This window comes from Heptranchias perlo, chromosome 40, assembly GCF_035084215.1.
Source record: "Heptranchias perlo isolate sHepPer1 chromosome 40, sHepPer1.hap1, whole genome shotgun sequence".
NCBI lineage: Eukaryota > Metazoa > Chordata > Chondrichthyes > Hexanchiformes > Hexanchidae > Heptranchias > Heptranchias perlo.
The window spans coordinates 7,586,790-7,730,968 of record NC_090364.1 but is presented as its reverse complement, the minus strand read 5'-3'; the positions used below and the strand labels follow the sequence as shown (position 1 = coordinate 7,730,968).

Below are 144,179 nucleotides of genomic sequence, written 5' to 3'. Positions count from 1 at the left end.
CATCACTCAATCACGCCTCTCTGTGTTTTGCCTTGATAGGAGAAGAGATGCCAGAATGTCCGGGAGAGGGCAAGGACGGGAGGGGGCCCCGCCACACCAGGTAGTCCTCACCGACACAGAGCAGCAGGCACTGGAATTAAGCCATACGCTGGAGTGCCTGTCCGTGGCGGACGCCAAGACTGGGAGCGCACAAGCAGCTGGTGACAGAAATCTAACATTCAGCACTCATGATAACGAATGATCTTAACATCACTTGGCATCTGCAGCACCTCAACATCTGTCCACATGTTTAATATTGCTTTCTGTTCTCTTGCAGGGCCATCTGCGACCGCCATGACTGCGGAGGGCGATTCCTCAGAGGACCTGCTGGCCTCTGAGGGGGCAGCATCACATCTGAGCCAGCCATCCACCAGCGCAGATACACACACCTCGGTGGCTCCCTGTCCTCAGTTAGTTGGGGTTGCACATGGTGAGTCACCACGCACATGTGAGCATGAGCAGACCCTGGTGGCAGGGGCAGCCATGGAGAGTCCGGGTCAGTGGGAACACTCTTCTCCAGGCTCTGCTCAGCTGGACCCAGATGCTGAACCCTGGGGCCCAGCCATGAAAAGGAGAGTCATCGAGGGGCAGCAGCACATTGCCGAGGTACTGGAACAGTTGCCACGGTCACTCTCCACAATCGCGCAGAGGATGGAGGAGCCCAACTCCTGCATAAGTGGAATACTGTCACAGGGACGTGAAGGCATCTCTGAGATAGTGTCGCGGGTAAGTGCGGGAATGTCTGCGATGGAGGGAAGGCTAGCTTCCATCGAGCTTCAAGCATGGCTCAACAATGAGTCCATTCAGGCCCTGACAACGGCCGTTCGGATTCAGGGTGAGCAACATTCTGCCGCCTTAAACAGGCTGACAGATATGTTACAACTGGCCTTCTAAGGCTTCACACAAGTCCTCCAAACTGTCGTCCAGCAGGGTGGAAGGAGTGATGTGGGCCTGGCCCAGGAGAGGGATGATGGAGAAAGGGGACATGGAAGTGGGGACGCCACTCAAAGCGCTCCCACGTCTCACGTGCTGCCCCCCTCTCAACCCGCAATGCTGCCTCCTCTCCAGGTGGTCGAGTCTGCCCCTGCACAGGTGCAGGTGGAGCAGTCTTTGGAGGGGCCCTCATGGGCACCGAAATCCAGAGGGCGTCCGCGCAAAGCATCTCATCAGTCAAAGCATGGACAAGAGCAACCTGCCACTACCTCTGCTGAAGCCACAGGGGTAGCACCACGTAGGGGTTCCCGTAAACGTACGGCTAAGGTTTTGTGAGCACAAAGGGGATGCACAAGGGTGTACGATGGAATGTCATGTTTTTCATTTAGATTTATTTCTTTTGCCACTCCCATTAACTGTTGTTATCACCACTACTGCCACGTCTTTGCAAATCTTGTCTGGCTTGTGCAATAATTCCCTTTCCTGAGGATCACAATGAAGACCCACATCACCCATTGGGTCATTGCAGAGTGGGTGTAGGTGTATTTGCAGGGCTCTTTTGTGCAGACCACTGAGACACACCGGCGATGTCCCCGGTGGCAACCTGGAAGGATCCGGAGAAGTTGTTGAGGGCAGTGGTGACTTTGACAGCGACAGGTAAGAAGATGGTGCTCAGGAGCAGCTCGGCATCAAGGAGGCCACAGATGTCCACGACTACATGCCAAGTGACTCTAAGCCTCCGTGTGCACTGCTCCTCAGAGAGGTCCAGGAAGCTGAGCCTCGGTCTGTAGACCCTGTGGCGAGGGTAGTACCTTCTGCGACACATCTCTCTCTGCGGTTGCCCTCCCTCCTGCTGTGCAGGTGGATGTGTCACAGCACTGTGTTGTGAAGCTCCGCGTGTCTGAGGTGGACGGCGTAGCCGGCGAGGGTGGTGATGCTGTTCGTCCTCCGATGAGGTCATGACTGCAGCTATGGCGGCCCCCATCCGGAAGATGTATGTTTGAGGGGGTCCGCAAGGAAGGTAAATGTGTCTGCACACCGGGGCTGAGGTTCCAAGTTGGTGAATTTTAGTGTTAGGAGGAGGGTGGTGCAGGCCAAACTTTGTCCAAAGTGACAAGAGTGACCTCCTGCAATGAGTGAGGGTCTCCCCCCAACCTGTCAAATGGACCTTTGCAGCTCCCACTGGCTGGTGGCTGCAACACGTCTGTTTCAACTGGGAGTGTTTCCCCCAGCACAAGAAACAAGCTCTGTTGAGATGAAAATCCTAACCCTCCTAAAATATCATGTCAATCAGTTCTGCAAACGACCTGAACTATCTAAATAATTGCTTTAAGTGGGATCCCGCCGGCTTTAATTGCCGGTGGGAGTCCCGCGCGCGGGGGCTGCGCGCGCATCTAAGCACGTCATTGGGGAACCCGGAAGTGGGTGGGTTGGAGCCGGGCTCCGGACCCGCTCCGGGATTCCCCGATTTTAGCAACCCCCCCCCAGCCACGAACGCACCCGCTCGGCCATCCTAAAATTGACCCCTAAGACTTAGTGCAAGATACCATAAAAGCTGAAAAGAATAAAAGAGAAGTTGTGGTAAATCAGAAAGCATTGTGAGGCTCAAATTTTAAAAGCCATAAGATTATAGAAGCAAGCCAAAGGTGGAGGTAAGGCATTACGTTTTGCAGTCTGGGAAACAACAAGCTAGGGTAATAGACAATGCAATACGCCTTGATTTCAACAAAGTGAAATATGCAAGTGATTGTACCAATTTATCTGAGTGAAAAGTAATGTGTCTCACCATCAAAACCACCATTTTTATTTTAAGACTGCAGTTGTCAACATCATCATTGAGGGCAATGGCTCGGAGCACTCACTGAACCCAACAGTGTGAGGGGAGCATCATAGCTGTCAGTGAGGCAGCATTACTGCTAGTGTTAACTCGGCTCTACAGAAACTCAACAATGTCATCGAAGTTAGGCTCAATGATGCAATTTGTGTTTACAACTTAAACAAAAAGTCAAAAATTAACAAGCTTTGTTTTCTAAAAGGATTCCTGTTGGGAACGCTCTCAAAATCAATTTAAATATTTTCCACTCCAATGCCAACTCCCTTTGCTTAGTTCAACGCCCCATTAAGCCACAGCGCCGAGAACAGACAAGCCTCTACCAAACTATAGGAAATATGTTTGAATGACAGGCATCCCAAATATTCAAACTCACAACCCCAAAAATCAAGCAATTCATGATTTGCCAAACACCCAGCCTACTTACTACACATGCTCATAACTAGCCCTGTGAAGGAGGCTCAACTGGAATGCTCCCCTCACCCACCAACAGAACTGAGCTCAGCACACTCTCCAATAGGCATGATAGCCTCGTGGTCATAGTACTAGACTACAACACAAAGCTCATGAGTTCAAATCCCACTACAGCAAATTATGGAACTGAATTCAATATGTAGGCAGGAAAGCTTCCATTTTGGTCTTAGACTTGGTGCAGTGGTGGCACTCTCGCTTCCAAGTCAAAATGTTGTGGTTTCAAGTCCCACTCCAGGGACTTGAGCACATAATCTAATCTGACATCTCAGTGCAGTACTGAGGGATTGCTGCATTGTCAAAGGTGCTGTCTTTTGAATGAGATGTTAAACCGAAGCCCCGTCTGCCCTCTCAGGTAGGTGTAAAAGATTCCATGGCACTATTTGAAGAGTAGGGAAGTCCAATATTAATCCCTCAACCAACATCACTACAGCAGATGATCTGGACATTTATTTCAATGCTATTTGTGGGACCTTGCTGTGTGCAAATTGGTTGCCGCATTTCCTACATTACAACAGTGAACACATTTTGTTTTTTAAGTACTTAATTGGCTGTAAAGTGTTTTGAGTCGTCCTGACGTTACGTGCTCAAGTCTCTGGAATGGGACTTGAGCCCACAACGATCTGTCTTTAAGCTGCAGCAAGAATGCTCATATCAACATTGTGTAAAAAGTATTTGATTAAGTGCCACATAATAGACTTGCTAGCAAAATTGAAGCCCATGGGATTAAAGGGGCAGTGGTAGCATGGATACAAAAATGGCTAAGAGACAGAAAGCAGAAAGTAGAGGTGAACGATTGTTTTTCAGGCTGGAGGGAAGTATAAAGTAGTGGCCCCCAGGGGGTCGGTATTAGGACCACTGCTCTTTTTGATATGGACCTGGATGATCGAAAGTCTGCAGATGACACAAAACTCGGAAATGTAGTAAACAGTGAGGAAGATAGTAACAGACTTCAGGAGGACATAGACAGACTGATGAAATGGGCATACACAAGGCAGATGAAATTTAATGCAGAGAATTGTGAAGTGATGCATTTTGGAAGGAAGAATGAGGAGATGCAATATAAATTAAATGGTACAATTTTAAAGGGGGTGCAGGAGAGATCTGGGGATTCACATACACAAATCTTTGAAGGTGGCAGGACAAGTTGATAAACCTGTTAAAAAAGCATATGGGACTCTGGGCTTTATAAATAGAGGCATAAAGTACAAAAGCAAGGAACCTTTATCAATCATAGGTTAGGCCTCAGCTGGAGTACTGTGTCCAATTACGGGCACCACACTTTAGGAAGGATGTCAAGGCCTTGGAGAGGGTGCAGGGGAGTTTTACTCGAATTATACCAGGGATGAGGGACTTCAGTTATTTGGAGAGACTAGAAAAGCTGGGATTGTTCTCCTTAGAGCAGAGAAGGTTAATAGGAGATTTAATAGAGGTGTTCAAAATTATGAGGGGTTTTGTTTGAGTAAGGAGAAACTGTTTCCACTAACAGTAGGGTAAGTAACCAGAGGACACAGATTTAAGGTAATTGGCAAAAGAACCAGGGGGAAGATGGGGGAAAATTTTTTTTACCCAGTGTGTTATCTGGAATGCACTGTCTGAAAGGGGGGTGGAAGCAAATTCAATAGTAACTTTCAAAAGGGAAATGGATGTATACTTGAAAAGGAAATATTTGGAGGGCTTTGGGGAAAGAACAGGGGAGTGGGACTTAATGGAAAGCTCTTTCAAAGAGCTGGCACAGGCATGATGGGCCAATTGGCTTCCTTCTGTGCTGTAAGATTCTCTGATTCTATCAGAAACTACACTTTTGGTCCCTGGCTATCTGCAAGCATACTGTATATTTTTAGTACAAAATGATAAATTCAGGTATTTCAATTAACTTCTAGTTACACAAGTCTCAGTGCACATCCACTTCACTGTCACCTTTCTCTGATTCTTTCCTCCTCCAAGTGATATTCTAAAGTTGACCATAAGCTTATTTTGCAAATCAATTCACCACAGAGGTACTCTACCAAAATGCACCAGGAAAGTATCAATTCAATTGACTAAACCATCAGTGTAACTACTATATGAGAAGGTTGCTTGTCTACCCAAGTCCTGATGCTCTGAAAGGCTTCTCCAGTCTCTCCACTTAACAGCACCTTCATTTAAACAGATGGGTGCTTTAAATATCTTGAAGGAGGTTATTAGCTGGTACTGTAACCAGCTCATCATACAGACTTGCCAAAGGCAGATAATAGGTTTAAATGCCTTCTGACGCTCTCCAAAGTATTTCAGAATTTTTGTCCTCCTATTGGGATATTCCCCTTTAATTATTTTAAATTTTACCAATGAAATTTTCCATCTAAATCTACACCTATAGTTGTGTTCATGAGCTGAGTCTGTCTAAAACACACCAATAGGCATTCTGGCAGTTACTGCCAAAAGGAAAAACTAGGCTATAACTGCCAGTTATAACGTGAAGATGAAATTGTTTTCTGAAGACACAATCCAAGTTTAGAAGAGAAAAATCTACTGCTAGGTGTTTTTCATAGTTCAAGCAGACACAGTATGAAAATTTCACAACTACCATTACTATAAGCCTAGAGATAACATTGTGTTCCTCAATTTGTCATCTCTCATAAGTGATAGAAAAAATTAATTTACTTTATCTGCAAATATATACAACTCGTGAACCCTTCTGTTTAAATGAAGGTGCTGTTAAGTTTTTTTCTCTCTTCCTCACGAGGCATCTATCCACCTGTTCTTTCTTATTCCAAATCCCTTACCACTATAAGCTCTTCCTCACTCATTCATGGTACATCCTCCTGCCCCTCAGTTTGTGACACATCTCCCCCGGTCACCCCTCTCTCAGTCTGTGACTCACGTCCTCTGTCACTCCTCTCTGTGACCCATCTCTGCAACACTCCTCAGTCAGTGACCTGCCTCCCCCATCACTTCTCTCAGTCAATGACCCAACTCTCCTGTCACTGATCTATCTGTGACCTGTCTCCTGTCACTTGTCTATCAACCCCTGTAAAGCCCTCAATGACCATCTCTCTATTACCCCTCTCAGTCTGTGGTTGTTTTCTCAGGATCCCCTGAGCTTATGTCTTTCCATCATTCTTCAAAGTCTATGACACCTCTCTCAGTCTGTCACCCAACTCCTCACAATCCCTCTTTGATTCTATGAATTCATTCCACATGACCCCTTCTTTGTCTGTGACTAATATCCTGTCTATGATCCCTCAGTCTGTTATACATCTTCACTACCTTCCCTATCTGTGATCTATCTCCTTATGACCCTTCTCTGTCAGAGACCCATCTCCCCATAACGACTCACTGATTCAGCAACCTCTCCCCCCACCCCAATCAGTCTCTCCAGGACCCCTCCCTCAGTCTGTGAGTAGCCTTCCTCTGGCCCCTCCCTCAGACTGTTAACTGTCTCCTCTTGGCCCCTCCTTCACACTGTGACTCCTCCTTCAGTTATTGGCCTATCTTCCCTTGACCCCTTCCTCAGTCTGTGCCCCTTCTCCCTGTGACCCCCCATCCTCAGTTATTTACCTATCTTCCTGTGACATCTCCCTCAGTCTGTGACCCATTACCATGTGACCCCCTCATTCACTCTATAACCTCCTTCCATCACTCTATGACCCTCCCTCATTCTGTGACCCTCCCTCATTATGACTCCTCCCTCACTCTATGACCCCCCTCCCTCACTCCACCTCAATCCATAACTCACTCACCGCCGGTTGCAAATGACCGTTTGTCTCAATGCCCGGGCTCCCCACCACCATAGGCCCCGCCCCATGACCTCCCTCTCCCTCTCCCTCTCCCCCGCCACTCACCCTCCTTCGGGACGGACGGACGCTCCCTCTCCCTCTCCCTCTCCCGCTCCCGCCGCACGAGCGCCGCCGCACTGTCTACAAACGCGGGTGACGCAGGAGCGCGCGCCAAACCGCCGCGTCACCTGACCCGCGCACCGCGCGTCATGGGACGCGGCTGAAGCCGGCGCGACGTGCGACCCCCGGGTCACGTGGGTGCGACCAGGGCAATGGTGCTCAGTGAATGGAGGAGATGGCAGTGTCCTGGAGGGGTGCATAGCAGTGAAATGTTTGGACAGTAGCAACATTGCTGGGAATGACATAAGATGCATAAGACTCCCACCCACTCATTTTTATCTTATTTATGAATAGTGAATGTGTGAGACATTCAGTTCTGACAATCCCTGAACAATTCCATTTGTGGTATCAGCACTGCAGGGATCTAAACCAGAGTTACTAGTGAGATGTATCCATGATCCAAAAAAAAAAGCTCGATGCAAACAGGAGGAACAGCACCTCATCTTTCTACAGCCTTAACATTGAGTTTAACAGCTTTAGGTCCCCATTTTCTCTCGGGCATTCTGTTAACCATTTACACTTCCTCTGGGCCCATCTCTTGTTTCCATACTTGTCCCATTATTCATCTTTTGCCTTGCACCATCATTCCCCCCCCCCAACCCTTTTGTCATTTAATCACCCCTGCCCTCCACCCCATCACGTTTTGTTTTTTCCCTGCCTCCCCCACCCTTTTCCCTGGCTCTGCACTTGCTTGAAATCTGTTCATCCCAAACATCTAACAGTTCCGATGAAAAGTCATTGATCCGAAAGGTTAACTCTGTTTCTCTCTACAGATGCTGCCTGACCTGCTGAGTTTTTCCAGCATTTTCTGTTTGTATTTCAGATTTCCGGCATCTGCAATATTTTTGCATTTATTTTATCCAAAAAAGGGGAAGACTGATTGCAAACCCATTTATACACATGGGTGGAGACATTTCCTTCCTGTACTGTCTATATATATCTTATATATATAGATATATATGTTAAAAGTCTTGCATATGCACTTACTCTTTTAGTTGCTTACTCTGACTCTCATGTCTATCTGCATCGTGCATAGAGTTACATCGAACTTACAGCACAGAAACAGACCATTCGGCCCAACTGGTCTGTGCTGGTGTTTATGCTCCACATAAGCTTCCTCTCACCCCTTTTCATCTAACCCTAGCAGCATAACCTTGTATTCCTTTCTCCCTCATGTATTTCCAGCTTCCCTTAAATGCATCTATGCTATTCGCCACAACTACTCTTTGTGGTAATGAGTTCCACATTCTCACCACTCTGGTTAAAGAAGTTTCTCCTGAATTCTCGATTGGATTTATTAGTGACTATCTTATATTGATGACCCCTAGTCTTGTTCTCCCCTACGAGTGGGAACATCTTCTCTGAGTCTACCCTATCGAACCCCTTCATAATCTTAAAGACCTCTATCAGGTCACCCCTCAGTGTTCTCCCTTCTAGAGAAAAGAGCTTCAGCCTGTTCAGTCTTTCCTAATAAGTATAACCTCTCAGTTCTTCTGTTGCGTTTTTTTGGTCAGGCTTTTCTGTCACACCAGAACTCACCTATTCATTTTGCTTCGGTCCCCCAGGTTCTGTCACCAAGGTAAGCAAGGCTGTGGTGCTGCATGTGAGACCTCTGTACTTGTGTGTCCAAGCTGGTGATGCCGTGGTGGGTTTCTCCTGGGCTTTCTGCACCCACACTGTGCAGACATGGCAAAGTGGTCGCACCCTTGCATCTGAGTCATAAGGGTTCAAGCACACCCTCTACTGCACTGAAGTATCAAGCTAGATTACATGCTCAAATCCTGCAATGGGAGTTTCAACCCACAGCCTTCTGATTCAGAAACCAGAGTCAAGCTGACACTATGAGACCGCTGGCCATTAGCTCAGTGTGTGCGCACATCAGATAACCCGGTAAAGTTAGTCACAATGGAGAGAGCCCAAGATCTCTCATACAATTACACTTTCCATTGCCGCAATACAAACTCTGAGCAGGTACAGTTCTCCAATATAACCACTAGAGGCTGATATTGCAAATGAAATGCAACTCTTATCAGCTCAAATATCTATCTTTCCTGGTTCTGTTTTAAAATGAGTTTCTGGTCTTTATGTGGAGCCTAGACAGTGAGTGTCAGCAACTTATTGCATTGTGGGGAACAACACAACAGAGCCTGATTCAAGATCACATACAGACACTCACACATTTACGTATATACACACACACACACACACACGCACGCAGAGATAGACACACATATACAGACACACGTGCAAAGTGTGAGAAACAGGGAACAAAACAGTGTGAGAGTGAGAGAGTGTAAAAGAAAGAGACTGAGAAACAGAGACAATTTAAGAGAAAGAGTGAGTGACAGTGCGAGTCAAAATGAAAGAGCGTAAATCAGAGAAAAAGGGTGTAAGAAAAATAGATGGTGAGAAAGACAGAAATGGAGGTAAAATATAGAAACAAACAGAAAGGCAACAGAGACAGAGGAGGAAAAAAAGAAGCAACATGGAAAGTGTCTAAAAATGAAGAAACGAAAGAGAAGCAAAAACAAAATATAGAAAAAGAAAGGGAATATTAAATGAAAAACAAAAGAAATGATGGATTAGACTGAAGAATGCATTTTCATTTTATTCACCGTTTTCACAATCTATAACAACACAATAGTATACAATATATACACAATATCCTAGTCTATATGCAGCACTAAATTCAGTTATCAAAATAGGTTTATACCATTTATACTGCACATCCTGAATTCTAACCAGCTTTATGTGAGTTTACATAAACACATTTTGCCACATTGGTCGTGAACTATTTGCAAAACCAATATTGTTTTTATTTTGGTTCATTCTTAAAGGGGCAACACCTTCATGGACTAAAAGTTTCCCACGTTTATTTTCCGTTTGTCTACAAACAGGTGACCGGAAGACATACGTTGACCTTTAATGCATTTATGGACAGAAACTGTTGTGCCAAACTTCTCCAACCAAACCAAAAAAAAACTGATTTGCAGTCATTTGTGACTGGAACCCCTCTAAAACACAGGTCAATGCGCATGACTGGAGCCCCTCTAAAACACAGGTCAATGCGCATGACTGGAGCCCCTCTAAAACACAGGTCAATGCGTGTGACTGGAGCCCCTCTAAAACACAGGTCAACGCGCATGACTGGAGCCCCTCTAAAACACAGGTCAATGCGCGTGACTGGAGCCCCTCTAAAACACAGGTCAATGCGTGTGACTGGAGCCCCTCTAAAACACAGGTCAACGCGCATGACTGGAGCCCCTCTAAAACACAGGTCAATGCGCGTGACTGGAGCCCCTCTAAAACACAGGTCAATGCGCGTGACTGGAGCCCCTCTAAAACACAGGTCAATGTATGTAACTGGGAGCCCCTTTAAAACACAGGTCAATGCGCATGACTGGGAGCCCCTCTAAAACACAAGTCAATGCATGTGACTGGAGCCCCTCTAAAACATAAATTCCATTACATGGGTTTCCGGGATTTCACGGGGTGTTTTAGCACTGTTTTGGGGGGATCCTATTCTTTGATCCTGACCATCTTACCAGGAAAACTGCAACCCAGGTCCTTAGACATAACCTAAGGCCCTGTCAGTAATCAGTGGCAGACATACAAGGGGTTAATTTTGACTTTGGACGATATTGTAAAACAGCCGATTGAAGTCAGTGGAAATGAAAATGGGGAGAGACGTATAACAGCCGGCTGATCTGATATCACCCATTTTAGGCCACAGCCAAGGTCAATATTATCCCCACCCACCCATCACAAATACCTGAGGGGGAAGATTCTGAAACACGTTTTTGCAACCATTTCCAGTGAAAACATTCGCTCATCGCTGTTGTTATGATGTGGAATGCACTGTCTGAAAGGGGGGCTGAACTAACTTGAAAAGGAAAAATTTGCTGGGCTATGGGGTGGGGGTAGGACTAATTGGATGGCTCTTTCAAAGAGCCGGCACCGGCATGATGGGCCGAATGGCCTCCTTCTGTGCTGTATGATTTTATGAAACAACGTTCGATGGCTGGAGCGTTTCATTGAAAACTCTTCCTTAAATATTCTTGGCCCCTATCACGTCTGCTATCTCCTCTTGTCAGTTTGACGGCTTAAAAGGTCAAACTGAATCAGGAATGAAGCCCATCAAAAAAATGTTTTAAAATCCCATTAACTGCCTTTGCGTCACTTTGAACTGATCTCTGAGCTCCATTTCACTTCACCCGCCAACTTTATATTTTTCTCGTTCCAATAAAATCGTACACAGAGATAAAAAGCAATTAGCGGTTAAAAGTCAGGACGCAACAAACTGAACTCATAGTCCCCTGAGAACACACACACTAGGGAACTCACTCACAGCCAGCAGGGAGATGTGAAAGATCTCGATAAACGTTAAAGAATTGCAATGGCCCTGTCTGCTGCTGCACCGCAGACTGGCTAGGATGCAGATTTTCCTCCCCAACCCCTCCCCCCACCACCCTCCCCCCTCCCCCCGCCCCTACCCCCTGTTAGTGTATGCCTGACCATAGCTGCATCTTTGGGATGATACGTTAAACCGAGGCCCCGTCTGCCCTCTCCTTTGGATGTGCAAGATCCTGCGGCCACTATTTCGAAGGAGATTTCTCCCTGGCCAATGTTTATCCCTCAAACCAACATCACTCATTATCTTATTGCTGTTTGTGGGATCTTGCTGTGCGCGAATTGGCTTTCGCGTTTCCTACATTACAACAGTGACAACACTTCAAAAGTACTTCCTGTGCAGCACTCTGGGACATCCTGAGGTCTTGAAAGGCCCTATATAAATGCAAGTCTTTTTTTCTTTCTTTGATGTGGGGAGACCTTCAGCAGAAGACAAGCACAGACCCTTCCCTCCCCGCACCCCCTCTCCAGTCCTACCCTACGCTCCATAGGGAGGGTAAATTGGAGGGTAAATCATCACTGACGGTCCTCACCCACTGCCTAGCAACCAGGCCCAGAAGGTGCATTGTGCAGCAACCAGTCCCCGTCTCTGTTCACCGGGGAGGAGTGGAGGGGGGGGGGAAACGGGGAGACTGATGGACAGCTAATTATGGCTGGCTGAAATCGGCCCACAATCCATCGTGGGTGTCACGGTGGATTATGGGACAATTTCAGTCAATGGTAACCAACTGATCTCAAGGCACTGGCAAAAAGTAGCCAACTACAGTCTCTTGACCACAAGTGGGGGGAGAGGGGGTTGGAAATATCGTTGAAAATAAATACGAATAGAAAAATTCAAAAATCAATAATTTGAAAAAGAGAATAAAACAATCGTGAATGAATTGTGTAAGAAATTACAGATATTTTGGCAGGGAAGGAGGCTATTGTGGCTGTCCAGTGTTCGTTCCACAGTTCCACTCTGATCCCAACCCTTTAATCAACTCCATAAATTAAACAGCCATGACTGAGGTGTATTTTGTTCATAATCTCTCCTCCTCCACAAAATCTTTTTCTTTCAACGGCTTAAACGTCACATTATATAAACAACAGCAATCAAGTTCCTGACAAAGACACCAAAGATTTTTTTTTATTAAATATCAATATTTAAAAAGTGGTATAAAAAATTTACAATACACTATCCACAAGAATCTTACATTATGCACATTCATTGCACTCAAAGTGCAATTGTATTAAGTTATTTGTTAATTTAATTTTCTTTTTTCCGTTTCAAGTATTATTTAAGTGAAAGAGTTTAGTGCATTGTTTGGAAATGCCATCGATAACAAAAAAAAAGTTCTCATTTTCCTCCAGAACATTCTAGGGAGTCTCCCAGTTTCAAGGGTCTACGACTCCCCTCCCGCTCCCAGATCTACGGATTGTGCTCAAATCCAAGAACTTTGCACTCTCCCGCAAAGCCAGTGGAAACTTGTAGAGCAGAGTTCCCCTATGGGCTGTTACCCCGGAACTCAGTTGGAAATGAAAGGCCAAAACCTGCATTGTCGCAGAGTCAGCAACTGCCCTGATCTCGGAGTGGGGGCAGCACTCGAAACACGCCCTCCCCTTCAGCTATCTGCAGTGAACCCCAATGTTAAAACAGTTACACAGTACACACACACACATATATATATATATGTATATATAAAATACGAGCATTTGTTTCTCTCCCATTTTTTATTCCCAGACGTTTTGGATTTGTCCCCTCCGCACACCTCTTTGAGAAGGAGGGCCTGCCAGTGTGGGCCACACTACTGCTGCCTATGGCAGCACAACACCTGGTGGGGAATTTATCATGTGCTGCCATCCCCACCATCACTACCTGGGGACAGAGTTACTCCACTAACCTGAGTACAAACTGAATTCCTTATTAAGGAGGGCTATCCGACAGATTTAAGCCACAAGCAATCCCGAGACTCGGACCCCATAACCCGATGGCCAAAAATAAAATCTGACGTCTTTGATGCAAAAAGCTTTTTGTGGCCAGCCAGACAGCAAAACATTCGTATTCACCCTGATGCAGCCATCACACATCCTAAGGTCCGCAGGGTATGCTGGAAGGTACAACACATACACTGAATTATACAGACAGCTCGAAGGGAAGCAACTGCCAATCGATCAGGAGCACAGTCCCTAGCACAGCATCAGCAACAGTCATTTTGTTATCTATCGCCGGGAGTAATAGAACCTGGAGCAGTTATAAATCAGAGAAATTTAAGACAACATCAGTGTCCATTCAAATTAAAAGGGGCTCGACTCGGTTCGCGAGAGGGGAGGGGCCCACATGTTTAATGGCTCCAGGTGACAGTGCGAGCGGGCGAGGCAGCAACACCTGCGGACACGCAAAAAAGGAGTGGACCTGCAGCTTTCCTAATGATAAATGTTTTTTCTTTGGCGGGAGGGCCCCTTTAAGACAGATAACCCCACGACTGTATCCGTTCTGGTGCAGATGCTGCTCTAGACCCCGGAGGGAGTGACCCGTTCTATAAATCACACAACTTCCGATCAGTAAATTAATACATAACAAATAAATAGCTTTTTTTAAAAAAAAATGTACGAGTGGAGCAGATACAATTACAGAGAGCGGGTAGCTTGCTTGTTTATTTATTTATTTGTTTCAAAGTTTTTCGTTTTAAAATCCTGCGATGTTCCTTTTTCTTTTGGGAGGGGAGGGGGGCCGATATGTTTCTCACTGATTCCCCCCCCCCCCACTCCTCTTTCGCTACACAAGGGGGAGAGGGTGGATGGTGGGGGGTGTAGGTGGAAGGAGGTCTGGGGTTTCGTCTAGCCAAACGAAAGCCATCCATCGCCTAATTGGCCTGGGTGTTTTAACTGGGTTTTCGCCTGTCCCAGGAGATCGCGTGGTTTTCGGGTGGGGTGCGGAGTGTGTATATTATGACACACGAGGTATCACAGTTGGGTGGGACGGGCTGGACGGGCCCAAGGGTCTTTCCCTGTCCGTCCTTGTTGATGCGTTTGTACGTCCGTGTGTAACCTGATGGAATTGCCGGGGAGGTAGATGGACCTCCGTCTCCTCCTCCTCTTGCCGTAGCTGTGGGGGTCGCCAGTATTCTTGGGGGCCGTGTCGTCCTTCCCCTTGTTCACCGCCAGTAGGTACAGCCAGTTGGCCAGGTTGTGGGTCTGGCAGGTGGCCAGCGGGCAGCCCCAGGAGCTATGGCGGCTGGGGTGATACCCCGAGCCCAGCTTGTGACGCTTCACCCTGCCGTGTGGCACCGTGCTGGAATTAAAACCCAAAAAACAATCAGTCAGTGACAAGGTTGTGTAATCGTAGAATCTTACAGTGCAGAATGAGGCCATTCGGCCCGTTGTGCCTGTGCCAGCTCTTTGAAAGAGCTATCCAATTTGCTGCCTAGGCCCTAAGCTCTGGAATTCCCTCCCTAAACCTCTCCGCCTCTTTCTCCTCCTTTAAGACGCTCCTTAAAACCTACCTCTTTGATCAAGCTTTTGGTCACCTGTCCTAATATCTCCTTATGTGGCTCGGTGTCAAATTTTGTCAGATAACGCTCCTGTGAAGGGCCTTGGGACATTTTACTATGTTAAAGGCGCTATATAAATGCAAGTTGTTGGTCCCACTCCCCCTGCTCTTTCTCCACAGGGCTGCAAACTTTTCCTATTCAAGTATTTATCCAATTTCCTTTTGAAAGTTACTATTGAATCTGCTTCCACCGCCCTTTCAGGCAGTGCGTTCCAGGTCATAACAACTCGCTGAGTAAAAAGTTTTTTCCCCTTCTCCCCTCTGGTTCTTTTACCTTAAATCTGTGCCCTCTGGTTACCGACCCTCCTGCCAATGGAAACAGTTTCTCCTTATTTACTCAATCAAAACCCCTCCTAATTTTGAACACCTCTATTAAATCTCCCCTGAACCTTCTCCGTTCTAAGGAGAACAATCCCAGTTTCTCAAGTGTCTCCCATGTGCTTGATTTTGATTAAAATAATTGAGGGACAGTCCCTTAATAAATCAACGGTCCAATTAAGCAACCAGATCCAGACTGGAGGGGTCAGTCTGCAAGGTGGAGGGTGTAAGCAAAGCGCTGCTGATTGCTGCTTTTTATAAAATAGTGTTCAGTCAGCAACTTGTGAGCGTCAGTGGGCTATTCGACTGCCAGGGCATCACAACCAGCAATCTTCTGACTCAGTGTCCACTTTCCAGCCGGGATCAGCGAATAGCGATCCGGAGCAGGAATGTTGGCTGAGATCGGCCAACGCAGCGTAGGCCAGGGGATTGAGTGTGGGATCTTCCTATCCTGCGCGGCTCATTGAGCCAAAAGAGGCAGAGTTTTACCCGGCAGCTTTCTGCGCATATTATTAACACCGAATACCTGTCACTGATGCTTTCCTTGGTGTCCTCTGATTTAACATAGAGGAATTCGCTGGCTGAGCCAGTGTACGATTCCAGGACGCTCTGCACGTGTCGGTCAAACACCTTTGTCTTGGAGTTTTTCAGCTTCTGCAGGTACAAGAGGAGAGCAGGAGAGGGATGCGGAGTCCTGCTGGGGACGGAGAAACAAGAGAGGGAAAGATTAAAAACTCCCGTCAGACTCGACCGTCACATCACTCTCAATATGGCTGTCCAATCCAACCGGGGGGAATCTGATAGGTGTTGGTAATACACTGTGCTGGAGTTATCTTACACTGGCCCAGTAATACACTGTGCTGGAGTTATCTTACACTGGCCCAGTAATCCACTGTGCTGGAGTTATCTTACACTGGCCCAGTAATACACTGTGCTGGAGTTATCTTACACTGGCCCAGTAATCCACTGTGCTGGAGTTATCTTACACTGGCCCAGTAATCCACTGTGCTGGAGTTATCTTACACTGGCCCAGTAATCCACTGTGCTGGAGTTATCTTACACTGGCCCAGTAATCCACTGTGCTGGAGTTATCTTACACTGGCCCAGTAATACACTGTGCTGGAGTTATCTTACACTGGCCCAGTAATCCACTGTGCTGGAGTTATCTTACACTGGCCCAGTAATCCACTGTGCTGGAGTTATCTTACACTGGCCCAGTAATCCACTGTGCTGGAGTTATCTTACACTGGCCCAGTAATCCACTGTGCTGGAGTTATCTTACACTGGCCCAGTAATCCACTGTGCTGGAGTTATCTTACACTGGCCCAGTAATCCACTGTGCTGGAGAAATCTCACACTGGCCCAGTAATCCACTGTGCTGGAATTATCTTACACCCGTGAAACTCACATTGTGAGGTTATCATCTCGGCTGTGACAACGAAGGGACCAGATGTGAGGATGACAATTTTAGGGCGCTCTAATGATGGCAGCAGTTATAGCTGGGGTCAATAACAGGCATGAGCAGTATGAGGAGATGTAGTGGGTTAGACAGTGTCCTTTTAAATCTGGTATCAAGATTCAAATTGAGTCCAAACAGGTTGAAAAGCTGTCTCTCTCTCTCTCTCTCACTCTTCCTCTCCCTCTCCTCTCTCTCTTCTTCCTCTCACCTCCTTTAAGACGCTCCTTAAAATCTACTTCTGACCAAGCTTTTGGTCACCTGTCCTAATATCTCCTTATGTGGCTCGGTGTCAAATTTTGTCTGATTTACGTTCCTGTGAAGCGCCTTGAAGCGTTTTACTATGTTAAAGGCGCTATATTAATGCAAGTTGTTGTTTGCAAACAGACCCGAATAAAATAAAAGTGTACCGATTTCTCACCTGTTGGTGCTGGCCAGCTCCTGCGATTCACAGACAGCTCCGGTGTGTAAGTAGAACACTGCGAGGAGGATGAGTGACACCATCATGGTCTCTTCCCGCCTGAAAATCCACACATTGTACATTTAATCACAGTGTGACTTGTGCACGTTGTATAGAAAAACACACATACACGGGTGCAGTGATGTGACGGACAGCAACAATTCTACACCGACTCAGATTTCTCACAGCTGTTACGGGAGTTTGCAAGGCTCACAGTTACGTTCCCGCTGCTTGTGACTGCTGCAGCAGGTCGTTCTGAACACAAGGCACCATGGTTACCCAAGGAACATTTTGCATCTTTGTATGAAAGTATTTCAAGAACCCCCCTCGCCCCCTCAGTTACAGCACAAAGCTCGTATAATGCGATACTGCACTGTGTTGATGCAGACGCCACACTGTGTGAGAGATTAGAACACGTCATGGCAAATTATAAAACTGCAGAGATCGGACTTTTAACACGTTTGATGCCGTTTTTAATCGGAGTTAAGCCGATTCAGTAAGAATTCCTCTGTTCCTCTCCCTCGCCCACTCCATTCTCTCCTCTCCTTGAGCCCAGAATCTAGGCTGACACTCCCAGTGCCAGTACTGAGGGAGTGCTGCATTGTCGGAGGTGCCGTCTTTCAGATGAGACGTTAAACCAAGGCCCTGTCTGCTCTCTCAGGTGGATGCAAAATATCCCACGGCACTATTTCGGAGAAGATGAGGGAGAGTCCTGGCCAATATTTATCCCTCAACCAACATCACTAAAACTGATTATCCGGTCATTATAACATTGCCGTTTGTGGGATCTTGCTGTGCTCAAATTGGCTGCTGCGTTTCCTACATTACAACAGTAACTACACTTCAAAAAGTACTTCATTGGCTGTGAAGCGGTTTGGGTCATCCTGAGATTGTGAAAGGCACTGTAGAAATGCAAGTCTTTCTTTTTTTTTCTCCTGTCCTGAAGGTACTGACTTTTAGTGGAATATCTGCCAGCAACGAGAGCCCTCCTCTCCCCCGCCCCAATTCACATCTTCAGTGCGTGAGCCGAGACGGTAAGCATCAGTAGCAACTTCAACCGGCAGGTGATTCAGCCCAATGCTGTCCTCAACTGATTGTAAACAATTTTACAACACCAAGTTATAGTCCAACGATTTTATTTTTAATCCCACAAGCTTTCGGGGGCTTTCCCCTTCCTCAGGCAGTGTGGACTGCCACACTGCCTGAGGAAGGGGAAAGCCCCCGAAAGCTTGTGGGATTAAAAATAAAATTGCTGGACTATAACTTGGTGTTGTAAAATTGTTTACAATTGTTAACCCCAGTCCATCACCGGCATCTCCACATCATGGCGTCCTCAACTGAGACACACTCATGCACTTTCCAGCAGTGGGGACTAGATGGCAGTCAGGAGCAAGGAGCCCAACCAATTATATTGCCTCCCATCCCTAGCCTAACCCAGAGGCGCTGGAACAAAATGCTGAATTAAAACAGCGCCAATGTAAAAGCAGCTTCCAGGAGTCCCCGAGTCCCGTGCACCACCTGTGTTAGCAGAACGATTTCAGCAAAAAGTTTGCATTTTCTACACTATGTCCATTTAAACTGTGAAAGAGAATGGATACCAAGCCTGAGAAGGAGAGATTAGGACGGGCGACCAAAAACTTGGTGAAAGAAGCCCGGTTTTAAGGAGGGTCATGAAGGAGGAGAACGAGTTGGAGAGCGGAGAGGTCTCCAGAGCGTGGGCATAGTTGGCTGAAGGCACGGCCGCCAGTGGTGGAGCGAAGGCAGGGAAGTGGGGAGTGCATGAGGCTGCAGTCAAAAGAGCAGAGAGATCTCAGAGAGCTGTAGGGCTGGAGGAAGACAGGGAGGAGGGGGGGCCATGGAGGGATTTGAACATAGGGATCAATTAAAAAATACCCATTTTATGTGTGAAACAAATTTGCACACATGATGAAGTGTGACGTCTGAGAGATATGTAAATAGATAGGATAATAGATAGGTAGGTAGGTAGATTGTACCCACTCTGATTGTGTATTAATGCCAATTAATCTTATTAAAGGTGAGTTATCCTCCTTACCACAGTACTACTCTGTAACTAGCCATTAGAGGGTTCAGTTGAGCAGCCCAGAATGACTGTCCCTTCAGCTTGGGCCCCTGCTCCCCCCCTTGAACTCTTGTTCACTTCCATCCATTGACAGCCCGCCCAAGATGGCGAGCTCACTCTGCGTGAGGAAACTGCATCCAGCGCTCTGTGATCACGCAGCACAGCCGATCTCACCCTGCGGCTATAATACTGAACTCGATAGATTCTCAACACAACTTCACCGTCATCATTTTGTGATTTATGGTCAAAGATTGCTAAACGTGAACAATATTCAATGTCCACTGTCAGTAATAATTCCCTGGCAGCTGTGAGTCAGTCTGCAGCATGTAACTGGTTACTAAATTGGCGACCGGTGTGAAAAAGAGAAATGTTAAATTGCCATTGTAAGGGGCACTCTTCTGAGACTGGAGTTAACCCACATTAATGGGGAAGTTTAGAGGGAGCTTTACTCTGTACCTAGTCTGTACTGTACCTGCCCTGAGAGTGTTTGATGGGACAGTGTAGAGGCAGCTTTACTCTCTATCTAACCCGTGCTATACCTGCCCTGGGAGTGTTTGATGGGACAGTGTAGAGGCAGCTTTACTCTCTATCTAACCCGTGCTGTACCTGCCCTGAGAGTGTTTGACGGGACAGTGTAGAGGAAACTTCACTCTGTATCTAACCCGTGCTGTACCTCATTTGGTAATAACGCCTGATGGAGGAGTTTAGAAGGAACTTTTCTTTGTCTCTAGCCCATGGCCTGACCAGAGACAACCTCATATCAACAATAAGGACAAAAAGAGAGTAATATGTTCATTCTAATTACCAAAATTACCTAGAATCATAGAATCATACAGCACAGAAGGAGGCCATTCGGCCATCGAGCCTGTGCCAGCCCTTTGAAAGAGCTATCCAATTAATCCCACTCCCCTACTCTCCCTTGTGGTTCTTTTGCCCATTATCTTAAATCTGTGTCCTCTGGATTTTATTTTGATGGACTCAAAAATCTGCATCAATCTGTGTCTCTATAACTATCTATACCTCCATGCATATCTATAATCTATATCTTTCGAGTCTGTCATACTTCAAAGAGTCAAAAGTATACAAAAAGAGAGACAGAAAAGGTAGCCATTTAATTCTGGTTTCTTCCGGCCTGAAGCCAGGAATTTATAGACACCTTCCAATCTGCAAACTTCCCTTAATAACAGCATTTAACCTCTAGTTGACCTCGGGATGCAGGAATTAGAGTTTTGGTCTTGGAGGGACCGGCCAGCATTAGACACAGTTGGACCGCAGCAGCAGAATAATACATTGCCCGGTATAACGACTCCTGTCCGTACAATCCACGAACCTGGCAACTCACAATGAGCAATGCCATGGGAGATCTGCCAGTTGCTCAAAAACATGAAGCGAGGAAAATTGTGCGAAAAAGTTATTTCTTTCCCTTTTTATAAAACGTATTAAGCGAGTTCATTTATGATTTATAACAGCACGCTGGGAGACGACTTTTTTTTTGCAGATACGATCTCACGTTCACAGAAGGATCTCCTCAGTTTGTATTTCAGCATCCTGTTCACACACCGCTGTTTGAAGTAACGCTTTGATCAGGCCAAGAGGCAGCAGAGACTGAGAATTCGTCACCTAGACTTTAACTGCTTTTACATTTGGCTTGGATGATGGGAGAATAATGAACTTGCATTGAGGACGTGCCAAAGTGCTTCACAGCCAACGAGTAACTTTTGAAGTGCGATCGCTGTTGTGTTTGTAAGCAAATGCGGCAGCCAATTTGCGCACGGCAAGATCCCACGAACAGACAATGAGGTGACTGATCAGTTAATCTGTTTTGGGCGACGTTATCATTGAATCTTACCGCACCGAAGGAGGCCATTCGGCCCATCGTGCCTGTGCCGGCTCTTTGAAAGAGCGATCCAAATAGTCCCGCTCCCCCCTACTCTTTCCCCGTGGCCCTGCAAATTTTTTCCTTTTTAACTATTTATCCACTTCCCTTTTGAAAATGACTATTGAATCTGCTTCCACCTCCCTTTCAGGCAGTGCATTCCAGGGATGTCCATGGGTCGGTTTCCCCTCCGTGCTTAGATTGCGGAAAATAGCTCCCTAATTCCGACAGCATAGTTGTACATTTCTGTGGGGCTGGATGAGAACGCCTTTTTCAGTGCTGTAAACATGGGAGATAATACACTGGCATCGAACTCCACTGACTGGAAGCCCTAAACATGAAAGCATCTTCTGACACATTGGAATTCGGATAGTAGACATGTATTCGGAAAACAACGCAGGGAATTACATATTAAAAAAAGGATAAACTAAACTAATCATAAATAATCAGAATTCATTTTGTTGTTTGCCTCTGTGCATTGCACTGCAGGCTCTGTCACCCAGATAAGCTGATTGAATAGAAGTGTTTATTTACATCTAATAACCTCCAAGGGGTCAGAGTTTAGCCCTAAAGTCCTAGGAACTATTTTAACTTTGTTTTTCCATATCTGGTGAATGTTGCGGTCGTTGAAGTGTCGGACGTCATTCCCAGGGGCTGGAACATTTTCTGCTTTTTCTTGTTTTTGTACACAGGGTCAGTCTCAAACACTCCCAGGTCAGGTAGAGCATGGGTTAGATACATAATAAAGCTCCCTCTACACTGTCCCATCAAACACTCCCAGGGCAAATACAGCACGGGTTAGATACAGAATAAAACTCCCATTACACTTATCCCATCAAACACTCCCAGGGCAGGTACAGCACGGGTTGGATACAGAGTAAAACTCCCTCTACGCTGTCCCATCAAAACTCCCAGGGCAGGTACAGCACGGGTTAGATAAAGAGTAAAACTCCCATTACACATATCCCATCAAACACTCCCAGGGCAGGTACAGCACGGGTTGGATACAGAATAAAACTCCCATTACACTTATCCCATCAAAACTCCCAGGGCAGGTACAGCACAGGTTAGATAAAGAGTAAAACTCCCATTACACTTATCCCATCAAACACTCCCAGGGCAGGTACAGCATGGGTTAGATACACAGTAAACCTCTCATTACACTTGTCCCATCAAACACTGCCAGGGCAGATACAGTACGGGTTAAATACAGAGTAAACCTCCCTCTATGCTTCCCCAAGAAATAGCCTTAATGGAAAGGTGTGAAGGTGCCTCCTATTGTACCAGTATGATATTTCTATCATCTACACTAGGTACTCTCTCATTCCCTATGACCTCTTTGTTAGAATGGAATCACCAATTTAACGTTGGATTTTTGCGCTGGAACGGGTGAAATTGGTCGCGCAGTGGCGCAAAACGGGCGAAAGCTAACCGGCAGCCCATTGAATTTTAAAGAAAATCCTGGCGAGTGTAAAACGGGCTGCTGATTCGCTATCGCCTACTTAGCGCTCCCACACAAGTCCTGTAGTCTCTTGCCCACTGGATTATGACTGCACCGAACTCACTTTACATTGGACCGTTAGAAAGAGACACTCATCCAAGTCGTCTGGGCTGGGTTCAAACCCAGTCCCACAGGTTAGGTGGACACTGTTGCTACAGAGTCTGTCGCCCAGGCTCCCTGGAAGCAGCTTTGAAAACTCAGACAGATTAATATTTATCCAGACCTGTGGTATTCCTAACCCAGTGGTTTATGTAAAGAGGGACCGGATTCAAATGGGTCAATGTTTAACTGTTCAACAAATAACTACATTTGTACTTTGCCGTCACTCAGAACTGTCGATAATTGGATTTGTTGTTTTTTCTCCTCTCCCGAACGTGTCAATTCCTTGGTAATGGGGGCTGGGCATACCTGGCCAAAGGTCCATTCTTTATATGCAAGCCCATACAATGCAAGTGGTAGCAGGCATGGAAGGAGGCAACATTAAAACCAGTTCCAATCCATTCCTACCTGATAGACACTTTCCTAGTCTGGACCAACTGTATCAGCCTCGACTGTTGGCCTGGTTGATATCAGCCAACTTATCACAGACCAGGAATGGAGCCAAGAGGCTGCGCATAAACCCCTGCTGGAAAGCTCGGATGTGTGCGGATGTTAGTTTAGGACAGAATCGGCTCAGCTGTTATACCGACCGCACGCCCCCCTCCTCCCCCGGTTAAATAACCCTCCTCCATGGCTTTGTTACCTCTAGAATCGACTATTCCAATGCTCTCCTGGCCGGCCTCCCATCCGTAAACGTGAGCTCTTCCAAAACTCTGCTGCCTGTATCCTAACTTACACCAAGCCCTATTCCCCCATAACCCTGTGCTCGCTGACCTACATTGGCTCCCGGTTTGGCAACGCATCGATTTTAAAATTCTCATCCTTGCTTTCAAATCCCTCCATAACCTCGCCCCTCCCTCCTCCAGCCCTACAACCCTCCGAGATCTCTGCGCTCCTCCAATTCTGGCCTCCCCGATTTTTATTGCTCTTACCATTGGCGGCCGTGCCTTCAGCTGCCGAGGCCCTAAGCTCTGGAATTCCCTCCCTAAACCTCTCCACCTCTCTCCCCACCTTTAAGACGCTCCTTAAAACCTACCTCTTTGACCAAGCTTTTGGTCGCCTATCTTAATATCTCCTTATGTGGCTCGGTGTCAAATTTTGTTTGATAACGCTCCTGTGAAGCGTCTTGGGATGTTTTACTACATTAAAGGCGCTGTTGTTGCAGACACGGTCAACAAGAAATGGCTGACATGCCAGAGCTCCCAGTACAACCGTGTCTCAAAGGGTGTCAGCGCCTCCAGGAATTTAGGAAGAAAATTGTGAGGGGGAAAGATGAATAGAAGGAAACGCAAGTTTTCCAGTGATTGAAGGGTTCTGTGAACCAATAAAGAGCTAAACACATTCCTCCACTTGAGTAATATCCTCGTCAGCAGTTCATAGCGTGGGCTAGAGCTTTGTATTATGTGCTGGCTGATGAATGATTTATTTGTATATCCCTCTTATTTCACGGCGCCTCATGAGATATGTCAACAAATAGATGACAGTGCAGCTTTAAGCACAAATGCTGTGTCATAAGGCAATTGTTGGTCCCTGTCTTCAGCTTAAGACAGACACACGTGCATTGGCTCTCGCGCACAAAGACCAGAATGGTCTCAGGTTCAGTCAGCTTGCCCGTGCCGAGTTAGCTCGTCTTGGCCGAGGCAATGGTAAGGGAACCTCAGTGCCCCTGGGCTAGGGAATGGTTACAATCTCAGCTTAGGGTTACCACTCCTCTTTGCTAACCTGTGACTCAAGTTCGTGTGCACGTCAGGGCAGGATCAGGCTCGGCTGCGAGGTGCCTCGTGGTTGAATTGTCTAACAGAATCAGGCTCGGCTGCGAGGTGCCTCATGGTTGAATCGCCTATCAGGATCGGGCTCGGCTGCGAGGTGCCCAATGGTTGAATAGCCTATCAGGATCGGGCTCGGCTGCAAGGTGCCCAATGGTTGAATAGCCTATCAGGATCGGGCTCGGCTGCGAGGTGCCTCATGGTTGAATCGCCTATCAGGATCGGGCTCGGCTGCAAGGTGCCCAATGGTTGAATAGCCTATCAGGATCGGGCTCGGCTGCAAGGTGCCCAATGGTTGAATAGCCTATCAGGATCGGGCTCGGCTGCGAGGTGCCCCATGGTTGAATAGCCTATCAGGATCGGGCTCGGCTGCGAGGTGCCCCATGGTTGAATAATCTATTAGGATTGGACTTGGCTACGAGGTTGCCCGTGGTTGAATAGCCTATCAGGGTCGGGATTAGCTGCGAGGTGTCTCAAGGTTGAATAGCCTGGCAGCACTCACTGGCTAAACTCCCCCATCAGAAATTACACGGAGGCGTTATCCGGCAAGGGGGTTCTGGTTCCACTCCCCAAAGTCTCGCTCTCCTTGTGTGAGATCGGTGAGTGTCAGTGAGGGAGGAGCTCAGTTCAGCCCCTAGCCCACTATACCAGCATCCATACACAGTCACCTTTCAGATCAGGTCACTGAAGAGAGATGTGGAGCTAGAATCCTGGCTGATTTTGTTTCCCCCTCCCCGTCACAGTGGTACTGAGGCCAAAAATACTCCGGCCCCGATCTCAGCTGAAATTAGCTAACTCAGCACAGAATGGGAATTAAAGCTGGGTCATTCAGTACTGCACTAGGCAGTGCCTTCACCATCCGAACCCAAAGTTACGTCAATAGCTGCATGTATTGCTTGCTGATAGTTACATAGAGAAACATCCTTAAAGGGGCAGCACAGTGCATGAAATAGTGTCTGGCAAACCTTCATTCATTTGTTGTCAAACACACCTGCATTGTTGTGTACCATCGTTCCATTTGCAGGTAATGTTAGTGTGATGGGAATTCTTCCCTCTCCCGACAGACAAAATTGTAGACAGTTCCCCTTTAACACTGCACATCTGGCTCCCAAAAGGCTCAACTGGTTAAACAGTGAGTAGCTGGTCCCACTTTTCATCTGTGCTGAGTTAACTGATCTCAGAAGGGAATGGCAGTGCCACTGGGACAGGGAAATGAAGATAATTCAGCCAAGAATCCCACTCCTGAGTGCTATCAAGTGACACCCCCCCCCCCTGCCTTAAAGCACATGGTCATCAGGAGAAGATAAGATTGGGATGCCCCCCACAGTTGAATAACACTCATTGTGTAGGCTCACACAGGGAGGATAGCCAATTATATGAGGTACTGATGAATGACCCGGACTCCAATGGAACCGTATCCCAGTAACAATCGTCACCTTCAGGAGAGGATAAGAAAAAACTAGCGGGAATTAAAAGCTGCCAACTCACCTTTGTTTCTCTAACATCCATCATTGATGTAATTACTTGTCAGGGCAGGTTAGAGTTCATTCAAACATATCAGAAACATAGATATTAAATATGATGAACTAGTTCTAATCTATTTTTTAAAAAAGTAAACACAAAACACATACCCCGATTTGATCAGGTGAAGTTGGGACTTCAGGCTCTCCAAGTTATCTTTCTGTGTAATAATCCCTCACTGATATTCGCTTCCCAATATCCAATCCCAGCACTTGCCAAGCTCCTGAGGGTTCCTCAGTCTCTAACACTGCTGCCTCGTGCAGTGGCCTGGAAGCTTTATGCCTTTGAAAGAGGGCGGGAACTCCAAGTCTCACACACACACACACACACACACACAGAGGCTTACGTAACTGTGGCTTAGCTCTTCCCCTTCCAGTAATTTAAATGCATCCTGTCGTATTTGATAAGGGGGAGAAAAAGAAAAGTTATTTAAAGGAGCATTGGTCGTTGCACCAACAATGTCGGAAAAACCACCATTCACGCTGTGCCGATTTCACTGCTTAAACCAAGTAGCTCTGACTGAGCAGTGACAAGCTCCCCAGTGGCTTGTCACGTAAAGTAAGACTTGCATTTATATAGCACCTTTCATGATGACCTCAGGAATTCCAAAGCACTTTGCAGCCAGTACAGCACTTTTGAAGTGTAGCCACTGTTGTAAAGTAGGAAACACAGCAGCCAATTTGCACCCAGCAAGGTCCCACAAACAGTGATGTGATAATGACCAGATAATCTGTTTTAGCAATGTTAGTTGAGGGATAAATATTGGCCCAGGAGAAACTCCCTTGCTCTTCTTCAAATAGTGCCATGGAATTTTTAACATCCACCTTAGGGGGCAGACTGGGCCTCGGTATAATATCTGGCGCCTTCTACCAGTATAGCACTCCCTCTGGAGTGTCAGCCTTGAATTTTGTGCTCAAGTCTCTGGAGCAGGACTTGAACCCACAACCTTCTGACACAAAAGCAAGAGTGCTACCCATTGAGCCACGGCTGAGTCAATGGGACGTGTGGTACCAAGCTATGCGGGAGTGGAAGCCACGAGTTTGTTTCCCACTCTGTGTTCAGATAGCTGTCCTTAGCCCAGGCAGTGGTTAGAGGTATTACAATTAGCCTCAATGTCCTTGGATTTGGAAGGGGGGGTGCGGGGTGATATAAAAAAATATCAGCCAAGGTTTCTGCTCCTAATCAGTGATTGCTGCTGGAAAATGCATGTGTGTGACTGTCAGGCGAGGACTGGATTGGGCTTGCCTGCGACGCCCTCCATGGTCGAATAGCTCGCTGACAGGCCTAGGTTCGCGCACGTCCACTTGGGTGCCACCCTGGCGTTCAGCTGGCGGAACCCTAACCCAGCCAGAGCCACCCGAGAACAAACACGCCCCTTTGAAAGTCATTACTTGTTGCTTGTACAAATAGTGATCAAAAGAGGACAGCATTGGGAGAGGGGAGCTGATCAATATAAGGTGCTTCCTCCTGTGTGGCAGTAATGCGATGTGTAAGTATTTTGCGCCTGGCAGTGGGGGAGGCTGCTGGACCCTCCTCCCACCCCCGCACCCCGGCTAAAGTCAGGAGAGTTTGCTCAATTTTGGAAAGTGCCTGAAGTGACTCCATTATTTTTTTAAATCAAGAGGGTTACTAACAACAACATATATAGTGCCTTTAATCTGGTAAAACATCCCAAGGAGCTTCACGGGAGCGTAAATCAGACAAAAATTGACACCGAGAAGGAGGCATTGACCTCAAAGAAGGAGGCATTAGGACAGGTGACCAAAAACTTGGTCAAAGAGGTCGGTTTTAAGGAGGGTCTTGAAGGAGGAGAGAGAGGGGGTGGTGGAAATGTTTAGGACGGGAATTCCAGAGCTTAGGGCCTAGATGGCTGAAGGTCCCCCCCCCCCGCCAATGTTGGGGCAAAGGAAGTCGGGGAGGCCAGAATTGGAGGAGCACAGAGATCTCGGAGGGTTGTAGGACTGGAGGAGGTTACAGGGATAGGGAGGGGCGAGGCCATGGAGGGATTTAAACACAAGAATAAGAATTTTAAATTTGAGGCGATGGTGGACTGGGAGCCAATGTAAGGTCAGCAACCCTGGGGTGATGGCTGAATGGAACTTGGTGCGAGTTAGGATAGGGGCAGCAGAGTATTGGATAAGCTCAAATTTAACAAACTACAGACCAATTAAGGTTAACATCGGTGGCAGGGAACATGCAAATTGAGTTTGTGGGAACACATGGAAAGTCAGCACTTGTTAAAGAATAGATGGGATGGATTCAGGAAAAGCATTTGATGTTTAATTAACCTCCTGGGGTTTTCCCAAAGATGTTACTGGAATGATAGCTGGCGTAACGCTGATGGTAGTAAATAATTGGGATTTCAGAACGTTTTTGACACTCATACTTAATGACTAAAAACAGGAAACAGAGATTACTCAAATGGGAAATTTTAAAGCAGGATGTTAAAAGTGGCATAATCCAGGCGTTCGTCCTTGCTATTTTTAATCTAAAGATTTGGATAAGGGTCTTGCGAGAAAAATCTCCAGATGTCAGCCATCAAGGCCCAAAGCTCTGGAGTTCCCTCCCTAAACTTCTCTGCCTCACTCTCTCCCTTTACGACCCTCCTTAAAACCTATCTCTTTGACCAAGCGTTTGATCACCTGTCCTAACGTCTCTTTCTTTGGCTCGGTGTCAATTTTGTCTCGTGCCTTGTGGACGTTTTACTACATTAAAAGCGCTATATAAATGCAGGTTGTTGCTCTTGATAAATGCAAAATAACTAGTATTGGAATAATGGATAAAAAGAGAGAATTTGTGCTAATTTTTCAAATTCCAGGGGAGACACATTAAAAATGAGGAAGTTGGAAGGGAAGACAAGATAAAAAAAAGATCAAAAGACAGAATCTGTGCTAAATGGAACAATGTGGGAAGTATGCTGATCATGAAGTAAATCCAAAGATTTAATGCAACTATAAACACAGCACTTAGCCACAATGAAAAAGTCAAATAACATACTAGGTTACATAAGCGGATGGATAGTATACACGGCCAGTATTATTGCTAATAGGGCTTTGGACAGATTCCGTAAGAAGTATCTTGTGTATTTTCGGTACCAGAATCATACAAAGGATATTATTACCCTTTTTGTGACAGCATTACCATTCAGGCCACTATCGCAATACTTGTATTCAATACAAAAGTCAGCTTCGCTAGGCAAGCTCATAAAACATTTTCAGCCAGAGGCAATCGAGCTGTGGACTAAATTACTGGGGAAGGTCGTGGAAGCGAACAATATAAGTGAGTTTAAGAGACAATGGGGTCGAGTTTTGAATGGTAATCTTGCAGAGCAGACCACCTGCCATTTTAGATCCTGTCCTATTTTCATTCCATTGATTTCTAAAATGGCGGGCGGTCCGCCATTGGTTCTAAAGTGGTGGCGGATCCGCCCAGACAGCGAAGACGAAAGTCTATCCCAGTCAGACAGGAGTCTGGAGAGAGATGGCACTGAGGGACATGGTGAGGGGGTGGGTTGCGGATTCTATCTGTGGAAAATGGAAGAGGGTTGTTGGGTATGACAGCTTGTTCCTCTCATTATTAAAGCCTCTTATGTTTCTCTTTTTTTAAAGTTTGGATGAAAGTCAAATTTAACTCAAAGTGAAATGTTTGTGTTGATGAAGAATTCCACAGTGGAGGGACCTCAAACCTGCAGCGTACATGACGACAGGACAAGGGTTGGCTCCTTGTGATCTTTGGTTTTCAATGGAGATTCTAAGACTGTCGATACCTACACAAGCAGAAAATAAACTGGGAGGCAAAATTAGCTTGACAGCATTTCCAAAGATGTACTTAGGACATGTATTTCTGCACCCACCTCCATGCGAGCACCATTGAACATGTTACATCAAAGTCACAAACCTTGGTTTAGTTTTTCTTGCTGACAAAAAAATGTCATCTTACCTTTGATGCAAACCAAGGGAAACTTTTAAAATTTTTCAGTAACTGATCTCCCATGGCATTGCTCGCAGTTACTGTTGGGCGGGGAAGGGGGAGGAGTCTGAAACATGGCTGTGATGTTTAGCTGCTGAAATGGAGCTGTTGTTTAACCTGGCCTGTCCCTTTAACACCACTGCTCAGGTACTCCCTGCAAATAGACACATCCTGAGGTCAGTTAGAGACTAATTGAATTGCTCTTACAAAGAGCCGGCACGGGCTCGATGGGCTGAATGGCCTCCTTCTGTGCTGTAACCACTCTATGATTCTATGATAATTGCTTGGGAATGTTTGTAAAAATTGGCAGCTGCTTGTAAATCCCTGCCTCTTGCTCCTAGGGAGGAGGCCAGGTCATCAAGGTCAGAAAAAACAGCCAGAAATGACTGTCTTTCTTTCTCTTTTGATGTACTTTTCTTAATATTGCTCAGTTAAAGAGTGATAGGAGTATATAAGATGCAGGATTTTTACAGACTGATGGATAGATAGTTATTTTCTATCTTCATTAGGTTTTCTTCCCACTGGGAGTTATGTGGGGAACAGTCCCATTTGAATTGTCCACTGGATTTTCCCTCCTTCCCTATGAAGGCACACCTGCCTCTCTCCTTTGGTCTTGCTGATATCATGCGGGAGTGTCCCATCTCTCTGTATCAACCTTATATAGAACTACATAGAAATGACATGGAAACAGGCTGCTTGGCCCAACGAGTTCATCTTTATCCTTCACATGAGCAGTAGTCTTAATTCCACATACCCTCCCTTTCCCATATTCCTTTCTCCCTCCTATCTAATCTATGTTGACATGGTCTCTGCTTCAACCACTAACTCTAGGAGTGCAACCCACAGCTTCACAACTCTCTGTGCAAAAATATTTCTCCTGCTCTCCACCCTAAATCTCTTACTTTTGATCTAATATCTACGTCCTGTCAACCACAGGAAAACTTCCTTGCATCTGCCTATTTTGTTATTACGGCTATGGTCTCTAATCTTCTGAACTTTGCTTTTTTGTTCCTTTCAAAGCTTCAAATACACCAACGGTTCTCCGCGCTCTTCCTCCCCCACCTCCTGTTACCTCACTGTGTTGAGATCAAAACTCGTCGCACAGTCTCCGACTAGAGCTCATGCTTTCCCCGGACCTCGATACTCCAGACCTCCTCACCTTCCTCAGTCTTCCTCCCTCCTACAGTCCCCAGGTTTCGAAAACCCAAGTTAGATGTCACCATGGCTCGATTTCTCCTGTCTCCTCTGTAAGCTTGGTGGTGTCCCACTCTACGGGATCTGTATCTTCACCTCCACTCCTCAACAATAAAACGGTAGAATACAGAGAGTTGGAATGGAAAAATATGTTGCCCATGCAGACCTACATATATATACTAGGACTGACTGTCCCAGGACTGATGGAAGCAAATTAGGACTTGACAACAATTTATATATGATATGCCTGTGTCAGGACTACATAGATGCACCTGGTTGGCATTTTAAAAATGCTGGGATAAATGAATTGCAATGACAAAGAGATGTTTAGTTGGCCTGGTGGCTAAAGGCATTTGTCCAGTGTTGCACTAAGACATAATAGAGAGCAGGAGGTCCCCGTTTCAATCCTCCGTCTCTGGTGATTTAATTGCTGCCCTGGTTTAGGGAGGTTTCTTGCTCCTGAGGGAGACTTCCATCCAGGTGTGGCCATCAGGTGAGAACAGTAAAAAGTGAATTACTGTCAGATGCTGGAAATCTGAAACAAAAACAGAAAATATTGGAAACACTCAGCTGGTCAGGCAGCATCTGTGGAGAGAGCCTGCTTGATCAATAGTCCATCCACCACCCTAAACATTCACTCCCTCCACCACTGGTACACTGTGGCTGCAGTGTGTACCATCTACAGGATGCACTGCAGCAACTCGCCAAGGCTTCTTCGACAGCACCTCCCAAACCCGCGACCTCTACCTCCTAGAAGGACAAGGGCAGCAGGCGCATGGGAACACACCACCTGCACGTTCCCCTTCAAGTCACACACCATCACTGGGTTAAAATCCTGGAACTCCCTACCTAACAGCACTGTGGGAGAACCTTCACCACACGGACTGCAGCAGTTCAAGAAGGCGGCTCACCACCACCTTCTCAAGGGCAATTAGGGATGGGCAATAAATGCTGGCCTTGCAGGAAACAGGCCATTCGGCCCAACCAGTCCGTGTTGGTGTTTACTGTCCACACAACCAATTACTCCTAATCATATTTACCCACCCTGTTCCCATATTCCTATAATCCCCTCTTCTTTTAACCATCTATCGAATCTAATCTTGAATGTTGACATAGTTTCTGCCTCAACCACTAACCCTGGAAGTGAATTCCACAGCTTCACAACTCTCTGGAAAGATGTTTCACCTGCCCTCTGTTCTAAATCTCTTACATTTAACTTTGTATCCATGGTCCCTCGTTCCAGATCCCTCAATTACCGCAAACAGTCTGCTTCTATCTACCCTGTCCTGTCCTCTCATAGTTTTAAACACTTCTATTATATCCTCAAGGGTGAGGCACTTCAAACGAGAGCTGGACCTTTTTCTGGCTGGGACGGAGATCACCTTCCACAAAAGCTAGATACTGTGTAATATTAATCAGGGCCAGAGTGGTCTCCTGGACTAGTTTCGATTGCCAAAGTTGGGGGGGGGGGGTCAGAGAGGAATTTCCAGATTTTTCTCCCCCAAATTGGCCTGGGTTTTTAATCTGTTTTTTTTTCGCCTCTCCCAGGAGATCACATGTCTTTTGGGTGGGGTGGGGAGCATATATATTGTGATGCACAAGGCATTGCAGGTGTATGGGGCAGCCTGGATGGACCAGAGCATCTTTTCCAGTCCGTCACTGTTGGTATATTGGTATGTTCATACTGGAGGGCAGTCAGCAAAATATGGTGCATGGCTTGGGGTACAAAACAGGGAAGGGGGAAATGATAAACGAACAGACCTTCAAAAGTAAAAGTTGCAGTTCTAGGTTTTGGTTAAAACGCCGCAGCTATTTTCTGGCAGCAGCTCTCTACACAGACAGCAGGGTCGAGCCTTTTCCTCTTTTTAACATCAAGCAAACTGCATCGTTCACAGGCAGCCACTAGTAGTGGTGTAACCCAGAGGGCCACGTGCCTCAGGCCCATTGCCGTCTCCTTCATTTCCCTTGTGTGTGGAGGGGGCGAGGGGGGAGTTTGTGTCGGGGGGGCGGGGGAGAACCTCCAATCTACCTGGCAGCCCTGTTTACCGAGCCCCAAACCTTACAGGGGCAGGATCGGGGCAGAGGCTCGGAGAGGGGTTGAACAATGGCTGGAGTTATAATATTTGTTTTGTTGATGATTAAAAATTAATTGAAAACCTTAATAGCTAAAGTCACGAGACACAAAATAAGTTCAGAAGGCAAACTTAAATATATATGTTTTAAAAATCAGACTTTGGAGATTAATGTATTTGTGTTAAATCCTTGTCTATAACTAAGTTGTTAACCTGTTAATGGTTACCAACTGCATTAAACTAGTGCAGACATGAATTTAAACCCCTTGGTGCCCAGTTTAGAAATTTCCAGACACAAGTCACAAAAAAAACAGTCTGTTCATTTCTAAACCAGACAGATGGTAATCCTTTTTCTGATTGTAAATAAATAAACCTATTTTTTCCAGGGCAAGTGTGCTGTATATTGGTTAACATCGCCAGGGATTGGTCAGATAATGGGGTTTTGGCACCTGCAGTCCCCCATCTAACGAGCTCCCTATCCCAGGCCACTCTCCTATGACGGGAAGGTCGAGCTTGTCTCTCCCTCAGCCTTAAAGATCGTGGAATTGAAGAGTTAACTCTTGGGTCACATCAGGCTTGAGGACGTCTGAAGCTGAGTCATTGAAAGTGAAATATCTGAAAGGATAATTGTAGCAGAGAGTGTTGAAGCTAAGGGGTGTGTGATGGGCATCACGTAGGGCAAATTCCAAAGCTCCCACACACAGGGACATGCGTCCAAGCTGAAATTTTCTTCATTTCTGAGCTGAGGAGGTGCCACTCACGTGGGCAGAAACTCATATCGCAGAAACAGGATATTGCAGTGAGATGGCACAGTGACGTGTCAGTCTGAAGGGAATGGAGTTGATCAGGAGATAGGGCTCTTATACAACACGTTCAAACAAAAAGGAGCCCCTGATGGCGTCATTAGCGACAGTAAAAAAAAACAATTTCCACTGGCAGGAGGGTCAGTAACCAGAGGACACAGATTTAAGATAATCGACAAAAGAAGCAGAGGGGGAGATGAGGAGAGTTTTTTTACGCAGCGAGTTGTTCTGATCTGGAATGCGCCTCCTGAAAGGGCGGTGGAAGCAGATTCAATAGTAACTTTCAAAAGGGAATTGGATAAATACTTGAAGAGGAGAAATTTGCAGGGCTACGGGGAAAGTGCAAGGGGAGTGGGGCTAAATTGGAAAGCTCTTTCAAAGAAGTGGCACAGGCACGATGGGCTGAATGGCCTCCTTCTGCGCTGTTTGATTCTATGCTTCTGATAACGCGCCACACAAAGGATTGGTCGAAAAGGTGGGAAGGCACAGAACAGGAGGGAAGTTTCTGAGGCGGACTGAAAATTGGCTCAGCCAGAGAAAGCAAAAGGATGGTCATGAATGGAGCTGTGCGGATATGACAAGGAGTCATTAATGGGATGCCGCAGGGACTCAGTGCTGGGGCCATTGCTGTTTACATTGTATATAAGTGAGTTGGAACTTCAGACAGGGGTAAAGCTGCCTAACATGCAGATCAAAATGGGAGTGATTCCAATAAATGGAGAAGATGCAAATCAAATAAAAGGGGATCGGGATAAGCTGAGCAGGTGAACTAATGAGTGGCAAATGGCATTTAAAGTGAGGTAATGGGTCTGCAGAAGGGAAGCAAACAGTGGGAATAAAGTCTGCATATAGTGACACCATACGTCCCGGCCAGAATGGAGATGATCGGGTAATTACCCCATCACTCACACCTGGAGCCCGCACTGCTGTAAGTGACTGGGATTGATTCTACGCACAGAATTTGTATTATGTGACTATCCTCCACTCACTGCATTTTGCTGGAGAAATAATCCTGCTGTAATCAGGAGACTCGGTTTGCTGTAGTTTCGGTCATGAGTTCAGAGACTCTGTAAATTAAAACCACAAGTCCCGCCCCCGCCTCCAACTCATTGGCTGACACAGTTATGCCAATATTCACTCTGGGGAATATAAACTAAATGGCTCCAAGTTGCAGGGCACAAGACAGGGGGAGGGATCTGGGGCCACTTGTGAACAGTCATAAGGTGTCAGCCATGGCTCTGTGGTAGCACTCTTGCCTCTGAGTCATAAGGTCGTGGGTTCATAGTCTCACTCCAGCAACTTGAGCACAAAATCCAGGCTGAAACTTCAGTGCAGTACTGAGGGAGTGCTGCACTGTCAGAGGTACTCACATGAGTTGTTAAACCAAGGCTCTGTCTGCCCTGTCAGGTGGATGTGAGAGATCCCATGGCACTATTTCACGGAGGAGCAGTTCTCCCTGATGTCCCTCAACCAGTCTTCCTTTTTAGTTCCCTGAGTCCAACAGTGCAGGGTGCAGCCACAGTGAGGGAAGCTAATGGGACCTGGGGATGTATAGCCAGAAGGATAGCGCACAAATCCCTGGGAGTGGTAATGAGTCTGTACGAGGCCCTGGTACGGCCACACCTGGAGTACTTGGTACAGTCTTCATTGCTGCACTGCAGAAAAGGGCAACCAAATTAAAACACCAAAGCTACGAGGAGAGGTTGGAGAGCCTGGGATTGTTTACTCTGGAGGAGCAAAGGCTCAGGGGAGAGATTATTCAAGGATTGCGAAGGGAATAGAGAAATTGAACCCTGACAATATATTTGAGATTGACACAAGTCCTAGAACCAGGGGACATGGTCTGGAGTTTAGAGGGAAAGGGCACAGACAGTTTAGATCAAACTACTTTATGCAGAGAGTGGTGAAGATGTGGAACAGACTGTCCAGGGAGACAGTGGGGAAGATAGTGTGGGAAACTTAAGGGAGAATGGGATAGTTATTTGAGGGAGTGGATGATTGAGGAATAATCTGGGAGTGGCCAGACGGACTGTGAGGTCTTGATCTTTCCCATGTTCCAGTGCGTGTGAGAAAAGCTTCATGCATTTAAATAGTGCCTCTCTGAGAATCATTTCATCCGTCTGTTTCTCATCCGCCTGCCCAGGACAGCCTGCGCTGCATCTCCCTTCATAAAGCAGAAAGGACCTTTTCTTTAACCCTCATTCCAAACAGAACCTCATCGTTCACTTAATCGCTAACCTTGTGGTGAAAAATGTGGCAACAAAAGAACATGGTAATGTGGTCAGTTAAAGCACCAGCTTCTGGGAGCTGGGATCAAATCTAGCTCCATCTAAAAGCTTAGTCAGGCCCTCTAGGCCTTGGAGAGGGTGCGGAGGAGATTTACTAGAATGGTACCAGGGATGAGGGACTTCAGTTTTGTGGAGAGACTGGAGAAACTGGGATTGTTCTCCTTAGAGCAGAGAAGGTTAAGGGGAGATTTAATAGAGGTGTTCAAAATTATGAGGGGTTTTTGATACAGTGGATAGGGAGAAACTGTTTCCACTGGCAGGAGGGTCGGTAACCAGTGAACACAGATTTAAGATAATTGGCAAAAGAACCAAGGGGGAGATGAGGAGAAATTTTTTTACACAGCCAGTTGTTATGATCTGGAATGTGTTGCCTGAAAGGGCGGTGGAAGCAGATTCAATAGTAACTTTCAAAAGGGAATTGGATAAATACTTGAAGGGGAAAAATTTTCAGGGTTAGGAGGAAAGAGCAGGCAAGTGTGACTAATTGGATAGGTCTTTCAAAGAGCCGGCACAGGCATGATGGGCCAAATGGCCTCCTTCTGTGCTGTATGATTCCATGATACTAGAAGAGTCTACTCTGTCTAATGGCTGCAACAGTCAGACTCAGTTTCAATCCAGCTCCTCATGGATCCGGAGCACAAAATGACTCTTAATCGGGCATCCGTTGCCAGTCTTCTTCAGAAAGGTCCCAGGACGGCTCGTGTGGAAAAGGCAATGTCACACTGTTACGAAAGGGGTGATCTTCTAAGGTTGGGGGTTGAGGTGTGCTGTTGAGGCAGAGCAGAAGAAATTGTTTGCTGAATCTGGCCATGCTATAGCTCAGTGTTGTCCAGTATGTCAGCTACTAGCCACATGTGGCTAATTGGGAATCCAGATGTGGCTAATTTGCATTTTCGATTAGTAAATAAAAAACGAATTATAGACACTGTCATTGGACATGTGATCTCAATACTCGTATCCACTCGTATGCATGTGAACTTTAACCTTTTTGTCCGTTTGTTGGTAAAATGATGAGACGTAAAGCAGAGTGTGGGAGTGTTTTTTGATCATTGTGTGTGCTTTTACTTCCTTAGTTACTGCATGTCGGTTATCTGCTAAAATAGTGTGTATCATAGGTGAAAATTCCAGACTTCAGCACCATGGAAACACCAGAAACATTAAATGGAGCGAGGAGCTGTCATTGTGGTCAGCTCGAAATCAGAATAACCGCTCCAGGCCAGCAGAAGAAAACAGGCCCAGCCAATAATCACCAGCGAGGTGATCGGCGCCATTTTGAAAGGGGCCTAGGACCAGGTGTCCAAAGTTTGAGTCCCTTATTTGGAAATATTTTGGTGAGACAGGTACTGACGATCGCTGATCAGTGCCAATGCCAAGTAGTCACAGGGCCCGAGGAGATGTGTACCTCTCTCCTGGGGGCTTCCAGCATCAGAACGGACACAGGGAGGAAGGGGTCAGGGGGGAGAAAGGGGTCGCTTGATATGGAAATCGGGGGACACTATGATGTAAATAGGTCAGAACTGGTCGGAGCCTCTTCCCACCAGCCCAAAAATCGAAATCAACCCCACTCTCACTGCACACCGAAAAGTGCACGTACACTGTGGCAGTGATTAATTGCTGGAAAACCTGTAACCGTTAGTCACAACCACAGCTTCACTGCCAAAATACCAACCGCATTAAGCAGAGGAGGTCTGAGCAGCTCTCTGATTAGTCTATGCTGAGGCAATAAGATCTTGGCTGCACGAGGCTATGTTCACAGCCAAGAAGACGAGGGGGAAAGGTTTCTCCACACAAGTTGAGGCGTGAACCACTTGTGCACGTTGCTACAAGACGCATCATGTCGTGCGTTTTTATTCTCTTAAGAAACAAAACCGCAATAGCAATGCAGGTTAAAAATATGCCGTACAGGTTCAGTGACTTAGTTTCAGTTCCTTATTTGGAAATATTTTGGTGAGACAGGTACTGACGATCGCTGATCGGCGCCAATGCCAAGTAGTCACGGGGCAAGAGGAGATGTGTGCCTCTCTCCTGGGGGCGTCCAGCATCAGAACGGACACAGGGAGGAAAGGGGTCGGGGGGGAGGAAGGGGTCGAGAGTGAGGACAGGGTCAGGGGTGAGGACGGGGTCGGGGGCGAGGACGGGGTCGGGGCGAGGACGAAGGTCGGGGGTGAGGAAGGAGTCGGGGTGAGGATGGGGTCTGGGGTGATGATGGGGTCAGGGGGAGGGCAGGGTCGGGGTGAGAATGGGGTCAGGGGTGACGACAGGGATGCAAGGTTAAGACGGAGTCGGGGTGAGGACGGGGTCGGGGGTGAGGACGGAATCGAGGGTGAGGATGGGGTCGGGGGGTGAAGAAGGGGTTGGGGGTGAGGAGGGGGTCGGGGGTGAGGACGGGGTCAGGGACTGCATTACAGACATGTACAGGCCAGGTGTGCACATCTCGGCACCTCAAGAACAGCTGCTTCAGGGGTTTTGGATCTCCTTAAACTGCTCTGAAGTTCTAAAATGCTGCGTTGCCTCTGCTCTGCGGTTTCTCAGTATCCTGGTAACCAAGGCTGTGCTGAGCTGGTGTAACAAGGTCCATGCAAGTGGGGATGCTCACATCCTGCTGTTTCCTTTCAAAAACTGAAACAAACAGGTGTCTTGGTTAGAACCGCCAGTCTGCAATCTGCTTAAAACCGTATTGAAGATTCTATTTTTTGATTAGCCAGACGAAAGGAGATTGATTTTGTAAACATTATTCTTTTCCCCCAGATTTTTTTGGAGAGACCCAGGTGATTGGACAAGGCGCCCATCAATGGAGCAGCCAATCGGCGTTTCAGGCCCACTGTCCCCTCGCCTGTGTGTGAAGGTGGAGATCGGTGAGGTTACCTCATGAGTCACTGCCGCTCGTTAGTAATGAAGGGGCTCCATCACTCCCACACCCAGAGGGACAGGTCGGAGTGACGCCGGGATTGAGCTTCCTCTGGGGGTGAAGCAGAGGCTCTTGCTTAAAAGTTACATTTGTTGTTTTGGCTGGCGAGAATTAGCTGGCAAGTCCCGTTCACCCATCACCCCTGTGCTCACTGACCTACATTGGCTCCCAGTCCGACAATGCTTCAAATTTAAAATTCTCGTCCTGTTCAAATCTCTCCATGGCCTCACCACTCCCTGTCTCTGTGACATCCTCCATTCCTACAACCCGCCAAGAACTCTGCGTTCCTTCAACTCTGACCTCTTGCGCATCCCGACTTCCTTCGCCCCACCATTGGCGGCCGTGCCTCCAGCTGCCTAGGCCCTAAACTCTGGAATTCCCTCCCTAAACTTTTGCGTCTCTCTATCTCTTTCTCCTCCTTTGAGACGCTCCTTAAAACCTACTTCTTTGACCATGCTTTTGGTCACCTGTTCTAATATCTCCTCGTGTGGCTCGGTGTCAAATTTTGTCTGATTACGCTCCTGTGAAGCACCTTGGGAAGTTTTACTACGTTAAAGGCGCTATATAAATGCAAGTTGTTGATGGTGATGGTGATGGTGATGAAGATGACGATGACGATGATGATGATGATGGTTATGATGATGATGATGGTTATGATGATGATGATGATGATGACGATGATTACGATGATGATGATGATGCTGATTATGATGATGATGATGACAATGATGATGGTTATGATGATGATGATGATGGTTATGATGATGACGATGACAATGATGATGATGATGATGATGATGATGATGGTGATGATTATCACTGGGCCCCCTTACTGGGCATGGCCATTTTGGGGTAAGTCTATCTGGTGATTTCCTACAAAACAACCTAAAGTGCTTCGTTTGCTGTGTAGCACTTTAGGACGTCCTGAGGTCATGAAAGGTGCTATATACATACAAGTCTCTCTTTTTCTCTTTCTTTTTTTCTTTCCTTCCTTCCCCCTTCCTTCCTTTCTTTCTTTCTCAGTTGGTTTTGTGCCCTGGGCTCACACCAAAGAACATTTTGACAGGCTCGACCTCCCTCCACTTACAGCTGACAGCAGAGGCGACTCCCAGTCTGGGCCAGAATCGAACCGAGGTGCCAGAGGTGAGAGGTCAGTGTACGTATGAATCCGTTTGGCAATTTCCCCATAGGTTGTGTATCACCTAAATTCTAGCTTAATAAAAATTGAATAATTTATTTTTTGGGCAATGTTCCATGAAATGAAAAGACTTTGAGAACCGAAACAGTCTTCCACCTCCTCCCCCTCCCGTATTATCAAGCACATGGCTCCAGAGGCATCTCTGGAAATAGTTCTTTGCTGAGGCACCGTTTTGGAAATGCTTCAGTAGGAGCAAGGCTTAGCCCTCATCCTATAACTGGTAGCTCGGTAGGGATACTCTCCCTGCCTCTTCTTCTCCCCCCACCACTCCCTTGTAGCTTTTTACTTCAGCAGGGGACACTGCACGGAGGTTACCCCCCCCCCTGCTTAACTGATGACTCAGTAAGTACAGGGAGATACCTCCTGCCTAGGGTTGCCAACTCTGGTTGGACATATTCCTGGAGGTTTCATCACATGACCCTCCAACCGCCCCGCCCAATCAAACAGCCTATTCCCTCCATCTCCAATGTTTTTATAACTAATGACTGAAAGTGTTCAAAGACAATGAAAGAAAAAAACCCACACTTTTTTTCTCCTGCTTTGCTCACAGCTGTGTCCAGGATATCAATCTTTAATTACTGGAGACTCCAGGAAAATCCAGGAGGGTTGGCAACCCTACTTCTGCCCAGACTCGATGTTTGAATAGGTTGTGGGGGCGGGGGGGGGCGAGGAGGGACACTGCCCTGGAAATGACCTCGCATTTCTCTAGGAAATACTCTGCAGGGCTCCACCGCCTGGATTGTCAGTAGATTCCGCAGCGAGACAGTTTTTTGATAAATTGCCTAGGAACACGGAGGACCCTCACGACAGCAACACATGTGTGCTTGTTACATGGGATTGTGGAGCAGCTCCAGTTCCCTTCCTGTGTGCCCAGCTGTTGTTTTGTTAGAAGCAGAATCACAAACATTGGAAGGTACCAAAACACAACTACAAGAATATCAGATGAGGAAATGTTTAATGATCTGGGAGTTACGTCAATTCCTGGCCTTGGATTATTTGGGTGAGTCAATGGCTGCCAGCAATGTACCAGGAACTTTAGGGCAGAAATATCAGTCTGAAGGACAAGACAGTACATGGAATAGCACAGAATCTACAGCACAGAACAGGCCATTTGGACCAATTGGCCTATGCCGGTGTTTATGCTCCACACCAGCCTCCTCCCTCCCTACTTCATCTAACCCTATCAGCATATCATTCTATTCTTTTTGCCCTCATGTGCTTATCTAGCTTCCCCTTAAATGCAACAAAAGTAATTTGACTAATGGCCTTTACTCCAAAAAGGTTTCATGACACAACACGATCGTGCAAACGGACTGAATGCCATCATCTTCTCACTCACAAGACATCATTGACAAATAATGACCTCCATCTTGACCGGCACCTCAATCTGTCCCTCCCCAAACAAGGACATTTTTTTAATAGATAGTGTCCCCTTTAAAAATTGCGTTGAGAACAAATGAAATTTTAGGAAAAAGCCCAACTCTTTTTGGTTGATTTCAACCTACAATTTCTCACTGAATGTGTAGCGGTTCTGGGCCTGGGCCAGAGGTCATGGGTTCAAATCCCACCATGCCAAGTTGTGAAAATTGAATGGTAATTTGTGGGCTGGCAGAAAAATGACCAGGAAAGCTGCTGGATTGTGGTAAAAACCAAACTGGTTGACGAAGGTCCTTCAGGGAAGGGAGCCTATCATCCCTACCAGGGCTGGCCTATGCGTGACTCCAGTCCCACATGAGGTGGTTGACACTTAGCCCACTCTGAAATGGCATAGCAAGTCATTTGGTCATCAGGGCAACTAGGGATGGGCAATAAATGCACCCAGAAATAAATTTTTAAAAAATTCCTCAGTCCTCCATCCAGGTGGTATCAGGGACCAGTCAGCCATGACTACCCTCTGACTCACCCTCCCTTTTATTGAGAGAGGTTGCAGTCCCCAGTTGGCACCTTCGTTCTCAAATGCAGCTCACATTGGGAGCTGGGTGGAAATTGGAACCTGAGTCTGGGCTGCCCCTCCCCTCCCCTCCTCTCCCCCTGCTCCCTCCCCTTGTATTATGCTGCGGTATTTGCTTCAGGAGGTTTCCATGGCAACTTACTGCATGTTAAAGGAGAGAATAAAACCTCAGAGCAGGAGGAGGAAAAGAAAAATCAAGCGACGAGTCAACTAGGGTGCACAGAGTTTCCTGAGACTTGTTGTAACGCATTGGCACAGCGATGGTGGGGGAAGGGTGCTCATTACAGTTCAGGAATAATAAGATTTCAAGGGTAATGATTCACTTACTGACGGTACTACGATGATTCAAGTACTGTCTCTGTGCTGTTCCGCCTTAAGGACATTACTGATTGTGGAACGAGGGAAGGTCATTGGGCCCATTAAGCCCACTCTTTGGGGGACACCACGAGTCACATCCTGCCAATTGGAGTTACCCATTATCCCCACTCTCTGTCTCCTACCTCCTAACCAATTCTCCACCCATGTCAATAAGTTGCCTCCAATTCCATGCCACTTTCATTCCTGCTAACAGTCTCTTGTGTGGAACCTTATCGAATGCCTTCTGGAGGTCCATATAAATAACATCCACAGACACTCCCTTATCTACCACATTAGTAACCTCCTCAATAAATTAAACTAGGTTCGTTAGACTTAACTTACCCTTTATAAATCCATGTTGACTCTCTCTGATCAGCTCATATTTGTCCAAGTGCTAAGTCACCTGCTCTAAAGTCTCCTTCTTTGGCTCAGCATCAATTTTTGTCTGGATACACTCCTGTGAAGCGCCTTGGGATGTTTTGCTACGTTAAAGGCGCTATATAAATGCGAGTTGTTGATGTTGCATCCCTGGACTAGTTTACGTACATTAAAACAAATGAATCTTGGGAACGTGCACCCGAGCACCTGGCATGTCCTGGGACCATGTCTAATTGCCCCCATGTTGTAAATGCAGCCTTATTGGCATTAAACTGTGAGGGGCTCAAATACCAGGGACACAGGTAAGTAGGGAGGTCCAGCCAGAACTATATCACACAAAGGTAACAGAGTCATGGAATAAGTTACCAGGGAAGCAGATGGTATGAATGAGCAACATAGAAATTGCTGGACGATAAAAGAACAAGGTCCATCTAGTTCGCCATCCTGGTGGTCACTTGATACAACGATAATGGAGTTGTTGATTAATCATAGCAATCAATCTCTATCAATTAATCTACAACAGACCCAGACATGAGGTGAGGAAAATCCCCCAGTGGTGGAGAGCTTTGGAAACCATGGGTCCAAAGTCACCTGTTCCTCCCAAACACGCTACACATACAACACATCATGTCTCAAATTACTCATATACTGTATCCCAAAATGTTATTTTCAGAGTTCAAGAGACAATTGGATGTACTTCTGGAGAAATGGAATTGATGGATATAGAAAGAAAAGAAAGACTCACATTTATACAGTGCCTTTCACGACCTCAGGTCTTCCCAAAGCACTTCGCAGCCAATGAAGTATTTTTGAAATGTAGGAAACGCAGCAGCCAGTTTGCACACAGCAAGATCCCACAAACAGCAATGAGGTAATGACCAGATAATCTGTTTTTTAGTAATTTTGGTTGAGGAATAAATGTTGGTCAGGGCACTGGGAGAACTCCCCTGCTCTTCTTTGAAATAATGCCAAGGGATCTTTTATGTCCACCTGAGAGAGCAGACGGGGCCTCGGTTTAACATCTCATCCAAAAGATGCCACCTCCAACAGTGCTGCTCTCCCTCAGTACAGCACTGAAATGTCCCTGGATTATGCACTCAAATCTCTGGAGTGGGACTTGAACCCACAATCTACTTACTCAAAAGCAAGAGTGGTACCACTGAGCCATGGCTGACACCAATGGTGAGACAGTAGGTAGGTGGGATTGACTTCTTGAGAAGGGATCTCTTTAGTAAGCCTAACAGTCTTTCTCTGTTGTTCAAAATTCTTACACACTTGTATCGACCTGTGAGGATTATGGGATTTAAAGTCAATTAATTAATTCCCCACCTCTGCAATTTGCTCTCCACATCCCTCCTGCACAGGAGAACATTATTCAAGCAGCTAATATATCGGCTGAGAATACATATGTTTGATGCAGCGATCGAGCTCGACGGAGAATTTAACAGCAGAGGAAAGAAACGTGGCCACAGAGAAGCAGTGAGAAAAGAGAAAGAGAATGGAATTCCTGGCAGACTAAGGTGGCCCATGAACACAGCGCACTGAGCCTGGTGCAGAAAGAACCCGTTCTTAGGAGAGTTAAGAGAGGGAATTATTTGTCGGACTCCAGCCCAGTGCTGAGGAATGTTCCCTCAGGCAAACTGCTGAACTGCTCCAGTTTAATGATGTTTACATAACCATGGGTCAATGGGTCTCAAACAAGGCGACTTCACTTAAAAGCCAGCAATAAAATCAGGCAACAATGGGCAACAAGATCTGCATCTATCAGAGGGGTCACTGTGCGGGTGATCTTTTTAATATCAGTGAAGCCAAGTGTTCACGCAATTACTGACGTGGTGAAATCCCTGGTGTACACATAGCCCTGAGTTTGTTGGAACTTTTGGAGCAGAAAGCCTCTTCCCAATGTTATGTTTACCTTTTCTTATCTTTTTTTTAATTCATTCATGGGAAGTGCGCGTCGCTGGCAAGGCCAGCATTTATTGCCCACCCCTAAGTGCCCTTGAGAAGGTGGTGGTGAGCCGCCGCCTTGAACCGCTGCAGTCCGTGTGGTGAAGGTTCTCCCACAGTTAGGTATGGAGTTCCAGGATTTTGACCCAGCGATGATAAGGGAACGGTGATATATTTCCAAGTCAAAATGTTGTGTGACTTGGAGGGGAACGTGCAGGTGGTGGTGTTCCCATGCGCCTGCTGCCCTTGTCCTTCTAAGGGGTAGAGGTGGTGGGTTTGGGAGATGCTGTTGAAGAAGCCTTGGCGAGTCGCTGCAGAGCATCTTGTAGATGGTACATACTGCACCGGTGGTGGAGGGCGTGAATGTTTAAGGTGACGGATGGGGTGCCAATCAAGCGGGCTGCTTTGTCCTGGATGGTGTCGAGCATCTTGAGTGTTGTTGGAGCTACACGCATCCAGGCAAGTGGAGAGTATTCCATCACACTCCTGACTTGTGCCTTGTAGATGGTGGAAAAGCTTTGGAGATTCTAGAGTTGAGTCACTCGCCGCAGAATACCCAGCCTTTGACCTGCTCTTGTAGTCACAGTATTTATGTGGCTGGTCCAGTTAACTTTCTGGTCAATGGTGACCCCCAGGATGTTGATGGTGGGGGATTCAGCGATGGTAATGCCGTTGAATGTCAAGGGGAGGTGGTTAGACTCTCTCTTGTTGGAGATGGTCATTGCCTGGCACTTGTCTGGCACGAATGTTATTTGCCACTTATCAGCCCAAGCCTGAATGTTGTCCAGGTCTTGCTGCATGTGGGCACGGACTGCATCATTATCTGAACACTGTACAATCATCAGCGAACATCCCCATTTCTGACCTTATGATGGAGGGAAGGTCATTGATGAAGCAGCTGAAGATGTTTGGGCCTAGGACACTGCCCTGTGGAACTCCTGCAGCAATGTCCTGGGGCTGAGATGATTGGCCTCCAACAACAACTACCATCTTCCTTTGTGCTAGGTATGACTCCAGCCAATGGAGAGTTTTCCACCTGATTCCCACTGACTTCAATTCTACTAGGGCTCCTTAATGCCACACTCGGCCAAATGCTGCCTTGATGTCAAGGGCAATCACTCTCACCTCACCTCTGGAATTCAGTTCTTTTGTCTGTGTTTGAACCAAGGTAATGAGGTCTGGAGCCAGTGGTCCTGGCGGAACCCAAACTGAGCATCGGTGAGCAGGTTATTGGTGAGTAAATGCTCCTTGATAGCACTGTCGACAACACCTTCCATCACTTTGCTGATGATCGAGAGTAGATTGATAGGGCGGTAATTGGCTGGATTGGATTTGTCCTGCTTTTAGTGGACAGGACATACCTGGGCAATTTTCCACTTTGTCGGTTAGATGCCAGTGTTGTAGCTGTACTGGAACAGCTTGGCTAGAGGCGCGGCTAGTTCTGGAGAACAAGTCCTCAGCACTACAGCTGGGATGTTGTCGGGGCCCATAGCCTTTGCTGTATCCAATGCACTCAGCCGTTTCTTAATATCACGTGGAATGAATCGAATTGGCTGAAGACTGGCTTCTGTGATGGTGGAGATATCGGGAGGAGGCCGAGATGGATCATCCACTCGGCAGTTCTGGCTGAAGATGGTTGCAAACGCTTCAGACTTGTCTTTTGCACTCACGTGCTGGGCTCTGCCATCATTGAGGATGGGGGTGTTCACGGAGCCTCCTCCTCCCGTTAGTTGTTTAATTGTCCACCACCATTCACGACTGGATGTGGCAGGACTGCAGAGTTTTGATCTGATCCATTGGTTGTTGTATAGCTTAGCACTGTCTATAGCATGCTGGTTCTGCTCTTTAGAATGCATGCAGTCCTGTGTTGTAGCTTCACCAAGTTGGCATCTCATTTTTCACACCTGGTGCTGCTCCTGGCATGCTCTTCTACACTCCTCATTGAACCAGGGTTGGTAGAGTGAGGAATATGCCGTGCCATGAGGTTACAGATTGTGATAATTCTTTCACCCCCCTCTCCCCTCTTTCCCCCCATCTCTTCTGCAGATTCTGACCCCTTGGTTTTATGTGCCTACCAAACCCCGTCCCCTGACTCCGCACCCCACTACAGCCTTTGGCTTTCAGGGGCATTGGGTGCTCTTGCAATGTGTGGGCACCGGCAACCCTTTGAGACCTTGCCCAGGGCTCTCTCTCTCTCTCTCTCTCTCTTTCTTTCTTTCTTTCCTTCTGCCAAGTCTTACTCTGTCCTCACTCAACGCCCATTCACAGTTCACTGGATAGCGATCAGGACAGAGGCCCTCGGCCAAATTTTCTTCTCCTTAACCTAGAGGCACCGAGGACCCAACTGAAGGGCCTCAAATACTGTCCCCGATGAAACCAGCTCACTTGGCGCAGGTGGAGTAATGGATCTAGTGACTTTCAGGCCTGTGTGCCTCTACGATATTCAATTTAGGTTTCAGATGAATAACGATGCATTGATGCAGTAGTGGGAATGCCAGAGAAAACCCAAACACAGAGTGAACTCTCTGAAAGCAGCCGTACGGTGGTAATTCATCTCAACATTATTATTGTTGTGTTGTGAAAGTTAATCCTCTGTGCAGTTCCTGGGGCGCGCTGGTTTTAAAAGAGAGAGCTGCCTTCTGCAGTTAATCCTTGCCTCGGGCTGAACAGCAGGAGCTATGAAAAAGACTGACCTCATGGGAGATCTTCGAAATGAGTGCCATGGGATCTTTTACGTCCACCTTGAGAGGGCAGATTGGGCCCTGTTTTAACATCTCATCTGAAAGACGGCACCTCCAACAGTGCAGCACTCCCACAGGGAGCGTCAGCCTGGATTACATGCTGAAGTATCTAGAGTGGGGTGTGAACCCACAATGTCCTGACTCGGAAGTGAGAGTGCTAACCACTGTGCTAAGGCTGAATGGGGACTTTTTGACCTGTGGCCTACGTGTCAGCCGGGGCACTGAGGCCAAATGTGACACCCCAACAACCGCTGTGGATGACATCACGGAACTGTACACAATTTGGGGACGAGCCCTAGGATATTCTGCCGCGTGCTACTTATAATAAATGGGTCATTAAGCTTGGGTGAAGTTCCTCAGATGATTATATTAACCCAATCCAAGCATGTCAACCAATTGGTTCCAAGCGCCCAAGAAGGAACTCCCCACCCCTGGTGTGTTTCTCAGTGCTCCACTTGCTGATCCCATTACTCATTAGGTGTTGCAGGAGTCAGATACATAGCCTTAAATGACACTGAAATAGCCAAAAAAAAACACAAACGCATAGACATCCTTGGGACAGGTGCTGGAAACTTATCCGATATCACTGGAATGTTCCCTGATATACTCCAGACCAGTCACTGTAACACTCGAAGATACCTCACATCTTTTACTGTAACAGTTCCTTATATAACCCACACCCCTTCAATGCAACACTCTGATATACCCCACACCCCTCACTGTAACACTCTGATATACCCCACACCCCCTCACTGTAACACTCTGATATACCCCACACCCCTCACTGTAACACTCTGATATACCCCCACCCCTCACTGTAACACTCTGATATACCCCCATCCCTCACTGTAACACTCTGATATACCCCACACCCCTCACTGTAACACTCTGATATACCCCACTTCTCACTGTAACACTCTGATATACCCCACCTCTCACTGTAACACTTTGATATCCCTACACCCCTCACTGTAATACTCTGATATACCCCACACCCCTCACTGTAACACTCTGATATACCCCACACCCCTCACTGTAACACTCTGATATACCCCACACCCCTCACTGTAACACTTTGATATACCCCACACCCCTCACTGTAACACACTGATATACCCCACACCCCTCACTGTAATACTCTGAGATACCCCACACCCCCTCACTGTAAGGGTTGAGCCTGGACTGTACGCACTGTTAGAGGGAAAAGCATTGCAGAAGCGGGCAACCAAGCTGATCCCCAGCTTGAGATATGGAAGCTATGAGGAGAGGTTGAAGAGCCTGGGATTGTTTACTCTGGAGAAGGGAAGGCTCAGGGGAGAGATTATTCAAGGATTCAGGATTCGGAAGGGAATAGAGAAATTGTGCTGTGGTAATATGCTCGAGATTGGCACAAGCCCTAGAACCAGGAGCTTGAGCTTAAAAGAAGGAAGATGAACAGACAGTTTAGATTGAACGAATTTACGTAGAGAATGGTGACTGTTTGGTTTGGAGTGCCCAGACAGTGTGGGAAAAACTAAGAGCGAATTGGATTGATATATGGGGGGATATGCGATTGAGGAGTGTTACTATATGAGACCAGCCAGATGGATTGTGGAGCCTTTGTACTTTCCCATGTTTCTATGTAACTCTTTCCCATAATATATCCACACCCCTCACTGTAACACTCTCCCATAATACACCCACACCCCTCACTGTAACACTTTCCCATAATATACCCCACACCCCTCACAGTAACACTTTCCCATAATATACCCCACACCCCTCACTGTAACACTCTCCCATAATATACCCCACACCCCTCACTGTAACATTCTCTGATATACCCCACACCCCTCACTGTAACACTCTCCCATAATATACCCCACACCCCTCATGGTAACACTCTCCTATAATATACCCCACACCCCTCACTGTAACACTCTCCCATAATATACCCACACCCCTCACTGTAACACTCTCCCATAATATACCCACACCCCTCACTGTAACATTCTCTGATATACCCACACCCCTCACTGTAATACTCTCCTACAATATACCCCACACCCCTCACTGTAACACTCTCCCATAATATACCCCACACCCCTCACTGTAACACTCTCCCATAATGTACCTCACACCCCTCACTGTCACACTTTCCCATAATATACCCCACACCCCTCACTGTAACACTCTCCCATAATATACCCCACACCCCTCACTGTCTTCGGCCCCCGCCACAAACTCAAAATCCTTGCCACTGATTCCATCCCCATCCCAGGCTATTATACTGGCTGAACCAAACAGTTCGTAAGCTCACCATCCTATTGGACCCTGAGCTGAGCTTCCGACACCATCTCCTCTCCATCACCAAGACAATCTACGTCCACCTTTCTAACATCACCCCCCTCTGCACCTACTTCAACTCACCAGTTACTCAAACCCTTGGCCGTGCCTTTGACACCTCCAGACTCAACTATTTCAATGCTCTCCTGGCCGGCCTCCCATTCCCCACTCTTCGTAAACTTCAGCTCATCCAAAACTCTTGAGTTGCACCAAGTCCCTCTCACCCATCAACCCTGTCCTCATTGATCTACATTGGCTCCCCATCTCCCAACACCTGCATTTAATATTCTTACCCTCATGTTTCATGGCCTGGCCCCTCCTTATCTCTGTAACCTCCTCCAATTGTATAAACCCTCCACTCCCAAACTCTCCAGTCCTCTGAATCTGGCCTCTTGTGCATCCCCCTCACCCTTCGACCCACCATTGATGGCCATGCCTACACCATCACCTAGGCTCCATGCTCTGGAATTCCTTCCCTAAACTCCTCTGCCTCTCCACCTCCCTCTCCTCTTTTAAGGTCCTCCTTAAATCACATCTGTTTGACGAGGCTTTTGGTCTCCTAATATCTCCTTCTTTGGCTTGGTGTCCATTTTTCTGATTAAATTCGTGAAGTGCCTTAGGACCTTTTTCTACATAAAAACAATTATATAAATGCAATTTGCTGTTATGCTTACAATTGTCTCTTGATGAATAATTATGGAGTTAGCTTTATTCTGTATCTAACCTGTGCTGTTCTTGACCTGGGAGTAATGGGACAATGTAGAGGGAACTTTACTCTGTATAGGGAACTTTAGCCTATGTTTAGTGCTGTGTTTGATCTTGGAGTGCTTGATGGGGCTATTTAGAGTGTGCTTTACAGTGCTTTAGCCTCTGCTGTACCAGAACTAGGAGTGCCTGATGGGGCAGTATAGAGGGAGCTTTGTTCCTGCTCTAACTCATGCTGTACATCGCCTGGGAGCACGTTTTCTTATTAAATTAATTTTTGGGATGTGGGTGTCACTGACAAGGTCGGCATTTATTGCCCATCCCTAGTTGCCCTGAGAAGATGGTAGTGGGCCTTCCTCTTCAACTGCTGTAGTAGTTTGATAAAACTGAGCAGTTTGCTAGGCCACATCAAAGGGAGTTAAGAGTCAACCACGTTGGTGTGGGACCGGAGTCATTTGTAGGCCAGACCGGGTAAGGACGGCAGGGTTTCCTTCCCTAAAGGATTTTAGTTGAAGCAGTTGGGTCTTTTACGACAATCCGACAGCTTCTCGGTCACTTTTATTGCTCCCAGCCATCTTTTTCTGGATTTTTTTCAACTGAATTCGACGTGATGCTGAAACGGGAAAATGTTCTGCTCCTCAGTGCCAGCGTTCCTCGCCTCGATGAGTACAAATCTCACACAGAAAAATATTGTTCCTCCATAAACAACAAACCGATTATGTAAAAGTGTTAGCTGTGGCTCCGTGGGTAACACTCTTGCCTCTTAGTCAGAAAGGTCATGGGTTCAAGTCCCTACTCCAAAGACTTGAGCACAAAATCTAAGCTGACACTCCCAGTGTAGTACAGAGGGTGTGCTGCACTGTTGGAGGCACTGTCTTTCAGATGTGGCATCTGCCCTCTCAGATCCCAGTAAAAGATCCCATGGCACTAGTTTGAGGAGCAGGAGAGTTCTCCCCAGTGTCCTGGCCAATATTTATCCCTCAACCAGCATTACTAAAACAGATGATCTGGTTATTATCTTGTAGACCGGAGGTCACCGGTTACGGTTATTGGCTTAGTACAAAGAGGAGAAGCGTCAATTCTCTCTTAATTCTCAATTCGCTTTATTAACGTTGTTAGATCATGTACATATGTCTGGTTAGATATAGGCATGCAGTTTACAGCAGGTTATACAGTTTTATACCCAAACTAGGATTTAAACGCACACCCACTAGGTTTCTCTGACACTCCCCGAGTGGTTACAGAATAGAAAGGATATTATATTACCCGGAAAGGAGAGTTGACGCTGGCCAGGCGTTCCGTTCTCTCTCTCTCGACGTCGTCTCTACATCCCTGACGTAGGGTCTTCCACTTTCGCGATGGTTAGTCTCCGGAGTTTCGCACTGGCACCAAGCCTGCAATTCTTCAGTTTTATTCCCAAGTCTTATCTCTTCGAATGATGCTGTCTTTCTCCCGTTGGCTTAAATTTGCTCGAGTGGTCGGTGTCATCCCCTGGTTGGCTCTGTCCCAAGGGGTTAGGTGGCATCACCTCATTACTCCTTTTCTAAATAAGGACTGGTGCCTCATCACATCCCCTTTGTCTCTTAGAAGCGGAACTAATTCAATCTGGTTCCGGCCAGCTCAGACCAGTGACTGAACTCCAGGTCACTTCAGTTCAAAAGTTACTTTTGCCTGAGTGTTAGCAATTCGGAATAAACTCAGTAGTTTTTTGCAGCCCCTGGCCAACAATCTCATTGCTGTTTGTGGGATCTTGCTGTGCACAAATTGGCTGCTGCATTTCCTACATTACAACAGTGACTACACTTCAAAAAGTACTTCATTGGCTGTGAAGCACTTTGGGACAACTTGACCTCATGAAAGGCACTTTATAAACCCAAGTTCTTTATCTCTGGTGGCCCTGAAGCCTAAATTTTCCAATCAGCCCTATTTTAACCCATGGCTCAAAGGTACAACCACTCCATGAGGACAAGAGCCTACAGTGGCCTAACAATGTGCTACTGACTGATCTATGAGTCAGCTGCCCACGAGTGGAGCTACTAAACCCACCGGAATTATTTTTCCACAGTACCTTTCAACGCCGTGATTGCTGGGGGATTAGGATAATTATTTCCTGTGACAAATCCGATCTGCACAGGGAATTATTCACCCCCCACCCCCCCACAACTTCTACATGTTACTGTATGAAAAGATTATAAGGAACAGTGTCTGTTTACCGAGGACAAGTAGGCCAAGACAAAGCCAGACTCTCCCACCATAACGGCTGTGGTTGTACAAGGGATTCCATGGTTGCTAAACAAAACAAGTTCCCTTGAGGTTGGGACTCAAATGGGAAAAGAAACGTCAATTAGAGAGACATTACTTTGCTCTGGTTTGTGCTAGAGGAAGTAGTTATGGTCATTTTTTTTTAAAATTAGCCTTTGGAGCTGCTTCTATCCACGTGATAGTTGCCTCCTTGAGACCTCCCACACTCAGCAACTGTGAGGCGTGTTGCTCACATTTTTCCCCACCTCGCTGGTTTAAGGTTTCATTTGTTTGGAAAGATGGAGAGAAGAGCCAAGTTTTGAAAAGCCTTTTGTCTCTGAGTTTTCTTTCCTTTGATCCCCCTCTCCTCTCACGAATGCACTGACTCTGCTTTGAGTACAGATCTAAAGGGCCATCCGAGTGCTCATGCTTTATAAGTGAGCCTAGACCGCAAGGGTCAACAGAATCTTGGGGGGCGGGGGGCATCCACAGTCCTGCCCAGTGCTGTTCCTGTTCACCCATCACCCTGCTGTGCTCACTGACCGACATTGGCTCCCGGTCGGTTTTAAAATTCTCATCCTCATGTTCAAATCCCTCCATGGCCTCACTCCTCCCAATCTCTGTAATCACCTCCAGCCTTGGGATGTAGTAAAGCGTCCCAAGGTGCTTCACCAGTGGGTAATCAGACAAAGAAGCAGATAGTAGGACAAGTGACCAAAAGCTTGGTCAGAGGTAGGTTGTAAGAAAGGTCTTAAAGGAGGGGGGAAAAGTGGTGGAGAGGTTTAGGAAGGGAATTTCAGAGCTTAGGGCCTAGACGACCGCCAATGGTCGGGCAAAGGAAATGTGGGATGGACAAGAGGCCGGAATTGAGGAGCGCAGAGGGTTGTAGGGCTGGAGGAGGTTACAGGGATTGGGAGGGGCAAGGCCATGGAGGGATTTTTAAAATCAAGGTGTTGGTGGACTGGGCATTCATTTGCTGATTTTGGGGACCTGTGTGCAAACTGGGCTGTTGTGTTTGCCTACATACCAACAGTGACTGCACTTCACTGGTTATTCATTGGTTATGGAGCACTTGAATGCATCCTTAGAAAGTGATGAGGTGCTGTTTAAATGTGAGCTCTTTCCTCCAGGCAAACCACCTCTCATCCCAGTTCCAGGGTTCCTGTTGATAGATGGCCAGATGTGCTCCAAAGGTATTATAAAACAGGTGGGGCTGACTGATCTAGCTCCTTACTCTTAACGCCCCACCCCCACTACACAGCTCGAGGGGGGTTGAGTGAGGCAAGGATTCAGACGAAGGTGTGTGATGTTCTCTTTGCAGTTTTGCTCAGCTAACAGGAGAGACAGGCCGTGTGCCTCACCTCTCCCCTCGGCCCCAGTCGGAGCCTATGTTGTAAACATGGGTACTGGACGGGGGGTTGCCAGCCCTCCAGGATTGTCCTGGCGTCTCCAGGAATTAAAGATTAATCTTCGGGACACGGCTATGAGCAACACCCAAGAGCAAAAAATCATCGGGGCACTAAAAAGAATCTTTGAAGATGCTAAAGATGTGAATGGCACTCTATAAATGGAAGTTCTTTCTTGCCCCAACCAGTAGATCGTCCCACTCACCTCCCACTCACAAAGTTCATTTCACACCAGCAAAATTAGTGGTGCAGATAAATGTACACAGAGTACAAGATAACAGATCGTCAGCTGGGAGTTCAAAACTTTCAATTTAAGGGTTTGGATTATGTTGACCGATGGCTGTAGTTTTCTATTTTTTTGGGGGGGCATTTTCTGAATCCCTCGTTTGTGTCACGGGCCATTTCTCATCGTTAATGAGCCTGTTGTCACTTCACTCTCACCTCGGAACTAAAAAAAACGCGAGGGTCGGCAGTTTTCCAAGTCAGGGCAAGGACTGACAGCCGGCCGCACTGCCCCAGGCTGCTCCTCACCACAGTCCAGCCACCCCTAGTGGAAGCGGGGGCGTGTGTACTGATGTCGGGGTGAGGCCGGGGTGTGATGTGATGGGCTCCCCGGTCGAATAGCCTGCCAGCATTCACTATCCAGGCTTGCCACGTGGTGAATGGCCGCTTGGGCGATGGCAAACTGCAGCTCAGGAGCCATGTGGGTCAGACATGGCTCAGTGGGTGGCACTCTCACCTCTGAGTCAGAAGGTCATGGGTTCAAGTCCCACTAATGCGACTTGAGTATAAAATCTAGGCTGACACTACTGGTGTTTACTATCAGAGGTGTCATCTCTCAGATAAGAAGTTAAACTTCCCTCTCAGGTGGACATATAAGATCCCACAGCACTATTCAAACAAGAGCAGGGGTGTTCTCCCCGGTGTCCTGGCCAATATTTATATCTCAAACAACGTTTGAAATCAGATTATCTGTCAATAGATAAACAGAATTTGTTTTGCTCCCAGTCTTGGCTCTTGCGTCCTCATCTTATTTTCTCAATAAAACCAAAAATACAGCCATCCTCACCTATCCATGTAATTCAGTTTGTTTCTTCAAGCAACTAAATATTTGAATGGTATAATTACCAGGGTTTATCCCAGCCCTAAGGTTAAATTACATCAACACAAGGTTTAACAATAGGAGTATTATATACTTAGTCACTCAAGAGATTAATGAGATGGCTTTACATACACTGTACACCTGTCTTATACTGATTTTAAAGTGTTTGCTCAACTGGCATGCCAACTCGAAGGAGTAGAAACTCACTGGATGTTGCAATAACTGAACTGCTTTTCTTAAAACTGTTTTTTCCTGTGTGTGAATTTTGCACTCATTTCTATTTTCAGCACCCAGTGTCAGGAACAAGCAGTTTCAGGTCAGGCCCCGAACAAGTCAGACGTTCGAGTTCTGATGAAAGGTCATCGACCTGAAACGCTAACTCTGCTTCCCTCTCCGCAGATGATGCCTGAATCTGCCAAGTGTTTCCCAGCGCTTTCTGGTTATATTTAAGTCGGATGTAATGGTCCCTCTGTCCTGCCCCAGCAACATGCCTCAGATCAAATCTCAGAAGAGCACCCTCTATTGAATCAGTGTGGCATTTATCTGTTTTAACAACATCAACTTGCATTTATATAGTGCCTTTAACATAGCAAAACGTCCCTAAGTGCTTCATAGAAATTTGACGCTGAGCTACATAAGGATATTAGGGCAGGTGACCAAAAACTTGCTCAAAGAGGTATGTTTTAAGGTGTCTTAAAGGAAGTGAGAGAGGTAGAGAGGCGGAGAGGTTTAAGGAGGGAATTCCAGAACATAGGGCCTAGGCAGCTGAAATGGTTTCTGTAGGTGAGATTGCTAATCAGCAACCAAATTTGAGGCATTTTTGTGTGGACCCTAGGAACTAAGCTGAGATCATCCAAACTCAATGAACTGTTTCTAACAGTTATAGAACCCAACACCATATATAAGAAATAAAAGGCGAAGGGTGACATGGTAGGGTCTTTCAGAAGAGCATTTGCTCCCAGGTAGCGTCAACAGCAAGACTAGAGTAACAATGAATGAGCAATTAGATGAGAGAGGCACTGGCTGGGCCATGCTGTAGTCCAGCATTTTGGAGCTACACTGTGTCACATCTACTGGGCTAGGTGCCCTTCCAAGTCCAAAGCCAAACAATAGCTGTTATCTTCGGGTTCCATTTACAATAAACCGCTGAGGTTTTGTTCTTCCTGTTGCTGATGTTATTTGGACCTGATTGCCAAGATTATAGACTAGTGTTCACTGCTATCTCCATGTTGATCTTTCTCCAGATGCCACTATATTCCTGACAAATTTTCTATTTTAAGTGCTGATTCCTTCTTGGGTTGAGGTTCTACAGGGGCTGCCTGCCCTCCTATACCTTGTCCAAGTGACCATTTGTCATGTCTGTGACAAGAAGATGAGTGTTCATCCAAGGGTGGCAGTGTGACCAAGCCCCATCTTGTCCTCACCCAACATCTGCACACATGCATTACTCAGCAATGGTCAATAGATGACAGTCAGGAGCGGGGACATTGGCACTAACTATAGCGTTCCAAACACTGCCTCATCTCAGACCGACTAGCTCAGCAAAGAACTGGAATCGAACCTGTGATCTCCCTGGTCCGTATAACCCCTTGTTCTGGACTCCCCCCAACAGAGGAAATAGTTTCTCTCGATCGACCCTGACAAATCCTTTAATCATCTTAAACACTTCAATAAGATCACTCCTTAATCTTCTATACTTAAGGGAATACAAGCCTAAATGGATTGGACGAGCATTAATTATCCCCGATGATCTTTTCTCAGCTTTCCGTTTCACACGTATGTTCGCAAGAGCCGTGATGCTGAGCCACGCAGACCAGAAAGGCCTCAGGTTTGACGCCTGGTATGATGAGATACCTGGTCTCAGATGTGAGAGCATCTGGGACACAACAGTGGTCCTCGATGTTCTTGAGCTAGGGGAAAGTGGTTTTGGGGGAGGTGAGAGTGGAATTTAAAAAAGGATGCCACCCTGGATGGCTATGCACTGACCCCTGCTGGCAAGATCAGACTCGACTATGACGCTTTCCATTGTCGAATAGCCGGCCCTGGCTCCCATTTGAAGGAAAGGCCGCTCGGGCCAGAGACCAGAGTACAGCTGGCATCACCTTCAGGAAAGGGAGAAAGTTTCCCTAAGGAAAAAAAAAAGTTTCTAAAAAGGCCTTAGACTGGATCGGTACAGTGACTCGCTGAAAGGTACTCGGAAGAGGTGCAAGACTTGGCATTCTTTACCCCGTTGCATTCTTGCTCGATGCGAGACTGCGGCGATTTTAAAAATAGACGCTTTGTTCTGTCGGGGCTGGGAAACAGCAAGTTCTCACAGAGTCAAAGGGTTATGTCAAATGTGTCCAAAACCTTTGTGCCTGTCAACTCCACACAGAGTTATAATATATCCATCAGTGTTGGCCAACGGGGACCCATTAACTGCCAGGGACTCTCGACAGCCTTCAAACGGACAATGAAGATTCATTGTTTGCTGGAGCAAGCTATAATAAGAATTATTGGACAACAAGATTAAAAAAACCAAAAAAGTTATGCAATTAAATGTGCCATAACGGACTCAAACCCTCGCCTGCGGGAATCTGTGAAATAGCTGAAACTGCGAAAGCTGGGCATCTGAAATTAAAAACCCTCACCCTAGAAATACTGATGAGGTTCAGTGGGTAGCACTCTCTGCCTCTGAGTTCATGACGGTCGTGGGTTCAAGTCCCACTCCAGAGACTTGAGCACAAAATCTAGGCTGACACTCCAACGCGGTACTGAGGGAGTGCTGCACTGTCGGAGGTGCCGTCTTTCGGATGAGACGTTAAACCAAAGCCCTGCCTGCCCTCTCAGGTGGAAGTAAAAGATCCCATGGCACTATTTTGAAGAAGAGCAGGTGAGTTCTCCCCAGTGTCCAGGCCAATATTTATCCCTCAACCAACATCGCTAAAAAAAAAGATTATCTGGCCATTATCACATCGCTGTTTGTGGGAGCTTGCTGCGCGCAAATTGGCTGCCGTGTTTCCTACATTACAACACTTCAAAAAGCACTTAATTGTTTGAAAAGTGAATTGGGGCGTCCTGTGGTCATGAAAAGCACTATATAAATGCAGGTCTTTCTTTCTTTATAGCAGTGGGTATAGAGGGATATGGGCCAAGTGCAGGCAATTGGGACTAGCTTAGTGGTATAAACTGGGCGACATGGACATGTTGGGCCGAAGGGCCTGTTTCCATGTTGTAAACTTCTATGATTCTATGATTCTAAATGAACACATTATATGGGGTTGATCTTGACTTGGTGCAATAGTGTAAAACGGGTGATGGCGAGTCGGCAGCCCACTTAACATCTCTCCCGATTTATTTATTTCCATTGATAGTTTTACACTATCAACAACAACTTGCAATTATATAGCACCTTTCACATAGTGAAATGTCACAAGAGCGTTAACAGACAAAATTTTGACACCGAGCCACATAAGGAGACATTAGGACAGTTTGGTCAAAGAGATAGGTTTTAAGGAGCATCTTAAAGGAGTAGATGTAGAGAGGTGGAGAGGTTTAGGGAGGGAATTCCAGAGCTTAGGGCCTAGGCAGCTGAAGGCACGGCCGACAATGGTGGAGCGATGAAAATCGGGGATGCGCAAGAGGCCAGAATTGGAGGAGCGCAGAGATCTCGGAGGGTTGTAGGGTTCACAAAGTTAACGCCCGCGTTAAAATTGCAGACAGGTGAACCTCACATGAATGAGTTATGGTTTCGTGTACTAATATAACCAACAATAATTTGTAGACTCATGCATATTAAACCCAACTCGAATAGTTAGCATTATTTGAACTCATTGGAAGAACTTTCATTTGTACAGCGTTGTTCACGTCCTCAGGACTCCCCAATGCACTTCACAGCCAATGAAGTACTGTTGAAGTGTTGTTATTTAGGCAAATGCAGCAGACAATCTGTGCACAGCAAGGTGCCACAAATGGCAAAGAGGTAAATGACCAGCCTTTGGTGGCGTTGGTTGAGGGATAAATATTGGCCAGGACTCCGGGGAGAACTCTCCTGCTGTTCTTCGAAATAGTGCCGTGGGATCTTTTACATCCACCTGAGTGGGCAGACGAGGCCTCGGTTTAATGTCTCATCCGAAAGACAGCACCTCCATAATACTGAAGGAGTGCTGCACTGTCAGAGGTGCTGGCTTTTGGATGAGACGTTAATCTGAGATCTCATGTCTCTGTTCAGACGGAAGTTACGATCATGTGACATTATTTGAAGACGAGCAGGGAGTTTTATATTCTAGCCAACGACCTCCCCTCAGCCAAAACGACTGAAAACAGATTAAATAGTCATTCATCTCATTGCTATTTATGGGATCTTGCTCTACACCAAATGGCTGCCATGTTTGCCTACATAATAACAGTGGCTGCGCTTCAAAATAATGAATTGTATTTGAAGCACTTGTATGTCCTGAACTCTTGTCCCTGATGGTGGTGTCCTGCACTATTGTCCCCGGTGGTGGTGTCCTGCACTATTGTGCCCGGTGGTGGTGTCCTGCACTTTTGTCCCCGGTGGTGGTGTCCTGCACTATTGTCCCTGATGGTGGTGTCCTGCACTATTGTCCCCGGTGGTGGTGTCCTGCACTATTGTCCCTGGTGGTGGTGTCCTGCACTATTGTCCCTGATGGTGGTGTCCTGCACTTTTGTCCCCGGTGGTGGTGTCCTGCACTATTGTCCCTGATGGTGGTGTCCTGCACTATTGTCCCTGGTGGTGGTGTCCTGCACTTTTGTCCCCGGTGGTGGTGTCCTGCACTATTGTCCCCGGTGGTGGTGTCCTGCACTTTTGTCCCCGGTGGTGGTGTCCTGCACTATTGTCCCTGGTGGTGGTGTCCTGCACTATTGTCCCCGGTGGTGGTGTCCTGCACTATTGTCCCCGGTGGTGGTGTCCTACACTATTGTCCCCGGTGGTGGTGTCCTGCACTTTTGTCCCCGGTGGTGGTGTCCTGCACTTTTGTCCCCGGTGGTGGTGTCCTGCACTATTGTCCCTGGTGGTGGTGTCCTACACTATTGTCCCCGGTGGTGGTGTCCTGCACTATTGTCCCTGATGGTGGTGTCCTGCACTTTTGTCCCCGGTGGTGGTGTCCTGCACTATTGTCCCTGGTGGTGGTGTCCTACACTATTGTCCCTGGTGGTGGTGTCCTGCACTTTTGTCCCCGGTGGTGGTGTCCTGCACTATTGTCCCCGGTGGTGGTGTCCTGCACTATTGTCCCTGGTGGTGGTGTCCTGCACTTTTGTCCCCGGTGGTGGTGTCCTGCACTATTGTCCCTGGTGGTGGTGTCCTGCACTTTTGTCCCCGGTGGTGGTGTCCTGCACTATTGTCCCCGGTGGTGGTGTCCTGCACTATTGTCCCTGGTGGTGGTGTCCTGCACTATTGTCCCTGGTGGTGGTGTCCTGCACTTTTGTCCCCGGTGGTGGTGTCCTGCACTTTTGTCCCCGGTGGTGGTGTCCTGCACTATTGTCCCTGGTGGTGGTGTCCTACACTATTGTCCCCGGTGGTGGTGTCCTGCACTATTGTCCCTGATGGTGGTGTCCTGCACTTTTGTCCCCGGTGGTGGTGTCCTGCACTTTTGTCCCCGGTGGTGGTGTCCTGCACTATTGTCCCTGGTGGTGGTGTCCTGCACTTTTGTCCCCGGTGGTGGTGTCCTGCACTATTGTCCCCGGTGGTGGTGTCCTGCACTATTGTCCCTGGTGGTGGTGTCCTGCACTTTTGTCCCCGGTGGTGGTGTCCTGCACTATTGTCCCTGGTGGTGGTGTCCTGCACTTTTGTCCCCGGTGGTGGTGTCCTGCACTATTGTCCCCGGTGGTGGTGTCCTGCACTATTGTCCCTGGTGGTGGTGTCCTGCACTATTGTCCCTGGTGGTGGTGTCCTGCACTTTTGTCCCCGGTGGTGGTGGCCTGCACTATTGTCCCTGGTGGTGGTGTCCTGCACTATTGCCCCCGGTGGTGGTGGCCTGCACTATTGCCCCCGGTGGTGGTGTCCTGCACTATTGTCCCCGGTGGTGGTGTCCTGCACTATTGTCCCCGGTGGTGGTGTCCTGCACTGTGTGTCTTGGCCGTCTTCCTGGGTTTCTCATTTTTAAAAAACGTGAGCAAGAGGACGAATCCCTGGGTGTATGCGTGGGCAGGGGTGGCAGAACATAAGAACATAAGAAATAGGAGCAGGAGTAGGCCATACGGCCCCTCGAGCCTGCTCCGCCATTCAACAACATTATGGCTGATCTTCGACCTCAACTCCACTTTCCCGTCCAATCCCCATATTCCTTGATTCCCTTAGAGTCCAAAAATCTACCGATCTCAGTCTTGAATATACTCAACGACTCAGCATCCACAGCCCTCTGGGGTAGAGAATTCCAAAGATTCACAACCCTCTGAATGAAGAAATTCCTCCTCATCTCAGTCCTAAATGGCCGACCCCTTATCCTAAGACTATGCCCCCTAGTGCTAGACTCTCCAGCCAGGGGAAACAATCTCAGCATCTACCCTGTCAAACCCCCTCAGAATCTTATATGTTTCAATGAGATCACCTCTCATTCTTCTAAACTCCAGAGAGTATGGGCCCATTCTACTCAACCTCGCCTCATGGGACAACCCTCTCCTCCCAGGAAACCCTTTTGTTTCTAGGAACAGGGCAACTCTTGTTGCCTGTTGAGGTGCTGCACCCTCCGAGGTCTACGATTTCTTTAGCTGAAATATTTCTTTTAAGCTTCTTTGTCCATTGTTGAACTGATCCTAATGTTGCATTGCGGCGCCTAATTAATTGTACGATTGCCCGGGTTAAAGGATGAATGGGTTAACATTTGGAAGTAGGTGACACATTCTTGTTAATGGTATTTATAACTACATATCACAACTAGCTGGCTACAAGGTCAGTACACTGTTGACGGAAACTCAAGGCTATTCTTTCAGGAGGGGGGGAAACAATGTCAAAGAGAGAAATACTATTCTTAGCCTTTTTTTTAACGTTGGAAGGAAAACAGCAGCAACGAATTCCATTTTGCTTCCAGGATTTGCCTTGTGGAATAACGACAAGCAAAGCCTTGGTATAAAGATACAAGCCTGGAAACTATTGTTGGTGATCTTAGCGAACACTTAATGTGTGCGTATGAAATTCATCTGCCTGGCTGCTTTAACAGCTGCCTTATGGGTTGGCTCTTGTGTTCAAATAGCAGACAAAGAAATGTCTTACGGTCTAGCTAAGTGTTTGTTCGTTGATTCTGCCCAAGTCCAGGCTACGATGCAATGTTTTTGTTGTTTTTAAAAGATATCAACCTCAGCTACGTTATCAAATGCCTTTATTTGAAGCTGTAGGAACCATCTTATACCTTTTTGTAATATGGAGACCAGAACTGTGCACAAGTACTTCAAGTGTGATCTAACCAAGGTTCTATATAAGTTTAACATAAATTCCCTGCTTATGAATTCTATTCCTCTAGAAATGAACCCCAATGTTTTGTTTGCACGTTTTATGGCTTTGTTAAAACCGTGTTGCTACTTTTAGTGATTTGTGAACCTGTATCCTTTGCGCCTCTACCCCATTTAGACTCTTATTTTCCAAGCAGTATGTTGCCTCCTTATTCTTCCTACCAAAACGCACCACCTCATACTTACCTATTTTGAAATTAATTTGCCATTTACAGAAGTGTTTGATGCTGACAGCGGGTGCACGGGCTCTAACGTCCCTCACTGAAGAATGAAATATATACAAAGACACTTTCCTTCATGAGCTGATCAAAGAACTGCACTACAATCTGGCCCTTTGAGTTCGGGCTGTGAATCGCAGTGCCAGAACATTCTACCCACCTGCCGCTTCATACCACAGCTGCCCCTCACTTCCCCCTCTTTCTTGTTTGCATTGTTTTACCCACAATGCGCACTTTAGGTTCAAGTGCGTTTCCCCAGTACGTCCCTGCTTATTTTTTCCTGCTCTCGACATCCAGCTCTCCATCTGCCACGTAGCTTTTCAAGGCTGCCTCGCTGTTTAACCCTGATAAAAGATATCAACCTCGGCTACCATATCAAGTAGGGGGTGGTGGAGGCAGATTCAATCATGGCTTTCAAGAGGGAACTGGATAAGTACTTGAAAGGAACGAATTTGCAGGGCTGCGGGGATAGGGCGGGGGAGTGGGACTAGCTGGATTGCTCTTGCATAGAGCCGGCATGAACTCGATGGGCCGAATGGCCTCCTTCCGTGCTGTAACCTTCCTGTGATTCTATGATTCTAAGTGCCTTTATTTGAAGCTGCTTAACCCCTAGTAAAATTGAAGTCAATGGCAATCAGCGGGAAAACTCTCTAGTGGCTGGAGTCATACCAAGCACAAAGGGCGATGGTAGAGGTTGTTGGAGGCCAATCATCTCAGCCCCAGGATTTCGCTGCAGGAGTTCCTCAGGGCAGTGTCCTAGGCCCAACCACCTTCAGCTGCTTCATCAATGACTTTCCCTCCATCATAAGGTCAGAAATGGGGATGTTCGCTGATGATTGTACGGTGTTCAGTTCCATTCGCGACCCCTCAGATAATGAAGCAGTCCGTGCCCGCACGCAGCAAGACCTGGGCTGATAAGTGGCAAGTAACATTCGCTCCAGATAAGTGCCAGGCAATGACCATCTCCAACGAGAGAGAGTCTAACCACCTCCCCTTGACATTCAACGGCATTACCATCGCCGAATCCCCCACCATCAACATCCTGGGGGTCACCATTGACCAGAAGCTAAACTGGACCAGCCACATAAATACTATGGCTACAAGAGCAGGTCAGAGGCTGGGTATTCTGCTGCGAGTGACTCACCTCCTGACTCCCCAAAGCCTTTCCTCCATCTACAAGACACAGGTCAGGAGTGTGATGGAATACTCTCCTCTTGCCTGGATGAGTGCAGCTCCAACAACACTCAAGAAGCTCGACACCATCCAGAACAAAGCAGCCCACTTGATTGGCACCCCACCCATCACCTTAGACATTCACTCCCTTCACCACCGGCACACAGTGGCTGAAGTGTGTACCATCTGCAAGATGCACTGCAGCAACTCGCCAAGACTTCTTCGACAGCACGTCCCAAACCTGCGACCTCTACCACCTAGAAGGACAAAGGCAGCAGGCGCATGGGAACAACATCACCTGCACGTTCCCTTCCAAGTCACACACCATCCCGACTTGGAAATATATTGCCGTTCCTTCAGCGTCACTGGGTCAAAATCCTGGAACTCCCTTCCTAACAGCACTGTGGGAGACCCTTCACCACACGGACTGCAGCGGTTCAAGAAGGTGGCTCACCACCACCTTCTCAAGAGCAATTAGGGATGGGCAATAAATGCTGGCTTTGCCAGCGATGCCCACATCCCATGAACGAATATTTTAAAAATCCCATTCTTGTATTCTCTGGAATAAAGAAGGTTAAGGGATGATTTGATTGAGGTTTTTAGGATTTTGAAAGGAATTGATAGGGTAGATAGAGAGATACTTTTTCCGCTGGTGGGGAAGTCTAGGACAAGGGGACATAACCTTAAAATCAGAGCCAGGCCATTCAGGAGAGAAGTTAGGAAACACTTCTTCACGCAAAGGGTGGTAGAAGTGAGGAACTCTCTCCCACAAAAAGCAGTAGATGCTAGCTCAATTAATAATTTTAAATCTGAGATTGATAGATTTTTGCTAGCCAAGGGTATTAAGGGATTATGGAGCCAAGGTGGGTGGATGGAGTTAGGATACAGATCAGGCACAATCTCATTGAATGGCGGAACAAGCTCGAGGGGCTGATTGGCCTCCTTCTGTTCCTATGTAAGTCCCTGTAGTAACCACTGGCGTCGCTTGCGATTGGAACATTGAAACATGTCGTCAGATCAGTGGAGAAGAAGGTCAACGAAGCTTAAAATGCAGTGGTCCGACCTCACTTGGAGTATTGCATGCAATACCGGTCACCGCATTAACCAAGGGACATACACATATTGGAGAGGGTGCGGAGAAAAGCAACAAGAATGATTCTAAGTATAAAGAGGATGAGCTGTGAGGGAAGATTAGAGATGCTGAAGCTCGACAGTCCAAAGAGGAGGTTAAGGGGCGACTGTTACATTTTTGAGTCTCTTTTGCCCTTTTTAGTCCAGAACTTTTTGCCTCCTGTGTTTCAGATTATTCTCAAAAGCAAACCCTAGTCTCCCGACAGCCTCGCGAGTGTTTCAACTCGCCCTGATATCTGGGTCAAATACATAACATGTCTGGAAATGACAGGAAATCATTTTTTTAATAATCTCTGCTGCTGGTTCTATGAGGCGATCCTCCATGTTTTTGGAAGGTGATAGAAGTACACGACACTGGAAGTACACGACACTGGAAGTACAGTACACTGGAAGTATGTGTCACTGGAAGTACACTACACTGGAAGTACACTACACTGGAAGTACACGACACTGGAAGTACACGACACTGGATGTACACTAGACTGGAAGTACACTACACTGGAAGTACACGACACTGGAAGTATGTGTCACTGGAAGTACACGACACTGGAAGTACACTACACTGGAAGTACACTACACTGGAAGTATGTGTCACTGGAAGTACACTACACTGGAAGTACACGACACTGGAAGTACACTACACTGGAAGTATGTGTCACTGGAAGTACACTACACTGGAAGTACACTACACTGGAAGTACACGACACTGGAAGTACACGACACTGGATGTACACTACACTGGAAGTACACGACACTGGAAGTACACAACACTGGAAGTATGTGTCACTGGAAGTACACGACACTGGAAGTACACTACACTGGAAGTACACTACACTGGAAGTATGTGTCACTGGAAGTACACTACACTGGAAGTACACGACACTGGAAGTACACGACACTGGAAGTATGTGTCACTGGAAGTACACGACACTGAAAGTACACGACACTGGAAGTACACTACACTGGAAGTACACGACACTGGAAGTATGTGTCACTGGAAGTACACTACACTGGAAGTACACTACACTGGAAGTATACAATACTGGATGTACACTACACTGGAAGCACACGACACTGGAAGTACACTATACTGGATGTACACTACACTGGAAGCACATGATACTGGAAGTACACTATACTGGATGTACACTACACTGGAAGCACACGACACTGGAAGCACACGATACTGGATGTACACTACACTGGAAGCACACGACACTGGAAGTACATGACACTGGAAGTACACGATACTGGATGTACACTACACTGGAAGTACATGACACTGGAAGTACACGATACTGGATGTACACTACACTGGAAGCACACGACACTGGAAGTACACGACACTGGAAGTACATGACACTGGAAGCACACGACACTGGAAGTACACGACACTGGAAGTATACAATACTGGATGTACACTACACTGGAAGCACACGACACTGGAAGTACACGACACTGGAAGTACACGACACTGAAAGTGTACAACACTGGAAGTATGTGACACTGGAAGTACACAACACTGGAAGTCCCCGACATGGTTTTCCAGCATTGTCTGTTTTTATGTTCGGTTAAGTCAGGTTAAGTTAGGCTAGGTTAAAATAACGCCCCTGTGTCTCTGAGGGTAAGAGGGGGTGGGCGGGAAATCTACACACTTACTTGGAAAGAGCTTTGTGCTCATCGAAACAGGATCTAGTCCTCTGTTTCTCCATTTCCTCTCTCTCATCCTTAAACCTGCTGACTCACACACGAGCTCCAAGGCTTGACCCCAAACACAATGGATGGAATGTGAGGTTTCAGCAATGGAGAGGTGCAGACACTCAGCTCCCTACCCTGTGGTCAGGGCTTTCTGTGTCTTAAGTATTCAGAGTCGGAATTCAGATAAATTCAGCTCCAATTCAAATCGGACTGATGCGAGAAGTGGCAATTTCAAACAATGGGCAGTATGAGAGATGCAAGAAACAGTGCTTGGGCTGCCAGGGGGTCAGGCCAATGCTAGAATGTCTTTCCCTCGGCACCAGTCTGAGAGAGATATCAGGGTAGAAGATTAGTCGCCAGGCCAATCTTGCAAACCTTGTGGCTCAGAATGGGACTCACAGAGGCCCACGATCAGGTTGCCCACTTGGACTTTCCATCTTGATTGACAAGGAGAGCTGGGCAGCGGATGGAGAGATTTCACCGCCTTCTGTTTCCAGTGGCAGGAGGGTCGGTAACCAGAGGACACAGATTTAAGGTAATTGGCAAAAGAACCAGAGGCGAGATGAGGAGAATTTTTTTTACGCAGCGAGTTGTTACAATCTGGAACGCGCTGCCTGAAAGGGCGGTGGAAGCAGATTCAATAGTGACTTTCAAAAGGGAATTGGATAAATACTTGAAGGGGAAAGATTTGCAGGGCTACTGGGAAAGGGCAGGGGAGTGGGACTCATTGGAAAGCTCTTTCAAAGAGCCAGCTCAAGCACAATGGGCCGAATGGCCTCCTTCTGTGCTGTATTATTCTATGAATATTGGGCAGAAAAAGAATGTTAAGTGTCTGCAAATTTCTCCCCCCAGTCAATGGTTTGGATAAGGTTTTGTTTCCTCCTGGCCCACGGATGAGCTTTTGAAATTGAGTGAAAAACTGGGACCCAGTCACTGCAACTCAAGGCAGGCACCAGGTGGCCATGTTCAGTGTCCCATTATAAAGGTAAGCAGTGGAGCAAAGTCCTTCCTGTAGCACCAGCTGCACTGAGGAGCAGGAGGAGCAATCACTGAAAACGTGTCGCGTAACGCATATACGTGAGACTCTGGGCTTGCTGCGGAGAAGGGCTACAGGTTCCCGAGCACCTCGGGGGTGAAACACAAACAAGTCCATTCTTTTCCAGTGGCTTTGCGATCGGTCCCTATGGATTTCAGCTTAAAAAAAATATATGTGCACTGCGCTCGTGGCAATGCTCTGACCTTGGGAAATATATTCATGGACCTTTGGAATGACTTGGCTCAAACTGACAGGAAATGCCTGCGGCTATTTAGGCTGAGTGAGCTACCGAAATAAATATTTTCATTAATGCAAAGCGTATGGACATTATTAGTCCTTGCTACTGTGTAGTCTGATGCCGTTAAAGGGACAGCGTCCAAAAACAAATGTGCTACCGGATCCATTCTAACACAGTCTTTCAAATAACCAGGCAGTAGGCAGTCGACTATATCTATAGACCTTTAGTAATTGAAGTATCGCTAAATAGCAGACACTTTAAGGATGTGGTCGTGTAATACTTTTCCTATTGGACTAGTAACCCAGAGGCTGTGGGTTTGGTAGTGTAGTGGCTGTGTTGCTGGACTAGCTGCCCAAATCTAGAGTATGTGAGTTCAAATCCCACCTGTAGGTTAAAATCAGAGCTTTAATTACTAGAAAGCACCCACTCCCACCATCTTCTCAGGTCAACTAGGAATGGTTAATAAAAGCTGCATTGCCCACATCCTGAGAATAAATAAAATAGAACAATTTACACATGTCAAATTGAAGATTCACAACTTGCTATGGCAATAAAGAATTTGAAGGACTGGGTTTGTAGTGAGTTAGACATGGCCCTTTCACCTCTTGTACCTGGGTTCAAATTTAGCCCTGATTGATGGGATGGAAATCTCTTATCTAGAAAGATCCCATGGCATTATTTCAAAGAGCAGGGGAGTTCTCCCCAGTGTCCTGGCCAATATTTATCCCTCAACCAACATCACTAAAAACAGATGACCTGGTCATTATCTCATTGCTGTTTGTGGGATCTTGCTGTGCGCAAATCGGCTGCCGCGTTTCATACATTACAACAGTGACTACACTTCAAAGAATACTTTGTTGGCTGCGAAGTGCTTTGGGACATCCTGAGGTCGTGAAAGGCGCTATATAAATGCAAGTTCTTTCTTTCTATCAGTTGGCTGGAAGGTTCCCATGTGAAATGAGTTTGATCTCCACCCAGTTGCCAATGGGCTTGGACCCACAGCACAAAAGTGTTTTGTATTCGGTAAAAAAGACATTCAGAGAGAGAGGCCACAGGATGGTTGGCATGAGAAATAGAAAATCTTATGCCAGTATAGTAAGCAGCATTGTTCTAGGGTTGGGGGAGAGGCATATCATTCAGGTACAGGAGAGGGAACTTTATTTTAAGTACCTGAAATGGAGTGTGTTCTATTTCTCCAGCATTAAGAAAGAAGAAAGACTTGCATTTATATCATGCCTTTCACGACCTCAGGACACACCAAACCACAGCTTTGTAATATAGCTTCCTAATGTAGGAAACGCAGCAGCCAATTTGCACACAGCAAGATCCCACAAACAGCAATGAGATAATGACCAGATCATCTGTTTTTTTTAGTGATGTTGGTTGAGGGATAAATAGTATCCAGGACACTGGGGAGAACTCCCCTGTTCTTCTTTGAAATAGTGCTGTGGGATTTTTTTTTACCTGAGAGGGGCAGACAGGGCCTCGGTTTAACGTCTCATCCGAAAGATAGCTTGACAATTGCAAAATTCACAAAAAAAGTCATTAAAATTTGAATTCTCAAAGAACGGCCTGTCATCTTACGGGCAAAGGGAATCAAACAGTTACTTCAGTTTAAAGAAATAAAATTAAAGGGCAGCCAGGTTTTGCCCGTCTATTGCCTTGGTGTTGTCTGCAGCTATGTAACGTTTGCAGTCGAGATGGAGTTGGACTCAGGCAGTGTGCGTAGATGTGATCAGCTCTCTGAGTGAGGCAGACAGACCAGTCCTGGTATCACTCCGGGCTGGCTTCACAGTTCCATTAGCTCAGCCATCGGATACAGCAGGGAAGGTCAGTCAGGGTGATGTGCTTCCAAAGAGACCAGGCAGATGACCTTGGCAGCTACGCCGTGAGGGTTTAAGAGTTCAAACTTGTTTTTAAGGATCCAACATAATATAATCTGAATAAGAAATCACAGCTAGGTTCATTAAGATTTGAAATAGCCTTCAGCTGTTTCCACAAGCTTATTGATTGAACTTGTACCTGGACCTAACCAGTTTCTGAATTGATATAGTCATCAGATACTGATTAAGGGAATGTCTATCAATGGGTATAGTTACTACAAAGGGACTCATCTTGCCCTACATCACTCCAACATGCATCCTGTAATGATATAATGTGAGTATTTATGGATGATCCCTTAATTCAGTAAGTGCTAATGTCTCATATAAGTTCGCCAGAAGGTCCTACATTCAAGTCTCACTCAAGAGACATGAGTATAAAATCTAGGCTGACAGTTCAGTGCAGTACTGAGGGAGAGCTGTACTGTTGGAGGTGCCATCTCTTGGATGAGATGTTAAACCGAGGTCCCGTCTGCCCTCTCCGGTGGATATAAACGATCCCACAGCACTATTCCGAAGAAGAGCAGGGGAGTTCTCCTCGGTGTCCTGGGCCAATATTTATCCCTCAGCCAATATCACTAAAACAGATTATCCTGTCATTACCTCATTGCTGTTTCTTGGATCTTGCTGTGTGTAAATTGGCTTCTGCATTTCCTACATTACAACAGTGACTACACTTCAAAAAGTACTTCATTAGCTGCAAAACGCTTTGGGATGTCCTGAGGTTGTGAAAGCCACTATAGAAATGTAAGTTCCTTTCTTTCTCTTTATCTGTCTCTTCCCAATGGTTGTTTTTAAATTTACCCTCCGATGCTAATTTATTTTCTCCCCTAGTTATTTTAACCTTCATTTTACTCTCTTTAGGGGTACATGTACCTATTTAGCGCCCTGGCACAGGACTTCACATAACTGGAGCTCATACTGTGAGTTCGGGAGTGTTGGTCAGTGCACCCAGCTCACTCCCTGCACGATCTTAACGGACAGAGTGCTGCGCGGACCGCGAACCTGCGCGCTTGGCCTCTGCGTCTGAATTTCTCGTGCGAAGCTTCGCCCCAAAATCAGAAAACCTAGCCAATCTGTCTGTTTGCCGAGTTTCTGGCTCCTGCCTCTCTCGGGCCAATATCTGGCCTCTTCCCTAGGCTGGAGTAGGGTTGCCAACCTTTCAGGATTGGCCTGGAGTCTCCAGGAATTGTAGATTAATCTCCTGGACACAGCTACGCCCAACACTCGGGGAGAAAAATCGTAGGAGCATTAAAAAAAAAAGGTGTGTTTTTTCACCTTCTTTGTTCACTTCTATTTATTAGTTATTAAAATATTGAAGATGGGGGGACAAAAAGACAGTCAAGAATCATGCCATCTGGTAACGAAGGGTCTGTTCGCTTTCCGATTGGCCGTGGGGAAGGAGGGGCCCCGTGAGGGTCACGGGGCCCTGCCTGCCCCACAGCCAATGGCGGGAGCGTGGTTGGTGGCAGGGGGTCATGTGATGAAACCTCCAGGAATACGGCCAACCAGAGTTGGCAACCCTTGGCTGGAGGAGGCGGTAGCATTCACCGTCAGCCATGGGTCTCACAGGTGCCTGAAACTGCCTGCGTAGAAGCCTGGGAACAAGTCTCCTTCCCAATGGGGGATGGTGGGTGCGTGGCGTGGGAGCAGCAAGACCTAAAGAGGCAAAAGGAAAAAACAAAGTAAGGACAGATCCTCATGGCGGGTCCTGCACAGAATCTGGCAAATGTTACATTTCCTACTATATTTTGCTTTTTTTAAAAGCTGTATTTTTAGCAGAGCTGGGATGGAATGTTCCGGCTATGTTTTTAAGGACTTGGTCAGAGATTTCTCTCGTGCTCCGCGCCAGTGACCACTCCTGTAACGAGCTCTTGCTCCCTAGAAATTAGAGGGTGACTTTGTCCACACAATATCTGGTAATGTAACGTGGGAGCTTGCTGTGCACAAATTAGTTGCCGCATTTCCTACATCACAAGTGACTACACTTCAGAAGTACTTCATTGGCGTCCTGAGGTCATGAACATCCCAAAATGTTTCACAGTCAATGAAGTACGTTTAAAAGTGTAGCCACTGATATTTTGTAGGCAAACGCCACAGCTAGTTTGTGCACAGCAAGATCTAACGAACAGCAAAGGGGAAAAAATGACCAATTAATCTGATTTGGTTGAGGGATAAATGTAGTCCATCAGGGAGAACTCTGCTGCTCTTCTTCAAATATTGGCATGAAATCTTTTAGATCCTGCCGAGAAAACAGAGCCTCGGTTTAACATCTCATCTGAAAGACGGCACCTCCAACAACGCAGCACTCCCTCAGTACTGCACTGGGAACGTCAGCTAAATTTTACGTGCTTAAGTCTCTGGAGTTGGGATTTGAACCCATGACCTTTCCTAAATCAGAAGTAAGAGTGTTATCCACTGAGCCATGGCTGACAACAAGCCCAATGCCATGTGGTCACTGCTATGTAGGCAAAAGCGGCAGTCAATTTTGCGCACAGCAAGATCCCGCATGTGCAAACCCAGTGTTTTTGGTGGTGTTGGTTAAGATAGTCAAATTGATCCCTCGAGTATGGACATGTCGGGCGAACAATGGTGGGGATGCGGGGGCGGGGCGGGGCAGTTGGAGGCAGAAGGAGAACCCAAAAAATGTTTTGTAAACACATAAAGAGCAAGAGGCTAACTAAGGAAAGAGTAGGGCCTATTAGAGATCAAAAAGGTGACCTATATGTGGAGGTGGAAGATGTGGGTCTGGTTCTTAATGAATCCTTTGCATCTGTCTTCACAAAAGAGGGGGACGATGCAGCGATTGTAGTTAAGGAGGAGGAGTGTGAAATATTGGATGGGATAAACATAGTGAGAGAGGAAGTATTAAGGGATTTAGCATCTTTGAAAGTAGATAAATCGCCAGGCCCGGATGAAATGTATTAAAAGAAGCAAGGGAGGAAATAGTGGAGGCTCTGACCATCATTTTCCGATTCCCCCCTGGCAATAGGCGTGGTGCCGGAGGATTGGAGGAATGCTAACATTGTACCGTTGTTTAAAAAGGGAGAAAGGGATAGACCGAGTAATTACAGGCCAGTCAGTCTAACCTCGGTGGTGGGCAAATTATTGGAATCAATTCTGAGGGACAGTATTAATCGTCATTTAGAAAGGCACAGATTAATCAAGGACAGTCAGCATGGATTTGTTAAGGGAAGGTTGTGTCTGACTAACTTGACTGGATTTTTTGAGGAGGTAACAGAGAGGGTTGATGTTTGATGTCGTCTACATGGATTTTAGCAAGGCTTTTGATCAGCTCCCACATGGCAGACTGGTCAAAAAAGTACAAGCCCCATGGGATCCAAGGGAAAGTGGCAAATTGGATCCAAAATTGGCTCAGTGGCAGGAAGCAAAGGGTAATGGGCGACGGGTGTTTTTGTGACTGGAAGGCTGTTTCCAGTGGGGTTCCGCAGGGCTCAGTACTCGGTCCCTTGCTTTTTGTGGTATATATCAACGATTTAGACTTGAGTGTTAGGGGGCATGATTAAGAAGTTTGCAGATGATACAAAATTGGCAGTGTGGTTGATAGTGAGGAGGAAAGCTGTAGACTGCGGGAAGATATCAATGGACCGGTCAGGTGGGCAGAAAAGTGGCAAATGGAATTCAATCCGGAGAAGTGTGAGGTAATGCATTTGGGGAGGGCAAACAAGGCAATGGAATACACAATAAATGGGAGGATACTGAGAGGTGTAGAGGAAGAGAGGGACCTTGGAGTGCATGTCCACAGATCCCTGAAGGTAGCAGGACAGGTAGACAAGATGGCTAAGAAGACATACAGGATACTTTCCTTTACTAGCCAAGGCATAGAATATAAGAGCAGGGAGGTTATGCTAGAACTGTATAAAACAATAGTTAGGCTACAGCTTGAGTACCATGTACAGTTCTGGTCACCACATTACAGGAAAGATGTGATTGCACTTGAGAGGGAACAGAGGAGATTTACAAGGATGTTGCCAGGACTGGAGAATTTTAGCTATGAGGAAAGATTGGATAGGCTGGGGTTGTTTTCTTTGGAACAGAGGAGGCTGAGGGGAGATTTAATTGAGGTGTATAAAATTATGAAGGGCCTAATTCCTTTAGTAGAGAGATCAATAACCAGGGGGCACAGATTTAAAGTAATAGGTAGAAGTATTAGAGGGGAGTTGAGGAAAAATGTTTTCACCCAGAGGGTGGTGGGGGTCTGGAACTCACTGCCTGAAAGGATGGTAGGGGCAGAAACCCTCATCACATTTAAAAAGTACTTGGATATGCACTTGAAGTGCAGTAACCTACAAGGCTACGGACCAAGTGCTGGAAAGTGGGATTAGGCTGGGTAGCTCTATTTCGACCAGCACAGACGCGATGGACCGAATGGCCTCCTTTGCCGTAAATTTTCTATGTTTCTATGTGGTGAAACCTCCAGGAATATGGCCAACCAGAGTTGGCAACCCCAAGCGGCAGGTGTATCTACCCTGTGCTTAAAGTGGCCAATCAGCTGTTGTAGTTTGAGCCGCGCTGTGACTTCTGAGTTGCCCTTTTCCCGTTTCTCCCTCCTTAAGTAGAGAAGCCGGGCCTAAAACGGGTTGCTGTACCCTGGGGTGGGGGAATATTACCTGATGCTCTGCCCCCCAGCGTCCTCCTCACTGCCGGCCCAGGCTCCTACACGATGCCGCTGGCTGCCTTCGCCCTGGGATTCTGCCGCGTGAGCAGAGAATTCTGGATCTTGCAGCACCTTTTATCCTTGGACTTGGAATTCCTGCTCCCAGAGTGAAGCAGCAGCAGCTCCCGTTAGCATCCAAGACTGGCAGCGAGGAGCTTATCAGGGAGGAAGGGAACCTGGTAACTGTGAAAAAATTACAAGACTATGGAGAAAGGGCAGGGGAGTGGGTCTAATTGGATAGCTCTTTCAAAGAGTCAGTACAGGCACGAATGGCCTCCTACTGTGATATTATATTGTATCCCAGCAAGTCAGTGTCTTCAAGAAAGAAAATTGTACTTTGTTGGCTGTAAAGTGCTTTGGGACATCCAGCTATGGAATCATACATCACAGAAGGAGGCCATTCGGCCCATTGTGCCTATGCTGGCTCTTTGAAAGAGCTATCCAATTAGTCCCGCTCCCCTGCTCTATTCCCAATAGCCTTTCAAATTTTCCCCTTCAAGTATTTATCCAATTCTCTTTTGAAAGTTACTGCTTCCACCGCCCTTTCAGACAGTGCATTCCAGATCATAACAACTCGCTGCGTTAAAAAAAGAAGTCTCCTCATCTCCCCCCCCCCTCTGGTTGTTTTACCGATTATCTTAAATTATGTAAATGCAAGTTCGTTCTTTCTTTGGAAGCGGAGGGCCTTATAGGTAAGTTTTGCAGGCGACCTTTAGTAACCTCAGTGGGGCAGAAGTGAAAGGAACAGAGAGTCTCAGTAGGATTGTGATGGGGAAGGAGGGCGAGGGAGGAATAAAGTTCTCCAGTGCGGTGTTGGTGAATTTGAAGGACATTTCTTACAATACACCGGGCTGTATTTAGGAGAATAGTAAACTCCAAATAGCAGGTCACAAACAGGATATTGAGATTTGGGACGTGTGAAAAGTCAGGAATGTCCTAGAGAGAGAGATCAGATCAAGCATGTGAAAATGATTCTGGGCTGCGACTTTAAAAAGCCCCCCTCCCCCAGACCTTAGAATAAACAGCAGGAGCTCATTCAAGCTGTGCCGGGCAGTCCCGAGGAGTTCCTGTTTGTAAGGGACGCAGTCAGTGCATTGTTCTCCGCACACCTGTGGGCAACGGAGAGAACTGGAAGTAAGCTGGAAGCCGACTGCAGGGTTAGATAAATCCCAAGTATTACAGCAACCCCCCCCTGCCCGATTTCCCCCCCCCCCCCTCTTGCTGGTTGTCCTACTTAGAATTTCTAAAGATCAATTCAAATAAGTACCCTTTTATAAAATGATCTGAATTTTCCAATGCTGAGAACTTCACTAAACTTCATGAGGAAAACATTTTTTTTTAAACGCAGCGAGTTGTTATGATCTGGGATGCGCTGCCTGACAGGCCGGTGGACGTACCCAATAGTAACTTTCAAAAGGGAATTGGATAAATACTTAAAGGGGAAAAACCTACAGGGCTACGAGGAAAGAGCAAGGGAGTGGGTCTCATTGGGTATCTCTTTCAAAGAGCTGTCACTGGCACGATGGGCCGAATGGCCTCCTTCTGTTCTGTATCATTCTATGATTCTAGGATTCTATAAGTGCATTTGGATTCATTGAATCGGTAGGAAAAGTTCTACAGTCAAGCTTATACGTGAATTGGATAGTTCTGTGTAATGTCTTTATTTGCTCTTGGGTCAGCACTGGCCGGATTTAGTAGAGGACAGTCCTGGTGATGGACAGGATATGGGGCTCCGAACTCAGTTTGGGGCTGACTTCACACTACTTTGTTTAAAAAAATAATTAGTGGGCAGCAGATGACACTGATTAATCCCACCCCTCTGAGAGGCTCCATGGTAAAAACAAGCTGAGAAATGGCCTGGTGGAAAGTCCATTTTGTGCCCTTTACATGCCATGGGGGCAATCATGAGCAGAGTCCCTACCCCACAAGGAGAGAGAATCAACCCCCCCCTCCCCCAGCTACACTCATGCATTTCTTAGTATCTCAATACACAGCGGGGGGGGAAGGGAAGGGAAGGAAGGGAAGGGAAGGGGGGGGAAGGGGAGGGGGGAAAGGGGAGGGGGGAAAGGGAGGGGGGGAAGGGAGGGGGGGAAGGGAGGGGGGGAGGGAGGGGGGGAAGGGAGGGGGGGGGGGGAAGGGAGGGGGGAGGAAAGGGGGGGAGGGGGGGGGAGAGGGAGGGAGGGGGAGGGAGAGGGAGAGGGGAGCCGGGGCGGCATAGCTTCATAAAAAGAAAGACTTGCATTTATATAGCGCCTGTCACGACCTCAGGATGTCCCAAAGTGCTTTACAGCCAATAAAGTGCTTTTGAAGTCTGGTCACTGTTGTGATGTAGGAAATGCGGCAGCCAATTTGTGCACAGTAAGATCCCACAAACAGCAATGTGATAATGACCAGATAATCTGTGTTTTAGCAATGTTGATTGAGGTATAAATATTGGCCAGGGCACCCGGGAGAACTCCCCTGCTTTTGTTCAAAATATTTAATAAAAAGTTGATTAATCATTGTGCTAAATTTCATTAACTCAGTACAAAGTTAATAGATTCATAAGCAGCACTGTATATAAACACAGGAAAATTCCTTTAGCCCTCGAGTGTACAAAGCTTTAACCGGCAGTATGATCAATTGTTTGATTGAGCTGTCAAGGTAGCACAGCTGATACAGCCTCATGCGGAAATGCACATTCATCTCAACGAGTTGCTTCAGGGGTTTGGTTTTGTGGCAGTTCTTTTGCAGTCAATGTAAGTATCAGAACGAACGCTGACAGGAGGTTTTGGTCCTTGTGCGTTAGCTCACGTATTTACTGTGGAGCAGCTTGGAGTGTAAGCAGACTGGGAGCCCTTGAAACATGGCATCAGCACATCACTGTTTTAAAACAATAGGCCCAGCACACCGAGGAGGCTGTCTACATCGAAGGAGGGGGAATCATCATAAGTGTGTTCTGTCGTGCTGTTGTCGGGGTTTCCAATAATCCAGCATCGAATGATAAATGAAAAGCAAACCAGATTTATTGTGGTTCAAAACAGCTTCAGCTGCTCACTGCAGGCTTCCATAAGTGGGTAGTGCCCCTGCCTCTGAGTCAGAAGGTTTATAGGTTCAAAGTCCCACTCCAGAGACTTGAACACAAAATCCAGGCTGATACTCCAATGCATGTACTGAGGGAGTGCTGCACTGTTGGAGGTGCTGTCTCTTGGACGAGATGTTAAACCGAGGCCCTGTCTGCCCTCTCCGGTGGAGGTAAAAGATCCCATGGTGGAGAACTGAACTGTTTCATGCAACCGTCCAGCCTTACCATTCACTCACTCCAAAACCCAATAGTCTGTCATATTAAGCAGCGTTGGTTGGTTTTATGAGTGTGAACATAAAACAGAACTTTGCCCTGGAGATAGATAGGCCTCGCAGTTTTCCTGTGGCATTGCTCAGAGTGAGTTGGCGCTCAGGCTGTTTTGCAACGGTAGGGATGATGGGGAAAGTGTGACGGGAAGTAAGTGTGCAAAACTTACATCAGTTATTCCTACATGCGGAGTCAGTGAAGTCGAGGTGCTGAGTGTTGTAGCATGGGCCGAAAGGCCTTCTTTTGTGCTGTAACGTACTATGATACTAGCACAGGCCCAGAACACGTGATCCCCATCCTATAGAGTCATTGATCTCGGCCATCTCCATCATGAGGTGCTAAATGGACACCAGGTGATTCCTCACAGGAAGAGAGAGAACAAAAATAAGAACGTACAATGGCAGGTCATGCTCTGAACTGCTGCCATATATCCTGATCGTCAGCTACAGAGAGAGGTTGGCAGAAGCAGTGAGGTGGATCACTCACCAACCCTCAAAGTGTGGATGATGGCTGGGAAACAGAATCCCAGGAGGAGTTGGAGACCAGAACTACCTTTAACCAATAATTGCCACCCTCTCCCAGTGACTCAGTTGGTATAGCCCATGTGGAACAGAGACATACAGACCAGACACAAACCATTCGATAAGGTAGATGCAGAGAAGCCATTTCCTCTGGTGGAGGATTCAAGAACAGCGAGGGGGGGAAGGCACAATCTTAAAATCAGAGCCAGGCCATTTCAGAGGGAAATCAAAAAGTGCTTTTTCACATAATAGGTAATGGAAATCTGGAACTCTCTCCCCCAAAAAGTTATGGATGCTGGGAGACATTTGGAGCTTTCAAGACCGAGATCGATAAATTTTTTATTAGGTAAGGGTATCAAAGGCAGGTAAATGGAGTTAGGATACAGATCAGCCATGATCTAATTAAATGGCAGAACAAGCTCGAAGGGCTGAATGGCCTCCTCCTGTTCCAATGTTCCCATGAAGATTCCAGGTTCAATTCCTGATCCCAGTACAATTGGTCTCAGAGACTTGGTGGTGGGGGAGGTATTTAATAAGGTGCCGCACAAGAGGCTGTCACACAAGATTAGAGTTCATGGGAAGTAGGAATCCAGGATTCCCGCTCTTGATCAGTATCCGGTCAACCTTGCTGGATATTGGATAAGTGCGGGATTGGGCTCAGCTGTAATAATCCATCCCCTCCCCCACTCCGAACCCAAGACAGACGAGCTTGTCGACACTCATGGAGGCTGGTCACTCGAGCAAGATACCAGAGGCCCACCAGCACACGTGGATCTCTACCCAGTACAAGTTGGTGCAAGAGAGGGGTGGAGAAAATTGAAGGGAAAATTATTGTGCCAGTCAGTTATAGACACAATCAGGACATGAAAACCTAGCAACGACAACTTGTATTTATATAGCAAGCGTGAATTCCCAGCTCAATCAAACTTTATCAGTTCTGAATCTCTTCCTCAATAGTAAAAGGTGATAAGTCAATTTCTGATTCCGGCTGCACTCTACTGTGGTAAACATACAAATAATTTGACAAGAAACATTTTCTTTCCTTTTGTTTCCTCAATTTCTTCCATCCTCCTCTGCCCCATGCTGGGATACAGTTCCATGGGTGACAGCAGCACTCTGGTGCCCCACCTTAGTAGCCATTAATCAGACAGGGAGTGTTGACAAGATATTCAACCATGGCGGACATCAGGGTCAAGCCTGATCCTGCCTTCACTCAACTGCCGCCCACGCGCATTTACCAGCGAGCGTCACTGGAATAGTGAGCAGGAACCTGTCTGATTTTGATCCCCTGCTCCCTAGCCCAGGGCCACAAAAGTCAATTGTAACACCCCAGATCCTAATTCCTATCAACTGAAGGTACAACCATCCAGTTTAGAAACATTTCTCCCACACCCGGTCCAATCTTTCTGTCCGCAGTTTAACTAACAGTACAAGTGAAAAATGCACACAACCAAAACCAAATGCTTTTTAATTAAATTTCTAAACTGCTCTGCTGCCTCATGGTGACTTTTTACCTCAGATTCCCATCATTCTCTATTGGCAATGCCTACTTTCTTCAGAGGGGAAGGAACCCTCCTCCTTTTCACTGGTGAATATTTGTATTAAGCTATATAGTGTGCCCTCCATGAACTTGAGCTCATCCTAAAACTTTGCTGCCCGTATCCTAACTCGCACCAAGTCCCGTTCACCCATCACCCCTGTGTTCGCTGACCTACATTGGCTCCCGGTCTGGCAACGCCTCGATTCTTAAAATCCTCATCCTCGTGCTCAAATCCTTTCATGCTCTCGCCCCTCCCTATCTCTGTAACCTCCTCCAGCCCTACAACCCACCGAGATCTCTGCGCTCCTTCATTTCTGGCTTCTTGTGCACTCCCTTCGCTCCACCATTGGCGGCCGTGCCTTCGGGCGTCTAGGCCCTAAGCTCTGGAACTCCCTCCCTAAACCTCTCCACCTCTCTACCTCTCTCTCCACCTTTTAAGGTGCTCCTTAAAAACCTACCAATGTCTGCTTCTTTGGCTCGGTGTCAGTTTTTGTCTGATTACGCTCTGTGAAGCACCTTGGGATATTTTACTATGTTAAAGGCGCTATATAAATACAAGTTGTTGTTATATTCGTATTGGAATGTTACCAGGGTGACGACAAAATGACAGTGCAGCCATCTAGGGAAGAGCAAAAGGGTGAATGGGAATGGGTTTTAATCCATCGAAATTCTATACACAGGGAGTGAATGGGAACGGGTTTTAATCCATCGGAACTCTATACACAAGGAGTGAATGGGAAATGGTTTAGTCCATTAGAATTCTGTGCCCGGAACAAGTGTAGGTTTACTCAGAATTAACTGTACCTAAACTTTTTGATTTGCCCATATGGACCTATTCCGCCAGTGTATGTGTGCTGATTTTGGATTCAGTTCTCAGCTGATAAACTCAGCACAAATATATTGCTACATGCTGGAAATTACCTGGTGACTCATCCCATTTTTTATTTATTGCTACATGTACTGATCAGGATCCCAGAAATCAAGTTTCCTGAATTACTTGTCTCTCACATGCCTGTTGAAATTCCCTAGTTTTTATTTCTAGTTGAAAATAAAATCCCCTCCAATAAAATGGTAACAAAAGACAATTAAATTCCCATCAAGTGCTTCCCGATAATACCATGAAATGATTGTCACTGTTCCAACTTCAGATAAAGCTGCTTTTTTTTATAATGTTTGGACATTGACCTGTTTCTAACCCACAGCTCTCTGGTAGGGGTACAAGGCATGGAGCCAAACAGACCATAATATCTCACTTTGCATTCCCCATCTGTGCCCAGGGCTATAGTTGGGGGATCGCTGCTTTAGATCGCAGCAGTCCTGGTTGAGGGGAGAGGAAGAATCAGCCAGGGTCCCTGCTCCCGATCGCTATCCCTACTCAAGAGGTGGTCACCGGCCGAGAGCGGGAGTGAGCTCATGTGGTGCTTTCCCTGGTCTAATAAGCCGTTGGCACTCACACACGGTGTCTGCGTCTCACTCTGCGTCTGCAGAACCGTACCATGAGTCCCTTCAACAGAGGAGGAGAGAAAGGTCGAAAGGTTACTGCATCCCAAATCGTAAGTGGTACAACATCAATCCTAGTGAAATGATGCTCAATTGCTAAATTTAAATCTGAGATAAATAGCTTTCTGGCAACCAAAGGTATTAAGGGATATGGGCCAAAGGCAGGTATATGGAGTTAGATCACAGATCAGCCATGATCTTATCAAATGGCAGAGCAGGCACGAGGGGCTGAATGGCCTACTCCTGTTCCTATGTTCCTAAATCAATGGCAAGATTTTGTCACCAGCAATAAGAAAAACTTTATTACTTATCACTGTGGCTTAGTCGGTTGCACCTTTGCTTCTGAGTTAGAAGTTCATGGGGACAGGTCCCTTTTTTTAAATTTCAAAAGATACTTTATTTCATCGAATTTAAAGTTCAATGAAAATATCACAATTCCAAACCATACAATTCAAACCAATACATTACAGATTGCACACAGTGATCTCAATATTACAATTTATCACAGTATTTCTTATGATTCATGGTGTACAATACAAGGTGGGGTGGCCTTTCCCCATACGGCTTTTGCGTAGGCCGCACCTCACCTCAGTGCATCCCGCAGCACGTACTCCTGGACCTCGGAGTGTGCCAGTCGGCAACACTCGGTCATGGGCAGCTCCTTCAGCCGGAAGACCAGCAGGTTTCGGGCGGACCAAAGGGCCTCCCTCACCGAGTTGATGGTTTTCCAGCCGCAGGTGTTGTGTCACGGTGTGCGTCCCGGGGAACAGTCCATAGAGCACAGCGCCCTGTGTCACCAAACTGTTGGTGATGAACCGGGTCAGATACCAACGCATCTCTCTCCACACCCTCTGCGCGAAGGGGCTGCCCATCAGGAGGTGGGAGATGGTCTCCTCCCCGCCACAGCCTCGAGGGCAGCTCGCGGTGCTGCTGAGATTCTGTGCGTGTTGGAAAGACCGCACTGGGAGGGTCTTTCTCACCACCATCCAGGCTACATCCTGGTGCCTGTTTGTCATTTCTGGAGACGCGACATTCTGCCAAATGGCATCGACCGTCTGATTGGGGAAAAGCCCGATCGAGTCCACCCTCTCCTTTCCTTGCAGGACTCTCAGAACGTTTCGTGTCGACCACTGTCTGACAGCCTTGTGGTGGTCGGAGTTCCTCCTCAGGAACTTTTCCACCTGGGACAAGTTGGTGGGGGGACGGTCCAGCTGGACAGGATGTCCTGTGCCTGCTCGGCCACCCCAGAGACTTGAGCACAAAATCTATGCTGACACTCGCAGTGCAGTACTGAGGGAGGGCTGCACTGCCGAAGATGCAATCTTTCGGATGTGCAGTCTGCCCTCTCAGGTGAATGTAAAAGATCCCATGACACTATTTCGAAGAAGAACAGGGGTGTTCTTCCCTGTGTTCTGGCCAATATTTATTCCTCCACCAACACCTAAAAGCAGATGATCTGGTCGTCATCACATTGCTGTTTGTGGGAGCTTGCTGTGTGCAAATTGGCTGTCACTGATTTAAAATGGGGGAGCACACCGATTTAAAATGGGGGAGCACACCGATTTTAAGGTGGGGAAGACAGAGTGTTATGTCCAATTACGGGCAACGTACTTTAGGAAGGATGTGAAGGCCTTAGAGAGGATGCAGAAAAGATTTACTAGAATGGTTCCAGGGATGAGGGACTTCAGTTACCTGGATAGACTGGAGAAACTGGGGTTGTTCTCCTTAGAGCAGAGAAGGTTAAGAGGAGATTTGATGGAAGTGTTCAAAATCATGAAGGGTTTAGATAAAGTAAATAAAGAGAAACTGTTCCCATTGGCGGAAGGGTCAAGAACCAGAGGACACAGATTTAAGATGATTGGCGAAAGAACCAAAGGCGACATGAGGAAAAACCTTTTTACGCAGCGAATTGTTACGGTCTGAAATGTGCTGCCTGAAAGGGCGGTGGAAGCAGATTCAATCGCGGCTTTCAAAAAGGAATTGGATAAATAGTTGAAGGGAACAAATTTGCAGGGTTACGGGAAAAGAGTGGGGGAATGGGACTAACTGGATTTCTCTTACAAAGAGCCGGCACGGGCTCGATGGGCCGAGTGGTCTCCTTCTGTGGTGTAACCATTCTATGATTCTATTCTATGATTCACACCGATTTGAAATGGAAGCAAGGAATGTGAGCCCCTCCCACCCCATAGAAACACAGGGACATGCTGTTACTTAACACAGGATGCACACTGGGGACCAGAGGTTTATACAGAGGCAAAGTGTCTTTAAAATATGTAAACATATTCAGATAAACAGGAAAAATGTTCAGGAGCAATGGGTTTATCAAAAATTAAACATCTCTTAGCCTGACGATTTTAAAAAACCAAGTTCCTGTGGTGTGTCTGCAGGACACAAGTTTACTAGTCAGTGCTCTGAATGTGTCAGATAGCGGTGACTGGATTTTATAGACAGTGAAGAATTAAGGATTAACAGAAAATGTTGGGACATAGACTAAAATACACACTGAGTAAAATGTGATGATTCATCTTGTCTTTTACTTTATGCATTGTATCAGCTCCTATACATGTACAGTAAGCACTGGGTAAAAGGGAACCATTCACTCTTGTGTGTCAGCTCCTTGGTGTGTTCAAGCGGCTCTCTGCTATCCCAGGAATTCTTGGTTACCTCGGAAAACATTCCTTTAAAACTGATCTGCACAGTGAGAGCTCTGGGACGTGTGCTCTGGGACGTGTGCTCTGGGACGTGTGCTCTGGGACGTGTGCTCTGGGACGCGTGCTGTGCGCTCTGGGACGCGTGCTGTGCGCTCTGGGACGCGTGCTGTGTGCTCTGGGACGCGTGCTGTGTGCTCTGGGACGCGTGCTGTGTGCTCTGGGACATGTCAATCCCCTCTACAGCTTGCAGGCAGTGGGTGCAGGAGGCCAGGTAAGGAGGCCACTTTCAGTACAGACTTACCAAATAATAATTAGCTGGGAAACAGTATTTACATTAAAAATAAAAGAACAGAAAATGCTAGAAACACAGAGCAGATCCGTTATCATCTGAAAAAAAAGAGTTACAAGTGGAGCTCCTTCATCAGAACTAGGAAACGTGACAGGCAATTTGCACACAGCAAGATCCCACAAGCAACAATGAAGTAAATGACCTTTTTCTTCCTGCTCTGCTAGTGTTGTTTGAGGGAGGGATGTTAGCCAAGGAGCCAAGGTGCACTCTGTGCTCTCCCTCAAGTAGTGCCATGGGATCTTTTACATCCACCCTGAACAGACAGACAGAGCCTCAGCTTAATACAGTCGCCAACCTCTTCAAACCTCTACGTTTAAAACAGGCTGAGGCTGATATTGGCCAAAAGGTGGCAACCTTTAACCTTTTGCATTAACGCCAATTTCAAAGTTGCCGGTTATAGCGTCTTAAGTGCTCCGTTTATTCTGGGCAGAATCAGCTGTGTTTACTCACCAGTTCTCACCTTGCCGTCTTGATCTAGAACGTTCTTGTGAATCACAAAAGTTTTCAGGGCCACGAGCAACAGAACGTCTTGAATTGTTGTCCACGGGAACAAAGGCATCCACAGTGGGCAAGGCAAAATAATTTAGCCGTTCACGTGACGTTATCTACTCACTCTCGTGAAGTTGGTGCTGTGGAGCTGGAGGTCGTAGGTCGGGTCTAGGGTCTGTTCAGGTACATAGCGTTACCACGTTATACCGACCATCGCGCATGGCGGGCAAATCGCGTTCGCATGAGCGCGCCCGCTGTAAAATTTGGAGACTGTATATCCAAAAAAATACCTCCAACATTCCCTCAGCACTACATTGAAGTCTCAACCTACATTATGTGCTCAAGTCTCTGGAGTGGGGCTTGAACCCAAAATCTGAGGTGAGAATTCTCCAATTCTGGCCTCTTGTGCATCCCCGATTTTCATCGCTCCTCCATTGGCGGCCATGCCTTCAGCTGCCTAGGTCCTAAGCTCTGGAATTCCCTCCCTAAATCTCTCCGCTTCTCTCTCCTCCTTTTAAGACGCTCCTTAAAACCTACCTCTTCGACCGAGCTTAATATCTTTTTATGTGGCTCGGTGTCGAATGTTTGTTTGATGATCGCTCCCTTGAAGAGCAGAACCCCTCGGGCAACGGCCCACATCTGGTTGCATCTGGTCCCCGCCATTTCCCGGAGTTTCTGACTTGTCCTGTAAGGGACGTAAACTCCTCCCTCCCATCCCCACCCCCACCTTTCCATATAAGGTAGAGGTCTCCAGGGAGACGGAGTCAGGGGCAGCGACTCCCCAACTCTGGGCCGACCCATCCCAATGGCTCAGTCGGGACTTGATTTAACCCATTTGAAAATAAGAGGCAACGTCTACGTTAACATTGGAGACCGAGAAAAGTCACACGAACTGGTGAAGTCATTGGATTTTCAGTCGTCATTCCTGGCCTTTAATGTTTTTTTCTCTGCTGCAAGCGGGTTTAGTTTGCTACCCACAGGTTTAATACGCTGAAGGATTATACACGAGAATTTTAATTATATAGATTTAACTGTGTCACAATTGCAGTGTTTCTGGTCTTTTCTTTTGGTTTTCCACAGCACGCAGGATGGTGTTTAAAGAGACACAGGAAGATTTTTGGTAAGATTGGAAACATGCTGACAATACAATAAAGACAGACAATCGGTCATGAAATTGGCCAGACAAACTCAATTTGGCAATGTCAAATGTACAGTGTTGCATGTTTTGCTTAGACTGTGGATAATAAGTGTACTATGAATGGAATAGGATGAGCACGGAGGGGCCAAATGACCCAGGAACAATAGCAGACTTTCAATGCCCAGAAAATATGGCGAAACAATTAGAAGACTAACAGGATATGGGGGTATAGGGGATAATTTATCGCAGTCCTGCTGCCAGCATGGAGCCTGGCTAACAGTGATCTCCGAGCTATAGCGCACCTACATAGAAAGAAAGACTTGCATTTATATAGTGCCTTTAACGACCTCAGGACGTCCCAAAGTGCTTTTCAGTCAATGAAGCACTTTTGGAAGTGCAGTCATTGTTGTAATGTAGGAAACACGGCAGCTAATTTGCGCACAGCAAGCTCCCACAAACAGCAATGTGATGACGACCAAATTATCAGTTTTTCGGTGTTGGCTGAGGGATAAATATTGGCCAGGACACCAGGTGGCAGAACACTCCTGCTCTTCTTCGAAGTAGTGCCATGGGATCTTTTACGTCCCCCGAGGAGAATTATAGAATCACAGAATCATACAGCACAGAAGGAGGCCATTCGGCCCATTGTGTCTGTGCTGGCTCTTTGAAAGTGCTATCCAATTAGTCCTACTCCCCTGCTCTTTCCCCACAGCGCTGCAAATTTCTCCCCCTCAAGTATGTATCCAATTCCATTTTGAAAGTTACTATTGAATCTGCTTCCACCGCCCGTTCAGGCAGCGCATTCTCGCTGCGTAAAACAAATTCTCTTCATCTTCCCTCTGGTTCTTTTGCCAGTGACCTTAAATCTGTGTCCTCTGGTTACCGACCCTTCTGCCAGTGGAAACAGTTTCTCCTTATTTACTCTATCAAAACCCTTCATGATTTTGAACTATTAAATCTCCCCTTAACCTTCTCTGCTCGAAGGAGAGCAATCCCAGCTTCTCCAGTCTCTCCACATAACTGAAGACCCTCATCCCTGGTACCATTCTGGTAAAATTCCCCTGCACCGTCTCCAAGGCTTTGAGCATCCTTGAGCTCTAATCTTTGCTGAACAGCACACACTAGGTGAAAGGGAATACACTGCTGTTTTTGCACCAGGCAGCCTGTGTGTGACTCACTCTCAGCTGAGCAAGAGGCTCCAGTTCACTCTGAACAAACAGTCAACTTGTCTTCAAGCCTGCCAGTGCATGCGGTGTGAGACATGTGATTTAGAACGTATCCCAAGTAGGAATAAGACACAGAAGAGCTTCAGAAGAGGAGTTAGTCAGCAGAATGGGCTCCTTAAGACTCAGCCCCCTCTACTAACGTACTACGATGTGGATTTTAATGACTTCCATTGACCGCAAGAGCCTTACCACATCTCCCACTGCTGGGATTGACGAGGGGAAGGGCAGGATGTCGTAGGGCTCTGTGTTCCACACAGACTCGGCCCTGGGATCTATGCTTGTCCACGCACAGTTGTCTACCCCGGCTCCCGCACGTCACAAAGGCATGCGGTCAAGAAGGCCCCAGGCTCAAATTCCTGCTTGGCGCTGAGTTAGCTGCCTCAGCCGGGGTTCCTGGTCTTCATCAGTGTGAAACCTCCCCTCCACTCCCCCAGGAAAGTGCCTGCATGAGGGCAGGATCCACCGCGATGTAGAATAGCCGGCCCGTGGTCACGTGCAAGGAGAGGATGGTCACTTGGGCGAATCACAGGCGGACTGGCCCTGGATCCCATAACCCTAGTAAGAGTCGGCCCTTCCAAGGAGATGACAGGAAAGAAATATCTGAATGGAAATATGGAAGAATGCAGCCCCGCTGCGAGCCAGGACTCCAGACGCCACTGCTTTATTAAATGTGGTACAGTTTTGGCTACCTGTCACTGGGAGGCCTCGCTCGTTAGCCCTGACGCAATAAACTGCGGCAGCAGACGAACGAGCGGAGCGGGGGAGGTGGGGAGTAGGGAGAGGAACTCCAATCTTTTAGCCGCTGATAGCTGATGGGACTGATGACCTTCTTTCATTGGGGTTTATTACAAGCACATGTCTGCCTGGAAGCCATCCCAGATCCAATTATCACTCAGTTTAAAAGACTAGATTTACATATTTGATCTGTTGTACAATGTCCCAGGGAATAGATCCAAGACGCTCTGTCACAGGAGTGCGTCACGTTTCACAACCTTCAGCAATGCGGTTCTGCACAAAAACAATGTCAGGAAAAGTTGACTCTCTTTTTGGAATTTAACCTACCCCTCCATCCTCCAATTGCCCCCTCCCACCCCATCAATATTAAAATAAACGCTCCCCTCATTTTTTCGGTTCTCATCCCCACCCACCTACAGCATTTGCAAGTGGCCCAGGTCTCTCAACACTAGGAAAATGTTAGAAGTGAGGTTTATTATAGAAAGGTGAGACTGATCACCGTTCTAACGCACTGAGCTGTGCTCATTTCCATGATGCATCAAAAGGGGGGGGGTCACGTTTTTTAAACTAAACTACTGGATCTCTGGTAGTTTTGCTTCACGCATAGCCTGGGGTTTGGAACACGACTGTGATGTTTAGCTGCTAAGATGAATCTGTGGTTCACCTGGCCTGCCCCTTTAAGGCCGTTCCCTAGTCACCGACTCCATCCCTCTCCCTGGCCACTGTCTGAGGTTGAACCAAACCGTTCGCAACCTTGGCGATCTATGTGACCCCTGAGATGAGCTTCCGACCACATATCCGCTCCATCACCAAGACCGCCTACTTCCACCTCCGTAACATCGCCCATCTCCGCCTCTGCCTCAGCTCATCTGCTGCTGAAACCCTCATCCATGCAATTGTTACCACTAGACTGGACTATTCCAACGCTCTCCTGGCCGTCCTTCCATCTTCCACCCTCCATAAACTTGAGCTCATCCAAAACTCTGCTGCGCGTATCATAACTCGCACCAAGTCCTGTTCTCCCATCACCCCTGTGCTTGCTGACCTACATTGGCTCCCGCTCCAGGAACACCTCAATTTTAAAATTCTCATCCTTGTTTTCAAATCCCTCCATGGCCTTGCCCCTCCCTATCTCTGTAACCTCCTCCAGCCCTACAACCCTCCTGCGATGTCTGCGCTCCTCTAATTCTGGCCTCTTGCACATCCCCGATTTTCATCGGTCCGCCATTGGCGGCTGTTCCTTCAGCTGCCTGGGCCCTAAGCTCTGGAATTCCCTCCCTAAACCTCTCCGTCTCTCTACATCCTCCTTTTTAAGATGCTCCTTAAGACCTATCTACTTGACCAAGCTTTTGGTCACCTGTCCTAATATCTCCTTATGTGGCTCGGTGCCAAACTTTGTTTGGTATCGCTCCTGTGAAGCACCCTGGGACATTGTACTATGTTAAAGGCGCTATATAAATGCAAGTTGTTGTTGTGAAAGTGATCTAACTAGGCAAATCCAAGTAATTATAGCTTATTGTCAGCCCTGGCTCAATGAGTAGCACTTTCGCCTCTGAGTCACGAAGGTTGTGGGTTCAAGTCCGAATCCAGAGATTTGAGCCCGTAATCTAGGCTGATGCTTCAGTGCAGTACTGAGGGAGTGCTGCACTGTCGGAGGTGCCGTCTTTCGGATGAGACGTTAAACTGTAGGCCCCGTCTACCCTCTCAGGTGGACGTAAAAGATCCCATGGCACTATTCGAAGAAGAACAGGGGAGTTCTCCCCAGTGTCCTGGCCAATATTTATCCCTCAACCAACATCATTAAATCAGATTACACTATCTGGTCATTATCACGTTGCTGTTTATGGGACCTTGCTGTGCGTAAATTGGTTACTGCATTTCCCCACATTACGACAGTGACTTCAAAGTACTTTAAAAAAGTACTTAATTGGCTCCAAACGCTTTGGGAAGTCGTGAAATGCGTGATATAAATGTAAGGTTTTTTTTCTTTTATTGTAATTTCCTGAGGTCAACTAGAGAGCAATTCTCACAGCTTGTAAATTTTGAGAGCCAGGTCAGGAGAACCCAGCATTGGCTTTCTTTCTCTTTGTTTGTTTTTGTGGTCTGGTGTGGGATGCTAGGAGTGTGACAGATGTGTGTTAATCACAGACATTTATATATCGAGATAACAGAGTCAGTCTCGATAGGTCTGTCTCTGTGTCAGTGGCAAACTTGTGCTGGCACTTACACGAAAGTGGCTTGTCAATCAAACCATAGGCCCCGCCCCAAGGAATGTGTCGGGTCCCTATGGCAACTTCATCCTGATGGGATGCTGAGCCTGGGGATCACATCAAGATTTGGGATTCAAGTCCTTATCCTATCATTCCAGTAATCAAAAGAACGTGAGTTCAAATCCCACCAGTTTGAGAATTTGAATTCATTTTTAAAAATCTGGAAATAAAAATCTGGGATCGGTAAAAGTGACCATGAAGCTGTCGGATTGTCTTTAAAATCCCAACTTCACTTAAGGGAAGGAATCCTGCCGTCCTTACCCGGCCTGGGCCTATATGTGACTCCAGTCCCCACACCAACCTGGTTAACTCTTAACTGCTGTCTGAAGTTGTCTAGCAAACCACTCAGTTGTATCAAACCACTACAAGCAGTTCAAGAAGAAGGCAGCCCACCATCGCCTTCTCAGGGCAACTAGGGATAAGCAATAAATGCCGACCTTGCCAGCGACCCTCACATCAAACTCTCTCTCTCTCTCTCTCTTTCACACTCTCCCACTTTCTCTCCATCCCCCCGTCCCCATTCTTTCTCTTTCTCTTTCCCACTGTCTCCCTCTCTCTCCCACACTTTCTTGTTCTCCCATTCTTTCTCTCTCTCTCTCCTACTTTCTCTCTCTCCCACTCTTTTTCTCCCACTTTCTCTTTCACTCTCCCACTCTTTCTCTCTATCTCCCGTTCTTTTTCTCTCTCTCTCTCTCTCTCTCTTTCTCTGCCTCTCCCCCTTTCACTCAATCTTTCTGGTTGTGCGTAAATATAATTACTTACAATGAAACTGTCAGCAGAAGGGTCATAAATGATGTAACGCAACATCACAAACTTTCATTGGCTGGAGTCCTGGCAATAAAAGCCTTTAATACACTTATTAAACATTTATAATGCCAGTCATTCCCAAGTAGCATTGCTTACAGGCGAAAATATTAAACATAATTTAAAAATATTAAACAGGATATTAAAAGTAGCCTCCAAAGTTATCCCCAAATGATTTATATTTTGTTTGCTCTCCAAAGCAATTTATTTCTACAATTGCTTCTTTCTTCTCTAATATTTGGCTTCCAATACTTAGTTTACTTTCGTGCTCAATGTAATTATCCTTTTTTTCCGATTCCTCCAATTTTTTTAAGATCTGTTTACATTATCTTTGTACCTAATAACCTGCGTGCATGTTTCTAAATGATAGATTTGCCCTTTAACAGCATCAAATGTGACTAAATCTCTGGTTTAATAAGAATAAAACCAGTTTAAAAGAAGAGGGGAAGAGAGAAGGCAGCAACGTCCACGCCGTGAGTGAGGGAACGAGTCGGGTTGCCAACTCTGGTTGGGCGTATTCCTGGAGGTTTCATCACATGACCTCCCACCACGGTGTCCCGCCATTGGTCCATTCCTCCGGGCGCACTGCCTTCCCACGGCCAATTGGAAAGCAAACAGACTCTTTCTTACCCAATTGGATTAATCTTGACTGTCAGTCAAACAGCCTTTTTCCCATCTCCAATATTTTTACAACTAATAAATGAAAATGTCCAGGGAAAATTAAAAAAACACAATTTTTTTAATGCCGCTCTGACAGATCTTAAATTTAAGTCACTAATAAGCCCAATAGGGAACTCAGGAGAAACTTCTTTACCAAGAGAGTGGTTAGAATGTGGAACTCGCTACCACAAGGAATAGTTGAGGCGAATAGCGTAGATGCATTTAAGGGGAAGCTAGAAAAACACATGAGGGAGAAAGGAATAGAAGGATATATTGATGGGGTTAGATGAAGAGGGGTGGGAGGAGGCTCGTGTGGAACATAAACGCTGGCATGGACCAGATGGGCCGAGTGGCCTGTGTCTGTGCTGTAGATTCGATGTAACTCAATGTAATTACTTCAAGGCGAGTCAGATCAGTAGGACATAAATTAGAGAAAAGTAAGCTTAAAACAGATATTTTTAAAAATTCTTTACTCAAAGACTGATAAACATTTGGAATAATCTACCAGGCTGGGTAACAGATGAAAAAACATTAGGGGCATTGAAAATGCTGAACTCCATGTTCCTCCAATTCTGGCCTCTCCATTTCCTACATTACAACAGTGGCTACACTTCAAAAGTACTTAATTGGCAGTAAAGCACTTTGGGATGTCCTGAGATCATGAAAGGCGCTATATAAATGCAAGTCTTTCTTTTTCTTGCGCATCCTCAACTTCCTTCACCCCACCATTGGCGGCCGTGCCTTCAGCTGCCTAGGCTCTGGAATTCCCTCCCTAAATCTCTCCGCCTCTCTGCCCCTCTCTCCTTCTTTAAGACACCCCTTAAAACCTACCTCTTTGACCGTGCGTTTGGTCATCTTCTACTGCCTCCTTCTTTGGCTCGGTGTCAATTTTTGTCTGATTACGCTCCTGTGAAGGACCAGAGGACGTTTTACTATGTTAAAGGCGCTATATAAATGCAAGTTGTTGTTGTTTAATGGAGCAAGGGAAGAATGTGCTTCATGGAGTCAGTGGCCTTTTTCTGTCCTTGACTATTTTCTTATGTTTTCCTGTGTCTGAATATTTTTATTTTCTGTGTGCGTTATAACTTGATGCCAATGAGGTTAAGGGAGGCTGCTGAATGTTGAAATTAAAAGACGATGAAGGCTCCCACAGTTGTTGAGCTGGTTTAGGCTGGAAGGTCCATCCGTGCCGTGTTGGCGAACCCTGTGTCAGAGGTGCCACAGTTTTTCCCAGGGTCCTGCCTCTGATTGCTATCCAACAACTCCTTCTGGAGGTGTGTGGTGCACAGGGTCAGGTTCAGTATCCATGCAGATAAATGTAGTTGAGGCACATATCAGCCATGATCCAACAGAATGACGGAACAGGCTCGAGGGGCTGAATGGCCTGCTGCTGTTCCTATGATGCCCTCCAAGGTTGAACAGCCTACCAATAGTCACTGTCTAGCCTCATACGTGCCCAGTGCCCATCGAACCGTATCCCAGAACCAAGTCAGTGCTTTCGAGGGTAGGAGGGGAGAGAAGAAAATGAGCAGAGATGGAGGGGCAGGGGGGAGAGAAAAGGAGGCTAGAATGGAATGCAGTAAATCTCAAGGGAAGTGACTCATGCAAATGGCCACTGGCCTGACGGGCGTCTGTCTCTGAAAAACAGTTTATGTCTCCTGTATGTTTGTGTGTTTTGACAAGGCCAGATGGAATTAATAGTCGGTAATCTGCCAAAAAGGCTCCAACAAAACCACAAATGAAGAAGCCGCTCTTCATGGGGCGAAAGAAATAAATAAGAAATTTATTTGCCTGAAATATTAATATTGGCCTCTCGAAAGAAATATGTGAAAGATATGCACTGACCTCTCGCCAGGAGTTTTAAAATAGTTTCTTGTCATAATAAAGCAGAACACTTAGAAAAGAAACATTTCACTCAGCAATCGAACTGGAGGCAACAGGAAACTCAGAAAAGGAAATGTTGGAGATGGAGGATGGGCACATTGAAGGTTTGGAGGTTAAGGGATAGACGCATTGAAAGAAATACAGAAGGAGGGAGAGACAATGAAGGGTTGGCGATGTTGTGATAGACACTGAAAGATTGGAAGTGTAGGGATAGAAGAATTGGAGATGGAGGGAGAGTCACACTGAAAAGTTGGAGATGAAAGGATAGAGAGATGAAAGGATTGTGGATCGCGGGAGAGACACCCCAGAGGGAGTGGATATAGAAAGAAAGATTTGTGCTTCTAAAGCGCCTTTCATAATTTCAGAATGTCCCAAAGCGCTTTACAGCCAGTGAAGTACTTTTGAAGTGTAGTCACTGTTGTAATGTAGGAAACGCGGCAGCCAATTTGCGCACAGCAAGATCCCACAAACAGCAATGAGATAATGGCCAGAAAATCTGTTTTTTATTGATTTTGTTTGAGGGAGAATTATTGGCCAGGACACCGGGGAGGGCAAACGGGACCTCAGTTTAACATCTCCTCCGAAAGGCAGCAGCTCCAACAATGCAGCACTCCCTCAGCACTGCACTGGGAGTGTCAGCCTAGATTAAGTGCTCAGGTGTCTGGAGTGGGGCTTGAACCCAGGACCTATTGACTTAGACTTGAGAGTGAGAGATAGACACACTGAAGAGTTGAAGATGGAGAGATAGACACACTGAAGGGTTGAAGATGGAGAGATAGACACACTGAAGGGTTGAAGATGGAGAGATAGACACACTGAAGGGTTGAAGATGGAGAGATAGACACACTGAAGGGTTGAAGATGAAGTATTAGTCACACTGAAGAGATGATGATGGAGAGATAGACATACTGGAGTTTGAGATGAATCCTTCAGTGTTTTATCATTCTTCCATGTGGCCTCTCCATTTCCAATGTGGAGATTGTCCATCCCTTTCAGCCTGTCGCTCCTACCATCTTCAGTCCTTCAGCCTGCAGGAGCAGCAGGAATGGATTTCTTGTCAACTTATTTTAAAGAATGTTCAATATAGAACTGCAGTATTAGTTATTCCAGTGTCAACAGTCTGATCGTCGGGAGAGCTTCGTTAAGACATCGCCTCTTCTATCTTTCATCCAGTTCACGTTACAGTAACTCGAGTAGATGGGGTCGGGTCAGGGATCGGAACTGGTGGAACTGAAGAGAGTGGCTATATTCCTAGAACTCATTTATCTCTGTTTCTGAGCGAGTGTAGTTTGCCTGTTAGGGTTGATAAGGGCATGAATGGATCTTGCAAGCATGTGGGAAAAGTTGGGCCATTAACTTGTTTATTGTAGTTAGAGGTCCCTGCCTGTTATTTCAGTCCTTCTGCAGTGTTGGGTGTGATATTTCTATCAGCCCTGTTCCCCTTGATTAAGAGTTTGTTCCTTTTGTTCTGTCGTTCTTTTAAAAGATACGTTTTGTTTTGGAACATTTTTGTGTTCATCAAGGCATGGCGATGCAGAGGGATTCTCAGGCACCCAGTGTCGGAATCAAACACTCCCCTCATCAGATGTGGTACAGTTAGGCGCCAGGTGAAGCCCTGTCCACTCTGCCTCTATCTCAGAAGAGTGCCCCCCTACTGCACCAATGTGGCATTGTTCCATTTCCCACACCAGCCAACCTGAATGAGATTACCAATTAGTGCTGAATCAGGAGTAGTTTTGTGTAGTAGGCCCAGGAACCGGACTGACTCTGGTCACTTGAACGGATAGAGGAAATTTCATCCCAGTGGTCTAGGCTGGATTTGAGACCAGGTCCTAGAGGTGAAAGGTCAGTGTCTAACCCAGTTTCCCAAAAGCTTGTTTAAACAAACTATACAAAATCTTAGGACTGTCACACTTTCTGTCTACGAAACCATACTTCCTGTTGTCACATTTTTGTCTTATTTTTGTGTCAGCTTTTCCCATTATCAATTAGAATGGAAGGCTGCATATAGTGACACCACAAGTCCCGGCCAGAATGAAGATAATTGGGTAATTCCTCTGTCAATCATGCCTGGAGACCGCACTGCTGTAAGTGACTGGGATTGATTTTACGCACAGAATTTGTATTATGTAACTATCCTCCACTCACTGCATTTTGCTGGAGAAATAATCCTGCTTTCATCAGGAGACTTTGGTATAGTTTTGGCATGAGTTCTGTTTGCTGTAGAGATTCTTCTTAAATAGAATCTGTTTGCTGAGTAAATAGACTCAGTTTGCTGTTGTACATAGAGACTCCGGTTAAATAGACTCTCTTTGCTGTAGTACATAGAGAGTCTGGTTAAATAGATTCTGTTTGCTGTAATACGTAGAGACTCCGGTTAAATAGACTCTGTTTGCTGCAGTACGTAGAGACTCCGGTTAAATAGACTCTGTTTGCTGCAGTACGTAGAGACTCTGGTTAAATAGACTCTGTTTGCTGCAGTACGTAGAGACTCCGATTAAATAGACCCTGTTTGCTGCAGTACGTAGAGACTCTGGTTAAATAGACTCTGTTTGCTGTAGTTCGTAGAGACCCTGGTTAAATAGACTCTGTTTGCTGCAGTACGTAAAGACACGGGCTAAATAGGCCCTGTTTGCTGTAGTACATAGAAATTTTGGTTAAATAGGGCCTGTTTGCTATTTGCAGAGTAAATAGACTGCTATAAAATTGACTCTAAGTCCCGCCCCGCTTCCAACTCATTGGCTGACACAGTGGTGTCAATACTCACTGCGATAATGGAAACTGCCTATGTAAACTTGTCACGTTGTAATTACACCGTCCCACCAATGGTGGCACTCTAGGGCCTCAGGTGTAAGTCCCAGCTCTTCGGCCTGTACTAAAAAGAAACTCCATTGCTCCAAAGAGTTCTAGTTCTCTGCTTCTCAAATTACTGTTAGTTTTGCTATTTAACTATAAATAATAATATTAAATCAAAGTGTGACTTTAAAATGGGGGACTGAATTAAGTCAGCGGCCCTGGTCCAATTATCCCCCATTGCTTCACTCCGTTTCACCTGAAGATTACACTTGAGGTTGACTCCTTGTTTATAACGCCATGGAATAAGTAAGAAAAATAATCATAATTCATTGTAATGTTTTGTTATCTTAAAGGAATTCCAAAGGTGAGATTCCATCGTTAAGGAATTCTTGGCAGTCTATCTGGGTACTTTTTCCCTCTGCCTCTTTCTACTCCTGCTTTGCAACCACTCAGTGTCCTTGATCAGAGGGTACGGGACAGTCTATCTTAGATGTTGTCCAGAAACACCATCAGCCAAGACAGTGAATGTCAGTTGGCTGTTTCACCATGAGAGGCATCACAGTGAGCCCAACCCTATCCTCACCTGACACCCACCCATGTTCCAGAAAGTCACCAGGAGCAGGAAACCTGATTCTTTTTCTGCCCTCCCCAATTCACGGGTATCAGAACGTTTACTGCAACTGAGATCAACTAACTCAGCACAGACCAGGGACTGACCCTGTGATCTTCTGGTCTATAACAGCAACTTGCATTTATATAGCGCCTTTAACGTAGTAAAATGCTCCAAGGCACTTCACAGAAATGTTATCAGATAAAAATTGACACCCAGCCAAAGAAGGAGACATTAGGACAGGTGACCAAAAGCTTGGACAAAGAGGTAGGTTTTAAGGAGTGTCTTAAAGGAGGAGAGAGAGAGGTAGAGAGGCGGAGAGAGAGGTGGAGAGGCGGAGAGGTTTAGGGAGGGGATTCCAGAGCTTAGGGCCCAGGCAACAGTTGCCAGCGACGTGGAGCGATGGGCGCTGTCAGTAGCTGCCGGTCTGGTGCAATGTGACAACGTGGTGGGAGAGAGCCGGTTAACAGAACACCCATTGTATGTGACAGTGAGCAGAGAGTGATAGCTCTTGACACAGGGCCCTAATCTAGTCAGTGCATATTAGTTATTTTAGCAGAGAGGGAGTTCACAGGAAATCATGTCAAACTCATTTTCCTTTCATTGCTGCTATTTATCATGTTTATTAGGAAGCGGTATGATGTCATTCAATTTGGTTAGGTGCAATCAAATTAACCCACGTGGGGGCACGGTCAGAATCGTGACGTTGGTAACTTACATCAGCAGAATTCAGGATTGTTTCTGACTCCCTCAACGGCCTAGTCAGTAAAGGCACCAGCTGGTATCATACCGAGCCATGAAGACCAGAGGGACCCCATGATTCAGTCTCTGGTCCATGCTGTGTTAGATCTGTCAGCTGTGGCTCAGTGGTAGCGCTTTTTGCCTCTGAGTCGGAAGGTTGTGGGTTCAAGTCCCACTCCAGAGACCTGAGCACAACATCTAGGCTGACACTCCCAGTGCAGTACCGATGGAATGCTGCACTGTCGGAGGTACCGTCTTTTGGATGAAATGTTAAACCCCCATCTGCCCTCAGGTGGATATAAAAAAATCCCAGGGCGTTATTTCGAAGAAGAGCAGGGGAGTTCTCCCCGGTATCCTGGTCAATATTTATCCCTCAACCAACACCAAAAAACGGATTATCTGGTCATTATCACGTTGCTGTTTGTGGGATCTTGCTGTGCGCAAATTAGTTGCCGCGTTTCCTACATTGCAACAGTGACTACACTTCAGAAGAACTTCATTGGCTTGTAAAACGCTTTGGTGTGTGTGACTCGGAGAGGAACTTGGAGTTGATGGAGTTCCCATGCGCCTGCTGCCCTCGTCCTTCTAGGTGTTGGAGATCTCAAGCAGCTGATACTATCAGATTTAGGATGTATCCGCCAATGGTGCAATAGCACTGAGAAAGGGCTCTTTCCAAACCTCCGGGCCTCCAAAATTCAAACCTGACAAGCCAGCAAATGAAATAAGAATCACAAGTACAAATCGGATTGAGGTATTTGCACTTTGAGAACTGGAACTGGAGGGGGTCACGGGGGGAAACGCAGAGGTGGGGGCCGGGGGTGCAGGTTGAACACCCCTGCAGAAGGCCGTGGGAGAGCCTGTGTTTTATTTTTAATTTAACACCTCATATTTCTTAGCATTGAATCTTCCATTCAACTAATGGTAAAGGATGTTACTTTTTCAGCAGTATTCTGTGTGAGGGGCACTGTTCCTTCCTGGTATGTGCCTTGTATGTAGGGTTGCCAACTCTGGTTCGGCGCGTCCCTGGAGGTTTCATCACATGACCTCTTGTCTCCAACCGCAATGCCCGGTCACTCCAGCCTTTCTTCGCCATCTCTAATATTTTTATAACTAAACAAATCAAAGTGTTCAAAGAAAAATGTTAAAAAAAAGCAGTGTTTGTTTTATTATTGCCTCTGTGATCGTTCTCCCAGTGGTGTTGCGCGCAGCAAGTGTCCCGGAGATTGACCTTCCAATTCCTGGAGACTCCAGGGCAATCCTGGAGGGTTGGCAACTGCCACTTGTATGTGCTTTGTTCTACTTGACCTGCAAGCAGGAGGCCTAGATTTACGAGGTGAATTATTTCCCCGTTGCCGCCCAGTGGCACTTGATATCAACCGGTTGAAAATATTTGACCTCATTAGATCCGATTTGATAAATAACGTTGAGGAAGTTGATATCGGCAAAGGTCCAGCATCCTAATGCTAGGAAGCTTTGGGACTTTCCGCATGACGCGGGCTTTGGTCACATTTCATATGAATTGTTCTGGATGAATTAATCATCGAGCCTTCGACAAAGCTGCTAACAACGGACAAGTCCCAGGTGTGTGATTATCAGTCACTGGCGCCAAAACATAAACGTGGCTAAATTCAGCAAGCTGCATCTGCCGCGTTGGGGTTGCCAACCCTCCAGGATTGGCCTGGAGTCTCCAGGAATTAAAGGTTAATCTCCAGGATACTTGCTGCGAGCAAAAGCCCAAGGAGAAAAAATTTACAGGGGCATTAAAAAAAAAGTGTTTTTTTAAAAATTGTCTTTAAACACTTTTTATTAGTTATAAAAATATCAGACATGGGGAAGAAAAGGCTGTTTGACTGACAGTCAAGAATCTTCCAATGGGGCGATGAAGAGCCTACTCACATTCCAATTGGCTGGGAAGGTGGGGCGTCGTGAGGATGGATGTGTCGGGCGACCAATAGCAGGAATGTGGGGGCGGGGTGGCTGGAGGCAGGAAGTCATGTGATGATACCTCCAGGAATATGGCCAACCAGAGTTGGCAACCCCACTGACACAAGGACCTTGGGGTGGCCGGGTGGTGTTGATGCATTCCTTCCTTCTCCGTCCTACCTTAGCCTCCTTCTTGTCTTTCTCTTTCATTTCCCTCTCGCCCTTCTTTCTTCCCCCAGCTTTCCTCTTCACACTCCTGAAGTCACCACTCTTGCTAGAATTTGGTTCCACTGGTACTTCACCCCGGTGACTGGTCTTCATGGGTGTCTAGACAGTGATGGGAGAGAAGCAATTTTCATTGGCTTTATCAGCTTAATATCTAAGCATCCCTGACATTCAGCATTGCTACGGCACCGTGAGCATTAGGGCAGTAATACTGAGCATTAGGGCATTAATACTGAGCATTAGGGCATTAATACTGAGCATTAGGGCAGTGACATGGAGCATTAGGACAGTAACGCTGAGCGTCAGGGCAGTAACGCTGAGCGTCAGGACAGTAACGCTGAGGGTCAGGACAGTAACGCTGAGCATCAGGGCAGTGACGCTGAGCATCAGGGCAGTGACGCTGAGCATCAGGACAGTGATACTGAGCATTAGGAGAGTAACACTGAGCATTAGGAGAGTAACACTGAGCATTTAGACAGTAACCCCGATCATTAGGGCACTAATACTGAGCATTAGGACAGTAATACTGAGCATTAAGGCAGTAACACTGAGCATTAGGAGAGTAACACTGAGCATTAGGAGAGTAACACTGAGCATTAGGAGAGTAACACTAATGGCAGTTTATTGTAAGCATGATAAGCTATCAGGACCTGGGTGCTATCAGAGCTACAGCTGCTGGTGGTGGTGTGCGATGCACGAGGCCTTCTGAGTGTTGAGTTATGTATTTAATTGTCCCTGAGATGTGAAGCACAGCCCCTGGCATTGGGACAGTGGCTGATGCTGTAATCCATTCTTTACGTAAAATAGTCGACCAACACTCATCGCCTCGGGTTACGCATGAAAGATGGTGAGGCAAATGGGGGATGGCAGCGGGAGGCAAGCGAGTGAGAAAACAAGAAAATGAGGAATGTTTTCCTCTAAATTGTCTCAGCCAATTCTTAGGCAGGTAAAACGAGGCTCCCTCTCACTCCATCCCATAAATGCGCCTCAACCCGAACCTCAATATATTGCCCCTACTGCACTGGTGCAACAACCCCCATTCCCCAACCAGTCATCCCATGTCCTCTCTGAGAGAGATTGCTCATGTAGTGCCAACTTGGGCAAGGTACTGAGTGCAGATAGGGTCCAGGTTACCACCCCCCCAATGTGAATTGGAGAGGAGGGGAGAAAATTGAGTTGGGGGGTGGTGGGGGGGGGTTTCGGAGGAGATTGAGGTCCACGTTCTGATCTGCTGGAAGAAGGCTCATCGTTTGAAGCCCTGGAACTGCCTGGAATCGGTACCCGGAACGACGGACATGGGAAAGGCCCTAGGAAATTCAAAAAACAAGTTGGAATAGAAACTTGGAAGGAGCCACCAGGAACCTCCTGGGAGCATAGGCTTCCTAAATGGACCGACACGGAAAATACTTGGAAACTCGAGGCAGAATCGTCAGGGATTTTTTTCCCCGTGCATCAGGCCCGGGAGGAAGCCACTGTCACCGAAACAGGAATTCAAAAACTAAAAATATTTTCAGGAATACAATAGGTATTGATTCCAAAAAAAAAGGTTTTTCCTTTTCTGTTTGGTTAGGGGGGAGGGGGACACTCGCCATTTGTGTTATTTTTCTATCCTTGTACTTGCCCCCCCCCTCCCCAGGTTTGCTGCCCTCCTCTCCTGAAGCCTTGCTGGGATAGAGTCTCGCCGATACTGGCCTCCCTCGCCCCAAGTGTCCATTCTTCACCCGCGGGTCCCGAGACAAGCGAGCATCGGCGGACTATTGAACCTGGGGAGGCTTCACATCTGTTCCTGTCCGCGCCCGTTAGCCAACCAGGTGCCGTTTCCAGCAAGAGTGGGGCATCATTGGAGGAGCCCGAATCCTGATTTTTTTCCCCACCCTTAGTCCAGAGGCACTGACACTAATTGTGGTATCTCCACACCACTGTACTGTAAGACCCTATAACAACAACAACTTGCATTTATATAGCGCCTTTAACAGAGTAAAACGTCCCAAGGTGCTTCACAGGTGCGATTATCAAACAAAATTTGGCACCGAGCCACGTAAGGAGATATTAGGACAGGTGACCAAAAGCTTGGTCAAAGAGGTAGGTTTTAAGGAGCGTCTTAAAGGAGGAGAGAGAGGAGGAGAGGTTTAGGGAGGGAATTCCAGAGCTTGGGGCCTAGGTGGCTGAAGGAGCGGCCACCAATGGTGGAGCGATGAAAATCGGGGAGGCGCAAGAGGCCAGAATTGGAGGAGCGCAGAGATCTCGGAGGGTTGTAGGGCTGGAGGAGGTTACAGAGATAGGGAAGGGCGAGGCCATGGAGCGTTTCGAAAACAAGGATGGGAATTTTTTAATCGAGTCATTGCCGGACCGGGAACCATTGTAGGTCAGCGAGCACAGGGGGTGATGGGAGAACGGGACATGGTGCGAGTTAGGATATGGGCTGTAGAGTCTAGAGATTGGTGCTTCAGCCTTTCCTGGTCTATAAGGTAAAGTTCCACACTGGGTGCTGCAGGAAGGTAAATCAACCATGGAGGGCATTGCATGTTGAGGCCAATCCTACACTTTCCCGTCAGAATTGCTGGCTAGCAATCTGGAGCAGGAAGCCTGGGTGGTTTACCTCCCTCCCCAGCCCCTGAGACGCTGAGGACGATGGTAGGGCCCCTCTTACCACCTCAGGTGAGATCAACTAACTCAGCACAGACCGGAGAACATAGGAACAGGAGGAGGCCATTCAGCCCCTCGAGCCAGCCCTGCCATTCAAATAGATCATGGCCGATCTGCACCTCAACTCCATTTTCCCACCTTTGCTCTGTATCCCTCGATACCCTCGCCCAACAAAAATCCATCGATCTCAGTCTTGAAAGCTCCTATTGACCCCCAGAGTCCACAGCCTTTTAGGGGAGAGAATTCCAGATTTCCACTCTCCTTTGTGTGAAAAAGTGCTTCCCGATTTCCCCTCCTAAATGGCTTTGCTCTAAATTTAAGGTTATGCCCCCTCATTCTGGACTCTCACACCGGAGGAAATAGTTTCTCCGTATCTACCCTATCAAATCCTTTTAACGTTTTAAATACCTCGATCAGATCTCAATCTCCTGTACTCGAGGAAACACAAGCCTAGTTTATGCCACGTGGATTTTTAGGGATCAAACCTGGGGCTATCCTGGTCTGTGTGGCTTAGTCAAGTCCACTTGCGGCCGTGTGCCATCGGGGATCTGGGATGGAGAGTGTTGCACGGAGCAGTCGCGACCAACAGGCGTTTACGCCATTTCACGGTCTCCCAGGCCGCCTGCAATTTCTGCGGCCTGGACGACTCCGCGTTTCACTTGTTCACCGGGTGTGGGAGGCTGCGGCCCCTGTTTGACTATTTAGGGGGGCTGCTCCTCAAGTTCTGGCTGCACTTCAGTCCCACGCTCCTGATCTTTGGCCGCCCGGCGAGGAGGGGGCGGGGGCGGGCAGGTCGGTGGACGTCCTCGTGGGCCTGCTCCTGGGCCTGTCCAAGGTGGCCATCCACAGGTCCGGGTTGGACGCGGCCCGTGGGGGCGGTCGCTCGGCCTGTCTGCCTCTCTTCCGCGGAATTCTCCGCGCCCGGGTGGCCCTGGAGATGGAGCACGCGGTGTCTGCCGGAACGCTCGAGGCTTTCCGCGACCGGTGGGCACCGCAGGGGCTGGAGTGCATCCTGGACAGAGATAATAAAATTTTAATTTGACGCTTGTTTTCGTTTTGCTGAGAAAAAAAAAAAGTCCACTTGCGGGAGGACATGAGCGGACGAGGCTGTGATGCCTCCGCCCTCCTGCAGTCGAATAACCTGCTAACATCTACTGCCCGGCTCCAGCATTGTGCTGGAGAACAACTGGCACCTCGGCGTGAGTCAGCGCTTTCGAGGGGAGGCGAGGAAGGGAGGAAACGTTTAAAAGGAACACAGAGGATCAGGAGACTTGGAGAAAGAGCGATCTGCTCTGATTAGTGCTGTTGGGGGCAAAGGGTTAAATGTTTACTGATAGAACTTTATTTCACAATAACCTGTTCGTGCAGCTTGGAACAGCAATGCTGCTAGACAGGAACCCATAGATTTCCTATATTTATGACAGTACAATGTGGCTTTGTTGGCATGAAATAAAGGTCTAAATATATTACAGGTGCTCTCAGTTAGTAAACAACTGCACGTTTTCAGTCTGGTTCTGGGGAGCCGGGCCTGTGTGACGTACATTTGTGCTGAGAGTAGCTACATGCCGGCTTGGCTCAAATGGTAGCATGTTGGCTTCTGATTCATGTAGGTCGTTGGTTCATAGTCCCACTCCAGAGACATTGAGCCTGTGATCTAGGCTAACAGCGCAGCACGGAGGGAGTGCTGCATTGTCGGAGGTGCCATCCCTTTTGGATGAGACGATAAACCAAGGCCCCGTCCGGTGGGTATTATAAAGGTCCCACTGTTCAAAGAAGACCAGGGGAGTTCTCCCGGGAGTTCTGGCCAATATTTATCCTTTGACCAGCATCGCTAAAAAAAAACCAGATTATCGGATTGCTGTTTGTGGGAGGTTTCTCCGAGGGGCAATAATCAGCCTGGGCCCCCGATCCTCAGCATTGCCCAGTACGCGCTACCCCTCCCTCTGGAAAGTACGGCTGTGTCACTGATGGTAGAGCTTTAGCTATGAAGCCCCCCTCCCTCCACAGTCAAATTAGGGTTGCCAACTCTGGTTGGATGTATTCCGGAAGGTTTTGTCACGTGACCTCCAACAGGCTGACCCCCCCCTCCTCCCCCGCTGCCCTGCCATTGGTCGCCCGACACGTCCATCCTCCCAGTGCCCCGCCTTCCCACACCAATTGGAAACAGACTCTTCATCACCTGATTGACAGTCAAGAATCATCCAATCACACTGCCTCTTTTCCATCGCCAATATTTTGTAACCAACATTAGTTCAAGGAAAAAATAAACATTTTTTTTAATGTCCCTATGATTTTTCTCCAAGGTTTTTGCTCAAAGCAGCGTCCTGGACATTAATCTCTAATTCCTGGAGACTCCAGGACAATCCTGGAGGGTTGGCAACCCCTCGGACAAATAGCCTGAGATACTTAAAAGTTACGTCAAATTACACAGAATGTACAGCACAGAAACAGGCCATTTGGCCCAACTGGTCCATGCTGGTGTTTATGCTCCACAGGAGCCCCTTCCCTCCCTACTTCATCAAACCCCATCAGTTCATCCTTCTATTCCTTTCTCCCTCATGTGTTTATCCAGCTTAAATGCATGGATGATATTCACCTCAACTATTCATCGTGGTATCGAGTTCCACATTCTCACCACTCTTTGGGTAAAGAAGTTTCTCCTGAATTCCCTATTGGATTTATTGGTGACTGTCTTATATTGATGGCCCCCTAGTTCTGGTCTCTCCCGCGAGTGCAGACGTCTTACTATGGTCATTTTAATAGAATCAAAGAATGTTACAGCGCAGAAACAGGCCGCTTGATCCAAGCCTGTGCCAGTGGCTTGCTTCACACAAGCCGCCTAGTCTAATCCCAGTCTGAGCCAACTGTCCTGCTCGCTCCCAACACCCTTTAATGTTCCTGTATTCCAAGAAACCATCTAATTCCCTTTTCAGACAGTAATCCTGAATTAATGACATCAGGCGTGGGAGAGATGGTACTTTATAAAAACAATGTGTCACCTCTGTACAGGCAAATCTTTATCCCTTAAACCTGTGCCTTGGATGCAGGGTCAGTCCCTATGGCAACTGTTAGGGGTTCAAAGGCCGCAAAAATTAGTAAGGGATAAAGTGGACATCCTTCCATTGTGACCCTAGCCACCTGGAAGCAGTGTCTGACACAACTTTCCGCCTCTGATAGGGTTCATGGGCGTAGATTTTCAACTTGGCGCCTGATGTGGAACTGACGCTGAGGATCGACCGCCCGTTATAGAAACCGACTGATTCTCACATTCCAATCCACGGTGTTTCCTACATTACAACAGTGACGTCATTGGCTGTAAAGCTCTTTGCGTTTGCCCTGAGGTCACGAAAGGCGCTATATAAATGCAAGTCTCTTTCTCTCTTTCTCTTTCTCTCGTTCTTTCTTTCTATCTTTCTCTCTATCTTTCTTTCTCTCTTTTTTCTATCTTTCTTATTTCTTTTTCTCTTTCTTTCTCCCTCTCTCTTTCTCTCTTTTTCTCTATTTCCTTCTCTTTCTTGCTTTCTTTCTTTCCCTTTCTCTCTTTCTCTATTTCTTTTTCTCTTTCTCTCTTTCTTTCTCTCTTTCTCTCTCTCTTTCTTTCTCTTTCTCTCTTTCTCTTTATTTCTTTCTCTTTCTCTCTTTATCTTTCTCTCTCTTTTTCTCTTTCTCTCTTTCTCTTTCTCTATGTCTTTCTCTTTTCCTTTCTCCTTCTCTCTTTCTCTCTTTCTTTCTCTTTCTCTTTCTTTCTTTCTTTCATTTCTATAACGGGTGGTCAATCCGCATCGCCAGTTTCATGCCCGGTGCCAGGTTGAAAACGTACCCGATGAAATCTTACCCCTGGCAAAATCCAATGCCTTTGGTGGTGATGGGGGAGGAGTGGAGGGAGGGGGGGAGGGGAGGAGTGGAGGGGGGAGAATACTGAAGGGAGTGAAGGGGGGAGGGGAGAACAAATTAGTTTGGCAGGTACACAAGTAATTTATGAAATGTGTTTTTTTAATTATGACTCAGTCTAAAGGTCACCTGCAGATTCCGTGTTGCAACACAGAGGACCCTCTCCCTCTCCCCTCCTCCCCCCCCCTCCCCTCCTCTCTCCCCCCCTCCCCTCCTCTCTCCCCCCCTCCCCTCCTCTCTCCCCCCCACCCCCCCATCTCGCCCATCGAAGCATTGTCCATAGATTGCCGCCAAGGCTGTGTGTGTGTGTGTGTGTGTGTGTGTGTATTTGTATGAACGAGAACACAATTGGCCTCATTGGTGAAGCCCCTTACAGTTGAATAGCCTGGAGACACTCACGGTCTAGGCTTACACAAGACTTTCATTTATACTGCACCTTCGCATGTCCCTCAGTGAGGACGTGAAAGGCGCTATATAAAAGCAAGTTCTTTCTTTCATCACGAGAGTGACGTACAGGTAAAATTCAGCTCCATTGGATGGGGGGGTTATTTGGGATGAATGCAGTGAGGTTGTGATTGAAAGAACACTTCCAGGTGAAGGGTGGGGGTGGAAAGGTTACCTCGTTGCATCATGGGCGGCCATGGTCAGGTTTGAAAGCGCTTTGAGACGGAGTGATGGGGGCGACAATTGTAAGTAGCGATCATGCCTTGTACTCTGTTAATGGGAGGCTCCGGTAGGTCCTGCCTTGGATGGCCTGGTAAGGTCATGGAACCATCTGCAGCACTGCATTGCCAAACTCTCCCACTCCTCTGCCTCACTTCCTCAGGGAGAATCTCCGTGGCCCCAGACATTGACCGTGGAGTTCCTCAGAGGGTTACCGCCACACTAGATTACGGCCGCAGTGCGGGAGGCAGCTCCGGGGAAATTCCCGGCCATCGCTCTTTTCTTCCTTCACGGAAGTTCACTGACTTCCAAATTCCCAACAGCAACTGGCCGGCCCCTTTAAGCTGCCGGGGGAGACTTTACGTCCCACAGCAGCACGCATGCCCCGTCCACCAACTAGTTAGCCCGCAACTAAGATCGGGCTCGCCCTGGAAACAGGGGTGGGGTTGGGAAGATGCAAGTCTGCCCCCACTTCCGGTTCAGTCGGAAAATTAATGCTAACGTGCCCCAGCTCCGACCTCAGGACTCTGACCCCCCAACCGGCCCCCCCGCCATTGCACCAGTGCGACATCATCCCATTTCCCCAACCACACCCCTCCTCATCGAATCTTACAGCGCGGGAGGAGGCCATTCGGCCCATCGGGCCTGTGTCGGCTCTTTGAAAGAGCGATCCAATTAGTCCCACTCCCCCCTGCTCTTTCCCCACAGCCCTGCAGACTTTTCCCTTTCAAGTATTTATCCAATTCCCTTTACAATTCCTGTTGCCTCTCTGGGTGCGATCGCCAAATTAGGGGCCGTTTCCTGAGCTGTCGGCCTGTCCAAACTCACTTCAACTAACAGATAGAGGAGACTTTCACCCATCGGTCAAGGCTGGATTTGAACTCAGGGGTCAGGGGTGAAAGGTCAGTGTGTCCATCCACTGCGATAAAGACTCTCCATTGCCCCCTGGTGGTTAATCTTTTTTCAATCTAAAGGTTAATACTTTTCCACTCTCTTCTCCATTAATCTGTATTTCATGCTCCACGGGGAGTTGTTAATGAGAGCTAGACAATTCTGAGGCCTGTTTACATGCTGTAACTTCTGTGTAACTCCAGGGACTTGAACACATAATCCGGGCCGACACTCCCAGCGCAGTACTGAGGGAGTGCCGCACTGTTGGAGGTGCCGTCTTTCGGATGAGACGTTAAACCGAGGCCCCGTCTGCCCTCTCAGGCAGGCATAAAAGATCAGACATTACTGAAAGGAGAGCAGGGGTGTTCTCCCCGGTGTCCTGGCCAATATTCATCCCTCAACCAACGTCACTAAAAGAGATTATCTGGCCATTCATCTCGTTGCTGATTGTGGGATCTTGCTGTGCGCAAATTAGCTGCCGTGTTTCCTATGTTACAACAGTGACTACACTTCAAAAGTTCTCCATAGGTTGTAAAGCACTTTGGGACGACCTGAGGATGTGAAAGGCGCTATATAAATGTAAACTCGTACATGAAGCTTCACGGGAATGTTTAGGAATTCCCAGCACTTGGATCCTTACTTTAATTGCAGTGCTTTCACAGATCCAGTTTTCTCCTTCTTCACGGTGACCTCTCATTGACCCTGCACCATGTTGACTGACTGACCCGCGGGCTGGACCCCCCCATTTTTAATTCTCGAAGTTTCCGTAATGTAGGAAAAAGCTGAAGCTGAGTTGCTTTCAAGTACGAATCTTTATTTAGGTTGAAACGATGTGATAATCACATGGAATGTACAGCATACGAAACAGGCCATTCGGCCCAACTGGCCATGCTGGTATTTATGCTCCTCCTCCCAGGAATTGTGAGTCGGCCATTCCGGCGGGTTCCGTGTCCGCTTTTCACCGATTGCCGTGTCCTTCACCGACATTCCTTCCCCAGATTCCCGGCTCCGGTCTCTTTGCTCCCAGCTCTCTCTCTTCCATCCCTTGTCCCAGCGTTCTCCTTATCACACTGGTACAAGGGTTGGGAGAGCGAGAACTGAGGTCGGGGGTCATGACCTTTGGTGCCAGGATTTTTCTGGGCTCTCTCTCCGTCGGAAGTCTTTGCAATGCGGAGTTTCCCGTTTTCAGCGGGCTGAGCGTTTGGGGGATGCAGAAATAGTTCCAGAGCGACAATACAAGGACTTACCCGGCAGTGTATTCACACAGCGAGACCCTAAACAGGCCTGCGGTTTGTACTCACACCAGAGCTCACATTGTGTGAACGGTTTATTCATTGAGAAATCGAACTGGACAGGTTAACCTGAGCAGGCGCTGTCCCTTTAAAAAAAAACACAGCATCAGTGATTGACCAGGGACCCCCTGTAAATAGTGACACACTCCCGGGGACCCCCTGTAAATACTGACACACTCCCAGGGACCCGCTGTAAATACTGACACACTCCCGGGGACCCCCTGGAAATACTGACACACTGCTAGAAACTCCCTGTAAATACTGACACACTCCCAGGGACCCGCTGTAAATACTGACACACTCCCAGGGACCCGCTGTAAATACTGACACACTCCCAGGGACCCGCTGTAAATACTGACACACTCCCGGGGACCCCTTGTAAATACTGACACACTCCTGGGGACCCCCTGTAAATACTGACACACTCCCAGGGATAAACCTGACAATTACAGGCCAGTCAGCCTAACGTCAGTGGTGGAGAAACTTTTGGAGACAATAATCTGGGACAAAATTAATTGGCGCTTGGAAAAATATTGGTTAATAAATGAAAGCCAGCAGGGATTTGTTAAAGGCAAATCTTGCTTGACTAACTTGATGAAGTAGCGGAGAGGGTTGATGAGGGTAGTGTGGGTGATGTTGTGTGAATGGACTTTCAAAAGGCGTTTGATAAAGTACCACATAATAGACTTGTTAGTAAAATTGAAGCCCATGGGATTAAAGGGGCAGTTACTGCGTGGATACGAAATTGGCTAAAGGACAGAAAGCAGAGAGTAGTGGTGAACGATTGTTTTCAGACTGGAGGGAAGTATACAGTGGTGTCCCCCAGGGGTCGGTGTTGGGACCACTGCTCTTTCTGACATATATTAATGACCTAGACTTGGGTAAACAGGGCATAATTTCAAAGTTTGCAGTTGACATGTAACTCGGAAATGTAGTAAACAATGAGGCGAATAGTAACAGACTTCAGGGGGTGAATTGGGCAGACGCATGGCAGATAGAATTTAACATGTGATTCATTTTGATAGGAAGAATGAAGTGAGGCAATATAAACTAAATGGTGCAATTTTAAAGGGGTGCAGGAACAGAGAGACCTGGGGGTGCACGTACACAAATTTTTGAAAGTGGCAGGACAAGTTGAGAAGGCTGTTAAAAAAGCATATGGGATCCTGGGCTTTATTAATAGAGGCATAGAATACAAAAGCAAGGAAGTTATGCTAAACCTTTATAAAACACTGGTTGGGCCCCAGCTGGAGTACTGTGGCCAATTTTGGGCACTGCACTTTAGGAAGGATATCAAGGCCTCGGAGAGGGTGCAGAGGAGATTTACTGGAATGGTTCCAGGGATGAGGGGCTTCGGTTACGTGGAGGGACTAAATCGATTCAACAGTAACTTTCAAAAGGGAATTGGATATATTCCTGAAGGGGAAAAAGTTGCAGGGCTATGGTGCAAGAGTAGGACTAATTGTATAGCTCTTTCAAAGAGCTGGCACAGGCACGATGGGCAGAATGGCCTCCCTCTCTGCCGCATCATTCTACCATTCCCTTGATTGAAAACCGAGCTCTGCTGCTTCCGTGGATCAGCTCTGCCCTCTGGTGGTGAAAACTCAGTATTACGGAATTACTCTCCGGGGGGCCTCTAGTGGTAGAAGCCTGGTACTGCAGCTTTATCACTCATTGCTCATCTGAGGACCTCGTGTGGTGGGAATCCAGTACTGCAGCTTTGTGACTCCAGGTGGATCTTTGTAAATAAAACATGAAAGGACATACCAACGTACGAATTAAGAGCAGGAGCAGGCCATTCGGCCCCTCGAGCCTGCTCTGCCATTTGATAAGATCATGGCTGATCTGATTGTGACCTCAACCCTACTTTCCCGTCTACCTGCTATAACATTTGACTCCCTCGTTAATCAGGAATCTATCTAACTCAGCCTTAAAAATATTCAGTGACCCTGCCTCCACCGCTCTCTGGGGAAGGGAGTTCCACAGACTCACGACCCTCTGAGAGAAAAAATTTCTCCTCATCTCCGTCTTAAATGGGAGACCCCTTATTTTTAAACTGTAGCCCCTAGTTCTAGTCTCTCCCACAAGGGGAAACGTCCCCTCAGAATCTACCCCTTCCAGTCCCCTCAGGATCTTATATGTTTCAATAAGATCACCTCTCATTCTTGAATGGTCCATCCCATACGCTTCTTTTCTCCTCCCAGGTCATCTAATTCTACGGACTCATCTGTTAAATTCAGCATTTATGTCGTTTGACTTTTAAACCAATGCACCGTCTGCCTGTTCCAGTGGGTCAGGTGGATGCTCGGTGGAGAGAGCAGAATTCTCTCAATTATCCCTCGTCCAACACCACCAAAAACAGACCAACTGGTCATTCACCATCTCGCTGTTTGTGGGATCTTGCTGTGTGCAAAATAACTGCTGTGTTTGCCTGCACAACAACAGCCACTGAACTTAAAGCTTTTCACAGTAAATGTGAAATGCTGTAAGCTCTTTCTGAGAGACCTGCTATATAAATGTCTTCTGTTTGTATTTTTGTGCAATTTCCAGAAAGCAAGAGAGCGATGTGGATGGGCTATCCCAGAATGCACAGTGGCAGGGAAAGTCTTCCACTAAACCGACAGGCCCTATAGATTTAATAGAGGGCTTTCAGTATCACTATGAATGATGGGATAGCCCTGCCTCCATTGCTATCTCCTGCTTTCTCTTAAAGTCCAGCCAGAGAAGAAAGGTTTGCCAATCCCACAGCTGTTAGAGAGAAATCTAAAGAAAGAGAGATAAAAATGGAGGAAGAAAAAGAGAAACAGAGATGGAGAAGACCAGGAAAAGAGAAGGGAACAACGGCACTAATTCCTTTCATGTGGCCCATTTGGCTGGCGAAACTTGCTACTTTTTCCCATGTTTTGGGGTAGCTCGATGCCTCGGGTGTACAGCTCACAACTCAAAATATCACAACTGGGTATTGTCCAATGTTGCCAAATCTTAACCCTTCGCAAAGCCTGAATCACAACCTAGACTTGAATCTTGCTTCAGTACCTTGTCCAACACCTGTCTCTCACTCCCGGGCAGGATACAAGAAATAATTTGTCTGATAGCTGATTGTCTGACATCTCAAGTCGCCAATCTCTCTCTCTCTTCCCATCGCAACCTTTCTCATCTGTATCTATAGTCAGTTCTCCTCCAAACTTTCTGCTCTTGTTCCTTCCCAGTTCCAAATACTCCATCCTACAGTCTCTCCGCTTCCTGCACCCTCCCTGTGTTGGATGCGATGCTCAGTGTGCCAAACCTGACTCTCACCCATCCTGACTCAATACTTCAAACCTGGAGGCCTCCACATCAGCAACAACAACTTGCATTTATACAGCGCCTTTAACGTAGTAAAAACGCCCCAAGGTGCTTCACAGGAGCGATTATCAAACAAAATTTGACACCGAGCCACATAAGGAGATATTAGGACAGGTGACCAAAAGCTTGGTCAAAGAGGTAGGTTTTAAGGAGCGTCTTAAAGGAGGAGAGAGAGGTGGAGAGGTTTAGAGAAGGAATTCCAGAGCTTAGGGCCTAGGCAGCTGAAGGCACGGCCGCCAATGGTGGGGTGAAGGAAATCGGGGAGGCGCAAGAGGCCAGAATTGGAGGAGCGCAGAGATCTCGGAGGGTTGTAGGGCTGGAGGAGGTTATAGAGATAGGGAGGGGGGAGGCGATGAAGAGATCTTTCAGTGTTCCTACAGCCTTCTATAATTGAGAGGCTTTTAAAACCCAGGCTTGGCGTTACCCAGTCCTGATCTACCCCCTTGTCTTCCGTATGCCTTTCATCCTCTGTAATGTCCTGTGTTACGGGCCTTATTCCTTCCCCCAGGTTTCTTAACAAAGATCTAACTCGTTCACATCCCTGATATTCTCAATTCTCTGTCGCAGGATTGTGAGACAGGAAGGAACCGTTTAGGAGCTGTTATGTTACTTGGCAGAGGGAAATTTCAGAGCAGCACTGACTAGAGGAACAGGAGGAGACCATTCAGCCCCTCGAGCCTGTTCCGCCATTCAATTAGATCATGGCTGATCTGCACCTCAACTCCATTTACCCGCCTTTGCTCCACATCCCTCGAACCCTTACCCAACAACAAAAACCTATCGCTCTCCGTCTTAAACTCCAATTGACCCCCAGCATCCACAGCCGTTTGGGGGAGAGAGTTCCAGATTTCTACTACCCTTTGTGTGTTTAGAAGTGTGTTCTGATTTCGCTCCTGAACAGTCTGGCTCTAATTATAAGACTGTGTACCACAAGGCCATGGATACAGGCAAGGGAGGTCGTGATGGAGAGAGAGAGCATTTTGAGGTCGGAGGTGAGAGGTCGCTCAGCTATCAGGCTAATTCCTGTATCGAGTCCAGAGTGCGAGAAGTGTTCGGAGATCCCCCCCACCCCCCCCCCCCCGGATACGGGAGCAGGAGTCGAGTCCAGGAATGGGGCAAGTGGCTCAGGTGAGCAGAAATTTGGGGTCACACGGGAATCCTCCAGGATCCGATTTCCCCCAGGGAGGGGTCGCAGGGACCCGAACGATCGCTCAGATCCGTCTCCACAACGCAGTCGCTCTGTAAAAACAGAAAAGAAAAACCGGGAGCAACTTTGTAAATGTCAAAACCCCAGCTCCTCCAATAGCCCAGTGACAGCAACACCCAGTGTGGGACTGAGTTGTAGCAATGGTAAAGTCCCAGATTCCATCTCTGGTCTGTACTGGGAACTGATCTCAGCCCGAGGGCAGAAGGGCAGAGGGCTACGATTGCCCTTAGTATCTCTGGGTTAGGGAAGGAGAATATTAGCTAGGCTTCCCACTCCTGGGGGGCATTTCTAACCCCCAAGAACTGGTGGGTTGGGGGCGGGCGAGAGGTTAAAATAATAACTTTTCGGAGCGGGACCCCAACCCGCCTCCAACTCGCCCACTTCTGGGTTTAGCTCAGGCAGGTTTGACTCCGTGTGGAGAGCAGGCACCAGGAAGCCCCGCCCCCACTTAAAGCCGCAGGCCGATACTTAAAGGGGCAATGAACCTCATTGAGATACTTGAGGTACTTAATATTTCATCGGAAAATTAAAATGAATTTAACCTTACCTGCTCGGGTTTCCCATCGCTTCCCATTCACGTCAGGTGAAAGCGGGCAGGAAGGGCCGGATCCATGAGGTGAGGGCCTTTATTGCTCTGCTTGTGGGCCCGGAGGAGCAGGAGTGCTTGATCCAGGCCCAACAAGCTCACCTGGGCGACTGGACCCCCGCGATCGGCCGTCCACCCCCCACCCGATGCTGGATCCCCCCCTCATGAGCCGTTATTTATGTGTAAATGGTACAGCAGCTTCAGGCGAGGGGCAGATGCACGGTTAAACGCGGATATCCAAAAGTTGCTGTCCGAGATGCACCGTTCCGCTGTTAGCTTCGCGAAAACGGCATCTCGCCGTCTGCCTCACCGTTGAAATGCATCGAACGGCGTGAAGTTGCTGTATTTGTGCGGTAGATACAAACTAAACTCACCGCAGAAAGTTAGGGCTAGTAATTAGTAGTGTAAGTACCCTTTTAACAATGTGGGAATTGTTAATTATTGTCAATCAACCTCTCTGGCACCGAAAATTAACTATTACAAGTGTGGAGTCTCATTCCTTCAGGTTGTGAATTTCTCGGGGAGATTTTATAAATGTCAAATTTTAAATTTATTTTTCTTACTTTCCCTTTCTGTCTCTTTTTTTTTTCTCTCTCTCTTAATCCAATCTTTCTTTCCCTCTCTTTATTTCTCTGTACCTGTTCTGACATTAATCCACCCTCCTCCTCAGTCCTCCCACTGTTCATTTCCCAATCCTTTAAATCTCAATAATTAAAGAGATATCCTGTTGCTTGCCCGGTTTCACGCGATGTGACGCTATCAGCTCGCACTTGCTTGTTTTCGAGCTGAGTCTGACTAACGGCCAATGCTGTTTGATGCCCTGATGCATCAAAATCTGGCCCACAGTCTGTCTCTCATAAATGTTTTTTTATAATCTTTAAGCTGCTTCTTCCCATTGTATCATTTTAACATAACTCCAGACAATCACCGATGCAGAGTTAATGTTTCAGGTCGATGACCTTTCAACTGTTTTGATTTCTGACAAAAGACCATTGACCTGAAACATTAATTCTGTTTCTCTCTCCACAGATGTTATGCCTGACCTGCTGATGTGTTTCCAGCATTTTATTTTAAAGCTCCGACTCCCAATCAGGCCGACAGTAAGGTGGCTATCTCAGTGCCTGTCGGGTCCTCTGCCTCTTTAGGATTTGGGACCTTCATCAGTGACAGGCGGAGGGGGGTCACCTAAAAAAAGGGCCAGAACAGCCAACCTAAGAATATTTTGTAACTATCACATTATTGGCCGGGTGAGAGAGCAAAGCAAATTATGTCACAAAACCAGAGCCCTGACAAACACATCCTTATAATCTCTCGATTGCTCCCCCTCTCAACCAGTTCATTTACTTATTAATTATTCTTTCAATTCGTCACACAACCGAGGGTCACACGAAACCGTCACTCAACCGAGGGTCACACGGAACCGTCACTCAACCGAGGGTCACACGGAACCGTCACTCAACCGAGGGTCACACGAAACCGTCACTCAACCGAGGGTCACACGAAACCGTCACACAACCGAGGGTCACACGGAACCGTCACTCAACCGAGGGTCACACGAAACCGTCACACAACCGAGGGTCACACGGAACCGTCACTCAACCGAGGGTCACACGGAACCGTCACTCAACCGAGGGTCACACGAAACCGTCACTCAACCGAGGGTCACACGAAACCGTCACTCAACCGAGGGTCACACGGAACCGTCACTCAACCGAGGGTCACACGGAACCGTCACTCAACCGAGGGTCACACGAAACCGTCACACAACCGAGGGTCACACGAAACCGTCACTCAACCGAGGGTCACACGGAACCGTCACTCAACCGAGGGTCACACGGAACCGTCACTCAACCGAGGGTCACACGGAAACCGTCACTCAACCGAGGGGAACAAAGCCCGCAGTGAACTTAAAAAAGAGAGGAGATGAAGGAAATATTAAATAAAAATATAGTACTCACTCGTTCAGTTTTCAGACTCATTCCCTCCCCTCCTGTTGCAATGGAGTCACACTGGCCAGCACCCAGCTCAGAGTGTGGGGCGAGGACTGGCAGTAGTTCCCGGACGGCGTTGCTCGACGAGCAAGTCGCAGCTTTGGGAGTCTGACCAGTACTCCGTCCCCCAGTAAAAACAGCCCCCAAAACAGAGGCGGGGGGGGGGTGAGGTGGAGGAATCCCATATTGGCAGCTCAGTCATCGAAATGCAGATTCAAGTACTCAACAGAAAGCCTCTTAATCCAAATGATCTGATCTTTCAAAGTATTTAAGTACTAAATTCTCACTGGGCTGCGCTATTTACCTTGCTTAATTCGAAATATTGCACGATTGCAAGTTTACTTTAACAGGAAAATAAGATTTTGAATTTTCACTAGACTTTAATACAAAAATAAAACACTCTCGAGCTACTAGGAGACCCTGTTGCTTTAATGCTTTGTCAGTCCAGCAAATTACCCCTCCTAATTTTACAGGTACTGGAATTTACCTTTCTAAATTCTATTACTCTACGAAATACCTGAGGGTGTCCTTTGAGCTTTGTAAAGGGCTTTTCCTGCTGATGTGGAGACGATTTAAAATTCTCAGCTACTCCCTCGCATGGGATCAAGTGGGTAAGAAGTTTTAAAGAGGAGACATTTAGCGAATTTTTTTTTAAAAAAGCTCACAAAAAAAAACAAGCAACTCGAAGTAAACAGCGAGCGAGAGTGAGAGAGAAAGAGAGAGATGCCAGGAAGCGATAGGAGCAAGAGCTTCCTGCCTCCAGCTCTTGAGATAGGAAACTGCGCTCAGACAAAAAAAAACGTCACGTTAGAGACGAGCAGATGTTTATTCTGAAGAGGGAGCAAAATGAAACACACACAAGCTGCTCTGTGCACAAAACAGGAAGCCTCTCGGGTCATTCAGGGGTCGTTCCGCTCTAATTTGATTAAAATAACAAGCAACACCCGACTGATTGTGGAGCAGCCGAGTTTCGCAGGGTTTCTGATTGAGGGTCCCCACCCCAGTTATTGAGATAAAAGAACGATCTTGCATTTATATAGCGCCTTTCACGACCTCGGGACGTCCCAAAGCGCTTTACAGCCAATTAAGTACTTTTTGAAGTGTAGTCACTGTTGTAATGTAGGAAACGCGGCAGCCAATTTGCGCACAGCAAGATCCCACAAACAGCAATGTGATAAATGATCAGATAAACTGTTTATTTTAGGTGTTGGTTGAGGGATAAACATTGGCCAGGACACCGGGGAGAACTCCCCTGATACTTCTTCGAAATAGTGCCATGGGATCTTTTACATCCACCTGAGAGGGGCAGACGGGGCCTCGGTTTAACATCTCATCTGAGATGGTGGCAGCTCCGACAGTGCAGCACTCCCTCAGTGCGGCACTGGGAGTGTCGGCCTGGATTCTGTGCTCAAGTCTCTGGAGTGGGGCTTAGAACCCATGATCTTCTAGGCTCAGAGGCGAGAGTGCTCCCCACTGAGCTACGGCTGACACGTCACATAAGATGTTGCAAGCCATTAAACCTTGAGGAGCGGTGCCAATGCCAAGCTCGATCCCGTCCTGATGTGCACTATTTCCAGTAGTAGTCACCAGAGGTCGATCAAGAGCTGGCTGTTCTTTCCCCAAACCCCCACCCTCCCTAATCCGGGGGGGGGTGAGGGGTCAGCGAGACCATCAGTAGCCCCTCCTACCCCCCGCCCCACTGCTTCCCCCACAGAGACCAGCTCATCAAACCCGGCACCTCCAACTCTGTGCGGCACCATACCACACTGGGTGATGTATCTACCCTCTTAGGGCAACTCCTGGCGCATTTAAAGTCGGCGAACTCTGCCTCTGGAGTTGCCAGTGCGGCCTCGTTTACAGTCTCTCTTGCCAAGGCTGCCAGGGCACTGTGCCAACACCCCTCGGTGCCCACCGGTGGGATAACATGCAGCGTGATTCTCTCTCCTGATTTAACCATCTCCTGAAAACTCCACTCGGCTGCCCCCCCAAAATCAATTTTCTCCCCTCCCTCCGTCAGGGAAAGCAGCAGCCTTAAAGTCCCATTTTGTGCTCACCCCATCCCCTGATTTCCTGACCCTCCCCCCACCTCCCCTTTAACCCAGTTGCCACTTTTGCATTTTGAGCCATCAGTTCCAGAGCTAAATACGAGAAAAACAACTTACCAGAAGCACCGATCTACCAGTGATCTGCATCTTACCACACCCCAAGTAAAAATAACCCTCGCCTAAAGATGTAAATAACAGGAAGTGAGGGGTTAATGGTGTATCTGAGGGCCCCATCAGGCGTAAACAGACCCCGGATCGTGAGCAGTGGCCCCAGGGTGAGCTTCACTTAGGGACCGTCTTCAAATTTCATACAATGTCCCCAAACGCTCAGTCCCCAAATGTTCAGTCGAAGGTGATTCTCACACAGGGAGCGCGAGGACACGGCTTGAGAGGCCGCATGCACGCTCGCCCGCCCTCTCGCCCACCCTCCCTCTCGCCCACCCCCCCTCTCGCCCACCCTCCCTCTCGCCCGCCCGCCCTCTGGCCCTCTGGCCCATCCGCCCTCTGGCCCACCCTCTCGCCCACCTGCCCTCTCACCCGCTTGCCCACTCGCCCGCCCACCCTCTCGCCCTCTGGCCCACCCTCCCTTTCGCCCGCCCGCCGTCTCACCCACCCGTCTGTCCGCCCCATGCCCTTCATCACGAAATAATTGTCTCCCTCCCTTCGCAGGAGCCTAAAATGGACGCCAAGCAAACAAAGCATAAATTGGGGAGGGAGGGGGACCGAAAGCTTGGTGAAATAGATGGGTTTTAAGGAAGGTCTTCAGGGAGGGGAGGGACGTGGTGAGGCGGAGGGGTTTATGGTAGGGAATTCCAGAGCTTAGGACCTAGACGGCTGAAGGCACGGCCACCAATGGTGGGGCAGGGGGAGGGGATGCATAATAGGCCAGAGTCGGAGGAGCTGTGTTCTGGATGAGGACGGGGTTGTTAAAGAGGAGGTTACAGAGATAGGGAGGGGAGAAGCCATGAAGGGATTTAAACTCAAGGATGAGAATTTTAAATTGGAGGTATTGGGGACCAGGGAGTCAATGTAGATCAGCGAGGGCAGGGATAACCATAAGACCATAAGAGATAGGAGCAGGAGTAGGCCATTCAGCCCCTCGAGCCTGCTCCGCCATTTAATGAGATCATGGCTGATCTGATTTTTACTTCAACTCCACTTTCCTGCCTTTTCCCCATATCCTTTGACTCCCTTGCTGATCAAAAATTTGTCTAACTCAGCCTTGAATGTATTCAATGACTCAGCCTCCACACGGGGTAAAGAATTCCAAAGACTCATGACCCTCTGGGAGAAGAAATTCCTCCTCATTTCCGTCTTAAACCGTCGACCCCTTATTCTAAGACTCTGCCCCCTAGTTTTAGATTCCCCCATGAGGGGTAACATCCTCTCGGCATTTACCCTATCGAGTCCCCTCAGAATCTTGTATGTTTCAATAAGATCTCCTCTCATTCTTCTAAACTCCAATCAGTATAGACCCAACCTGTTCAATCTTTCCTCATAAGACAACCCTTCCATCCCCGGAATCAACCGCCTCCAATGCAAGTAGGTCCTTCCTTAAATAAGGGCACCAGAACTGTACGCAGTACTCCAGGTGTGGTCTCACCAGCACCCTGTACAGTTGTAACATGACTTCCCTGCTTTTATACTCCATCCCCCGATAAATAAAGGCCAATATTCCGTTTGCCTTCCGAATTACCTGCTGCACCTGTATGTTGACTTTTTGTGTTTCATGTACGAGGACACCCAGATGGGTGATGGATGAGCAGAATTTTGTGTGTGATAGGATACTGACAGCAGAGATTCATATGAGCTGAAGTTTACAGAGGTTGGAGGCCAGGAGGCCGGCCCACTCAGGTCAAGTCTGGACAAAGGCATGGATGAGGGTTTCAGCAGCAGATGAGCTGAGGCAGGGGCGGAGACGGGCGATGTTACGGAGGTGGAAGTCAACGGTCCTCGTGATGGAGAGGATATGGGGGCGGAGGCTTAGCTCGGGGTCAAGTAGGACGCCAAGGTTGAGAACAGAACCTGAGACAGTGGCCGGGGAGGGGGTGGAGCAGAGACAAGGGAATGGAATTTGTGTCAGGGGCCGAAGGTGATGGAGGCCGACATTTCGAGCTGGTCCCTAGCACCCTGGCAGTGCTCGGGCCAGCTGAAGACTCTTGCTTCACACACTCGCTCAGTGTTGACCTGACCCCTTGACCACCTACTCATTCAGGACAATGTCACCACAGCTCAGTGCCCGCCCAGCGCTCATCCAACTGCTAACCTCGATGAACAAGACCAGAGGCAGCAGCTAGCACTGAAGTAGCGTCTAACCACATAGATCTGTCCCCAAACCATCGCGAGACGCATGAGGGAGAAAGCTGATGGGGTGAGATGAAGAGGGGTGGGATGAGGCTTGTGTGGAGCATAAACACTGGCAAGGATCGGTTGGGCCGAATGGCCTGTACATTTGATGTAATTCTATCTGTTGCCAATGGCTTAGTTGGTAAATTTGGATCAGGAACATGTCAGTATTGGGGGTGTATGGTTTCCACCAGGTACTGACAGCTCTCTCACTACAGGGGCCAGTGTGTGAGCTGGTATAATGTGCGTGTTTACATGTGCGTGTTTACATGTGCGTGTTTACATGTGCGTGTTTACATGTGCGTGTTTACATGTGCGTGTGCATGTGTGTGAGCAAGCTATTCAACCCGAGATGGCGATACAGCCTCGGCCAACCCTGGTCCTCACCCCGGCACCTTTTGGTAAGGTCACCGGATTCCCCTCAGGACTGGGAACCCTGGCTGATTCCCTGTAGGTGCTGAGACCACTGTCCTGAACCAATGGGCTGCTGTGAATGGGCTGAGCACTCCTGGGCTGTGGTAGGAGAAGATCAGTTGGGATTCTATCTCCCAATCGCAGGTGGAGTAGTCTTAGTTTAACCAGATCTGTTAATCCAAGCCCGGTTAATCAAAATGTTCATGAAGGATAACTTCATGACATCCCAGTGAATTTAAGGACATGTCCATGACTTTTTGGTGTTTTGGGAGTTTTCAGACAGATTCGCTAGAGCAGCCGGTGTAGAAACTCACCAGAGCCCTCAAGTTGGACACATTAAACATAAAACAAAATAACAGTTGAGTAGAATGGGCCTATACTCACTGGAGTTTAGAAAAATGAGAGGTGATCTCATTGAAACATATAAGATTATGAGGGGAATTGACAGGGTAGATGCTGAGAGATTGTTTCCTCTGGCTGGTGAGTCAGGATCTAGGGGGCATAGTCTCAGGATAAGGGGTCGGCCATTCAAGACTGAGATGAGGAGGAATTTCTTCACTCAGAGGGTTGTGAATCTTTGCAATTCTCTACCCCAGAGGGCTGTGGATGCTGAGTCATTGGATATATTCATTGGATATATTTTTGGACTCTCGGGGAATCAAGGGATTTGGGGATCGGGCGGGAAAGTGGAGTTGAGTTCGCAGATCGGCCATGATCTGATTGAATGGCGGAGCAGGCTCAAGGGGCCGAATGGCCTACTCCTGCTCCTATTTCTTATGTTCTTATATTCTTATTCGTCAAAGCTCCCCTGGATACGAATAGAAACAGCCGTTTATTATTTATTACATTGTGCTTTTTGCTTCTGTGAGTAAAAAACAATTCATTGATATGTAATTGCACAAAGACATAATGGCGTCAAGGTTGCCATCCTACCCAGAATGCAACACAGGAAGGCAAAGCGACGGCGCTCCCTCTGGTGGTGAAAGTAAAAAGGTGCAACGATTGGGTCGGAGGTTGGCAAATATCAGAAGCGATGCTGCACTCTGTCAACGAATCAGTGCCCTCTGGGAACATGCCTCGCTAAATAAGAAACATGAGGCTCGCATGCTCGGGTCCGTGTAGCACCACGTTCACCAGTAAAAGAACTTTCCGGAGGCCTCGCATTGAGTGTGCAAGATGCCTCAACCAACACCTAACAACAGATTAACTGGTCATTATCCATGTTGCTATTTGTGGGAGCTTGCTGTGCGCAAAATGGCTGCCGCCTTTCCTGTGTTACAACACTGACTATGCTTCATTGGCGGTAAAGCGCTTTGGGACGTCCTGAGGTTGTGTTGCTGTTGAAGAGAAATTTCTTTCCTCTTTTTTTGTGGTCATTCCCTGTTCCCCAATTGACACCTCCCTCCTCCAGCAGCAGGGCCTGAACCTTTTACCGTATCCCCAGCCCTCGTTTGACCTCATTGGCCCTCCGAAGGCACAGGGGGCCTGGGTGGTGAACACCTGGAGTGGGAGAGAGGAGCTGATTGAAAGTCCTCTGCATTCTGACATAATGGCAAGAGCTTTAGAAGCTTTCCAAAATAACGCACAGCTTGTTGGGAGATCAGAGACAGCCCTCGCTGCAGAACTGCTTTGAAACTGAAATGTATTCCATCGCGCAAGGAGAAGTCATCTTTAAAGTCCTCCGCTGTGTGATTGATCAAAGCTTAAAGATTTTCTGAAACACAATTTAAACCAACTGGGCCAGTGTATCCAATCGGATGATTAGTACAATATGAGACAGATACTACAACTAGTGTTTATACAGCGCCTTTAATGTAGTAAAACGTCCCAAGGCGCTTCACAGGAGCGATCATCAAACAAAATCCGACACCGAGCCACATAAGGAGATATTAGGACAGGCGACCAAAAAGCTTGGTCAAAGAGGGAGGTTTTAAGGAGTGTCTTAAAGGAGGAGAGAGAGGGAGAGGTTTAGGGAAGGAATTCCAGGGCTTATGGCCCAGGCAGCTGAAGGCACGGCCGCCAATGGCGGAGCGATGAAAATCGAGGATGCGCAAGAGGCCGGAATTGGAGGAGCGCAGAGATCTCGAAGCCTTGTGGGGTGGAGGAGGTTACAGAGATAGGGAGGGGAAAGGTCATAGAAGGATTTGAAAATAAGAACAAGAATTTTAAAATCATACTCCATGCCTTCAGCTGCCTAGGCCCTAAATTCTGGAATTCCCTCCCTAAACCTCTCTCTCCTCCTTTAAGACGCACCTTAAAACCTATCGCTTTGACCAACCTTTTGGTCACCTGTCCTAATATCTCCTTATGTGGCTCGGTGTCAAATTTTGTTTGATAATCGCTCCTGTGATGCGCCTTGGGACGTTTTACTACGTTAAAGGCGCTATATAAATGCAAGTTGTTGTTTGTTTTCTGTCCTAAGCCACTAGGTGGTTCGGGATGCAATGACGTGTGAAAATTAGTAATGAGAAAACAATCAGGTGTGTCGTTGAGCTGGACTCCAACTGCTTCATTCATTCTAATACTTCGAGCAAAAGCAATTTCACTCTGGTTCAAACCCCGAGGCCTCCTGCAGATATTGCAGCTCTCTGCAGTGACCCAGATATCCGATCTCAGCAGCATTTCAATCTTGTTCACACTCGACATTCTCTAAAATCTCCTTTTCCCTGTTAGACGCCATTGCAGGCCTGGAGTGTCAGGTTGGAATCACACTGAGACAGTAATGAACGAAAAAGATACAACACAAGAGGGTGGTTGAGAAGGGCAGGTATTTTTGTGCAAAATTGTCTCTGATTGCTGCACTGTTCTGGTTTGAAATGTTTCTCGTGTATGAAGCAGTAATCCATTGGAAATTAAAGTCCTGTAATCTGGCAACAATAAACTCAAATCTAATCTTTCATTCTGGCGTCAGGTTAAGTGGCTACTTTCTGAATGTTTTTATGTAACTTCTTGTTCTGCTGAATACTTTTGAACTTGTACCCCATATCCTCCGTCACCAAGACCGTCTACTTCCACCTCCGTAACATCGCCCGTCTCCGCCTCTGCCTCAGCTGCTGAAACCCTCATCCGTACCTTTGTTACCTCTAGAATCAACTGTTCCAATGCTCTCCTGGCCGGCCTCCTGCCTTCCACCCTCTGTAAACTTGAGCTCATCCAAAACTCTGCTGCCCGTATCCTAACTCGCACCAAATCCCATTCTCCCATCACCCCCTGTGACCTACATTGGCTCCCGGTCCGAATTTTAAAAATCTCATCCTTGTTTTCAAATTGCCTCGCCTCTGCTTATCCCTGCGATCTCGGATAGATGGAAGCCAATTTGCGCACAGCAAGGTCCCACCGACAGCAGTGAGATAAATCTGTTTTAGTGATGTTAATTGAGGGATAAATATTGGCCCAGGACACCGGGGAGAACTCCCCCTGCTCTTCTTCGAAATAGTGCCATGGGATCTTTTATGTACACCTGAGAGGGCACCTCGGCTAACCAGAAAGACGGCCCCTCCAACAGTGCAGCATTCCCTCAGTACTGCACTGAAGTGGATTTTTATTATGTTTTTATATCTTAGAACAGCAAAAGATCAGTAAGGACACCACCCAGTGTAGCACTGAACCATATAAACCACAGAAGAACACTCTCATTTTCCTATTGCAGCTTTTAACACCCACCTAACTAGGCAGACATGACCTCAGCCAAACTTCTGATAAACAGGGCAGCAGTATCTCAGTACTGAATTGGAGTGCCAGCTTGGGTTTTTTTAATAATTAATTTTTGGGCCTTGGGTGTCGCTGGCAAGGCCGGCATTTATTGCCCATCCCTAATTGCCCTTGAGAAGGTGGTGGTGAGCCGCCTTCTTGAACCGCTGCAGTCCGTGTGGTGAAGGTTCTCCCACAGTGCTGTTAGGAAGGGAGTTCCAGGATTTTGACCCAGCGACAATGAAGGGACGGCCGATATATTTCCAAGTCGGGACGGTGTGTGACTTGGAGGGGAACGTGCAGGTGGTGTTGTTCCCATGCACCTGCTGCCCTTGTCCTTCTAGGTGGTGGAGGTCGCGGGTTTGGGAGGTGCTGTTGAAGAAGCCTTGGCGAGTTGCTGCAGTGCATCCTGTGGATGGTACACACTGCAGCCACAGTGCGCCGGTGGTGAAGGGAGTGGGTGTTTAAGATGGTGGATTACATTCCACAACCATATAACTCAGAGGTGAAAGTGCTGCCAATCATCGCAAGGTGGCACCTGCCACTAAACCTAGCGAGACACGTCCACCTAAACCTTATCTAAGCGGACACTCACAGAAGGTCTCGAGTTCAGTTCCTTGTCTGTACAGAGTTAGATGTTCTCGGCAGGGAGAGTTGTCGGTTTCTACCATTGACCATATCGACCCTTAGCTGGAAATGGAAACATCGTCCAGCGTTCCTGCTCCTGACCGATACCCAGCGAGCCTCTCTGCTGGAAGGATCCTGTATGTGGCCTTCAGGCAGGGATGGAACCGGGCTCAGATGTAACGCTCCACTATAGTCAAGTAGTTTGCCAGTACTTCATTGGTGAGGCTCACACATGGAGAATGGCCAGTTGGCCGAGGCACCAGGGGTTGGGGAAGGCACCAGGGGGTGGGCGAGGCTTCGGGGGAGGTCAATGCCCATGGTGCCATACCCTAGCAAGAGTTAACACCTTCAGAAAATGAGTAAAAACACATGAAAAAGAAGGAGAGAGACATGCGGAGAGAGGCGATGCAGACGCCTTGCTACTTACAGAGCAAACAACAACTCTGTGGGTTGCAACATGCTCAGACAAATCTCTCTCCACATCAAGTACAAAGAAAGGCCTTTTTCCACAAACCCATACAACAACAACAATTTGCATTTATATAGCGCCTTTAACGTAGTAAAACGTCCCGAGGCGCTTCACAGGGGCGATTATCAAACAAAATTTGGCACCGAGCCACATAAGAAGATATTAGGACAGGTGACCAAAAGCCTGGTCAAAGAGGTAGGTTTTAAGGAGCGTCTTAAAGGAGGAGAGAGAGAGGCGGAGAGGTTCAGGGAGGGAGTTCCAGAGCTTAGGGCCCAGGCAGCTGAAGGCACGGCCGCCAATGGCGGAGCGATTAAAATCGGGGATGCGCAAGAGGCCAAAATTGGAGGGGCTCTGAGATCTCGGAGGGTTGTAGGGCTGGAGGAGGTTACAGAGATAGGGAGGGGCGAGGCCACAGAGAGGGATTTGAACACAAGGTTGAGAATTTTTAAATCGGACCAGGAGGCAATGTTGGTCAGTGAGCACAGGGGTACACACGATGGCCCTATATGACTCTAATTTGTCTAATTTCTTGTTCTATTGCCTTATGGGGTTCGGCGCCAAAGGAGACCATGGAGATTTCCGGGGTGGGGGGAGAAAGATCCAGAAAAAGAAGTTAATTCTACGTTCAGGACCCTTTAATAAGATTTAACTTCACGAAACAGAGCAGAGGAGTTGCACCATGTGCTTGCACCTCTATTCCACACTTTAAGGTAGAGCTGTGTCTCTGCCTGTCTCTCGCTCTCTCTTTCTGTCTCGTACACACATAAACAAAGAGGGAGACCAGCTATTGAAGACACGGCAAAGGAGAATCATTACAACACGTTAAATCGACAATCTTTAGGAGAATTCATGAATATGAATCCTCGCCACAAGTGAAAAGGTACTGCACTTTTATTTGCTCATGAAATATTTGTATTGATTGCTATCGCTACCTAGTCTGCCTCAGTTCCCAGTGGGGGATTCTTAATTTCTTTCCTGTTTTCTTCTTCATTTGAACTAAAAGCTGCCCACTTTATCGCAAGCTTTGGAAACTCCTCCTGACAATCGGCAGAGAATAGGTGACAGGGGGTCGGTGGCGTTTTGTAAAGTAGGCACACCACCGAATGATATCAGGCAAGTAGCTTGTATCTCCCCAGTTCGTCAAGAACTGAATAATCAGCTTCTTTCCATTCCAGTGCACTGCTGAGGGAGTGCTGCAGTGTCAGAGGTGCCATCTTTCCGATGCGACGTTAAAACGAGGCCCTGCCTGCCCTCTCAAGGTGGACGTAATAGATTCCCTGGCACTATTTGGAAGAAGAGCAAGGGAGTTCTCCCCGGTGTCCTGGGCCAATATTTATCCCTCAACCAACATCACTAAAACAGGTTTTTTGGTCATTATCACATCGCTGTTTGTGGGACCTTGCTCTGCACAAATTCGAAGCTGCCACCCATGTGCAGTGCTGAGGGAGTGCTGCATTATCGGAGGTGCTGTCACATTGCTGTATGTGGGATCTTGCTGTGCGCAAATTGGCTGCCACATTTCCTACATTACAACAGTGACTACACTTCAAAAAGTGCTTCATTGGCTGTAAAGCGCTTTGGGACGTCGTGAGGTTGTGAAAGGCGCTATATAAATGCAAATCTTTCTTTCTTACTTCTCATTCACTCCCACTGTACAGAATTCCCAGAGACTAGGGTAATGGGTTTATCCACTCTACTTTCTCCTCAGCAACCAAGGTTTGGATCCAGGGATGGAAGTCTCCTCTCCCTGTAAGCGTCCTGTGTTAGACGAGTTCGCTCATCCCAGTCCCAGTTTCCAAGGTGCCGTAGTTCATTCATAATTCATCATAAATCGGCATAGATTTTGCGATGTCACTCAGAGAAGCCACGAGGTTGGCTGGTGAGGGGAGCAGGGAAGTTGCACTCTGAGTGTTGTAGTGAGCGCTCTCCTGAAGTTGATCTTCAGGTGCCTTGTTGAGGTTGAGCAGAGGGAGCTTTCCGCTGCGTCTAGCCCATCCTTGATGCCGACAGTCGGTGCCAAAAGTACTCCATTCCCCGGTGTTGAGGGCCTCGTTCCTATAAGCCGAAAACAACTGACCAACAAAAATGGCTCTCGCTGGGGTCCAGTTGTAGGAGGGGTCAGCCAACCTCGGGAAGATTGTCTAAGTCGCCATTCTTCATGTGTGAGCCTAGTCAGTGATGTCAACAGACTATTCTATCATGGCGAGCATCACAGCCTTCACCACCGGCGCACCATGGCTGCAGTGTGTACCAACTACAGGATGCAACTCGCCAAGGCTTCTTCGACAGCACCTCCCAAACCCGCGACCTTAACCACCTAGAAGGACAAGGGCAGCAGGCACATGGGAACACCACCACCTGCACGTTCCCCTCCAAATCACACACCATCCCGACTTGGAAATATATCGGCCGTTCCTTCATCGTCGCTGGGTCAAAATCCTGGAACTCCCTTCCTAACAGCACTGTGGGAGAACCTTCACCACACGGACTGCAGCGGTTCAAGAAGGCGGCTCACCACCACCTTCTCAAGGGCAACTAGGGATGGGCAATAAATGCCGGCCTCGCCAGCGATGCCCACATCCCATGAACGAATAAAAAAAAAATTCTGAGCCTCGCCCGACGTCCGAACACACGGTTTGCAGCAAAATCAGGGGCGGGAACCCTGACTGATTCTGTTTTTACCCCCTTACTCTCCTAGGGACATTGAGGCAAATTGAAGCACCCGGCAGTTAGCTCAGTACCAACTGAGGATTAGAACCTGCAATCGCTCCTGGTCTCAGAATAGCTCTGCACCACACTGGGTAGTGCATTTAAAAGAAAGTCTTGCATTTATATAGCGCCTTTCGCTACCTCAGGACGTCCCAAAGCGCTTCACAGCCAATGAAGTTCATTTGAAGCGTAGTCACTGTTGTAATGTAGGAAACACAGCAGCCAATTTGCGCACAGCAAGATCCCACAAACAGCAATGAGAGAATGACCGGATAATCTGTTTTTTTAGTGATGTTGGTTGAGGAATAAATATTGACCAGGACAGTGAGAGGACTCCCCTGCCCTCCTTCGAAATAGTGCCTTGGGATCTTTTATGTCCACCTGAGAGGGCAGACGGGTTTAACAACTCATCCGAAAGACGGCACCTCCAACAGTGCAGCACTCCCTCAACGGCAGCCAACTTGCGCACAGCAAGATCCCATGAAGTCCTGACCTCCAATTTCCAGCTTCTCCTCACATTTCCACCTGGCTTCCAATCCTGCTGCTTTTCTATTGTTCTAGTGTCGTTTACCCCTGGCGCACGGGTCTCCGGCCTCAACACCAAGTGAACTTTCAAATTCACTAAGGCCGGTGGCCAACAAGATCCATTTTTTTGCAGGGTCTTCCCTGAACTCTCATCTCAGTGAATCTGGGACGTTTACTTGACGCTACCAGGACTAAAAGGGTTAAATTATGAGGGTGGGTTGCATAGACTAGTCTTGACTTTAGAAGATTAAGGGATGATTTAATTGAAGTGTTTAAGATGATTAAAGGATTTGATAGGGTAGATAGAGAGTAGCGTAGATAGAGATAGGGTGGATCGAGGGTCGGGTAGAGATAACATTTCCAAGTTTGCAGACGACACAAAGCTGGGGTGGAATGTGAGCTGTGAGAAGGATGCAAAGAGGCTCCAATGTGATTTAGACAAGTTGGGTGAGTGGGCAAGAACATGGCAGATGCAGTATAATGTGGATAAATGTGAGGTTATCCACTTTGGTTGTAAAAACAGAAAAGCAGATTATTATCTGAATGGTGATAGATTGGGAAAAGGGGAGGTGCAACAAGACCTGGGTGTCCTTGTACACCAGTCTCTGAAAGCGAGCATTCAGGTGCAGCAAGCAGTTAGCAAGGCGAATGGTATGTTGATCTTCATTGCAAGAGGATTTGAGTACAGGAGCAGGGATGTCTTACTGCAGTTATACAGGGCTTTGGTGAGACCACATCTGGAGTATTGTGTGCAGTTTTGGTCTCCTTATCTGAGGAAGGATGTCCTTGCCATGGAGGGAGTGCAACGAAGGTTTACTGGACTGATTCCTGGGATGGCAGGACTGACGTACGAGGAGAGATTGGGTCGACTAGACCTATATTCACTAGAGTTTAGAAGAATGAGAGGTGATTTCATCGAAACATATGAAATTCTAACAGGACTAGACAGACTAGATGCAGGGAGGATGTTCCCAATGACTGGGGAGTCCAGAACCAGGGGTCACAGTCTCAGGATACAGGGAATGCCATTTGTAACCGAGAGGAGGAGAAATTTCTTCACTCAGAGGGTGGTGAACCGAATGGCCTACTCTTGCTCCTATTTTCTATGTTTCTGTGAGAGAAACTATTTCCTCTGGTGGGGGAGTCCAGAACAAGGGGGCATAATCTTAAAATTAGAGCTAGGCCGTTCAGGGTTGATGTCAGGAAGCACTTCTTCACACAAAGGGTGGTGGAAATCTGGAACTCTCTCCCCCCAAAAAGCTGTTGAGGCTGGGGGTCAATTGAAAATTTCCAAAACTGAGATTGATAGATTTTTGTTAGGTTATTGAACCAAGGCGGGTAAATAGAGTTAAAATGCAGATCAGCCATGATCTAATTGAACAGCGGAACAGGCTAGAGGGGCTGAATGGCCTCCTCCTGCTCCTATGTACCTAACTGTACAAGACCTGCACATCAGGAACCAGCAGTACGAACAAGGTGCCAGAAGCAGCTGTAGGAAGCTAGATGGACTGAAAGGCCTCACTCACCTGTACTTGGTTTATCGTTGTGACCTTATCTTATCCTTAGTGCTCCTAGTTTTAAATTGAGAAATCTGGGAGAAAAGGCCGAGGCCCATTCTGCAGGACGCCCAAGGCTGAGAGCAGAGGAGGCCGGTCGAGCAGTTGCGATTCAGTGGCGCATAACTCGGGCCTTAAAAGCCCGAAGACCATAGGAGGAAGGGAAGACTGAGGGAAGGGAAGAGCCCCTGGGCAAGACTGAGTTAGAGTGAGAGACTTGATTTCAACACCAAGGCACAAAAAAAAAAGACTTGATTTCTCTGACAAACACAGCAGCTGAGATCAGAATTGGGCTTGTGGATCCTGGGATCTGTTCAGAGGACAGCGACAAGAATGATTGCAAAATAATGAAATGAGGTCTCAGAGAGTTGATCTGATTTCCATCAGAGCAAAAGAAAGATTCAGAGGGGTCACTGGGCAAAGCGATAGCAAGTGATGGGCAAATTATGGAAATTAAAACAGAGCAAGAAATCCATCCATCCCTGACGGGCTTCAAAAACACAGAGTTAAGGAGGTGGGAAGTGGATTCGGACACATCTGGACAGTGTTTTCAGGGAATCACTAAATTGTCAAGGACTGAAGTGAGGTCAATCTGCTGCCGATTTATAAAAAGGGATGGAAGGGTAACCTAGAGGACCATAGGCTGTGAGCTGGGGCATCGGTAGAAAGAAAGGAAGGAAGAAAGATAGATTTGCATTTATATAGCGCCTTTCAAGACCTCAAAGCACATTACAGCCAATTAAGTACTTTTGAAGTGTAGGTGTTAAGTGTATCCATGTGATTTATATCAATTAGCATTAATTGTATTCAGGTGGTGCATCTCAACTGAGAACTCTCTTGTATCCATTTATAAGAGAGCTGATCTAGGGTGTGGTGTGGGTGTAAAATGGAACTCTGGGAATAAAGGCTTGGAAGCAACTGAAGACCAGGCTCCAGTATTGTATCCTTCACCACCTGGCTATCCAATTCGTAACAGGAGTCACTGTTGCAATGTAGGAATATAGTTGAGTACCTAATGTTGAAAGTGAACAGTGAAGCAGTGAGGAATAGCCACTTGAGCAAGGTGCGTCTGGTGCCTGTGGCAGACGGAGAGGAACAAAGGGATAAAATTGTTGAAGAAAAAGAGCATGAGGGAGTTTAGAAAACGTCCACAATTTGATTTGGCTGTACATCAGCGCTGACGCTCCATTATTACTGATTGTGCCACTAACCGATGTTGCCCAAGGCTCCATTAAGTGCGCAACACTGTGTGTGGGGTTTTTTTTTTCAATTATCACTAAGTACAGACAGGAGACTTGACATTTAGAAATAGATTTACAAAAGGCGGAACAACAAGAAATCACCGATGGTGGTGGTTTGGTGAAGCGAAGCTTGCCGACAATGGAAGATCCTGCAGAAGGGTCTAATCTCCGAGCTCCTTCAAATGTTTAGTTTAGGATTCGATCTTCGCCGGGGTTTATTTTGAATCGTGGATGCTTTCACGGCAGAAAACCACCCGTTCACTTTTCAGATGTTAAGCAGGAAGAGGCCACAACCTCTGACATTTTCTGTACATCAGACAGCGATTGCCTGGGCCTTAATCTACATGTTTTCTAACCTTTACAGTGAGTCTCGGAGGCATTTTGCTGCCTTGGAGGCAAAACGATTTGTTCACTTGCGTTTTTTTTTTAACATATTGGATTCCAGACTCCAAGACACTTTAGTCAACTTGGCTCAGTCGGTCGCACTCTTGCCTCTGATAGTCATAGGTTCAAACCCCACCTAGAAAAAGAAAGTATTTGCATTTATATAGCACCTTTCACATTCTCAGGATGTACCAAAGCACTTTACAGCCAATGAAGTACTTTTGAAGTGCAGTTACTGTTATAATGTAGGAAACACAGCAGCCAATTTGCGCACAGCAAGCTCCCACAAACAACAATGTAATAATGACCAGATAATCTGTTTTAGTGATGTTGATTGGGGGATAAATATTGGCCAGGACACTGGGGAGAACTCCCCTGCTCTCCTTCAAGATAACACAATGGGTCCTTTTACGTCCACCCGAGAGGTTTAACATCTCATCCGCAAGACGGCGCCTCTGACAGTGCAGCACTCCCTCAGTACTGCACTGGAGCATCAGCCTAGATTATGTGCTCAAACCTCTGGAGTGGGATTTAAACCCACAAACTTCTGACTTAGTGGTGAGGAGTGCTACCAACTGAGCCACGGCTGACACGGTAGTAATACCATTAAAGGCCCCCGGGACACACCCTCCCGCAGCCAACCCAGAAAGAACCCGCATTAACTGGTCATTCACGTGTATGAGAGCTTGCTGTGTTCAAAATGGCTGCCAAGCTGACCACTGTGGTTGTACTTCACAGTGATCCATTTTCTGAGAGGCGTGATAAGAAAGAAAATTGCATTTTCATGTCCGCAGGAAGTCCCATTGAATCTATGCGGCAAACATGGCAACCAATGTAGGTGCCACAGGGCACATCCTGGTTTAAGTGCCAGGTCCCAATTGCGGGCCAGGGCACAGGATCTCCTGACTTGGGGAGTCCCTGCCCTATGGCACTTTTAAATTATATAACTGCGGGAAGACAGCTATGTTTTTTTAAAAAGCTATAGTGTTTGTGCTGCACTTTAAGGCAAATACAAGACATCAGGTGCTTGTAGCTGAAAGCCTGAATTGGTTTTAGTGCCTAAATAATACTATAAATAACATACCAGTTTGATATTAAATAATAAATAAACTCTCTATTAGGATAAAGCCCCTGAGCTCTCTCTGCTTTCTGTGTTTCAGGCTTACTTTGTGACAGGAGAGACAGTTACCCTGGAGTTAAAGGAGGGGGAAGGAGAGGACAAGGATGGCAGTTATACTGCATAGCTCGCTGCTGAAAAAACACAGCCAGACCGACCTCGTGAGCAGGCTGAAGAGCAGGAAGATCCTCGGAGTTGGCGGGAAAGATGATGAGGGGCAAGTCCCTCGATCAAAGGTGAGCGCTGCCTTCCTAAGGGACGAAAGACCTGGACATACTGCTCAATTAGCCTTTCGCCCTCTGCCACTCGGGTTCGAACCCAGTCCAGACTGATGGGATCGAACCCTCTCCTCCCATGTGAAATGAGTTTGGGCCGTCTCGATCCAGTTGCAAGAGCCCAGAGCACAGGGCTGCCTCTAACGCACACCAAAATTGGCAACTCACTCAGTATGGCCCCAGCATCACTGGCGTGGGAAATGGAGAAATGCCACACCTGTACACTAGTGGACGCTCTGCTGGGGTCAGGGTTGAGCCACCTTGATGGGAAGTATAGGGGGAGCTTTACTCTGCATCGAACCATGCTGTCCATACCTTACCCATGATCACTTGATAATGGGACCTCAAAGAGAAAAATGCTCCATTCCTCAGGACTGACATCCCTAGTCTCGATGAGCAAAACATTTCACATTTTGAAAGAAATCTGAAATAAAAGCAAAGATATTTGGAAACACACGGCAGGTTGAGCAGCTTCTGAGAGAGTAACGAGCTTTAATCAGAACTGAGTGGAACATAGGGACAGGAGGAGGCCATTCAGCCCCTCGAGCCTGTTCCGTCATTCAATGAGATCATGGCTGATCTGTGATCTAACTCCATATACCCACCTTAGCCCCATATCCAATAATGCCTTTGGTTAACAAAAATCTATCAATCTCAGATTTAAAATTAACAATTGAGCTGGCATCAAATGCCATTTGCGGAAGAGAGTTCCAAACTTCTACCACCCTTTGTGTGTAGAAATGTTTCCTAACTTCACTTCTGAAAGTCCTGGCTCTAATTTTTAGGCTCTGTCCCCTAGTCCTAGACTCCCCAACCAGCGGAAATAGTTTCTCTCTCTCTACCCTATCAGTTCCCCTTAATATCTTGAAAATTTCGATCAAATCACCCCTTAATCTTTTAAATTCCAGGAACTACAACCCTAGTTTGTGTAATCTCTCCTCGTAATTTAACCCTTGGAGTCCAGATATCATTCTAGTAAACCTATGTTGCACTCCCCCCAAGGCCAATACATCCTTCCTAAAGTGCGGTGCCCAGAACTGAACACAGTACTCCAGGTGTGGTCTAACCAGGGCTTTGTATAGCTGTAGCATAACTTCTACCCCCTTGTATTCTAGTCCTCTAGATATAAAGGCCAGCATTCCGTTAGCCTTTTTGATTATTTTCTGTATCTGTTCATGACATTTTAATGATCTATGTACATGGATCTCTAAGTCTCTTTGGACCTTCACTGTTCTGAGCTTTTCACCATTTAGAAAGTACTCTGATTTATCCTTTATGGTCTAAAGTGGATGACCTCACACTTGCCTACATTGAAATCCATTTGCCACAGTTTTGCCCAATTAATCTATTAATATCTCTCTGTAATTTTATGCTTCCATCTACACTGCTTACGATGCTGCCTATCTTTGTGTCATCAGCAAACTTGGATATGTGGCTCTCTATCCCGTCATCAAAGTCGTTAATAAATACAGTGAATAGTTGAGGCCCCAACACAGATCCCTGTGGGACACCACTAACCACACCCTGCCAATTTGAGTACCTGCCCATTGTCCCTACTCTCTGTCTCCTGCTGTTCAGCCAATTTCCTCACCAGGTCAATAATTTGCCCTCAATTCCATGAGCTTCAACTTTAGCTAACTTAAGTCTCTTATGAGGGACTTTATCGAATGCCTCTGGAAGTCCATATAAACAATATCCATAGACATTCTCCTGTCCACTACTTTAGTCACCTCTTCAAAAAATTCAAGGTTTGTCAGGAATGACCCACCCGTTACAAATCCATGCTGGCTCTCTCTGATCAGCTGAAAATTTTCAAGGTGTTCAGGATGTTCTGGTCAAGGGTTGCACCGCAAACATTAACTCTCGTTCTTTTCCAACTGACCTGCCTTGGATTCAGCAGCATGTTCTGCTTTCACTGCTTGTACATGTTGGGAGGGATTGTTTGTGCAAGTGTCTGGTGTTTGTGAGTGTGTGTGAGTGTGCTCATGTGTGAACGTGTGTTTGTGTGAGTGCCTGTGCGTAAGAGTGTGTGCAAGTGTGTGTTTGTATTTGTGTGTGCGTGTGTTTGTATGAGTGCATGTGTGTTTGTATGAGTGCATGTGTGTTTGTGTGTGTATGTGTGTTTGTGTGTGAGCATGCTCATGTGTGCTTGTGTGTTTGTGTGAGTACCTGTGTGTGTGTGTGCGAGCGTGTGTGTTTGTGAGTGTGTGCACGTATGAGTGCATGTGCGTGCGTGTTTGTAATTTGTGTGTGCTTGTGTTTGTGTGTTTGTGTGTGCATGTGTTTGTGAGTGAGTGTGAGTGCACATGCTGTGTGTTTGTGAGTTTGTGTGTGTGAATGCAGGTATATAAGTGCGTGTGTGTGTTTGTGCAAATTATTTGATTAAACAGTCAACAATCCCTCACAACTTTATATTTTTATGTTCATTCTCGGGATGTGGGCATCGCTGGCAAGGCCGCATTTATTGCCCATCCCTTGTTGCCCTGAGAGGTGGTGTTGGGCCTTTTTCTTGAACCGCTGCAAGTGTAGTGGTTTGATACAACTGAGTGGCTTGCTAGGCCACTTCTGAGGGGCAGTTAAGAGTCAATCACATCGTGTAGACAACGCAATTGAATTAATATTTTTCATTTTCTTCCTCAGATCAGTCAGATGTTGGGGAATGAATTCAAGTTTGCTCTACATGAGCCATTTGGCCTCAGGTAATGAAATAAAATTTACTAAACCCCACCATTTAAATTCAATGGAAAAAAATGTCTCTGTTACAATACGTCCTCTCCCAAAGACAGCACGTCTGACAGAGCAGCACTCCCTCAGTACTGCGCTGAAACATCGGCCTGGATTATGTGCTCGAGTCTCTGGAGTGGGGCTTGAACCCCATGACCTTTGACACAGAGGCGAGAGTGCCACCCGCCGAACCAAGCAAACACTTAAGAGTCAAAGTTCAGACCTGTTCCCAGCATTTTTGTCTTGTGTTCATTGCTGGAAGGCAGTCTCGATAAGCAGAACAAGCCTCCTCGAAACAGAAAACTGTGACCTTATATGTGCCGTGGATGGGTTAGCACTGAGCCAAGTCTTGTTTTGTTTATAGGCAATAATATAAATAGAGGTAGACTGCCCCCCAGACATTCTCCAGACAGTTGTCTCACATCCTCCACATGCAAAGACAAGAGGAATTTTTTTAAGAGCGCAGCTAACAGAAACCCAGTTTAAATTCACAATACTTCGCCTCACTAAAAATTCATATATAATGCAGAATTTTTATATGAAGTCTCAAGCCTACCATAATCCTTACCCTCCTGAATATTCAGAAGCTTCATACAATTGCACAGCGCGTGACCCTTGCCCTGCTGAATAAACAGGAACCGAGTGCAAGTGGAGAGAGCAATCTAATCATTTTCACATTGCCTCTTGTTTCAGGTACTGGCAGTTCATCTCTGCTGTCACATTCTCCGTTGCTGGAATTCTGGTCAGTTCCATTTCTTTGACGCGTACCTCATGCCTATTACCAGTGATTGCAAACGGGTTCCTTGGGCCAAGTGTTTTACATCATTCGAGTAAATATCCAAAAGCAGCATAGAACAGAACCAGGAATATCTTTAAAGGAGATCCAATCGTCTTTTAAGAGGGAGTGTTATAATAAGGATTTTTCATCGCAATTGATGTGTAATGGAGAATTCGTAAATCCCACATAATGCTCAAAATATCAGGAGGTTCATTGCAGAATGGCTTGGAGCTGGTGCAGATGTGGCCAGAGGTTGCTGCCTGCATGATATTTTCCTGGGCCGACTCAATTCCATAATTATTCACAGCTCACAGCGCTGCTATGTAGGAAGCTAGTCTAATTTGGGAGAGGGGGAGAAGGGACCAGAATATCAGGGTGTAGCGAAATTTAAAGGGATGATGCCACTTAAAGGGAAGTGGTTACAAGGAGGGGGGAGGCAAAATTCTTACAACTCTTCGAAAGGTTCAGAGTTCATTTCAACCCACTGGCAAAGAATGGCAAGTCTGAAGGGGGAGAGGAGGAAAGTGCCAGACTGAAAGGAGAAGGAAATTCAATTTGCTTAAATTGTCCCCTCATTTGTTTGAAATTAGCCCTTTTAAAGGTAAATATTTAATGGCTGCGTATAATGACACAAGTCCCGGCCACAATGGAGATGATTGGGTAATTCCCCCGCCATTCATGCCTGGAGACCGTTAGTGACTGGGATTGATTTTACGCACCTAATTTGTATTATGGAACTATTCTCCGCTCAAAGCGTTTTACTGGAGAAATAATCCTGCATTATCGGGAGACTTTGCTGTAGTTTCGCTCATGAGTTCTGTTTGCTATAGTTTGTAGAGACTCTGTTTAAATAGAACCTGTTTGCTGAGTAAATAGACTCTGTTTGCTGTAGTACGCTGTTTAAATAGACTCTGTTTTCTGTTTGCTGAGTAAATAGACTTTTCTGTAAAATAGGCTCTGTTTGCTGTAAGTCCTGCAGTAAGTCCCGCCCTGCCTCCAACTCATTGGCTGACACAGTAGTGTCAATACTTACTTTGATATCTAACCCCTGGTCTTTGGTATTTCTGAATCCAATATCATAACAACAATAAGAACATAAGAAATAGGAGCAGGAGTAGGCCATTTGGCCCCTCGAGACTGCTCCACCATTCAATAAGTTCATGGCTGATCTTCGACCTTAACTCCACTTTCCTGCCCGATCCCCATATTCCTTGATTTCCCTAGAGTCCAAAAATCTAGCGATCTCAGTCTTGAATATATTCAACGACTGAGCATCCACAACCAAGATATCCTGGTTGCTCTTGTGTGCCCTCCAGAGTATCAGAATAGCATTGCCAGAGTCCTTGAGAGTAAGTCTATCACCTTTGTGACCAACGATGTTACATGACACAATGAGACCCACCAAAGAGCCATGAGGGGGATCAAACCTTTATTTGAAAAAAGAATGGGGAGACCCTCATGAAAATGAAAGGGTTCCTTTCCCTGGACAGCCTGAGGTTTTAATGTAGTGTTTCCTTCCTACCCTAGGCTCTGGCATTTCCCAGAATGCTGCATGGTTGGCTGTTCCAGGAGGAGTACAGGTCGTCCTGCAAAGCCTCTCTCAGACTCTACGGTGGTGCATTGCTCAGTAGGTTATGAGTCACAAATTAAAATATTGAATTAAGAAATGCCTTTCATCCTTGCCGAAGTTTTCCACACCTGTTGGTTTGTGCTAATCACATCTTCCGGACTGCACTACTACAGGCAGGACTATGGAGCAGTATAGACGGGCTCAGCAGATTGTAGATTGTAGGGAGGAGGGAAGACTGAGGGAGATAAAGACTTGAGTAGCTTTTAGGTCTTGGAGGCTAAAAGGGTTAAATTACGAGGACAGGTTGCATCGACTAGGCTTGTATTCCCTTGAGTATAGAAGATTAAAGGGTGATCTAGTTGAGGTGTTTAAGATGATTAAAGGATTTGATAGGGTAGAAAGAGAGAAACTATTTCCTCTGGTGGGAGAGTCCAGAACAAGGGGGCATAACCTTAAAATTAGAGCTAGGCCATTCAGGGGTGATGTCAGGAAGCACTTCTTCACACAAAGGCTAGTGGAAATCTGGAACTCTCTCCCCCAAAGGGTTGTTGAGGCTGGGGGTCAATTGGCTCTGGCACTGTATGGGTCATACATGAATACATCCATGATGAATACTCATGGTTAAATAGCATATGTGGAAACATGAAATAAAACTGGCGACCAAGTTAGGGTCAAAGTTTACAAAAGTTGGGGTCAAAGTTTACCATCCTCTTAACAGATTGCAGGTTGCCAATTGGTTTCAGTGTTGCCCTTTGTACACATAAAATACATACCGGATAAAAGGGGACAATTCATTCCCGTCTAGTCCTGCATGACTATGTGTATCTCAGTGTTGGCTGTTCTACATGTATGATGTACATTGGGTAAAATGCAACAGTCTGACACATTCCAGCTTGTGTGTGTCTCAGCGTTGGCTCCTGTATCCATCACCCCTTTGCTCACTGACCAACATTGACTCCCGGTCCACCTACGCCTCCATTTTAAAATTCACAGCCTCGCGTTCAAATCCCTCCATGGTCCCGCCCCTCCCTACCTCTGTTACCTCCTGCAGCCCTACAACCCTCCGAGATCTCTGCGTTCCTCCGACTCTGGCCTCTCGCGCATCCCCCACTTCCTTCATACCACCATTGGCGGCCGTGCCTTCAGCCGCCTCGGCCCTAAGCTCAGGAATTCCCTCCCTAAACCTCTCCACCTCTCTCTCCTCCTTTAAGACGCTGCTTGAAACCGACCTCTTTGACCAAGCTTTTGGTCACCTGTCCTGATATCTCCTTCTTTGGCTCGGTGTCAATTTTTGTCTGATTACGCTCTTGCCTTGGGGACGTTTTACTACGTTAAAGGCGCTATATAAATGCAAGTCGTTTTGTTGTACATGTGTAGGACACTAGAGAAAAAGGGCACAATTCACTTCCCTCTAGTACTGTATGGCTTATGTGTATAGTTTCAGTGTTGCTCCTGTGCATGTAAAGTACACATAGAATAAAAGGGGACAATCCACACAATGTCTGTCTCAGTGTCGGCCCCTGTGTGTACATTCCCTATGCTTCCTATAAGTGTGCCCCTAAAACATAACGAAAATGTTCCTTTTTTTGCCCAAAGGTATTTCTCTGATCCTATGGAACGCCTTTTACACGTCCGAGAAGGCGATTATCCGATGGACTCTCCTGCTGGAAACCTGCTATTTCTCCGTTGAGTTTCTAGGTGTGTAAGTCCGAGCTCTCACACTTTGTTATAACGTTGAGTCTTAAGCCTCCGCTCACGGCCAGCGGCGTTAATAAAGTTGGTCTGTGGCAGAAAAATCTGCGTCTGCCACAGACCAACATTATTAACACAGGTCAGTGTTGATCTGAGCAAATCCAGGCTGACACTCCAGTGCAGTACTGAGGGAGCGCCGCACTGTCGGGGGGGCCATCATTCAGGTGGGACGTTAAGCCGAGGCCCTGTCTGCCCTCTCAGATGGATGTTAAAAATCCCACGGCACTATTTTGAAGAAGAGCAGGGGGTTTCTCCCCGGTGTCCTGGCCAATATTTATCCCTCAACCAACATCACTAAAAGAACAGATCATCTGGTCATTATCACATTGCTGTTTGTGGGAGCTTGCTGTGCGCAAATTGGCTGCCGCGTTTCCTACATTACAACAATGACTGCATTTCAAAAGTACTTCACTGTCTATAAAGCGCTTTGGGGACATCCTGAGGTCGTGAAAGGCGCTATATAAATGCAATTCTTTCTTCCCAAATTCGTCCAAGACTGGCACACTGTTCCCATACCTGGAACGGCTCTTCTAATCCCTCTCTCACTTCTGCTGTAAACCTGTGTGTGGTTCAGGGAATATTTAACTCTTGCCTCTCTCTCTGTTCCCTTACAGTGACACTGGCCGCAGCTGCAGGCCAAGGCCCGCTCTCCCAGGATGCAGCAGTCTTGCTCTCAGGTTACGGATTATTTGGGGTCCTTTCAATTTTCTATTACTTACAAGTCGGACAGAAACCCAGGAAAATCTAACACAGCAGAAGAGGGTTTGTAATACACACGGCCAGCGGTAATGAGAGACGTTTACCCAGGGCTTTCAGCCTGTGAATCTAAACAAGATGAATTAAGAGACCCAACTGCCCCCTCCCCCCACCCCTCCCCCCCCACCCTGGTTACCTCTGCCATCTGCAGTCAGTAGTGGAGCGCCACCAATGGTGGAGTGAGAGAATGTTAGTGCTGGAGAATGGGCCGCTTTCCAATATCAGGTGCCCGGCACGCCCATTTTCAAGCATTCCCAGGTCAGTTAGATGTGGAGCAAAGTTCAGTCCCCGCCTCAGAAGGGAAGCCTTCCTTAGGTTTTCCAACTCTGGTCGGAGGTATTCCTGGAGAATTAGACGTCTGGCCATGTGACGTCTGGCCACGCGGCGTCTGGCCATGTGATGTCTGGCCATGTGACGCCTGACCACATGACGTCTGATCACGAGGCGCCTGACGACGTGACGCCTGACCACGTGACGTCTGGACATGTGACGCCTGACCACGTGACGCCTAACCAGGTGATGCCTGATCACGTGACACCCGGCCATGTGACGCCTGACCACATGACGCCTGATCACGAGGCGCCTGACGACGTGATGCCTGACCACGTGACGTCTGGCCATGTGACGCCTGACCACGTGACGCCTAACCAGGTGATGCCTGATCACGTGACACCCGGCCATGTGACGCCTGACGACGTGACACCTGACCAGGTGATGCCTGATCACATGACCCCTGCAAGTGTTGCTGCATTTACCTTATACAGGTTGGACCCCCTGTACTTTACTATCTTTGCTCATGGCTTCACGCCAGCAGGTGTTGTGTTAGAAGTTACGAGAACGAAGAGGCAGAGAGGGGGAACCAAAGGTCGGGGGAAATATGCAGGGGGAACACTAGAGGTTCCGTCAGTAACCAATAGTAACTCACTAAAATTTCCAACGATAACGTACTGAAGTTGCAGTAACTTCTAGAGCTTTTTTTGTATTGAAAGATAATCAAAAGCACAGTATCACCGAGAGTTGGAACCCGAACCACAGCTCGAGGTTTCCCACCATACGGAGAACCCCCGATCACTGTGGGAGGGGCTGAACAGAGACTTGATCTTTGCCCCACCAAGGTAACGGGGGGGGGGGGGGAGGGGCGGGGGAGGGGGGGACGACACCGGGAGAATCACCGCAGCCCAAACAGTATATTTAACATGGAGATCAACTGACCCCCCAGTACCCTGAGATCGGGCAGTCTCTCAGAGAGGAGGTCCAGGGGAAAAAAATATAAAGGATGCACGAGGTGTAATCATTATTGTTGAGAGAATGTGGTTTTCGGTATAAATTTCAAATGATAGTTCGATTAAAAGTTGCCATGTTCAAAAACTTTGCTGTGACACAAGTTGAGAGTCAGATTTTACTGTCCATTTCCTGCCAGGATTTCTATTCTGTACCAGTGTCTAATTCAATAAATTGTAAACAATTTTACAACACCAAGTTATAGTCCAGCAATTTTATTTTAAATTCACAAGCTTTCGGAGGCTTCCCCCTTCCTCAGGTGAACGAAGGGGGAAGCCTCCGAAAGCTTGTGAATTTAAAATAAAATTGCTGGACTATAACTTGGTGTTGTAAAATTGTTTACAATTGTCAACCCCAGTCCATCACCGGCATCTCCAAATCATAATTCAATAAAGATTGACTTGTAAGAAAATAACTGCTCCGGCCTTTGAATTTATAGTGACCAGCACCTATAGTGACCATCCTTATATAATGACCTTCCTTATATAGCTTATTTGAAATGTTAACATATGCAGATTGACAGACAGTTCTAACTCTGAATGCTGAACCATTAAGGGAAATGTGTGGACATTAACACCTCATCTCACAAGGCGTGGGACCTGTTAAACAGTCTGTTTGTTTACGTCAAGTTGTAACCTGAGAGACGTCCCCTTGTATAAATGGCAGCTCTGGCTGTTCAGTTGGCAGGAGATCCAAACACTAACTCCATAGCTGAGCTAGAATTGTAAACAATTTTACAACACCAAGTTATAGTCCAGCAATTT

General features: G+C 47.1%; 3 protein-coding genes across 7 annotated transcripts in view; 1 reads left to right on the top strand and 2 right to left on the bottom strand.

The window, feature by feature from the left end:
• Positions 1–7,179, bottom strand: part of LOC137305638 (carnitine O-palmitoyltransferase 1, liver isoform-like) — a 74,462-nt gene extending 67,283 nt beyond the window's left edge. For both annotated transcript variants that reach the window (XM_067974521.1, XM_067974524.1), the window contains exon 1: positions 7,099–7,179. The gene's annotated coding sequence lies outside the window, so the exon portion shown is untranslated. The remainder of the gene's footprint in view (positions 1–7,098) is intronic.
• A 7,008-nt stretch (positions 7,180–14,187) lies between these two features.
• Positions 14,188–26,441, bottom strand: LOC137305636 (pro-adrenomedullin-like). 2 transcript variants are annotated; one of them, XM_067974519.1, is made up of 4 exons: positions 26,279–26,441; positions 17,287–17,385; positions 15,936–16,106; positions 14,188–14,833 (listed from the first exon to the last, which is right to left on the bottom strand). In XM_067974519.1, exons 2-4 carry the CDS (start codon positions 17,370–17,372, stop codon positions 14,506–14,508), a joined length of 585 nt encoding a protein of 194 aa, XP_067830620.1. In that variant the 5' UTR covers positions 17,373–17,385; positions 26,279–26,441; the 3' UTR covers positions 14,188–14,505. The 2 variants fall into 2 exon arrangements, with proteins under 2 accessions (XP_067830620.1, XP_067830621.1); XM_067974520.1 differs by having other exon boundaries at positions 15,936–16,103.
• A 44,515-nt stretch (positions 26,442–70,956) lies between these two features.
• Positions 70,957–142,134, top strand: LOC137305635 (tumor protein p53-inducible protein 11-like). Of its 3 annotated transcripts, none has more exons than XM_067974517.1 (7): positions 70,957–71,320; positions 134,323–134,515; positions 137,195–137,253; positions 137,972–138,020; positions 139,584–139,683; positions 141,223–141,324; positions 141,993–142,134. In XM_067974517.1, the coding sequence occupies exons 2-7, from the start codon at positions 134,387–134,389 to the stop codon at positions 142,124–142,126; spliced, it is 573 nt and encodes a 190-aa protein (XP_067830618.1). In that variant the 5' UTR covers positions 70,957–71,320; positions 134,323–134,386; the 3' UTR covers positions 142,127–142,134. The 3 variants fall into 3 exon arrangements, with proteins under 3 accessions (XP_067830618.1, XP_067830619.1, XP_067830617.1); XM_067974518.1 differs by lacking the exon at positions 70,957–71,320 and adding an exon at positions 72,149–72,258; XM_067974516.1 differs by lacking the exon at positions 70,957–71,320 and adding an exon at positions 127,457–127,627.
• Positions 142,135–144,179: the final 2,045 nt, after the last annotated feature.

Coding starts and splice junctions, on each gene's coding strand:
- LOC137305636 (XM_067974519.1), bottom strand. CDS start 17,372: ATGATGGTGTCACTCATCCTCCTCGCAGTGTTCTACTTACACACCGGA. Junction 16,107..17,286: donor GAGCTGGCCAGCACCAACAG/GTGAGAAATCGG, acceptor CTCCGTCCCCAG/CAGGACTCCGCATCCCTCTC. Junction 14,834..15,935: donor AAGGAAAGCATCAGTGACAG/GTATTCGGTGTT, acceptor TTTTAATTCCAG/CACGGTGCCACACGGCAGGG.
- LOC137305635 (XM_067974517.1), top strand. CDS start 134,387: ATGGCAGTTATACTGCATAGCTCGCTGCTGAAAAAACACAGCCAGACC. Junction 138,021..139,583: donor TCTCCGTTGCTGGAATTCTG/GTCAGTTCCATT, acceptor TTCCTACCCTAG/GCTCTGGCATTTCCCAGAAT. Junction 141,325..141,992: donor TTTCTCCGTTGAGTTTCTAG/GTGTGTAAGTCC, acceptor GTTCCCTTACAG/TGACACTGGCCGCAGCTGCA.